General features: G+C 41.0%; 2 protein-coding genes and 1 long non-coding RNA gene across 3 annotated transcripts in view; 1 reads left to right on the plus strand and 2 right to left on the minus strand.

Annotated features, from left to right (window-relative positions):
- Nucleotides 1–2,702: 2,702 nt before the first annotated feature.
- On the minus strand, nt 2,703–48,043 carry dnajc5ga (DnaJ (Hsp40) homolog, subfamily C, member 5 gamma a). Its single transcript, XM_043682183.2, has 5 exons — nt 47,905–48,043; nt 36,130–36,250; nt 33,220–33,433; nt 27,920–28,082; nt 2,703–10,460 (listed from the first exon to the last, which is right to left on the minus strand). The coding sequence occupies exons 2-5, from the start codon at nt 36,237–36,239 to the stop codon at nt 10,399–10,401; spliced, it is 549 nt and encodes a 182-aa protein (XP_043538118.1). The 5' UTR covers nt 36,240–36,250; nt 47,905–48,043; the 3' UTR covers nt 2,703–10,398.
- A 156-nt stretch (nt 48,044–48,199) lies between these two features.
- LOC122543475 (uncharacterized) lies at nt 48,200–52,325 on the plus strand. Its single transcript, XR_006310038.2, has 2 exons — nt 48,200–48,285; nt 49,445–52,325. It is a non-coding gene; the product is annotated as an uncharacterized LOC122543475 (long non-coding RNA).
- A 33,571-nt stretch (nt 52,326–85,896) lies between these two features.
- Nucleotides 85,897–144,179, minus strand: part of cad (carbamoyl-phosphate synthetase 2, aspartate transcarbamylase, and dihydroorotase) — a 113,342-nt gene continuing 55,059 nt past the window's right edge. The window contains exons 17-41 of the mRNA XM_087976623.1: nt 140,167–140,391; nt 139,812–139,994; nt 139,236–139,454; nt 136,638–136,805; nt 135,623–135,805; nt 134,643–134,747; nt 133,824–134,069; nt 133,637–133,718; nt 132,322–132,488; nt 130,651–130,815; nt 130,098–130,229; nt 126,657–126,858; nt 125,843–126,033; nt 124,197–124,337; nt 115,094–115,177; nt 112,134–112,287; nt 110,501–110,548; nt 108,962–109,122; nt 105,661–105,735; nt 102,618–102,830; nt 98,315–98,440; nt 96,142–96,297; nt 95,805–95,906; nt 94,127–94,221; nt 85,897–87,839 (exon numbers count right to left, since the gene is read on the minus strand). Coding sequence (XP_087832749.1) covers nt 87,737–87,839; nt 94,127–94,221; nt 95,805–95,906; nt 96,142–96,297; nt 98,315–98,440; nt 102,618–102,830; nt 105,661–105,735; nt 108,962–109,122; nt 110,501–110,548; nt 112,134–112,287; nt 115,094–115,177; nt 124,197–124,337; nt 125,843–126,033; nt 126,657–126,858; nt 130,098–130,229; nt 130,651–130,815; nt 132,322–132,488; nt 133,637–133,718; nt 133,824–134,069; nt 134,643–134,747; nt 135,623–135,805; nt 136,638–136,805; nt 139,236–139,454; nt 139,812–139,994; nt 140,167–140,391 — 3,726 coding nt within the window. The 3' untranslated portion in view covers nt 85,897–87,736. The remainder of the gene's footprint in view (nt 87,840–94,126; nt 94,222–95,804; nt 95,907–96,141; nt 96,298–98,314; nt 98,441–102,617; nt 102,831–105,660; nt 105,736–108,961; nt 109,123–110,500; nt 110,549–112,133; nt 112,288–115,093; nt 115,178–124,196; nt 124,338–125,842; nt 126,034–126,656; nt 126,859–130,097; nt 130,230–130,650; nt 130,816–132,321; nt 132,489–133,636; nt 133,719–133,823; nt 134,070–134,642; nt 134,748–135,622; nt 135,806–136,637; nt 136,806–139,235; nt 139,455–139,811; nt 139,995–140,166; nt 140,392–144,179) is intronic.

Raw genomic sequence — 144,179 nt, forward strand, 5'->3', positions numbered from 1 at the left:
CTAAGTTATATATTTCCTATAATCTAGTATTAGCAAACATTAATATTACTCCTGTGATTAAAGGCAATTAAAATACATCATTTTTGGAATATGTACCATTTTAAAAAGAGAGGCATATAGATATGGATTAGAAATGAAAGAGGTTTTTTTAAAAACAAAGTTTAAAGTCGTTCTGGAACAGTGACATTAACATAAATTTAAGGTGAAGGGTGGAAGACAAGGGGACATAAATTTAAGGTGAAGAGTGGAAGGTATAGGGGGGATGTCAGGGGTAGGTTCTTTACCCAGAAAGTGATGGGGACATGGAATGCGCTGCTGTGGAAGTGGCAGAGTCAGAATCATTGGTGACCTTTAAGCGGCATTTGGATAGGTACATGGATAGGTGCTTAAGCTAGGACAACTGTTCGGTACAACATTGTGGGCCGAAGGGCCTGTTCGTGCTGGATTGTTCTATGTTCTAACGCATCAGTTCCATGAAGCCATGTGACTACAAACAAGGGATTAAGTGTTAACAGAATAAGATGCTTACATTTTTGGGTTTATGTCAGACGTTGTCAATACATTAAAAGTGTAGATTTTGTTTTCTGCTCAGTTCAAAAAGCACCAGACTTTTAGGTGAGAAGAATTAAGTTCAGAAGTAGGTTTTAGTTTCTCTCCTAGCTGGGCTCAGTTTAGAAGAAACCAGTCACTGCAACAGCATTGTGTTCTGTAGTTTGTGAAGTTTTCAAGCCAGAGGACTTTAGGATAGAAAGATTGTTAAACTGGGAAGTTTAGCCATTAGAATTGTGAATGGTTCATGCCATCAGACTTGAGTATGAAACCTAGAGTTGCTTCTGCATTTCAAGGATGAGTAACTGCAAGGAGTCATTTAATTAGAAACTTAGAGAGGGACAGGAGCACACTTTCTCTGGATTTAAGTCCAGTTAACTAACATTAACTAAGACAAAAAAAATGTTTAATCAAACTAGGTTTCATTTTGGGGGTTTAACTTGTACAGTAGTACTATCAGCTAGGGTCAATAAATTCCTGTTTTAACATTCAAAACAATTTATATAAATGACAGAAAAAAAAACAGACCCAGCACAAATCCATGCTAATTGTCCCCACTACTCCATTGTTCTCAAAATGTTCATCAACTTCATCCATTTTCTTAATAAAATCTGCCCACAACTGAAGCAAGAGCAATTGAGACAAAAACTAGGAAATTGAAACAAACAGATCACAGAAATTACAATAGAAAGACACTCCATTTGGCCCAAGCAACCTCTTTTGATGTTTATCCTCCACACAAACTGAACTCATCCTAATCTTACATTGTTTTCTGTTTCCCATTTAACCTCTTCTTAAATGACTGAAGCTGAAACTGTCAAAATTGTTAGCACATTCCAGTACCTTAAACCCACACTGTAAAGTTTCTTTTCCCCAACTTTCATAACTGCTCCCTCATCCTCATGGGTCTTTTGCTACTTCTGCATACTTTCTGCTACCAGAGATTGCTTGTTAAAATTATAACTGTGCTTCCATTTTATTCCTACTCAGTAATCTGGAATAGATAGAATTTGGATCTGATAACTTGGAATTTTAATCTTGCTTAGTAGTTTAAATTGATAACCAAAACACCCATAGAATTTAATCTTGCCTCAGGAGTTCTCTAATACTGTAGTTCTATGTATTGCACTTTTCATTCAATGCCCATAAGACATAGGGAGAGAAGTTTGCTCTACCATTCAATGAAATCATGACTGCTCTGATAATCCTCAACTCCTCATTCCTTCCATATCCCATGACCTGAACTTAATTACTGATGAAAAATCTATTTTGCACCAAACTTCTAAAACTGCCTCTGCAAAATTCCATCCAATGTCATTGATTTCTATGCAAACTAATGGCATCTGATTAGTTTCTCTCCCTCTTTAGAGATTTTTGCATCCAATTGTGTCCCTTACCCTGCCATCTGAAAGGCAGTGTGCTTTGAGTACGTGACAACTGCTATCAGAGAGACCATCTGCCTTATATCTCAGAGCCTTTAAAATTTCTTGTACTGCATAAATCCCCTGTTCCTCTCACCAAACATTGTTTATTGACATCGTTTTCACTAATTATCTGTAGTCACCATCTTATGAAAACTCATCTCTGGAAACTGGCCTCAAAACTTTAAAATCATCATATGATCCTCCTATTTGTTATTCATCTGCTCAAGCAATTAAATTCTAAGTCTTCATGGATATGTACTCCATTTGAATATGTAAATCAAAAGTATGTCACATTATAATTGATTCAATGGCAGATCACAGTCTCTATGCTGCAAGAGAAACAGTATCTCCGCATGTATCTGATCCTCCCATTTTAATGGTTTGAAATTCTATGACTTAGATTAGATTTAATTCCCATGGTTAAGTTCTTTATCATGAAAGAAACTGGAATAGATTTCTCAGGAAGGTAGAAATAAAATTCCGACATCATTTATCAATCAATGCTTTAATTAATGATCGAAGACAAATGTTGACAATCTTGCCAGTAATACCCATTTTCCATGAAAGATTGTTAAAGAAAAAAAATCAAAATTTGACAATTTGGAAGGGTCAGGATGGAGAAAAGAAATGCAGGAAATGGTTTAAAATCCATCAATAAGCATATTATAGACTGAATAATCTGTATTGTACTTCTGAAAAATTAGTTAAACCATGACACATACCAGCCAATAATCTTATAAATCCATATTTATTAACAAGCCATTCATGAGAAAATTGTACAAAATATATTCTGATCACATTAAATCCAAACATAGCCCCCAGTCTAGATTCAAGTTATAATGTCACTCAGTTCCTAATAAATGAAATTCACTATCCCTTTATATACTGAATTATGCAGCTGAAAAACACCCCAAGCCCTCTGATTATTAAATACAACTTAATTTCCATGACAGTGGACACTTCTCATTACAACACTGAAGCAACATAAATCTCCCTTAGACCCTTTGATGGAGATGTATATGTAGACAATGAGACAGCAGCCTTTATCTACATTCAGTGACATGATTTAGTTTTCTTTTCTTTTTAAAAACACATGATTTTTTGAAGTGAACAACAGAAACTGTAACTCAACAATTTAACCTCTTCTAGAGTAGCTTTCCCACCATTTGAGGTGTTATGTTGGATACAATCAACATAATTATAATGATATACTGCCACTATATAAATTTAGTTATTAATTTTCTTTCCCAAACAGCAATCTTCCTAAATAGCTTCACTTCTTGGCTTACAAGCTGATTTAACCACAACTTACTATGTACAAGTGAAACAGTTCCCAAAGAATTTAGCTTAAGTAAGCTAGAAAACAGTTTTTTTTAAAATCGGACTTTTAACATGATTTACTAAAAAGAAGCTATCTAATTTTATGAAGAGCTCAACTTTCCAAAAATGCAACTATTTGGCAAAATTCGAAGTAGACAATATATAATTTGATGAACAGAACAATATGGCATATGCTGTTATACACTGGGATTTCAAGAAAAAAAAACTCTACATCAGACTAAACTTGCATTTCATTAGTGATTCAAAGCAACAACTAAATTTGTTTTGCATAAAAATTTGAAATCAAGTTTCAAAACTACTTACACAATATTTTATATACCGTTGAGGAAAAACAATTCCAGTAATCAACAATTTAACCTCTTCTAGAGTAGCTTTCCCACCATTTGAGGTGTTATGTTGGATACAATCAACATAATTATAATGATATACTGCCACTATATAAATTTAGTTATTAACTTTCTTTCCCAAACAGCAATCTTCCTAAATAGCAATTCCCGCCTCAGGCGACTGACTGTGTGGAGTTTGCACGTTCTCCCCGTGTCTGCGTAGGTTTCCTCCGGGTGCTCCGGTTTCCTCCCACAGTCCAAAAGATGTGCAGGTAAGGTGAATTGGCCATGCTAAATTGCCCGTAGTGTTAGGTAAGGGGTAAATGTAGGGGTATGGGTGGGTTGCGCTTCGGCGGGGCGGTGTGGACTTGTTGGGCTGAAGGGCCTGTTTCCATACTGTAAGTAATCTAACCTAATTAGCACAAGACGTTACATAGATACTACTGAGCAAACTGTGTTGAGTGCAATTCCAGAAATGCTGTGCCAAAAATGTTTTACCTAAACAAATAGCTCTAAATGCTTTAGAAGGCAACAAAGTAATTTACTACTGCCAGTTATTTTAGTAATTCTAGTAATGTTTACATATTTATTCGATTGTGGACAATGTCTGAGAATACTAGACAGTGATTATATTATACCAGCTATTTTTTAAAAACATTTCAGATATTACTAACTTTGAAGACAAACATGAAGACTAATAAAGTTACAAAATACATCAAAATTAATTGAGAGCACTATTGCACGTGATCTGACTTTCAATTCCAAAGGCAGTAAGTTATGAATTCATGATTTGATTTATTTTTGGCCATATTTGCTAGAAAGAGGAAACTTATTTTTTGATCCTGCCTCATTCTAGAGTACAGATATACCTGCAGAATTGTTCTGGTCAGACAGCCTGGCTTCAAATTCCATCTGTAACAATGAAACAAGTTCTATGTCTGCATGTTTTTCATGTAGAGATAGGTTCAAGATGTAGACTTTTAATGTTGAGCACGCCGACCCCTAAAAATTACTTAAATTCCACTGGAGTTACACTCCATTTGACATTAAGGCAAAGCATGAATGCTTTTTCACGTGATCTAATTTTACTGCTACCTGAATTGGAGACAGAATCCAGCACTGGACTTATATTGCCTGGCTTTTCATTTGGTAAATATATTTGTACTCAGAGATAACAGTATACATTTTATAATATTTCATATCCCAATGCAGGACTGGGCATGTTTTAATACAAAGTATACGCTGATCCATTAACCACAGATACACTGTGAAAATATATTCCTGCTCTTCAAACTGCCCATCATCATTTTATTTAAATGGCAGCATTGGAGGGTGATCTAACATTTACTGCTGCAGTTAACTTGTGTGACTTTGCCATCATCTCCCATGAATGATGAGGCCATTTTTGATAAGCAAGCAGAGTTTCTTTCCCCCTTTAGGGGGAACACCCTCCACTAAAAATCTAAGTTTTCCCTGTCATTATTAATTTCCACTGGTGAGCACATTTTTTTTTTAAGATTCCCTACAGTATGGAAACAGGTCCTTTGGTCCAACAAGTCCACACTGACCCTCCAAAGACCCATTCCCCTCTGACTAATACACTTAACACTGTGGGCAATTTAGCATGGCCAATTCACCTGACCTGCACATCTTTGGACTGTGGGAGGAAACCAGAGCACCCGGAGGAAACCCACGCAGACACGGGGAGAATGTGCAAACTCTACACAGACAGTCACCCGAGGCTGGAATCGAAGCTGGGACCCTGGTGCTGTGAGGCAGCAATGCTAACCACAGACCCACCGTGCCGTGTCCTTAAAGACAGAATTTTCTTTCAGGGAATAAGCAAAGTCCAAGAGGTTAGGTTGTACTGCTGGCATGGATTAAATCATTTTTTCCCGCAACATCTTATTTTAAGCTGAGGTTTTGTTGTAAATTTCCAAGAAAAATTCAATTTGGATTTCTAGTGGATGAATCACTAAATGTATTGCTATGAGAACCCTCTTACAATGCAATAGAAACCAGTTTCCAAATTTAGTTTTATCAGTTAAATCTTGATCATAGATTTTCCTTGCAGAAAACTTTCAAACAAATGTAGATGCAGAATTCATGCATTCATATTGAACTATAAACACATATTCAGGAAAGATGGATTAACATTAAAGTTAAAGAGATGAAGGAAATCAAATCGTGTTTTAATAACTTTTTTTTGCTTTCCTGCCTTAAAATGTTTTTGTTTTCTAATACTGTACAGATGATCCACTGATTGTTTTTAATCCATACAAACCAGAACTTCAATCATTTTTCTCAGTAGCATTTCCCTCAATTATATTTTAAAGGGCAAATTCTTAGGCGATACAACATTCAAAGTCGGTTGTACCCTTTATAGTTTACAACAATGTTTCAACAGAAATGTTCAGTCCAAAGGATGATTCAAGCATAGGCAGGATAAAAATCTATTTTATAAAAATGATGTACCACTTTCTTATGCCAATTATTTGTATGAAAATTAAATTTTAGGACAGGAACAATCCACAAGTGTATGCAAAATCTTCTCAGATTTTAAAATAGTCAAAGATTCACTTAGATTTGGTTGAATATTCTGACCATGTTATTCAGCTGTGCTAGACAACATTTTCATATAACTCTAACCCTATCTTCATAGAACCCCTACAATGTGGAAACAGGAACTTCGGCCCAACAAGTCCACACCGACCCTCCGAAGAGTATCCCACCCAAACCCATTCCACTACATATACCCCTGACTAATGCACCTAACCTACATACCCCTGAACAATATGGGCAATTTAGCGTGGCCAAATCACCTAACCTGCACATCTTTGGATTGGAGGAGGAGACTGAAGCATCCAAAGGAAATTTACGCAGACACGGGGAGAATATGCAAACTCCACACAGACTCGCCCAAGAGTGGTATCAAACCCAGGTCCCTGGTGCTGGGAGGTAGTGTGCTTTTAAGAAACTATGCTTTTAAAAAGTAGGTTGAGTAAGATTATTAAATTAGACTTTCATTACCAAATTAACTTTGCATCTTAAACTTGAAATAGCAGTAATTAATAGTGCTGAAATGTTAAAGTAGATTTTATCCACTACGAAGAGATAAGATATAACATGTGTCTCAGCATAAAACATCTGATTTCTGTTCGAATACACTACAATTGCACAAATATTAATTTTGTAATTGCTAAGAAAGCTGCTGGTGTAATCACTGCATAACGTGTAAATTATGCTACAGGGGTATCAACATTAACCCTTTGTTCCTGCGATCAGAGAAATCTAAACTGTTGACAAATTAACAGCTTTAACCTGCAGGACATGTTAGAGGATAACCAATATTGGGCAAAAAGTGTCATACATTGTCCATCTACAGTAATGACAATCACGTGAAAAGCACACACTTTGGAAAAGTGATTTACATAAATTTGTAAGATGACAACATTAAAAGAATTAATTCTGTTTTCATACAGTATTATACATTGATGCAACTCTGTGGTATTGAGCCCCAAACAATGCCAAACAAATACCCATGTATGTCTTTAGTTATGTTTATTTACCTAATCGAACAGGTTTTCCAAATAATTCTAATTCAATGCTAATTTAAATATTCAGAGGGTTAGTAGACTCGTTAAGAGTCTTGCATGTGCCTATTGAAATACTACCCATGTTCTGGAATAGATCAGAAATTAGAAAAATGCAAATATATAAAAGTTTTCACACTATGTTCACATTTATATATGGCATACTCTTATCTGAAACCTGGATTAGTCAGTGACCTCAAGAAATTTCAAGTACGTAATAAAAATATTTTGCTATAATACACTACACCTTTGAAAATCTCTCTACCAGATTAAGTCTGTCTCAAAGTGTATGACAGAACAAATTCCATTACACTATTAGCTGTAAACATGTACTTTAGAAAATACACAAGTATGAAAACTTTATGCACAGTAGGAAAATTATACAGTAAAATGACTATTTCAAATAAATGTAGCATACAGGTTCTAATATTTACAATTACATAGACCAACAAAATGTGGCCACTTCTGTCAATTATGTTGCATGCATCAATTAAATATGCATGTCATGATTCCTGGAGGAAAAAGGCTTGGCATACACAATGACTACTTTGAGCCAGAACAAAAGCTTGCTTTGCAGGATTCCATTTTAAAATCTTTTATAGTATTGTTGTTTACCCACAGTTTACAAGCAATATAAAGATTTAGTTAATTTTGATTTGAAATTATTTAAAAAATGGAATTTATCAATGACACATCATAGCAGCCAAATTCCTCCTTTTAAAAAATGTTAGTTTTGATTAGGCAGGATATGATCTATTTTCTAATTTCACTATTATTTCCAATGACATATTATTTTCATTGACTACTGTAGAAAAATTCAAGAATCCAGAAATATGTGCACTTGCCATTGAACATAAGACATTTGCAAAATTTGCCCATGTAACAAAGGTCATCAGTACTGGTAATTAGTCACGACTACAAGCTCAAAAGAAAAATCATTCTGGAGTCAGTGGTTCGCTAAAACAAAATTTTCTCACTCAGCCGTTGCCAGAACATTTTAGAGAAATCCACTTTCACCATTTGTTAAAAGGATAGAAGAAAGACACCCTAAACACAAAAATGAATTAGCCCTGTATTTGTAAAGTTAAATTGCATGGTATGTATTAAACCGTTGTTGCTGGTTAGTGATTAATAACTTTAAATATTACTCTATGGTTATTTTCAGTTTTGTGAAAGATTTAATGTCAATAGGTGTGTACAGCAGGTCGACGTGATGTGCTTAGTGTGCAGATGGAGGAACTAACTTATTTCTTGCTTTTTGTATGCTAATATGCTTCTCACTTTTAACATACACTACTGGTTAGCAGCAAGTCAGAAAGGAGATCTGAAAGTGCTAATCTCTTTGTGTTGGTCCACAGCCTTTATTTGGCAAATCTATGTGGCACAAATGGAACCTGGGAAGCGTCTGGCCTTGAGTTAAAACCTCAGAAAATGGAGGATATTTGGCCCCCAGAACGCAGCATGTAGGTCCAGTGTGTGGACACATCATGCATTTTATAAACTAAACACCCAGCTTTGGACAAATAGTTCCATAGGTTTGTGCATACCTTGGGAGAGATAAAGGTTAAGAGAGTAAACCCTGAGAAAAAAAAATCTGGAGCGAGGCCAAAAGTGAATTGGTGCCCAAGTCTGGCAATTCCAGCAAATGGTGTGAAATGTAGCTCTCTGCATTCCTTTAGTCCCAGCCAAGGAAGTCAGGGGAGATCCTGACCCCTGGGCCTCCATAAAATTTGCTCAGGCTTGTGCCCTAAAGAGGGCACTCCAGTTTCAATAACACAGAATTGACCATCAAGATCCCACACCACTGTCTCATAAGACAAATGCTTGACAGAGTGATAAATTCAATGTCAGGAAATCAAAAATGGATCTACATATTCAATTGTACAATTTACTTTGAAAAAGACAAGGGAGAGAAATGAGAATGCAATAATACATTAGCCTGAACAAATAAACGATTATTCAAAACTTCCAATAAATTAAAATTCTGTTAATACATAGCAGCACGACGTACACAGCTAAATGTACTGCAGATTTAAATATTGCTCATCTTCAATGCCTAAGAAATTTAAATTTTTGGCCAGATTATATTTTGTTTTGAAGCACTGAAGTGAATCTTACAACTACAATTTAGTTCATAACAATATTTCCAAAGAGAGTGGATTACACCTTCCCACATACAGTCCTGATAACTACATATACTGAGTTAAAAAAGTATATACCCTATTTGGCACAAAATTTCTATCAGGAATCAAAAGTGCACAGTTGTACAGAGTTCATTCTTATTAGGTCAAAGCCATTTTTTCAAAGAAGGATTCTATGGAACAACTTTTCAGCGAATGTGCAAAGGTTTATCACCTGACGAAGGAACGATTTTAATATAAATTAATTCCAATAGGTTGCAACATTCAAATAAAAAGCATTTAGCTGATCAAATCAAAAACGTGTTGCAGTTGCAAACCTGTTCTAACCTACATATTTTACTTCCTCCATACAATGAAGGAACTTCTTTCTAATCCACTAAAATTTAAATATTCAAGACATCTACTATTCCCAGAGCAAATCTGCTTTGGTTACCATTTTGCACACACTTCAGAAGAGAATTAGCTTTGGTGTTAAACGCAATAAGAATGCACTTTGTCCAAAAAAACATGTACAATATATCATGTACAACATCCTTTTTTTTCCAAATTAGTAGTGTTTTACCAGTAGCTACTGGAGTAATTTGAAAGCCTAAATCAGTGCAACTTGAAATTACTTACCATTTTTAATCACTTACAAACTCAGACATCTGTTTCAATGGAATGAAGATTGAAGTACTAAAGATTTCAGTCCGATAAGACTTATTACATAGCTATACTTGTTTTTAAAAAAGGCTGGAGGAATAAAAAAAAGTCAAGTCATCCTTTTGTTAAAATAGATTATATCCCGTAAGATGTTTCAGTTGTTCTGTAGTTGGACATAACACAAATGTAGATTGTATAATACATTACAATACAAATTTACAAATGTGTTGGTTGTGTGGGCATCCTTCAAAAAAATTGCAAACTATACATTACATACATGTTTCATTAAAATTAATTTTCAAAATCCTGTGGTTAAAAAGAATTTTCAGATCCTTTGTTTTCATGTATCGCTTCTGTAGGAAGACATTTGGTCTGAAGACTGCTAAGTTGATCCAGATTTGGGGGATTCTGGCTGTGGCTGAATTACGATTGGGCTATTTACACCTAGAAGGGAAAACAAAAGTGTTAAAACAAACGTGCCCAGCATAAAATGCAAAATCAGATACACTGACTTAAATTATCAACCAAAACTGTCTAATTAGATTCAAAAAAATAAATGTTCCAAAAGTCAGAATCCTGCAATTTGTGGTTCTAGATATTTAACATTTCATTCATCACACAAGGAAACAATTGTCTGAAATGGCTCTGAATTACGGCCAGCATTATGGTTGTAATTCAGAGTCACACAGTCATACAGCACAGAAACAAACCCTTTGGTCCAACCAATCCATGCCGAACAGAATCCCAAACTAAACTAGGCCCACCTGTCTGCTCCAGGCCCATATCCCTTCAAACCTTTCCTATTCATGTACTTATTCAAATGTCTTTTAAATATTGCAATTGTACCCACATCCACCTCAGAAAGTTCATTCCACACAAAAAAAAACTGTGTAAAAGATTTGCCCCTCATGTCTTTTTAAAATCAAAACTGGACACAGTATTCTGGAAGAGGTCTCCTGTACAACCTCAATACGACTTGCCAAGTCCTATACTCAAAGGACTGAACACAAAGCATGCCAAATGCCTTTTTAACTGTCCTGTTTGTATGTGATGCAAACTTAAAATTATTTACCTGAAACCCTAGGTCCCTCTGATCTACAACAATACCCAAGGCTCTACCATTAATTGGATAAGCCCTACCCTTGTTTGTTGTACCAAAATGCAATATCTCGTTTTTATCATTGTAATTGATCAAATACTTCAGCTATTTCTTCTGCAAATTATGGCAAATCAATTAAAATTCCAATTGCTTATGTAGCAATTGTTATTTAAGTATTTTTTTGAAATGGGGAAGAGAACATAGTTGCATTTAAAATTGTTATCTTGTTTCCCATATATCCTAAAACATGGCACACACTACCTTTATTTTGAAAAGCAATGACTGTTAAATTGACAAAGTAAGACATAAGAGGAAGTGAAAGTAAAGAAACTAATTTGAAATATTGGGTAAACTGTGAAAGTCAGGAAAGCCTCAGGAATAAATCCAAAATTACACATTTTTAACCTGCAATTGTGAGTGCATTGGTACACAAATAGCTTGAAGAGAAAAAAAAAGCTGGATTTGAATGGAACATATTTAAAGTATATAAGCTTAATTAAGCTTAATTTGTAATTGTTACCAAATTAACTGGAGTGAGAATCTGATACCTAAAAGAAATATCATACACAGCCCTAATTATTTGCACTTCTGTTAAGCACCCAACAACATTCAATAGAAAACAAAGAAATTGAAGGCATCAAAAGCATAGATGGGACAATTTTAACCTGACCCTCATGAGAATGCAACATCTGCATGTAAGAAGGGTATGTCATAAAACTGTTAACATGGCATATCAAGAATATGCCATTTTGATTTTAAAAAGTCATTGGTATGATGAGACTGCAATCAACAAGCTGATAGAGCATGTTTTTAAACAAAGAAGCATTATAATATCATTGTTTAGTTTATAAGGTAGAGGGATTAGTGATGGTAGGAAGCAGAGGGTAACAGTGGATGGATGCTTGACAGATCAAAGGCCTGTGACTAGTGGAGTGCCTCAGGGGTCAGTGCTGTGCCCCCATTACTGTTTGTAATCTATATCAATGATTTGGATGAGAATGTCCAAGGCATGATTAGTAGATTTGCAGATAACACTAAAATAGAAGCCATCATAAACAGCGAGGAAGATTATCATAAATTGCAGCAGGACCTTATCAGCTGAGGAAGTAGGTCAAGAAATGGCAAATGGAGGTTAATATAAATAAGTGTGAGGTCTTACATTTTGCAAAGTCAAAATCAAGGTAGGTGTTTCATGGTAAATGGTAGGACCTGAAGGATGTGATGGAACAGAGGGACCTTGGGATTCAGGTACACGGTTCTCTGAAAGTGGAGAGTCACAGGTAGACAGCGCAGTGAAGGAGGCTTTTGACACACTGGCTTTCACCAGTCAGGACATTGAGTATAGAAGTTGGGAAATTATGTTGCAGTTGTAGAGGATATTGGTGAGGCCGCACTTGGAGTTGTGTTCAATTTTGGTCACCTTGCTATAGGAAGGATGTTATTAAACTGGAAAGAGTGCAGAAGAAATTTACAAGGATGTTGCCAGAACTCAACAGTCTGAGTTATAGGGGGAAGTTGGATAAACAAGGACTTTTTTCTTTAGAGTGTAGGAGACAGAGGGGGCATCTTATAGAACTGTATACGATCATGAGAGGCATGAATAGGATGAATATACTCAGTCTTTTTCCCAAGGTTGGGGAATTGAGGACGAGAGGGCATCAGTTTAAGGTTAGAGGGGAAAGAATAAAAGGGAACCTCAGGGGCAACATTTTTTTTTAAAAACCCAGAGGGTGGTACGCATATGGAATGAGTTGCCAACGGAAGTGGTTAAGGTGGTATATTAACAACATTGAAAACGCATTTGGACAAACACATGGATAGGAAAGGTTTAGAAGGATATAGACCAAGTGTAGGGAAATGGGGTTAGTGTTGATGAACATTTTGGTCAGCATGGACCAGTTTGGGCCAAAGGGATGTCTCTATGCTACAGGACTCTATAACTCTAATTTAGTCTTTTCCACAACCCACTCAAAAATCACAACAGTTTTAAAAATAAAAGTCAAACAACAAACTCTGATATTCGTTTCCATGATCTTGTTACATAAAGTAGAATTATAGATAACATTAACAAATTATAGCAGTTTTTATTTAATTTCTGATTTGGGACATTTGCAAACAATGCCAAACTTCAATAATGCGAGCATAAGAGGTACAGTTAGTAAATTTGCAGATGACACCAAAATTGGAGGTGTAATGGACAGCGAAGAGGGTAACCTTAGATTACAACAGGATCTGGACCAGATGGGCCAATGGGCTGAGAAGTGGCAGATGGAGTTTAATTCAGATAAATGCGAGGTGCTGCATTTTGGGAAAGCAAATCTTAGCAGGACTTATACACTTAATGGTAAGGTCCTAGGGAATGTTGCTGAACAAAGAGGCCTTGGAGTGCAGGTTCATAGCTCCTTGAAAGTGGAGTCGCAGGGAGATAGGATAATGAAGAAGGCGTTTGGTATGCTTTCCTTTATTGGTCAGAGTATTGAGTACAGGAGTTGGGAGGTCATGTTGCGGCTGTACAAGACATTGGTTTAGGCCACTGTTGGAATATTGCTTGCAATTCTGGTCTCCTTCCTATCGGAAAGATGTTGTTGAATTTGAAAGGGTTCAGAAAAGATTTACAAGGATGTTGCCAAGGTTGGAGGATCTGAGCTACAGGGAGAGGCTGAACAGGTTGGGGCTGTTTTCCCTGGAGCGTCGGAGGCTGAGGGGTGACTTTTTTTTATTAGATTACTTACAGTGTGGAAACAGGCCCTTCGGCCCAACAAGTCCACACCGCCCCGCCAAAGCGCAACCCACCCATACTCCTACATTTACCCCTTACCTAACACTACGGGCAATTTAGCATGGCCAATTCACCTGACCTCCACATCTTTGGACTGTGGGAGGAAACCGGAGCACCCGGAGGAAACCCACGCAGACACGGGGAGAATGTGCAAACTCCACACAGTCAGTCGCCTGAGGCGGGAATTGAACCCAGGTCTCTGGCGCTGTGATGCAGCAGTGCTAACCACTGTGCCACCGTGCCGCCCACCTTATAGAAGGTTACAAAATTATGAGGGGCATGGATAGGATAAATAGACAAAGTCTTTTTTCTGGGGTCGGGGAGTCCAGAACTACAGGGCATAGGTTGAGGGTGAGAGGGGAAAGATATAAAAGAGACCTAAGGGGCAACTTTTTCACGCAGAGGGTGGTACGTGTCTGGAATGAGCTGCCAGAGGCAGTGGTGAAGGCTGGTACAATTGCAACATTTAAGAGGGATTTGGATGGGTATATGAATAGGAAGGGTTTGGAGGGATATGGGCCGGATGCTGGCAGGTGGGACTAGATTGGGTTGGGATATCTGGTCGGCGTGGACAGGTTGGACCGAAGGGTCTGTTTCCATGCTGTACATCTCTATGACTCTAAATCTCCAGTATCTCCCAGAAGTAATCAAATAGTATTGATAAGTGAGAACCCAAGCTATTCTCTTTCCAAACTTCCTCAACTTCCTTCACACACAATAACAGAAATTACTGGAAAATCTCAAAGATCTGGTAGCGGCCATTCAGAGAAATCAGAGTTAAAATTTTGGGTCCAGTGACTCAGATTTTCCAGCAATTTCTGTTTTTGTTTCAGATTTCCAGCATTCACAGTTCTTTTGGGGTGTTTTTTTTTTAACAGTAATTTCCTTTCTGGGCATGGCCAAACATGTATTCTCATCAAAACAATAAAATACTCATTGCATATCCTTGATTTCTCTCTGCTAATTTTCATGTCACTGCATTAACTTAACTTACAATGTTAGAAGCCAGATGGCATTTCCCACATAGACATTCCTTATTTAAGTTGATGCAGTCTGCTGAATTTGTATTCATTCTCTTTGCAAGCCCACTGATACCATAGCTCTATATAATCTGTGGCTCGAAATGACAACAGTTAGCAGTTTTGAAAGCTATTCTCATACAATACTGGCCAATGCAAAGCATTACCCTTACTGGAATTGGAGGCACGTAGATGCTGCAGTTAATAATGTTATGATTTAGAGAGAAAACAACAGCTACTATTGGAGTATTTTTCTACAGCAGTACCAAATGGCTTGAATTGATACTCCAGCTACTCAATCGACATTACTGAATCTCAAATAGGCAGTACTTATTGCTATTAAAAGCAGACTTCAGAATTTCTTACAAGACAGTTTGGAAAGATCAGCTAAAGGAACGAGATAATCACAGAGAACAAACAACAATAGAGAACAGTAACAGACCCTTCGGCTCTCCTAGCCTGCGCTGACACACTTTGCCATTCCATACTAAAACTGTCTTCACTTACTGAATCTGTATATCCCTCTATTCCCTTCCTATTCATGATTTGGAGGTGTCAGTGTTGGACTGAGGTGCACAAAGTTAAAAATCACACAACACCAGGTTATAGTCCACTAGGTTTATTTGGAAGCACTAGCTTTCGGAGCACTGCTCCTTCATAAAGTGGTTGTGGAGACTGCTGCCATTGTGTCTGCCTGCATAACCTCCTGTGGCAACGCATTCCAGGCACTCACCACATTTTGTGTAAAAAAACTTGTCTTGCAATGTGTTAAACAGCATGGCTTTACTTGAGTTCATGCAGACATCGACCATTTTATTGTGCTATCAAGACACATTGGAAGTAGTTTGAAATATAAAGCCCAAAGGAAACAAAGGCATTTTGAGAGTTTCAGCAATAAATGAACAGCAACAAGATTAGAATCAACTGACATAGAAGTAGATAAAAATGGTCTAACAGAGCAGATGACATAGCAAGCCTACTCTGGACTCAAATTTAACACCAAGGCTAAGAACAGTCTGGTTCAATTTAACACTGTAGCCAGGGAGAGGGAGGGATTCAGTGGCAATATCCGTCAATATTGGAGGAAATTTCTGCAAAATCCAAGATTGGATAAGCAGACAGACCATTTAGACACAGAACGACAGAGAGGGGTGCAGATAGGGTAGAGCTAGGTATCATCAACATTTACTTGGAAATAAACACCATGAGCCTAGATGTTACTGAAGTGTAGCATATAGATGGGAAAAAATGTCTACATTTACTACAAAAGTTTCAAACCTGCAATAGTTCATTCAAATTGTGAAAGTATGGGTTTCTCATGCTGAGAATCCTACATTTGAAAATGTCCAGGACTAGGGTAGTATTAAATTCAGCACTTCTTACTTTCACTAAATGCCCTAAAAATGAAAGTAGGAAATATCAAAAAGGCTACAAACCCTGAAATATGAAAACTGTTGAAATAATTTATTCTGAGAGTTTATATATTTGTCTTAAGTACTTGAAAGTACAAGGAAATCTCCGTAAAATATACTTTACAGTGTTCTTTTACCTAGGTATTTATCAATTGTCAAAATATGAAAAATCCACCCAAAACCAAATAACTGGGTCCAATTTTCTGAGATGTCAACATCACACAGGTTATCTTGCACCTCCATTTATTTTCAATGCAATGAAAGATCTCCACATTTCTAATAGGAGATTCTGATCAGGATTCCTTCAAAATTTTTTTTTTATATATAGATATTTTTATTGAAAATTTAACATGTTTTTACAAGTTTACAAAAGAAAACTAAAAAAAACCCAAGTATAAACATTGATATACAGTTAAATCTTAAATAAATGATAACCAAAATCTATCAAACAGGAAAAAATAAATACCAAGAGAAAAAAAAGACAAAACTCAACTACTCATCTAACTTACAACTAACCAGAGTGTATCGTTAAAATTCTTACATTATTCAAGAGAGAAAAAAAATCCGACAGATAACACATAAATTGAGCAATGATATACATGCTCGGAATGTGTTAACATCAGATCACAACAAAACCCGTATTTATCCAAAACATCCCGAGCATAGAGCATATAAAATTCACAAAAATAAAAGCTCTTTAGTACATTCAGATCAATATAATAAAAAAGACTATTTCTAAATAGTAAAAAAAAGTATAAAACGTATTTAAATGGAGATCTTCCCCCTTATTCCCAGGGGGCATCACTTCCTTTCCAAAAAACACATCATAACCTCTCCCAACCAGTGCCCCACCCTTGACCCAGGCACCCCACGATAGGTTAAAGAAAATTCAAGTATACTATTGAACTAGAACTAACAGTGAGTACTCTATCCCCCACCCACACCAACACCTGGATATATTTGGTAATGTTAATACCATATATGAACATACATGATTATAAAATTACAGTCTCAGCAAATAATAATTAAATATATTAATACAAAATAACAGGGGAAAACAACCCCACTCCCAAGGACAAAGATAAAATAAGATAAGGTAGCCACCTTCCCCCCATCTACATTAACTGGATCCCCTGGCCTAAAAAAGGGGAATGAAAATCACTAAGTATGAATAAATAAACCCTTCTTCCCACCCCCGGAGACAATATTAAACAGTAAGGTAATGAAAGAAAAAAAAAAGGGGGTAAACCGGGGTGGGGGTAGGGCAAAACAACATCAATTAACTCTTATAATTTGTCGAAGAGAGTCCAAAAGTTCCTTGGCCTTCTCCGGTGATCCGAAGTTATACACAGACCCTTCATGGCTGAAGTGTAGTACAGCTGGGGAGCGCAAGGAGTATTGAATGTTTAAATCCCTTAAACGCTTCTTTGCTTCATCAAACGCCTTCCTCTTTCGGACCAAAGCTGGGGAAAAGTCCTGAAATAACAATCTTGGATCCTTTATGAGTCATGGCTTGGGGATCTTTCCCAAGATTTCTGGAGGCTTCCAAGAGCATCTGCCTCACCTTATCGCTCTGCAGCCAGAACAGGACCGGGCGGGTGCGCTGGTTCGAGCCGGGCCCGCGTATAGCAACCCGGTAGGCCCATTCTACCTTTACCTGGCCTGATCCAGCCTCCAGATTCAATAACTGCAGAAGCCACTGTTCAAGGAACCTTGTAAGCTGGCCTTCTTCTTCCCGTTCGGGAAGGCCCAGCAAACAAATATTTTTTCGATGACCTCGATTCTCGAGGTCGTCAATGCGATTCTCTAAGGTCCGGACTTGCTGCTGGAGAGTCCGGACCCGATCCACGGCCGATTCTGCAATGGCCTCGGAGGTCGCGGCCTTTAGCTCTGCCCCTCCGATTCGGCATTCAATTTCTTCGATGTCTTGGCCATGCTTTGGTAGCATGGCCGAGATGAATTCCATCGACTTCGGGACTCTTCAATGAAAGCATCGATCTTCACATCGAGTTTGGAGATTATTTCCGCGAGGCTTGCCACAGTAGGTAAGTTCCCCGGGGTGGCTGTGGACGCCTCTGCTGCAGCAAGGGAGAGTGGGGGAGGGGCTCCTGCCTGCTGAGAACTGCAGGCTCCTTTCCCCATAGTCATTTTTACAGAAGACTAAACTGTTTGAATTTAGTACTAAACCACTAATTACATTAAGTAAGAATTTTTAATTCATTTGGCGAGTGTGGTGGAGGAGGGCGGCCCACTTTACCTAGGTCTTGGGAGGAGCACTATAGACTCAGACTTGCTGAGTCGCCACCATCTTGGATCTCGCACTTCCTTTCTAACAGGCCCTTCAAGCATAGCATAGTCGGGGCAAGAATATCAGCCATGGGTCTTCACTCTCTACTTTGATGACTGAGGAAAGGGTGTCGCTCCTTTTTGGAGTTGCATCATTCTGCATGAACTGCTGATGCTTTTGTTTTAATGAGGACCAGGTGCATCCAGAATTTACTTTTAGAGGAGGAAAAAGGCCAGTGGCATCCCATAAAGCACAGATATATTGATGGTAGATAAATGGAGGCAATATCCTGGAACTGGGTTCATATTACTACATAATTATATAGTAGGAATGAGGTGGCATGTATGGATGCAAAAAGGGACAGCATTGGCCACAGCATCTAGTTTAGTAATTCTGCATGGATTTCAGTGAAGCTCTTGACGTGTAAAAGATGCCTCTCTAGAATTCAGGAACCCATATGGATGCAGAGAAATTCTTTGTGTAACAGCAATTATGCTCATAGTTTCTGTTAAAGAAATAAATCCATTGTACTCCCCTATATTGCTGACGGATTTAATTTGTGGGATTTTTACAATGGGGCTTCCACAGCTTTATAGAGCAACATTGTGAAGGAAAATCTATGCATTCAAGGGCAGTTTGAGATTAGTGCCTCTCATCAGTTTGCCAAGTTTAAAGATCAGCTCTCATTCTGCAGTATGAGATCCACTAAGCAAAGTGTGACAGAGATATAGAATTTAGCTGGAAAGTAGAATTAACTACCACAAGGAACAACTGAGGGGAACAGATGCATGTACGGGAAAACTTGATAAAGATGAAGGAGAATTGAATCGATTTGATTGTCACGTGTACCAAGGCACAGTGAAAAGCCTTGCCTTGCGAGCAATAGAGGCATTTTATAGTTAAATAGCATAGATAGGTAAATAATAGATAAACAGCGGCTAACTAAAACACAGGTACAAGCGAATGCTATGGGTTTGAGAGTCCATTCAGCATTCTAACAACAGTAGGGTGGAAACTGTTTCGAAACCAGCTGGTGCGGGTGTTCAGGCTTCTGTACCTTCTCCTGTAGAGGTTGTAGAAAAGCATTGCCAGGATCTTTGAGAATGCTGGCAGCCTATCCTTGACAGCAGATAGTTTCTAGAGATGGGAGGTTGGCCTTTGTGATGGTCCAGGCTGGGTTCACCACACTCTGTAACCATCTCCGATCTTGAATGGTACAGTTGCCATACCGGGTAGTGATACACCCGGACAGAATACTCGCGATGCGCACCTACAAGAGTCGCCAATAGTATTTGCCCTCATGCCAAATTTTTTCAGCTGCATGAGGAAGAGGAGACGTCGTTTGGCCTAAGTAACCAGTGTGTCCACATGAAGAGTCCAAGAAAGCTTATTGTTGATAACCACTCCCAGGAGCTTGATACTCTCCACCCGCTCCACCTCTGTGCTGTTAATATGTAGGGGGGGCATGAATAATGTCCCACCAAAAGTCAATAATGAGTTCTTTGGTTTTGCTGGCATTCGGAGCTAGGTTGTTCTCAGTGCACCATTTTTCCAGGTCTTCCACCTCCTGCCTGTAGTCTGTTTCGTCGCCACCTGAGATTCAACAGACTATGGTGATGTCATCAGCGAGCTCGTAAATAGCATTAGTCTGATATTTGGGGATGCCGTTACTGGCATACAGCAAGTACAGTAGGGGCTCGAGGACGCACCCCTGGGTGGGGCTCCTGTGCCAGTAAAGATGAAATATTGTCCCCAGTCTTCACCAGTTGTGGCCTGTAGGTCAGGAAACTGAGGATCCAGTTGCAGAGAGTGCGGTTTAGTACGAGATCACTAAGTTTAGTAATCAATCAATCAGTCTCGAGGGGATGATAGTGTTGAAGGCTGAACTTTAGTCAATGAGTAGGATTCTTACATAGCTGTCCTTGGTGTTAAGATGCTCTAGGGAGGAGTGAAGGGCAAGTGATATGGCATCTGATGTGGGTCTATTGGTCCAATAGGCAAATTGGAGAAAGAATTAAAAGAATAAAAGATCTGAAGAAGAGTCATTGATCTCAATATTAAGTCTGTTTCGCCGCAAAGTTTATATGGGAGACTTTTTATTCACATCAATGGAAGGGAGGATATTCCAACAGTGTGAACAGGTTTAGGCAATATGTTCGGACGACTTTAATCTCAAATATCTCAATTTTTGAAGCTTTTTAAATAGGATGGAATTATACAGTAACATAAAAAGGCATGAATTAATCCAGGGTAGCTTTACCCACCCTGTGCAGAGGAATCCAAGTGGCTCAGGCCTTGCTCTTTGCCTTTAGCCGCGTGAAAGTGACTTGTTTGAGAATTTATCCTATTCTCTTGCAATTGTTAGTCTCCAATATGGCCTTATTCCCAATACTGTTCCTGTAAATCAGCTCTATACCCTTTAAGGCAGTGTCTCTCAAACATTTTCCCCCACTTCAAGGCTTGGAAATTGTCATGGTTCCACTGTGAGAAGAGACAGCGTAGTGGTGATAAGTTGTGTACACATATGCTTGTGTGCAAGTGTGTGCACACATGCATGCCTGTATCTGCATGTGCGTCTTTACAAGGTGGCAATTACTGCTTGACCTTTCTATCCAAAATTTCCAGTAATACTGCCAGTTGGAGACCCAACTTTATAACCCCAGTACACCACCAGCACCTCCAAATCATGACTACATAACTATTACCCATAATAATGCTCAACAACCCCTCTTACAACTTCAGATAACTAGATCAAGTGTGTTGAATGCAAATTATGTTTGACAGTCAATGCACATTTCCTTTTCTTAACCCATATTTTCCCAAAACTGGAAATTTGAATTAATAATCTGGAATATAATCTGTTTTAAAAAAACAAATTGGACTGTAATGGTTGGGATTACAGTTTATTAAAAAAACAACGGTATTAATTTAGGATGAATATGATTTATGGTCTTGTCACAGATGACATTACAGTTAAAGTATGGAAAAAATTAAAAATTAGGTAAGGGTAAAGGTGTAATGCGGTTACTTAAGGATGGCATGCATGCAATAGTTAGGAGATCAGGATGCAGAATCAGTTTTGGAGAAAATAAGGTATTTAAGCAAAATAAGTCACGAGTGGGGTGGGCCTGTAGCTAATGTTAGAAGGCCTGTAATGTGGAACAAAAGTACACAAGATAAAATATTGAATGCTTGTAATAAAAGTAATAGCAATAATCAGAAGCACCTTTAATAAATCCAAAGAAATAAATCAGATTGGCAGCAGACTGGATGAGTCAATAAAATGCTTTCAAGATTGTTTTAGTGCAGCACATTTTGGAACCAATCAGGGGGCTTGTTAGATCAGGTGGTATCATATAATGTGACAAAGATTAAAGACCTCAAAAGTAGAGGCATCCTTGGGTATCAAATGACCACAATATGACAATTTTACATCCAATTTAAAAGGAAGTGAATTAGGGTTAAAACTAGTATTTTAAACCAAAATAAAGGAATATGAAAGCTGAGCTAGCTGACTGGTATACTAGATTAAGAGAGATAGATCAATAGATATAGTAGAAACGTATACTTCAAATTAAAGAGATAAGAATATAAAGAAGAATTATATTGGAAGGACCTAACATCAGTGGTTAACCAAAACAGTAGGGAATCAAATTTAAAGAAAAAGCATATGACGAAACAAAGGAACAGCAGGTCAGATGTTTGGTCAGAATATAAATAATAGCAGAAATATAACTTAGTTTAATCAGGAGGAAGAAGTTAGGGTACAAGAGGAATCTAACTAGGAATGTAAAATTAGTCTGCAAGAATTTCTACAGGTATTTAGAAAAAAAAAGGAAAAAAAATGTTCACTCTCTAGAAATTTAACATGAGAAATTAATAGTCGATAAGGTGGCAGATGAAGGGAACAAATATTTTGCTTCTGTCCTCACTATAAAGGATACAAAAACCATTCCAAGCTGTAAATCAGAGAGGTAGATGGGAAGTAGAAACTCAGCAAAATTATAAATCACAAGTGATACGAAGCAAACTGACACTAAACAAACTGACAGAACTGTAGACTAACTAGTCTCTAGATCTAGATGAATTTCATCCTAGGATTTTTGAAAGAGGTTGCTAATTAGGTAGTAGACACATTAATGTTAATTTTCCGATGTTCTTTAATTTAAAGAAAGGTTTTATGGGACTGGAATGTGGCAAAAAGTAGCTACTCAAGGGAAGGATGCAGAAAGCATTAAGGTAACTTAGCTTGATGTCTTCATTAACTCTTCCCAACTTCCTCAGTTGATAATAAAGATCCAAACCACTCCCCCATCCCTACATGAAGCTACACGTTTAATGAAAATGTTAACTAGATGATCAGAAACATTTAGAAGTCGATTACAAGGCTTTCTTGAGTGTAAGAAAGCAATTTAATTATCTAATAACCCTTGAAATGATAAGTGCTTTTGTGGTGCAATTGTGTAGGTACCCCAAGGCCACCTGTTTCACTGGTGTGTAATAACTTCTCGGAACAGTCAGATTAGAAAGTTGGTTAATTTAAAAACCTCCAAAAAGATAATAAAGACAATAAGCACACAGGTATAAAAACAAAAAGGGATAGTGTCCAGCTCAAAAGATGAAAACAATAAGCAGATTATAGTTCATAATGAATAATTTTATTGTCACATATTTTAATGTTGAACATTACACAGTAAAAAGCTTTTACACTATCATGACCCAGTGCCAATTTGGAGTAATGGATCCTTCTTGTACAGCTCCCACCTTCCTTGGAAGGCAACCCCATGGTCCACATATCTAAAGCCCTCCCCAATGTGGCTCCTTGGCACAACTGAACATGTGGCTACATCTCAGTTTCTAGCCTTAGTAGCACATGACACGTGGAGCAATCCTGAGATTACTACCTGAGAGGTCCTTTTTCAAACTGGTTACATGCACAAAGCCACCTGATCTATCAAAAGCAGCTCAGGTCAAAAACTGCTGTGCATTCCAAAGTTCAAATTCCTTGTTTCAAAACTTGAAAATTGTAAGTAATGTCTTTTCTCTCCAAAATATCATTCAAGTGTAGATCCAACTAAATTTTATTGACACCTGATGACCTGCACCTCCACCCTCAAACCCCACCCCTCCAAATGCAACAGGAATAGAATCCCCCGGTCCTCACCTTCCACGCCACCAACCGCCACAAAAACCGCATCATCCACCGACATTTCCACCACCTACAAACGGACCCCACCACCAGGGATACATTTCCTGCACCCACCCATATCCGCTTTCCATAAAGACTGTTCCCTCCGTGACTACCTGGTCAGGTCCACGCCCCCCCACCCCTCCTCCCAGCACTTTCCCCTGCCACTACAGGAATTGCAAAACCTGCGCCCACGCCTCCCCCCTCACCTCCATCCAATGTTTCACCTACACTTCCACAAATATCATTTATTACATCTGTTGCTCCCGATGCAGTCTCCTTTACATTGGGGAGAATGGACGCCTTCTCACAGAGCACTTCAGGGAACATTTCCATGATACCCACACCAATCAACCCCACCGCCCCATGGCCAAACATTTCAACCTCCTCCTCCCACTCTGCCGAGTACATGCAGGCCCTGGGCCTCTTCCACTGACACAACCTCACCACCCGACGCCTGCGGAAGAACGCCTCATCTTCTGCCTCGGAACCCTTCAACCCCAGGGCATCAATGTGGACTTCAGCAGTTTCCTCATCGCCCCTCACCCCACCTTACCTCAGTTCTAAACTTCCAGCTCAGCACCATCCTCATGGCCTGTCCCATCTGTCAATCTTCCTTCCCACCTATCTGCTCCACACTCCGCTCCAATATATCACATTTCCTCCATCCACCCATTGCACTCTCAACTACGAGCCCCACCTCCTCCCATTTAATTCTCCACCTGAGGCTTCCAGCCTGATGAAGGGCTCCCGCCCGAAACATCAATTTTCCTGCTCCTTGGATGCTGCCTGACCTGCTGTGCTTTTCCAGCACCACTCTAAACCTGATGAGGTGGACTAGTTTTCAGTGTACTTTAACAGAAATGTTAAACAAAACTATCTGAGCTGAAATTATTTGATATTGGTTTCCTAGAGGTTGCCTAACTTGTATGGTCATTTAATTCTTACTGCTCTCTTGTTATGAAGGCCAGCATGCTATTAGCTTTCTTCACCACCTGCTGTACCTGCATGCTTTGTACTGACATCGCTTCTGCTACATTCGCTAAATGAGACTTTTCTTTCACTTTCTCCTGGCTTATCCAAGAACTCCTATAATCCTCTTTAAAACATACCATAAAGATGTCCACTAACCACATCGCCAGCTCAGCTATCATCTTCCAAGAAATAATGACCTTCTTATTCAGCCATAGGATTGTAATTCCATTGTTACATTTTGTGCAAAAAGCAGCCCAAATCTAAGTCTTTATTTAGCTGAAGTTTAACCATGAATGAGTAGCTTTGAAATTGGTAACTGTTAAAATGGTGCTGTAAATACTGGTTAATATGATACTTTCTCTAATAGACTTCAAAAACTTCAATAAAATAGAACTACATAATTCCAACAATGGAGAACTGAAATAATGTCATGCCAGTTGTTTCAGACAACGCTACAAAATTTTAAGAATTTATAGAATCCTTACAGTATGGAAACAGGCCCTTCAGCCCAACAAGTCCACACCGACCCTCCTGAAGAGTAACCCTCCCATTTCCATTCCCCTAACTTATTACTCTACATTTACTCCAGACTAATAACATACACATCCCTGAGCACAATGGGCAATTTAGCATGGCCAATTCACCTAATCAGCATATCTTAGGACTGTGGAAGGAAACCGGAGCAGCCAGAGGAAGCCCACACAGACACAGGGACAATGTGTAAACTCCACACAGACTGTCGCCAGAGGCTGAAATTGAACCTGGATCCCTGGTTCTGAGAGGCAGCAGTGCTAACTACTGAGCCACCATGTTGCCCTCTTCCATGAAGAGATGGAACTATAGGGAATACAGGTCTACTGGTCTTTGGCATGTATAGGCAAGTGTAACTTTGTAAATCCTGTATAGTTTGGCAATTAGTAATAGAAAGCAGAACCAAATGAAAGGTTTCATTTAAACTAAAAGTTTTCCATCCTATAACAAAAAAAAAGGGCAGTTAAGAATTGTGGTGTTTATTGATAAGATAGTAAGAGTAAACTACACAAAAGTTTAGTACTTTTATTTAGTCCATATTACACTGTTGAGCAAAGAGCCAAAAATTTCAATTTTCTTCTAAATTCAGATTAAGATATTCAAGAGATTAATGTAATACTTTGGGGCCATTTAATCCATTCAAACATACATAGCATATTGCTCTTTCCTTAAGATACAGTGGACAAGTTAACAATTTAAAGCAAAGCAAAAGATCAAATGAAAACAAATAATTAAGTTTAAAGACAAAACCTGGAACGAGGTTCAAGTTTTTACAACAAAGATGTTGAGGTAGGCCGAAATCCGGGTCAGTTTGTGCACCCAACAGATTCAAAAATTATGGAAGTGTATTCAAAATCACGTAACTAATACTCGCATAGTGTTCTTAGCAAATTAAGATGTTGTAAATTAGTATGCTGTGCTATATTTTGATGAATTTATTTTTGCATCATGGGAATTAAGTCCCAAAGTTTTGGAAACATTTGTACTCACCAGAGTTAGGAATTTGAAAATATCCAATTTTGAATGTGTATGCATTCAATTAGAAATGAATAAGAGATTAAGTAATTAAAATTCCATTAGTTTCTGGCTATAAAAAGGCGATATGTTATAGATCTCTATTAGTATTGCAAGACGCTGTCTGAATTTATGTGACCATGCTCAAAGTATAAGTTAAAGGTTTTTGAATGGAAATAAAACCGGTATTATATTGGTCTCTGTGGTGCAATTTTGGTCCTTGACATATTATTTTGATATCAGAATCAGAGGATTTGAAAAGAAACAATTAAGTTTTGCACAAATCATGGGGCCATTATTATTTGTTAAATATACTGAATCAACCTGCACTCAGGATGATATTGCAAAATGTGGAAAAGTGATCATTATTGCTCAAATAACAATAAACATTTGTAGAAATTTTCAGAATACGAAGCTTAGGAATTCTATTATTAAAAGGGAGAATGAGGCCAAAGAAGCAAAACTTAAAAATTATTCTGTCTTTAACTCAGTCTCATATGATGCTTGCACTGAGTTGCAAAATTGTTACACTACAAACCATTGTTCAAACATTTTAACAGTGAAAAGACATTCATTTAAAATTGAGTGACAAAATGTTTCTTCTCAGAAGTCTTTTCAATGGTTCACCTTCAAATATTTTGAGAAGCTTTCTAAACTAAAGATTCTAATGAATGGGCTATTCATTCCTTACTCCAGTTTTGATTATTACTCATCACCTTCATCCAGGTTTGTCCTTGGCCATTAGCAAGAACCCATTTAACTGTGCCTAGTGGCAAAAAAATTGCATTCACCTTCCTTACTGTCTAATATTATGTCCCCCTCAAAAAATTGAAGCTAATATACCAATCTGTAGAATTACACAGATCCTGCTCAAATATTAACTGCTTTATTTTCTCAAATTTAAATGTCTAATGTTAACTGTTAGTAAGAGCTGAACTGAAAGTAATTTTACCACATGTGTTTCAATGAATTTAATTATGAAACATGTTGTCACCTGAAGTAAACAAATTAAAAATGAATATTCTACCCCATCATTGGCAATATCAATCAAAATCTTCAATGCCATGCCTGCTTTAAAACACATGTTTGAAAACCTACAGGTCAGTAATGCAAAACTGATTTGAGTACAACATTATACCTTATCATTAAGCAGTGAAATGATTTACAGTATGAAGAATTTATTCTGAGCTCATGGGTCCCATTCTGAAACAAAAATCTTGGCACTTTTGTACAAAAACTATTGCACCAACTTAAGGCACAGACCAGAACTAAAGAAACTGTCATTTGGTAGGCATTAGATACGCCTTATATAAAACTATTTGCAGTGTTTGAAACATGGTATTTAACATTTTCAAAAACTGATTAATACACTTGATTATTAAGCATATTGAACTGACATGTACTATTTACAGCTCAGATGATACAAGACAAAGAAAAAGGTTTAGCTAATTTTAAACAAAGAATTCATTTGGCAATATTCTTTTAAAAAGCCTTCTTGCTAAATTGGATTATAAGTTTTGTGTAAATAATTTGCCTTGTAAATTATAAATCAAAGATCAATTAACAGCTAACAAATAATGTCCATTTGTATAGACTCACCACCATGTGCACCTTGCTCCGCTCTAATCTGTGCCTCTAGGTCTTCAGGATTAATAACATCGTAATCTTCCATTTCTCCTGATGGTTTGCATTTTCCACAACAGAAGCAACAGCAACAGCAACAACAGCATCCAGTGATAATGCCACAACATACAAGAAGAGCCTGCCACATAATGTAAAAATTATTGTAGAAAAACACTCCAACTATAACATGCACTGACATTAAAAAGCAAATATAGCAACTGACCAACTTTTAACATTCATCACTGGACATTCCTTAAAAAAAAAACTATAGAGTCTGCTGGGATCAATGAGATCTCAGATCAAATATTAAACAGGTCTTCAATCAAATGTCAGGACTGCAACAAAATAAAACAGAAGGTTTTGTCACATTATGATGTTTACAGTTAAATTTCAAATTCAATCTTGATTAAAAGCATTTCAGTTTTAGGTCATTTTCTAATATTTCAAAATATTCACATTCAAACATAATTACTTTCATTAAATGATTATTGCACTGCTTTAAAAAAAATATTGCTAGTGGTATATCCAACTGTCAACATGAATTCACTGAACAAAATAATTTCAGACTTTCAAAAACCTCTGCAATGAGGTTTTGCAGGGTCATAATTAAGAAGTGCCCAAATATTTCAGTTTCATGCAATCCATCTTTCCTGACTTTGCCCACATTTCCATCTTCTATCAATTTAATTAGTCCAACTTCTTAAACTGTCCTTTCATCATCCAGTACACTTTTCTACAAAAAAGATTTTCTACAAAAAAGAATGTAAATCAGTGGAAGACAAAGGATAGGAGGAGACAGGGTGGCAGATCGCCCAAAACTTAATTTACTGCGATCTGAAATCCCACTATGTTTTGTTAGATTTGTTTTAATATCTTTTACTATAAATAACTTGATTGGACCATTTTGGGTTAACCTGTATTGATTTGAGACCATGCACAACCTCCTTCAACTTGCAACCTCTCCCCATTCTATACAGTGGCCCAAAGGTCTGCACCAAAGAGCCGACCAAGGCCACAGATTAGAGGTGTTGTCTGCCCCTGTCAGAGCTGCTATGTGTGAAAGGAAATAGCACCATGCACTGATCATAAATTATTATAAAACAAGGGATAGAAATTACAAAACTTTTCCATGACAGATACTCACTTAAGTTGGGCTCAAAAAAAAACATGAGCTATATGGTTCTGTTGACAGGAAACAAGTTACATACACATTTCTGCAACTACATTACATAATGAACAAAACAAAAACAAACAAAGCATGGAAACAAATTTAAATATCATTAATTTTATATTTGATAAACAGAATTTACACATTGGTATGAATTAATCAGTTGCAGCAAGTGATTAGGAAACTGTATGAGAGGTTGCCATTTATAGAATAGAATATATCTACTTTTGCATTCCATTTGTTATGGACCAGACCAGATATCCCTCAAAATATTTTAAAGTTAGCCGAGAAGGTAACTTCTTATTTTAAAAACAGAGATATGAAGTGAATGTTTCAGATGCGATGCAACTGGATCATACAGTCAGAGATACGCAACATGAAAGCAAACTCTTCAGGCCAACTTGCCCAGCTGACCAAATATCTTAAACAAATCTAGCCCCATTTGCCAGCATTTGGCCCATATCTCTCTCTACCTATTCATATACCTGCCCAAATGCCATCCAAACGTTGTAATTTTACCAACCTCAAACACTTCCTCTGGCAGCTCATTCCCTCTGCATAAAAAGATTGCCCCCGAAGTCCCTTTTAAATCTTTTCCTTAAACCTATGCCCTTCAGTTTTGGACCCCCCCCCCCCCCCCAGGGAAAATACCTTGTCTATTTACCCTATCCATGCCCCTCATGACTTTATAAACCTCTGTAAAGGTCACCGCTCAGTCTCAACGCTCCAGGTAAAACAAGCTTCAGCCTATTTAGTCTCTCTCTGTAGTTCAAACCCTCCAACCCTGGCAACATCCTTGTAAATCTTTTCTGAACCCTTTCAGGTTTCACAACATCTTTCCTATAGCAGGGAGACCAGAACTGCATGCAGTATTCCAAGTGACCGAGACAACGTCTTACATAGACTCAACATGATCTCCCAACTCCTATACTCAATGCACTGACCAATAAAGGCATGCAACACATATACCAAACCACTCAAAGTTAAGCAAAACACAAATTTATAGAGTCACAGAGATGTACAGCATGGAAACAGACCCTTCAGTCCAACCCGCCCATGCCGACCAGAAATCCCAACCCAATCTAGTCCCACCTGCCAGCAGCCAGCCCATATCCCTCCAAACCTTTCCTATTCATATACCCATCCAAATGCCTCTTAAAATGTTGCAATTGTACCAGTCTCCACCACATCCTCTGGCAGCTCATTCCATACACGTACCACCCTCTGTGTGAAAAAGTTGCCCCCATAGGTCTCTTTTATATCTTTCCCCTCACCCTAAACCTATGCCCTCTAGTTCTGGACTCCCTAATCCCAGGGAAAAGACTTGATCTATTTATCCTATCCATGCCCCTCATAATTTTGAGAACCTCTATAAAGGTCACCCCTCAGCCTCTGACTCTCCAGGGAAAACAGCCCCAGCCTGTTCAGCCTCTCCCTGTAGCTCAGATCCTCCAACCCTGGCAACATCTTTGTAAATCTTTTCTGAACCCTTTCAAGTTTCACAACATCTTTCTGATAGGAAGGAGACCAGAATTGAACGCAATATTCCAACAGTGGCCTAACCAATGTCCTGTACAGCCGCAACATGACCTCCCAACTCCTGTACTCAATACTCTGACCAATAAAGGAAAGCATACCAAACGCCTTCTTCACTATCCTATCCACCTGCGACTCCACTTTCAAGGAGCTATGAACCTGCACTCCAAGGTCTCTTTGTTCAGCAACACTCCCTAGGACCTTACCATTAAGTGTATAAGTCCTGCTAAGGTTTGCTTTCCCAAAATGCAGCACCTCGCATTTATCTGAATTAAACTCCATCTGCCACTTCTCAGCCCATTGGCCCATCTGATCCAGCTCCTGTTGTAATCTGAGGTAACCCTCTTCGCTGTCCACTACACCTTAATTTTGGGGTCATCTGCAAACTTACTAACTGTCACATCCAAATCATTTATGTAAATGACAAAAAGTAGAGGGTCCAGCACCGATCCTTGCGACTGGTCACAGGCCTCCAGTATGAAAAACAACCCTCTACCACCACCCTCTGTCTTCTACCTTTCAGCCAGTTCTGTATCCAAATGGCTAGTTCTCCCTGTATTCCATGAGATCTAGCCTTGCTAATCAGTCTCCCATGGGGAACCTTGAACGCCTTACTGAAGTCCATATAGATCGCATCTACTTCTCTGCCCTCAATCTTTGTTACTTCTTCAAAAATCTCAATCAAGTTTGAGAGACATGATTTCCCACGCACAAAGCCATGTTGACTATCCAGAATCAGTCCTTGCCTTTCCAAATACATGTACATCCTGTCCCTCAGGATTCCCTCCAACAACTTGCCCACCACTGAGGTCAAGCTCACCGGTCTATAGTTCCCTGGCTTGTCTTTACCGCCCTTCTTAAACAGTGGCACCACGTTTGCCAACCTCCAGTCTTCTGGCACCTCACCTGTGACTATCAATGATATAAATATCTCAGCAAGAAGCCCAGCAATCACTTCTCTAGCTTCCCACAGAGTTCTAGGGTACACCTGATCAGGTCCTGGGGATTTATCCACCTTTAACCATTTCAAGACATCCAGCACTTCCTCCTCTAATCTGGACATTTTGCAAGATATCACCATCTTTTTCCCTACAGTCTATACCTTCCATATCTTTTTCCACAGTAAATACTGATGCAAATTATTCATTTAGTATCGCCCCCATTTTCTGTGGCTCCACACAAAGGCCGTCTTGCTGATCTTTGAGGGGCCCTATTCTCTGAGAAAGTGAGGACTGCAGATGCTGGAGATCAGAGCTGAAAATGTGTTGCTGGAAAAGCGCAGCAGGTCAGGCAGCATCCAAGGAGCAGGAGAATCGACGTTTCGGCATGAGTCCTTCAGAGCTTCTTCAAGGAAGGCATCCTTGCAAGAGGATTCTCAGTAGAGATGCCCGAAACGTCGATTCTCCTGCTCCTTGGATGCTGCCTGACCTGCTGTGCTTTTCCAGCAACACATTTTCAGCGCGGGCCCTATTCTCTCCCTAGTTAACCTTTTGTCCTTCGTGTATTGGTAAAACCCCTTTGGATTCTCCTTAATTCTATTTGCCAAAGCTACCTCATGTCCCCGTTTTTCCCTCCTGATTTCCCTCTTAAGTATACTCCTACTTTCTTTATACTCTAAGGATTCACTCTATCTATCCTGTCTATACCTGACATATGCTTCCTTCTTTTTCTTAACCAAACCTTAAATTTCTTTAGTCACCCAGCATTCCCTATACCTACCAGCCTTCCCTTTCACCCTCACAGGAATATACTTTCTCTGGATTCTTGTTACCTCATTTTCCAGCCATCCCTTTACCTGTGATCATCTGCCTCCAATCAGCTTTACATAGTCAAAATACAAAAGAAAGAGGAATTTAGAATAACTATTGGAAAACTAATAATAGAGACAGTACCAATACAGACTAACTGTTCCAACATAATAACATCCCATAAACACAGCCCTTGGCAAAAGATAAATAAAATCAGACACATTTTTACAGGCAATTCTCCAATCCAGAAGGAAACAATGTCAAGAGAGATTTCAGACAATGTAGCAGCTAATATTCATTTTACTGAAGGTCTAACTCTTCTGGGACCCAATCAGCTTCTGACCACTACAGCTAAAAAACTAGAAAGCTTCATCTGTGAGAACGAGCCACTCAGCTTCCAGTGTTACAACTATTTTCAAAAACAAACCTAAAGGGCTCCTCTGATTGTTAACTTAGACCATCTCCCATAGCCACTTCAGAACCTCTGCCTTTACAACCGCTCTTCAAAAATAAAAAACCAGGACAACATAACCTTTTTAAAGTGACAACAGCCAATGTTGATGAGATCATACTTAGAATACCATGCACAATTTTGGTCGTTTATTTAAAAAGAAAGAATGTAATTTCATTAGAAATAGTTCAACATCGGCCAAAAGCTATCCATAGTAAAAGGGATCAAGTGTATCCAGTTATAAGCTTCTTTTCATTTTGATGCAGCAAAATATCATAATTTAAGTGACAGGAAACCTGAACCATTTCAGATTAGTCAAAGGGTTTTTAGAAAAAAATGGAGACAATCATTATAGATGTAAAAAGCAACACACCTTAAACCAGCATTTGTTCATCAAAAAGTAGTATTTGACACTCTCTTCTCCAAACTGTTCAGCCACATACAGTCCCATTGAACCATACTCATCATAGATGCGTTTCTTATTATCATCATTCAGAATAGCATTCGCATTGTTTATTTCCTTAAACTTTTCTGATGCATCAGGATTGTCTGGATTTTTGTCTGGGTGATACTTGAGAGCAAGCTTTCTAGTGGGAAGACAAAAATGATAACAGCTTCAAAATTACAAACTAGGTACAGACGATATCTTTGAGGGAACAATGATTAAAAATAAGTATTGAGCAAATCAGGATGCATTTGTAGAGACAGAAGGAGAGAGCAACAGAGCAAGCACATTAGACACACAACTAAATAGTGGAACAGCGGGTTCAGCTGCATGGCTAATCATTGGAAAAGCTGCAGGGGGGTGGTGCTGGGCAGTTTGCAAGTGCTTAGAGGTTCTTAAAATTTCCACAACCAGTAGTATGACACAGTCTATGAAAAAAGTGCGGAATCTAATTTATTTATAGCTCATAAGGGTGCAGGACTGAGAGCGTTGTACTTAAATGCATGAATATATTAAACAAGGCGACAGAGCTTGTAGGACAAATTGGCAGGTATGATGTTGCAGTCATCAGGCTCTAAGGGAATCAATGCTGGAATACACATCTTATCAAAAAGACAGACAGATGGCCAGAGGGGCAGGGTTGTCTCATTGTTAAGAGATGAAATTAAGTCAATAGAAAGAAGTCAGAAGTCCAGCAAGTGGGTGAATAAAAGTTGAGGAATCACAAAGGAAAAATGAAGTTGTGTGTACAGACCTCCCAGCAGCAGTCAGTTGGGGAAAAAAAAAATCAGAGGACAGAAAAGGCTTGCAATAATCATGGGACTTCAACACGCAGGTGGACTGGAAAAATCAGATTGGTAGTGAAACTGAAGGAAAGAAATTAATGGAACATGTACAAAATGATATTTTTGCAGCAGTTGTGGAACAGCCCACCAGGAAACAGGCAGTTCTGGATTTGGTAAGGTATAAAGAGAGAGCTGAAGATGACGGGATCCTTTGGGGCAATGACCACAATATGGCGGGCGGACGGGACGACCATGGCTGACAAGGGAGTCAGGGATATCCTGAAAGCAAAAGAAAAAGCATGCAATGTGGTGAAGATTAGTGGGGAACCTTTAAAAACCAGCAGAGAATAACTAAAAATGCAATACGTGGGGAGATGATAAAATTTGAGAGAAAGCAAGCAATATAAAAGATTTTAGTTTAGATATCTAAAATAGGTGAGAGAGGAAAGTTGACATCTTGATGAGATGGGCCAATGGGCTAAGGAGTGGTAGATGGAATTTAGTTTAAATAAATGTGAAGTGCCACATTTTGGAAAGGCAAATCAGGGCAGGACTTACTTAATGGCAAGGTCCTGGGAAGTGTTGCTGAATAAAGAGATCTTGGAGTGCAGGTTCATAGTTCCTCGAAAGTGGAGTTCCATTTAGATAAGATAGTGAAGGCGTCGTTTGATATCCTTTCGTTCATTGGGCAGAGCATTGAACATGGGGTTGGGAGGTCATGTTGTGGCTGTACAGTATGTTGGTTAGGTCATTTTTGGAATATTGCGTGCAATCCTGGTCTCCCTCCTATCAGAAGAATATTGTGAAACTCGAAAGGGTTCAGAAAAAAAGGATTTACAAAGGAAGTTGCCAGGTACGGAGGGATTATGCTTTGGGAGAGGCTGAATAGGCTAGGGTTATATTCCCTGGAGTGGAGGCAGGAAAGTGACCTGATGAGATTTATAAAATGCTGAAGGGCATGGATAGGGTAAACAGACAAAGTCTCTCCCCCCCCCACAATGGGGCGGGCCGGAGGTGTTCCCAGAACTAGAAGGCACAGGTTTAGGACGAGAGAGGAAAAACATTTTAGAAAGGGACCCAAGGGACAAATTAATCACACACAGGTGCATGTCTGGAATGAGCTACCAGAGGAAGTGCTGGTGGAGCCTGATATAATTACAATATTTAAAAAGGCACCTGGATGCGTATATGAGGGCTTAAGAGGGATTTGGGCCAAGTTCTGACAAATGGAACTAGATTAATTTAGGATATGTGGTTGGCGTGGACCAAAGGGTCTGTTTCCACACTTACATCTCTATGACTCTATGGACACTGGACCATTGGAAAGAGAAGGCTAGAGAAGTAGCAATGAGAACAAAGAAATGCCAAGAGGATTTGAAAAGATACTTTGCATGAATGTACTTGGCATCACAGTGGAAGACACCAACAGCATACCAAAACTTTCATAGTCAGAGGGCAGAGGTGAGTGCAGTGGCCATCACTAAGGACAAGTGCTGAGGAAGCTGAAAGGTCCGAAGGTGGATAAGTGACCCAGACTGGATAGTCAGGAAGGGTTTCAGAGGACTGGAAAATGGCTAATATAAATACTCCTCTTTAAGAAGGGAGGGAAGAATAGTCAGGGAACTTTAGGCCAGTTAATCTGACCTTGGTCATTGGTAAGATTTTAGAGTCCATGCACTTGGAAGTGCACGGTAAAATAGGGCTGAGTCAGGGGAGATCATTCTGGACAAATCTTTTACAATTGTTTGAGGAGGTAATGAGCAAATTAAATGGAAAGCCAGTGGATGTGATCTATTTGGATCTGCAGAAGACTTTGACAAGGTGCTACACAGGAGGCTGCTAAGTAACATAAGAGCCCATGGTGTCAGAGACAATGAAGTCGGCTGACTGTCATGGGGGTGGGGCGCACAGAGAGAGGGGCAGAATATTTAAACGATAAAATGCTCCTCTGATCAATGACATCAAAGTTTATAGGATAGTTATTGGGAAAAAAAACTCTCAAAGTAAATAGTCACTGCTTCAAACAATTTATAAAATAATTAATTTTTCATACCGGTATGCTTTTTTAATCTCCTCTGGTGTAGCTCCTTTCTCCAATCCTAGCGATTTGTATAAACTTTCACCTGTTCGGGACATTGTACGTTGAAGTCGCGGTGTAGACATACTGACAGCAGCTTTAAGAGAAATGCACTTTTTAATTTGAAGTGAATTTGTAGTATTTAAATATAAAACACTATCCAACATGATTGTGACAATAATCAGGCTATATGTCAGTACCTTCTTGCCTATAAAAATCAAACTATTACAATATATTCTTATGGCAACAAGGTAGACAATATTTAAAATCATTCACCGGCAAGTATCCATTTGGAAAAGGGAAGATTTTCCATTCTTGGCGTCTATCAGCGACTGAGATGTAAAGTTAGATCACAGATTAAACCAAAACTGATCTGTAGCTCCTCTAACAATCCTAAAAATGAGACAAACATCCTGACTAGGGGGTTAACCCCAAAGCACCGATATAGCATGTGCACTCACAAAACACAAACTCACTAGTATCAGTTTAGTGCTGTGCACGTGTGCTCCATTGGAACAGTCACTAATTGTCAGTTAGCTTATCCTATTTTTTACTCTGCAGATCTACGAAAGACAATTTCAAAAACAAATCTGACTAAACATCCTACATGTTGATCATCACTTAAATAGACTAGAGAGACACCAAATTATTAAGTGACCTACACAGACTCTTGACTAGAGCTATATAAAAGTCAGACATAACTGCACATTAACAGGTTAATACTGGTCAAGTTTCTAATTGACTAGTCAAATCAAAAAAGGAGACCCCTTCCATTAAGAAGATGACAATCAATCTGTGCATTCATACTCTTATCTCATGAGGGGTGCAAATGAAACAGATACTGTGTCATGTGCCAACAGCCTCTTCACTGCATCAAGCCCCCACATCTTCCTGTCTTAAATAAACAAACAACACATTTAAAGAAAAAAAAGATAAATGGGAAGACAAACTACTTTCATTACCCAATTCTTTATTTCATCAATGCAAAAGGAAAAGAAACAAAAAAAAATTGTATTTTAAAACAAAATCACACTTTGTCACATGTGGCTGGACCAATGGCAAGATATAGAAAAAAAAACATTTCAAAGAGAACAGATCCGACAGAAGAGGAACTGACAGAAGGGTTTAAGAAAAGCAGGTTTAAGAAGCACTCAAACTGTGTTAAACAACGCCAAAAGGCATAAACCACTATGCAAGCTCGATGAAGCTAACATCCTTTCGGGAAAGAAAACTACCCTTGTCGGATCTAGTCTATAGCCGAAGGGTGTGGTGCTAGAAAAGCACAGCCAGCAGAGGAGCAGAAGAGTTGATGTTTTGAGCATAAGCTCTTCACCGGCTCAAAACGTCGATTCTCCTGCTCCTCGGATGCTGCCAGCTTTTCTAGCACCACACGCTTCGACTCTGATCTACAGCATCTGCAGTGTTCACTTTATCCCAGGTCTAGTCTATGCTGTGGGTCTGGAGTCACATGATGCTGTTGAACCCTTAACTGCTCTCTGAAATGGCCAAAGCCAAAACCATTTACTTCAGAGGCAATCAGGGATGGACAACTGCACGTGTTGCCCACATCACTGGAAGTATAAATGAAATGAAAAAGGTCAGGATTCTGAACAGAACATTGCAAATAATAAAATGCTCAATAAAAATACAGGGTAGTGATTACATTAAGCACAGATTCTAATGCAGCAGAGATGAGAGTATGTTGCAATGCTGAGTGCATTGGACTACAACAAAAGAAGAACAGAGAAACATACTCCAACAAATGTGTATTTTAGACAAAGAGAGGAGACATATTTGGACAATTAATATAAAATATAATGTAAAAGTTTTATATAGAAAAAGACAAACAAAAATAATCTAGAAAAATGACAAAGCGTAGTAACTTCCAGCATACTGGAGTGTTTTTTTCAAAGTTGACTTTAGTTTGACAAAGAAGCAATCGTGAATCTTGTATTAAGCAATGAGTTTTGCCAAATATTGCAGATTGCATGTGTCAACACCACTAATCCACAGTGGAATGGAAGATGGAGGAATTTCTAACTACACCTCTACTACACACACAGTTCAAAGAGCTACTCTTTAAATAGACTGCAATTATACAGTCATCTGCTAGACAAAAACCATTGATTGTAAATTGTATCCCATCCCAAACACCAGTGGTTCAGAAGTACTTAATCTTCACGTGTGTGGCAATGACAGACAGGCATAGCAGCACATAACAATTAGACAAAATAACCACTACTGTAGATATGACTACACTGAAAAATTAGTGGAACTGGAGGCTAACAAGGCATCAATCTCTGGCTTCACATAAAATTCACTCCTGTGACAATAAGATTGCTGGTAGTTATTTTGGTTGAAGTCAGTTGAAAAGCATTTTTGATACAAAACAACTATCTTGATAGGCCCCGTCAGTATGAATGAGTTATCACATTGGCATGGGACTAACAGCAGCAAATTTCCTTCTCTAAGGGGCATCATATCCAGAAGATTTAAAGATAATCTGACAGTTTTCACTTGTTCTAGTCCCAGATTTTTGATGAAAACTGATTAAATTTCTACTGGTGGGATGGGAGCCCATGTTCTCTGGATTACCAGTTCAGAAACGTAAATATGCCACGACCATATGAATAAATCCTAAAACGCTGAAGGAAATATAAGAGGTTCTGAACACATTTGGAAACATAACCTGTGTTGGTTAAGAGTAACCAATTGTAACACCTGTATTCAAAAAAGGATAAGGAGCCAGAATACTGAAAACAAGAAAGCTGAATTTCTGTACTATTAAGCATTTAGAGGGTGTAAAACATGCTGACATTAATATTTACTTCGAAAAACACAGGTTACTTAAGAGCAGCCCCTATCAATTAGTGAAAAATCGTTTTAAAAAAATGGAGGCGCCACAAACTGGAAAAGCTGAGGTTCAGTGCTCCATGCACAAAAGTTACTGGAAGTTAGTGAACAGGTGCAAAAGCTAACTTTAAAAAGGCTAATCTAATGTCATTCTTGATTTGATGGAGTTGAGGTACAAATGGATACAAGTTTTCTACAGTTGTGCAAAAAATCTGATTTGATAATATTTGGAGCACAGCATTCAATTCTAGGTACCAGATCTTTAAAATAAAAATGGCCTTTTATTGAGTAGAATCATATTAGTTAGTGGAGTGAGATTATGAGAGCATGCTGTAAAGACTTGGCTTGCATTCCCTGAAGGGCATGAGAGAGAAGATGATTAAAGCATGATAAGGGATTGAGTTCCGGAGCCGCAATATCATGCTGTAACTATACAAAACGCTGGTGCAGCCACACTTGGAATATTGTGTACAGTTCTGTTCACAGGAAGGATGTGGAAACATTGGAAAAGGTGCAGAGGAGATTTACCAGGATATTGCCTGGTCTGGAGGGAAGGTCTTATGAGGAAAGACAGAGACTTGGGTCTGTTGTCATTGGAAAGAAGGCAGCTAAGGGGGAGGGGTGGTGGGGGGAATTTGATAAAGACATACAAGATGATCAGAGGATTAGATAGGGTAGACAGTGAAAGTCTTGTACAAGACGGCATAACTACAAATTATGGGGTGATAGATTTAAGACAGATGTCAGAGGCAAGTTCTTTACGGAGAGAGTGGTAAGGGCGTGGAATGCCCTACCTGCTAATGTAGTCAACTCAGCCACATTAGGGAGATTTAAACAATCCTTTAGATAAGCACATGGATGATTTTGGGATAGTGTAAGGGGACGAGCTGAGAATAGTTCACAGGTCGGCGCAACATCGAGGGCCGAAGGGCCTGTTCTGCGCTGTATTATTCTATGTTCTATAATGCAAAGACAGAGCAACCGTATTTTCAAGTTGAAAAGTCCTAAAATTAATGTTGTTCTATTCAAAAATGATATACAGAAGCATGCATTCACATATAGTAAACATTTGGCACATTCCCACATATCCCCTATCCCCACCCACAAGCCAAAAACCAATCAGCCAGAGGTTAAGTCAACTGAAAATTTCAAAATTAACATTGTTAACCACGTCAAAAGGTAAATTGAATAGCGATAAAGCTCAAATGTGAAGCTCCAGGGGATAAATGGCAGAGTCATTAGATTAGATTAGATTACTTACAGTGTGGAAACAGGCCCTTCGGCCCAACAAGTCCACACCGACCCGCCGAAGCGAAACCCACCCATACCCCTACATTTACCCCTTACCCAACACTACGGGCAATTTAGTATAGCCAATTCACCTGGCCCTGCACATCTTTGGACTGTGGGAGGAAACCGGAGCACCCGGAGGAAACCCACGCAGACACGGGGAGAACGTGCAAACTCCACACAGTTAGTCGCCTGAGGCGGGAATTGAACCCGGGTCTCTGGCGCTGTGAGGCAGCAGTGCTAACCACTGTGCCACCGTGCCGCCCATGTTCATGCATCATATTTGAAAAGCATACTTATGAGCCCAGGACTTACACCAGTCTTCTGAGAGAACTGGTATTTATAAAGTATCTTTTATGACCTCAGGAGGAAATATGTGGCATAATGCTCATGTCACTGTACTAACAATTCAGAAGCCCACGTTAATGCCCTGGTGACTTGGGTTCAAATAATACCTCGGCTGCTAGTGGAATTTAAATTATATTATAGATGCAGAACACAAGGCTAATTTCAGTTAGAAACCATGAAACTATCCTTGATCATTATGAAAACCTACTTCAAACACCAATGAATGCCCTTTAGTGGAGGAAACGGATGTTCTTATCTAGTTTGGCATACTTGCAACTGCAGAAGCACAACAATGTGCTTGAATCTTAATGTCCTCTGAAATGGGCTAAGAAATACCGAGGGTCGAAGGACCATAACAAACGCTACATTGGACAAACAGGCAGAAAACTAGCCACCAGGATACATGAATACCAATTAGCCACAAAACGACATGACCCTCTCTCACTAGTATCCTCACATACAGATGAGGAAGGATACCACTTCGACTGGGACAATACATCCATCCTAGGACAAGCTAAACAAAGACACGGACGAGAATTCCTAGAAGCATGGCATTCCAACTGGAACTCTACCAACAAACACATCAAGTTAGACCCCATCTACCACCCCCTGAGAAAAGGAACAGGAAGTGACTTCACCACAGAAAATGACATCACCAACCCAAAGAAACCCAAACATATAAATAGAAAGCAGGAATTTTCAGCATTGCTTCACGAGGTCCACTGAAGATGTTATCTAGTAAGGTAATGAAACGTCTGGAAATGAACCTTTCAGCACAGCGAGCAAACCTACATCCAAAATCCTTATTGCCCACAACTTGGCTGTTGCACTTCCTCCATCGCTACACTTAAAGTGCTTCATTATTCTGAGGTTATAGGAAAGAGCCATTTTTGTTCCAACTTACATCAACAAATTTATAGTGCAACAACATAAAACAACTTTGAGCCCTCAAACTATGTTTTTCATCCCCTTCCCTAAAACCAAACACTAAGCTTCATTGATTCATTTTTAATTTTGCCAACGCTAGCTAAAAGAGGAAAGAAGATTGCAGATGATTAGCTGGGTGATTAACACAGTAGTATATGTAGGCGTTAGGCCAGCTTTATTGTAATGGAATTATAATACAAAAGCAAAACATATCTAAAATGCCAAAAGATGCTAGAAATCAGAAAAAAAATTAAATTGCTGGGAAAACTCTGTAGGTCTGGCAGCATCTGTGGAGAGAAAGCAGAAATAACAGTGACTGCTCTTTAGAACTCAATATATTTAAGTCATTAAGGGTGGTAAAAGAGTTGCTAATAAAGCATACAGCATTTTAGGTTTTATTAATGGGTTACAGAATACAAGAGAAGGAAGGGTATACTGAACCTGTATGGGGCACTGCTTAGATATTAGCTGCAGTACCGTGTACAGTTCTAGGTATTACACTTTAGGATAGGTGAATGCACTGCGAGAGTGCAGAAGAGGTTTATGACAAGGTTCTAGGGATGAAACACTACAGTTATACAGATAGACTGGAGGAGATGGCATTGTTTGGCTGAAGGGATGTTTGACTGATCATCTAAAATACAGGTTCAGCATAAAATCAGGAGGCCGAATGTGGTGCTGGAAAAGCACAGGTCAGGCTGCATCCGAGAAGCAGAGAAAAAAAAATAAAAAATAAAAAAAATCGACGTTTTGGGCAAAAGCCCTTCATCGACAGTATTCAATTTTGCCTATAAAATCATGGTGTCTGGACAAAACAGACAAGTAGAAAATGTTTGTAAAAGGATCAAGAACAAGAGGTCACAGCTGTAGAGCTTTTTTTCCCCCCAAGAGAAGCAGATGCAAGATGAGAAAAACAAACTTTCACAGAGTGGGATGCAGGTTTGGAATACACTGCCTGGAAGTATGGTGGAGGTAAGTTTAACAGATGGATGACTATTTAAATAAAACAAAATGTAGGATAATGGGAAAAGTGCAAAAGTTTGACATAAATTCAAAATACTCAGGCCTGGTGTAAGACAATAGGCTGAATGGCATATTTGTGCACCAGAATTCTGTGATCTCATTCAAAAAAATGAATACTTGTGGTTACTGAACAGCCCATAATCGATGACATAAACCTCCCAGGATTATTATTAGTAGTAATACACACTGGTGATGATACATCACCTTCCTCAGGTTTGTCACCTTCACCAACCACCAACACCCCCATCTCCAAGTGGATTAATTTCCTTCTCCCTGGTACAACTCCAAACTCAACATGACTATGATAGGGTTAACCTATAGGCCTCTAATAGCCAATGGGAGTTAAAAGGAACAAATATACAAGATCATAATGGAAAAGATGCAAGAACAATAGGGTTGTTGTAGTGGGTGATTTCTAACTTCCCCAATATTGATGGGCACTCCCTTAATTCCAAAGGCTTAGATGGGACAGAATTTGTTAGGTGGGTTTCTTGAAAAAAGATATACACATAGTCTAACAAGGGAAGAGGCCACACTAGACCACACTGGCCAGGCAATCAAAGTTTCAGTGGGAACTTTTGGGAACAGTAATCAAAATTCACACATGGAACCAGAGGTAGCAGTTAAAGTCATTAATGAGTACTTCACATTGATATAGACCAAGGAAAAGGAGATGAATGATGATAAGATTAGCAAGGGGTATTCTAGGTCATGTTGGAAGGTGGTGGTGCAGGTTGACTTGAAAAACTTTAAAGTAAACAAGTCCACAGCACCTGTAGGAACTTATCCCAGGATACTGGGGGAGGCAAGGGAAGAGGTTGCTGGCACTTTGACAGAAATCTTTGCATCGCGTTCAGTCACAGATGAGGTCCCAGAAGATTGGATTAGGAATTGGCTGGCTGGAAGAAGACAGAGGGTAGTAGTTGATGGTAAAGGTTCATCTTGGAGTGCCTGATCAGCCCTACCTTCTCCATTATCATTCTCTTATTCCTCACATATGAGTAAAATGCCTTTGGGTTCTCCCTAATCCTTCTTGCCAAGCCTTTTTCATGCCTGGCTCCTGGCTCTCCTCAGTGCATTTCTGAGCTCCTTTCTAGCAAGCCTGTAATCCTCTAAAGCTGTGCTAGATCCTTGCTTCCTCCACCTGACGGAAGCCGCCTTCTGCCTTTTGACGAGAAATTCCTCTGTTCTCGTCATCCAAGGTTCCTTAATCTCACCCCTTCTTATCTGTCTCAGAGGAACAAATTTGTGCATCACTCGCAACAACTGCTCCTTAAATAGTCTCCACATATCTGCTGTGCCCTTTCTGTGGAACAATTGCTAAGGTAAATTGTTGTTTTGGTCAATTGCAGTTGTGGTCACTGTCACCAAAGTGCTCTCCCACCGCGAGACCTGACACCTGTCCTGGCTCGTTGCCGAGCACCAAATCCAAAACGGCCTCTCCCCTGTCGGTCTGTCTACATATTGAGTAAGGAAACCCTCCTGAACACAACTGACAAACACAGCTCCATCCACACCATCTGCACTTAGGAGGTTTCAGTTGATATTGGGATAGTTGAAATCACCCATAACAACAACCCTGCTACTTCTGCATTTTTCCATAATCTGCCCGCCTATGAGTTCTTCAATCTCTCTACTGCCTATTAGTTATTCAATCTCTCTCTTTGCGGATGATACGAAAGTCGGAGGAGTTGTTGACAGTGAGGAAGGATGTGGCAGGTTACAGCGGGATATAGATAAGCTGCAGAACTGGGCAGAAAAGTGGCAAATGGAGTTCAATGTAGCTAAGTGTGAGGTGATTCACTTTGGTAAGAGTAACAAAAAGATGGGGTACTCGGCTAATGGTCGGATACTTGGTAGTGTGGATGAGCAGAGGGATCTTGGTGTCCATGTACACAGATCTTTGAAAGTTGCCACCCAGGGAAATAGTGCGGTGAAGAAGGCATATGGCGTGCTGGCTTTTATTGGTAGAGGAATTGAGTTCCGGAGTCCTGAGGTCATGTTGCAGTTGTATAAGACTCTGGTGCGGCTGCATCTGGAGTATTGTGTGCAGTTTTGGTCGCCATACTATAGGAAGGATGTGGAGGCACTGGAATGGGTGCAGAGGAGGTTTACCAGGATGTTGCCTGGTATGGTAGGAATATCGTATGAGGAAAGGCTGAGGCACTTGGGGTTGTTTTCATTGGAGAAAAGAAGGTTTAGGGGTGACTTGATAGAGGTGTACAAGATGATTAGGGGTTTAGATAGGGTTGACCGTGAAAACCTTTTTCCACGTATGGAGTCAGCTATTACGAGGGGGCATAGCTTTAAATTAAGGGGTGGTAGGTATAGGACAGATGTTAAGGGTAGGTTCTTTACTCAGCGAGTCATGAGTTCATGGAATGCCCTGCCAGTAGCAGTGGTGGACTCTCCCTCTTTCTGGGCATTTAAGTGGGCATTGGATAGGCATATGGAGGATAGTGGGCTAGTGTCAGTTGGATGGGCTTGGATCGGCACAACATCGAGGGCCAAAGGGCCTGTACTGCGCTGTATTCTTCTATGTTCTATAAGACTGGAGAATTGCAAATATTGTTCCTTTAAGGTAGGCAACAGGGATGATCCAGGAAATGATGAATTGGTAAGCCTCATTGAGAACCTATTGGAGAAGATTTGTAGCGACAGATTTACTCATATTTGTAAAAGAATGGACTTCTTAGGACAGTCAGCATGGCTTTGTGTGGGGGGTGGGGGAGGAGTCTCATCTCAAACTTTTTAAAGAGTTTTTTGCAGAAGAGACAAAGATGATTGGGGATTGGCTATTTAAAAGCAAATCCACATCTGACATGGGTCGTGATATTGTTTATATAGACTTTAGTAAAGCTTATGACAAGGTCACTAATGATGGGCTGATTCAGAAGATTAAGTCACATGGGATATACAGTAAATTACAAAATTGACTTGAACATAGAAAATTGTGGAGGTCTGTTTTTCTGATTTGAGGTCGATGAGAGTGGTATTCAAAAGGAACAGTGCTGGGACCCATTGTTTGTTATATATAAATGATTTGGATGAAAATTTAGATGGTCAAATCAGTAAGTTTGCAGATGACATGAAAATTAGATTAGATTAGATTAGATTAGATTACTTACAGTGTGGAAACAGGCCCTTCGGCCCAACAAGTCCACACCGACCCGCCGAAGCGTAACCCACCCATTCCCCTACATTTACCCCTTTATCTAACACTACAGGCAATTTAGCATGGCCAATTCACCTGACGTGCACATCTTTGGACTGTGGGAGGAAACCGGAGCACCCGGAGGAAACCCACGCAGACACGGGGAGAATGTGCAAACCCCACACAGTCAGTCAGTCGCCGGAGTCGGGAATTGAACCCAGGTTTCTGGTGCTGTGAGGCAGCAGTGCTAACCACTGTGCCACTGTGGAGTTGTGAATGAGAAAGCTTGTCAAAAGGAGGCAGCAAGATTTATTAGTTCGAAAGTTGAGAGAGAAATAGAAGATGGAGTTTAATCCAGACAAGTGTGAGGTGACACATTTTGGGAGGAAGGTATACTAGAAATAGTAGGACTCTTAGAAGTATTGATATACAGAGGGATCTTGAGGTGCAAGTCCATAGCTCCCTGAAAGTCAATTGGATAAGGTGGTATAGGCAAAATTGGGCACGTTTGTGTTCATCAAGTCAGGGCATAGAGTACATACATTGGCAAGTCATGTTGCAGTTGTATTAAAGTTAGGTCACATTTGACATAGTGTGGTGACCAGAACTGTGCACAATGGGAAGGATTGGAGGCTTTGGAGAGGTTGCAAAAGGAGGTTTACGAGGTTGTTGCCTGGATTGGATTATAGTAGCTATAAGGAAAGTTTGGACAAACTTGGATTGTTTTCACTAGAACATCAGGGCAACCTGACAGAAGTATATAAACGTATGAGATGTGGATAAGGTGGATATTTATACTTTATCTTCTAGGGTGGAAATGTCAAATACAACAAGACATAAGTTTAAAATGAGAGGGAGAAAAGTTTAAATGTGATGTGCACGGCAAATTTTCTTTAAAAAAAAAGAGGGTTGAAGGTGCCTGTAACACACGGCAAGGAGAGACAATAGAAACACACATGATAACATTGTAGGCAACATGTTGGCTCAGTGTCAGGGAACCTGGGTACGATTCCAGCCTCTGGTCACTGTGTATGGAATTTGCACATTCTGCCTATGTCAGCATGGGTTTCCTCCAAGCACTGTGGTTTCCTCCCACAGTCCAAAGATTTGGTGGACTGGCCATGCTAAATAGCCCATAGTGCCCAGGTATGTGCAGGCCAGATTTATTAGCCATGGGAAATGCAGGGTTACAGAGATAGGGTAGGCAGGTGGGATGCTTTTTTTTTTAAAAGGGACAATGTGGACCCAATGGCCTACTTCCACACTAGGGATTCAGTGAACTTTTAAGGAGGCATTTAGATAGACATGAATGGGCAGAGAACAAAGACTACATACAGGCTGGAATTAGTTTAGAATGACATTGTGGTTGGCACAGACAGTGGGCTAAAAGGCCTATTTCTGTACTGCTTATGCTCCTGTGTCTTTACCTCTCTCTCCCCCACCTCATTCCCGAGCAGCTTTACCCACATCCACTGCATTGCCCAATCAGCTTCAAACCAACATCCCTCAAATAATACTTTCCATCAACACATGCCAAGTGGAGGTTTTAGGTCTTACAAGAATCAAAGAACAAAACTTAGCTGGCAAGGCAGTACACTTGTCAGAGATGCCATCTTTTGGATGAGATGTCCAACAGGGTCCCCAACATTCCTCAGGTATTATTTTATATTCAAAATATTATTCTTAAGACCTGGGGAGTGTTCTGTATCCTGACATATTTATCTCTCAAATCAACATATCACGAAAAAAAAAGTCGTGTTCATATTGACATCATTGTTTGTGGATCTTGCTGTGTAAATTAGCTGCCGTGCTTCCTCCATAGGCGGCTAAGTGCACTTTCCGTAGGAGCGTCAGAGATTGCAAATCGCTTCTGGTCATCATAAGTGGTATTATATTCAGGCATTTTGAAATTCCTCTCTTTGTACCCCTATACTCCACGAGCAACTCTTCCCCCATTCCCCCCCACAATCGCCATTCTGACCGGTAACAGCACAGCAAAGCCCCTCAACACCCCGAATAAGGTCTCGTCGTGGATCAACAGAGTGTCTCTCTCTCAATCACTGATGCAATAATTACACCAGCTAGCCCGTCCGGCTCAACTAGAAACTCTAGATTTGGCCTTGCAGGTTTGGCAGAGAGAGGAGGAAGTTTCCTACCTTCAGCTACAAAACGACGGCTCCGGGCATCGGTCTAAAGGCAGTCAGTGAGATACTCCGAGTTACCCCAGGGCCAGGCCTGTGGGCGGGCAGTCGGTGGGATACTCCGAGTTACCCCAGGGCCAGGCCTGTGGGCGGGCAGTCGGTGGGATACTCCGAGTTACCCCAGGGCCAGGCCTGTGGGCGGGCAGTCGGTGGGATACTCCAAAGGACGAACCACCGGAAGTATCAGACGACTTTCCGGTTCCGTGAGGTGGCTTGTCGTTTTATAAGGAAGATACGAGATGCGTCAGTCGACGACTCAGTGTCACTGAAAGAACAAGATTTGGTAATGCTGGTGTTGGACTCGGGTGTACAAAGTTAAAAATCACACAACACCAGGTTATAGTCTAATAGATTTTTTTGGAAATACATTAGCTTTCGGAGCGCCGCTCCTTCATCAGGTGATTATGGAGGACACGATTGTAAGACGCAGAATTTATAGCAAAAGTTTACAGTGTGATGTAACTGAAATTATACACTGAAAAATACTTTGTTTTGTTAAGTCTCTCATCTGTTAGAATGACCATGTTAGTTTCGCTTATTTCATATGTAAATCATGAAACTTCTTTTAAAAGTTATACTCTCAGGTTAACTTTAACAATTGGTGTCAGCCCAGATAATGTGTTGAAGGTGTTAGCCCCCATGTGCTGTTGTGTGCCATAATTTTAGAGTGATTCTAACCTAAAATGAGTCTTACATGGATTCATGCAGTTTTTAAGCAAAGTACAATGTAATTCTGCAAGTACAAATTCACCCCACAAATGTACATGTATATGTATCTGGGGTGGGAGGTTGTGAGTGTCTGTGAGAGAGTATGTATATGTGTGTGTCTGTGTATAGGAGTGTCTGTGTGTATTTTTTTTAATATATATATGCACGTGTGCACACACACACACATGCACCCTCTCACAGACTTAGACTCCTATATACACAGACACTCTCCCTCTCACAGACACTCACAACCCCCCACCCCACACACAAACCCACATGCACACAGACATATACGTTTGTGGGGTGAATTTGTACTTGCAGAGTTACATTGTACTTTGCTTAAAAACTGAATGAATCTATGTAAGACTCTGTTAACTAATATTTTAGGTTAGAATCAGTCTAAACATTATGGCACAGACAACAGCACACAGGGGGGCTAACACCTTGAATACATTATCTGAGCTGACACCAATTGTTAACCAATTGTTAAAGTTAACCTGAGAATATAACTTTTTAAAAAAAGTTTTGTGATTTACATAAGAAAGAAGTGAAATTAACAAGGTCATTCCAACAGATGAGAAACTTAACAAATAGTCAAGGTATTTTTCAATGTATAATTTCAGTTACATCACACTGTAAACCTTTGCTATAAATTCTGTCTTACAATTGTGTACTACACAACTATCTGATGAAGGAACATTGGACTCTGTAGGGGCGAACAATGCTGAGTCCAGTTCAAGCCTAGTCGAAGTTTGAGTGCTGTCTGTTATTGTGTTTTAAATTGAAGTGGTGAGGATGAGGAGCTGATCATTCTGACCAAGAGGCAAACTCCAATGGAGCAGCACATTACCAAGATGGGAAGCATGGACACTGTGAGTAACCGTGATACCCTGTCAGTCTGTAGCAGAACAACAAAGCTTGAATAGTGGTGATGACTGGGAAGGTAAAAAGTGTCCCTAGTAGTGAGCACACGGGGCTAGAGATAGGTTTCTGGGCCTATTGGGCAGTGTTGGAACAGTAAAAGTGGCTGGGAGGGTAGAGGAGTCCTGGTAGAGAGCACACCCTAATGAACCAACATTCCCAGCCGACGTACTGACAAGTAATGGTGGCCAGGAGGGTAGGGAAATTGTACTGGTAGAGAGCACGTCTTGCTTGGAGGCAGCTGCGGCCGTACGGACAGTGCTGGGACAATATTAGTGGCCGGGGGTAGAGATGTCCCACTGGTCAAGGACACTTTACCGGGGGTACACAATCTGCAAGATGGCAGATCAGGATTTTAAAGGGGGTACTGCAGGTTCCCTTATTGAGAAATACAAGACAGAAACACTAGCGCTGACCAAACAGATGAAGAAAGGGGGTTGGGACTCATCGCAGACATTAGTACAGCATCGGAATTGGATTGACAAACAGAAATAAAATAAAACTAAAAAAGATGGGGTTTGGTAAAGGATACCTTACTAGACACAGCCGAGGAGACACTCTTCATGGAAATATGGTCATGAAAATTTATAGTGGGGTCGCCCCGCACCTGGTGGGCCATGGTAAACAATAAACATGAGACTGTTATGTCAGGAAGGATTGACGGAAGTCAGTCGCACAAGTAGCAGAGATAGTAGCGCTAACCAAAGCATTTGAGCTGTCAAAGAGGAAAATTGTGAATAGTTACACAGACAGCCAATATGCCTTTGGAGTTGTACATGACTACGTGGTTGCACGGGGGAAGAAGAAGGTTCACCACCGCTGGGGGAACTCCCATTAAAAGCCAGTTAAGAATCTAAACACTGCTGAGCACCAGCAAACTGCCAAAAGAGGCTGAAGTAATAAAAATCAAAGGGCACCAAAAGGAGCCAGGGAAAGCTAGTCCAGGCTGGCTGAAATTTAAAGGGAACCAAGCACAGACCGAGCAGCCCAGCCAGCCTTAGAGCAGGAAACCGTTGATGAGTTTCCAATAGCAACAGTAGAACTAGCGGAAGATGCTATTCACATATAGCAGCTGCAGGAGGACAACCCGCAGGCAGAGAGACAGTGTGAAGGAGAATGCAAGAAGCACTTAAAGGGGAGGACAGTGTCTGAAGGCAAGTGGACAAGGTGGTAGCACCAGCGTGCATACAGAACACCTTGCTTGAGCTGCACCACGGACTCTCACATGCAGGCAGAGAAGCTATGAAAGCAAGAGTGGTGGTGGAAGGGAATGGGAAGAGATATAGCCAAACATTGCCACAACCTGGATAGACCCATATGAGTTAGGATGGGACATGAACCAAGGCCACGAGGACCCTGGGAACACCTCCAAATGGATTTCACAGGGCCACTACCACCTTTCCGTGGGAAAACGTACTGCCTGGTCATCATAGACCAGTTCACCCGGTGGGTAGAGGCATTCCCCAATAAAAACTGTACCGCTACCACTGTAGCCAGAATTTCAGCAGATGAGGTAATCCCGAGTACCCTTACAGATTAACTTTGATCAAGGGACACATTTCACAGGCAAAGTTATGAAAACAGTATGCCAGCTTTTATAAGGGATATAAAAATTTCATATCCCTTATCACACCCAGATGGTAGACAGAATGAACAGTACCCTTTAAAAATGCTTTAGCTAAGGCCATACAGACATCAGGGAGGACATGGGCCGAAGTGCTGCCAGCCATGCTCATGAAATTAAGAGCCACCACGAATCAGGCAACTGGACTAACACCCTACAAATTAATGACTGGGTGAGCAATGCAATTACTAGAGACTATTATAACGGGTGGGACCAAAGTAGGTCCGCTAAAAGACAAAATTCGGAGATATGTACTGGAATTAAGCACCCAACTAAAAGGGATGTGTAAATTGGTAACTGAGAAACAAGAGCAAAAGGACAAGGCAGGTGTACTTGAAACTTTCCCTGAGGTCCCAGCAGCTGGGAGCTGCATCCTTGTACAAACCCTGCCTGACAAACCAGGCTTTGCCCCAAAGTGGAATATGTTGTACCAAGTTACAATCAGTGGTAACACCTGCAGAAAAGGAGAAAGGCATGTGGAAGCACTGGACCCAACCCAAACCATATAAGGACTCCTATAAATGAACTAGTATGATTGACCATCCCCTGGGCACAGACAGGAACAGGAAGGGATAGCACTGAGACCACAACCAAGCAAACCACTCAGATAAAACTCTGCTGACAAGATATAGAAATCACCTACTGTTGCCGACCTCCAGGTACAATTGTAAAAAAAGCACACTGACTATTAACCTCATTTAACTTTAAGTATGTACAACTTGAGTATATATTACTGTTTCTAAATGTAGCAATAGTGGGAAGCCTGTCGGGATTTGAGGATAACCTCTTTTACAAAACCCACCTAAGTCTACATGGGAACCGAACTGTCTGTACTCACTGGCGCGATCGGTCGAATCTTATTTGTGGCCGCCCCTGTGTGGATCTCTCGCAACTTGTACAAAATAGATACCTCGGGTGCGCCATGTAAGAGACAACTAGGAAAATACAAAAGGGGACCCCAGGGTACGTGTGTGGAATTGGTCAAGCCCACTGGCCCATGGGGCAGGGCGCCTCAACAGGTGGAGGGAAGTATCTATGTAAACATTGCTGATTATCCACTCCGTTTCACAGGCAGGTATGGGGATGTGTTTATGCCCTGGTACCTAGAAACAGTTCATGCATGCAGACACAATGTACTTACCAGCACTGTACAATCACCTAGGGACAACTTACCTGTACCTGCAGTGAGCAGGCATGCTGGAACTTGTGTTTTTGTTTTTGCCACTGTTTACCTATTATTTACTTATCTATGCTACTTAACTATGTGATCTGCCTGTATTGCCCTCAAGACAAGGCTTTTCACTGTGCCTCGGTACACGTGACAATAAATTCAATTCAACTCGAGTCAATTCAATTCAATTCAAAAACAAAATACTGATACAAGCGAATGGTAAGAGCTTGTGAGTCCATTCAGTATTCTAACAACAGTAGGGTAGAAACTGTTTCGAAACTGGCTGGTGCGTGTTCAGGTTTCTGTACCTTCACCTGTACCTTCTGTACCTTCACCTTGTATAAAAATATTGCCAAGGTGGGATGGATCTTTAAGAATGCTGGCAGCCTTTCCTTGACAGTGGGCCTGGTAGATAGTTTCTATAGATGGGAGATTGGCCTTTGTGATTGTCCGGGCTGGGTTCACCACTCTGTAACCATCTCCGATCTTGAATGGTACAGTTGCCATACCAGGTAGTGATACATCCAGACAGAATGCTCTTGATGGTGCTCCTATAAAAGTTGGCAAGGGTATTCGCCGTCATGCCAAATTTCCTCAGCTGCCTGAGGAAGAAGAGACATCGTTGGGCCTTTACAACCAGTGTGTCCACATGAAGAGTCCAAGAAAGCTTGTTGTGAAAGACCACTCTCAGAAGCTTGACACTCTCCACTCGTTCCACCTCTGTGCTGTTAATGTGTAGGGGGCCATGAGTAACATCCCCCTACACATTAACAGCACAGGGGAAAGTCAACAATGAGTTCCTTGGTTTTGCCGGTAGTAAGAACTAGGTTGTTCTCATTGCACCATTTTTCCAGGTCTTCCACCTCCCGTCTGTAGTCTGTTTCATTGCCATCTGAGATTCAACTGACTATGGTGGTGTCATCAGCGAACTTGTAAATGGCATTAGTCTAGTATTTGGTGACGTAGTCATGGGTATACAGTGAGTACAGTAGGGGGCTGAGTACGCATCCCTGGGGGGATCCAGTGTTGAGTGTTAGTGAGGATGAAATATTGTCCCCAGTCTTCACTGATTGTGGCCTGTGGTTCAGGAGACTGAGAATCCAGTTGCAGAGAGCGGAGCTTAGTCCAAGGTCACTAAGTTTAGTAATCAGTATCGAGGGGATAATAGTGTTGAAGGCTGAACTGTAGTCAATGAGTAGGATTACATCACTGTTCTTAGTGTCAAGATGTTCTAGGGAGGAGTGAAGGGCAAGTGATATTGTTTTCTGACATGGATCTGATGGTCTGATAGACAAATTGGAGTGGGTCAAGAGTAATGGGGAGGCTGGAATTGATTAATGCCATGACAAGGCAAAAGTGGGTATTGCAGATACTGGAGATTAGAGTCAAGATTAGAGTGGTGCTGGAAAAGCACAGCAGGTCAGGCAGCATCTGAGGAGCAGGAAAATCAATGTTTCTAGCAAAAGCCCTTCTTCAGCCTTCCTAATAATGCCATGACCAGCCTTTCAAAGCTCTTCATGACCACCAAAATTAGGGCCACTGAGTAGTAATCATTGAGACATGCTGCATGAGCCTTCATAGGCAAGGGATGAGGTTGGCCCTCTTGAAACAGGCAGGCACAGTAGCCTGTTAGAGGGACAAGTTGAAGATGTCCGAGAAGACCTCTGCCAGTTGATCTGCGCATGCTCTGAGTGCATGGCCTGGTACTCCGTCTGGTCCCATCACTTTCCTTCGATTCACAAAATGGAAAACTGATCTGAACTCTGATGCAGTGACTGTTAAGATAGGTTTGTCAGGACTTGTCAGAATAGGAATTCTGATGGAATAGGAATTCGATCGAAATTCTGCTCAAAGCGAGCATAGGAGGCGTTGAGACGATCTGGGAGGGATATGTCATCATGTGCTATCTTGCACTGTCTCTTTTTAGAACCTGTAATGTCATTCAGTCCTTGCCATAGTCACCGGGTGTTTGTCTGGGTCTCTAATTTGGATCGGTATTGGTCCTTGGCTGTTTTAATGGCTCTGCAAAGGTCATACTTGGATTCTTTATATTTGAGAGGGTCTCCTAATCTGAAGGCCTCACTCCTGGTTTTTAGCAGGTTCTGTATGTTCTGATTCATCCAGGGTTTCCTGTTGGGGAACACCAACATTGGCTTCCTTGGTATGCAGTCCTCCACACACTTGCTGATAAAGTTTGTGACGGTGGTGGCGTACTCATCCAAGGTACCTGTGGACTGTTTGAACATGGCCCAATCAGTTGATGTCAGACAGCATTGGAGTTGATTCTCTGCGTCTTCCAACCAGTATCTGCGATGGGGTCGCCTGCTTGAGCTTTTGCCTGTAAGCCATGAGAAAAAACACGGCATTATGGTCAGAGTTCTTGAAATGAGGGTGGGAGATGTAGCAGGAGGCATCTTTCACAGATTGGATTGGCCAGATTGGATTTGTTCTACTCTTCATATGTGGTTTTTACCTGGGCAATTTGCCACCTTGTAACATAAATATCATTACTGTGTCTGCACTGGAGCTGCTTTGCTGGGGCACGCACAGTCTAGAGCATCAATCTTCAACACCATTGCCAGAATGTTATCATGGCCATCAGCCTTCACAGTATCCTGTGATTTCAGCCATTCTTGATATCACCTAGCTTGAATAGAATTGGTTGATGACTAACATCTATGATGGGAATGTTAGGTGAAGGCTGAAGTGGATCATCCATTAACCAATTCTGGCTGAAGGCTGGTGTAAATGCTTCAGCTTTATCCTTGTTTTAATTAAGGTTGGGGGTATTTGTGGAATCGCCTCCTCCTGGGAGTTGTTTAATTGTCTACTATCCTTCATGACTGGATGTGGCAGGATTTCAGATCTCAGATCTAATCCACTGATTGTGTATCACTTGCTTCTGTCTATCTCTTGCTGCTAATACAGTTTGGAGAAAGTGAGGGCTGTGGATGCTGGAGATCAGAGTCAAGAGTGTGGTGCTGGAAAAACACAGCACATCAGGCAGCATCCAAGGAGCAGGAGAATCAATGTTTTGGGCATAAGCCCTTCATCAGGAACTGCTAATGCAGTTTGGCATACAAGTTGTCTTATGTTGTAGCTCCATCAACTTGACACCTTATTTTTAGATATGCCTTCTTGCACTCTTCATTGAACCAAGGTTGATTTTCTGGTTTGGTAGATTGCATTGATAGATGGTGTTGGTAGATTGGGGTAGATGCCAGGCCATGAGGTTGCAGATTGTGTTGGAGCATCATTTTGCTGTAGCTGATGGCCCACATCACCTCATGGATGCACAGTCTTGAGTTGCTAGATCTATGCAAAGTTTATTCCATCTCACATAATGATAAGTGCACACAACATGATGTAGGGTTTTCTCAACATGAAGATGGGACTTCGCCTCGACAAAGATTATATGACGGTCGCTCTTACCAATGCTATCATAGACAGATGCATCTGTGGCCTACAGATTGGTAAGGAAGAGTTTTTTTTCCTTCTTGCAGGTTTTTCCTCCAACTGCCGCAGACCCATCTAGCAGTAATATCCTTTAGAACCTGATCAGTGCAATTAATAGTACTACTGCCAATTAGTGGTGAACAATGAAATCACTATCTATATACATTCTGTGCCCTTGCCACCCTCATTGTTTCCTCCAAATGGTGTTGAACATGGAGGTGGTCTGATTCATCAGCATGGGAGGTGGCACAGTGTGTGGTAACCTGCAAAAGGATTCTTTACCTGGTACCGCAAGACTTTATGGTGTCAGTATTGAAGACCACAGGACACGGTCTTCATTGGGTCTGTCTGTCAGTCAATGGGACATGCACAAGAATGGTGATGGTGTTGTCTGGCATAACAGACATATACTCTGTAAGATATGACTATCTCAGGCTGTGCTTGACTAGACTGTGAGAGACAGCTCTCCCAGTTTAGGCACAAGTACCCAGATGTTTGTAAGGTCAACTTTGCAGAGGTGACAAGCTATATCTGTAGTTGTCATTTCCAGTACCTTGGTCAATTCCATGTCCTTTACCTAGTTTCATTCCTTTTTTGAGATTTCTAATGGTTCATAGAATCATAGATTCCCTAGTATGGAAACAGGCCATTCATCCCATTAAGTCCACACTGACACTCAAAAAAGTATCCCCCTACCCTATCCTTGTAGCTCTGCATTTCCCATGGCGAATCCACTCAACCTGTAAATCCTTGGATACTATGGGCAATTTAGCATAGCCAAACCACCTGACCTGAACATCTTTGGACTGTAGGAGGAAACCAGAGCACCCAGGTGAAAGCCACACAGACGTGGAAAGAATGTGCAAACTCCACACGTACAGTCACCTGACGTTGGAATCAAACCTGAATTCTTGGCACTGTGAGACAACAGAGCTAACCACTGATCCACTTTACTGCTTCTAATGTTTGATACAAATGAGTGACTTGCTTCGCTATTTTGGAGACCAGGTAAGGATGGCAATTCTCCTTCCCTGAAATCACTTAGTCAACTAGTTGGGCTTTGATAACCAAAAAAATGGTGATATGGTCATCATTTGACTTTTAATTCCAGATATTTATTGCATTCTAATCCCACCAACTGCTATGATAGGATTTGAACCCATGCCCCCAGAACATTAACTGGGCCTCTGAATAAACAGTCTCATGACAAAACCTTTGACATTATGTCCAGTGAGCAAAAAGAAAGAGAACAACCCAAAGTATTTTTTTATGTCATCCTCTTTTGACACATCTCTGGAGCAGGTGTGACTTGAGCCCAGAGGTAGAGACACTAACACTGCACCAAAGAGTCGTAGAGTCATGGGGATGTACAGCACGGAAAGAGACACTTCAGTCAACTCGTCCATGCCAACCAGACATCCTAACCTAATCTAGTTCCATTTGCCAGCATTTGGCCCATATCCCTCTAAGCTCTTCCTATTCATATACCCATCCAGATGCCTTTTAAATGCTGTAATTGTACCAGCCTCCACTACTTCCTCTGGCACTCATTCCACAACATGCACTACCCTCCGTGTGAAAAAGTTGCCCCTTCGGTCCCTTTTATATCTTTCCCCTCTCACCCTAAACCGATGCCCTCTAGTTCTGGACTCCCCCACACCACGGAAAATACCTTGTCTATTTATCCTATCCATGCCCCTCATGATTTATAAACCTTTATAAGGTTTATAATCTCAACATCCAATGTTCCAGGGAAAACGGCTCTTTTTAGATTAGATTAGATTCCCTACAGTGTGGAAGCAGGTCCTTTGGCCCAACAAGTCGACACTGACCCTTCAAAGAGTATAGCTCAAATCCTTCAACCCTGGCAACATCCTGATAAATATTTTTTGAACCCTTTCAAGTTTCACAACATCTTTCTGATAGGAAGGAGACCAGAATTGCACGCAATATTCCAGAAGTGTCCAGAATAGTCACTCACTGTTCTTGGTAATCCAAGAAGTCTCTCCTCCAAATGCAGAAAACATTTGAGTCAAGTTTCTGGTATTGAGAGGTATGTTGGGTTCCAAGCGATCGATTGTGGTAGGGTACTCTCTAGTCCGAGGTACAGACAGTCGTTTCTGTGGCCAGCAGCGAAAATTCAGAATGGTGTGTTGCTTCCCTGATGCCAGGATCAAGAATGTCTCAGAGAGGGTGCAGAATGTTGCCAAGGGGAGAGGGGCCAGTGGGAGGTCGTTGTACACATTGGAACCAATGGCAAAGATTGAGGTCCTGAAGGGAGATTACAGAGAGTTAGGCAGGAATTTAAAAAGGAGGTTCTTGAGAGTAGTAATATCTGGATTACTCCCGGTGCTATGAGCTAGTGAAGGCAGGAATGGGAGGATAGAGCAGATGAATGCATGGCTGAGGAGCTGGTGTATGGGAGAAGGATACACATTTTTGGATCATTGGAAGCTGTTTTGGGGTAGAAGTGATCTGTACAAGAAGGATTGCACCTAAATTGGAAGGGGACTAACATACTGGCAGGGAGATTTGCTAGAGCTGCTTGGGAGGATGTATACTAGTAAGGTGGAAGTGGGGCGGGGTGGGACCCAACGAGATAGTGAGGAAAGATTTCAATCTGAGACTGGTACAGTTGAGAACAAAGGCAAATCAAACTGGCAAGGCAGGCAGGGACAAAGCAGAGAACAAGGTAAGACTGATAAATTAAACTGCATTTATTTCACAGTAAGAGGCTGACCAGGGAAGGCAGATAACTCAGGTCATGGTTAGGACAGGGATGTCATAGCAATATAGAAACATGGCTCAGGGATGGACAGAACTGGCAGCTTAATGTTCCATGATACAAGTGCTACAGGAAGGATAGAAAGGGAGGGAAGAGAGGAGAGGGAGTGACATTTATTACAGCTATACTGAGGGAGGATATTCCCGGAAATACATCCAGGGAGTTATTTGCGTGGAACTGAGAAATAAGAAAGGGATGGTCACCTTATTGGGATTGTACTATAGACCCTCTAATAGTCAGAGGGAAATTGAGAAACAAACTTGTCAGGAGATTTCAGTAATCTATCAGAATAATAGGATGGTTATGGTAGGGGATTTCAACTTTCCAAACATAGACTGGGACTGACATAGCATTAAGGATTTAGATGGAGAGGAGTTTGTTAAGTGTGTAGAAGAAGATTTTCTGATTCAGTATGTGGATGTACCTACTAGAGAAGGTGCAAAACTTGACCTACTCTTGGGAAATAAGACAGGGGAGGTGACTGAGATGTCAGTGGGGAAGCACTTTGGGGCCAGCGACCATAATTCTAATAGTTTTAAAATAGCGTTGGAAAAAGATAGACCAGATCTAAAAGTTGAAGTTATAAATTGAAGGATGGCCAATTTTGACGGAATTAGGCAAGAACTTTCAAAAGCTGATTGGGCGCAGATGTTCACAGGGAAAGGGACGGCTGGAAAATGGAAAGCCTTCAGAAATGAGATAACGAGAATCCAGAGAAAGTATATTCCTGTCAGGGTGAAACGAAAAGCTGGTAGGTATAGGGAATGCTGGATGACTAAAGAAATTGAGGTTTTAGTTAAGAAAAAAAAATGTCAGGTATAGACAGGATAGATCGAATGAATCCTTAGAAGAGTATAAAGGCAGGAGGAGTATATTGAAAAAAGAAATCAGGAGGGCAAAATGGGGACATGAGATAGCTTTGGCAAATAGAGTTAAGGAGAATCCAAAGAGTTTTTACAAATACATTAAGGACAAAAGGGTAACTAGGGAGAGATAAGGGCCCCTCAAAGATCAGCAAGGCGGCCTTTGTGTGGAGCCGCAGGAGATACGAAACGAGTATTTTGCATCAGTATTTACTGTGGAAAAGGACATGGAGGACATAGAATGTAGGGAAATAAATGGTGGCATCTTGAAAAATGTCCATATTACAGAGGAGGATAAATCCCCAGGACCTGTTCAAGTGTACCTTAGAACTTTGCACTAAGCTAGAGAAGTGATTGCTGGGCCTCTTGCTGAGATATTTGTATCATCGATAATATCAGGTGAGGTGCTGGATGACTGGAGGTTGGCTAAAGCAGTGCCACTGTTTAAGAAAGGTGGTAAGCCAGGGAACTATAGACCGGTGAGCCTGAAGTCGCTGGTGGGCACATTGTTGGAGGGAATCCTGAGGGACAAAATGTACATGTTTTTGGAAAGGCAAGGACTGATTAGGAATAGTCAACATGGCTTTATGCGTGGGAAATCATGTCTCACAAACTTGATTGAGTTTTTTGAAGAAGTAACAAAAAGGATTGATGAGGGCAGAATGGTGGACGTGATCTATATGGACTTCAGTAAGGCAATCGACAAGGTTCCCCATGGGCAACTGGTGAGCAAGGTTAGATCTCATGGAATACAGAGAGAACTAGCCATTTGGATACAGAACTGGCTCAAAGGTAGAAGACAGAGCGTGGTGGTGGACTGTTGTTTTTCAGACTGGAGGCATGTGACCAGTGGAGTGCCACAAGGATCGGTGCTGAGTCCACAACTTTTCATCACTTATATAAATGTTTTGGATGTGAGCATTAGAGGTATAGTTAGTACGTTTGCAGACGACACCAAAATTGGAGGTGTAGTGGACAGCGAAGAAGGTTATCTCAGATTGCAACGAGATCCTGATCAGATGAGACAATGGGCTGAGAAGTGGCAGATGGATTTAATTTAGATAAACGCAAGGTGCTAGATTTGGGAAAGCAAATCTTAACAGGACTTATTCACTTAATGGTAAGGTCCTGAGGAGTGTTGGACAAAGAGACCTTGGAGTGCATGTGCATAGCTGCTTGAAAGTAGAGTTGCAAGTAGATCGGATAGTGAAGAAGGCGTTTGGTATACTTTCATTTCTTGGTCAGAGTATTGAGTACAGGAGTTGGGAGGTCATGTTGCAGCTGTGCAGGACATTGGTTAGGCCACTGTTGGAATATTGCATGCAATTCTGTTTTCCTTCCTATTGAAACGACGTTGTGAAACTTGAAAGGGTTCAAAAAAGATTTACAAGGATGTTGCCATGGTTGGAGGATTTAAGCTATTGGGAGAGGGTGAATAGACTAGGGCTGTTTTCCCTGGAGCATCAGAGGCTGAGCGGTGACCTTATAGAGGTTTCCAAAATCATGAGGGGATGGATGGGATAAATAGACAAAGTCTTTACCCTGGGGTGAGGGAGTCCGGAGCTAGAGGGCATAGGTTTAGGGTGAGAGTGGAAAGATATAAAAGGGACCTAAGGGGCAAGTTTTTAATGCAGAGAGTGGTACATATATGGATTGAGCTGCCAGAGGAAGTGGTGGAGACTAGTACAATTGCAATATTTAAAAGACATCTGGATGAGTATACGAATAGGAAGGGTTTGGAGGGATATGGTCTAGGTGCTGACAGGTGGGACTAGATTATGTTGGGATATCTGGTCGGCATGGACAGGGTGGATCAAAGGATCTGTTTCCGTGCTGTACATCTCTATGACTCTATAATGCATTTTGGTAGGAAGAATGAAGAGGTAATATGTGGAATTTGTAGACTTTTAAATGAGGGTTCTATAAAAAAATGAAGCAAAAGATGTAATAAGAACAGGTAAAAGGAGGATACTGATGTTGGAATCAGTGGCACCCAGAGGAGCAGGTGAATGTTAGACCCTGATACAAGCAGTCACAACACCGAAAGAAACAGGCAAGTGGAGGATTCTGAGGTAGGCAGTCAACAGGACCTAGAGGAGAAGGCGAGAGGAGGACTAAATGTTGACAGTTGGTTGGTAGGAGGATCCAAATTGTTTTATACTATTCTAAGTTTATTTGCAGGTAATATCTGGCTGAAATTGACAATTTAGTTTCTAAGGTTGCCAGCTTTAAGCAGGATTGTATCAATGTCTCCAGTGGAGGAGCAATTGGACTTAGTTAAATAAAGAAGCCACTGAAACCAGTTTCTCTGTAACTCGGATTGCTAGGCTTTTTGTATTAGGAACGTAAAAACAACTAGCCAGCATGTGTGTGTGATTTAGCACTTGAGTGCAACTTACACTATAGTGCTAGGAGTTGGTGAAACGGGTAGACATAGACTGTGGCTATAAACCAATGAGTCCAATATTAGTGGTAAGGAAACTATTGAAAAAAAAATGAAGGATAAAGTTTAATCTCCATTTAATAGCGGAGTGGTTAGCTCAGGGATCGCCAGCATTGCTTTGTCAGAAAGAGGTCCTAGCACTATTGTGTAAGTTGCACTCAAGTGCTAAATCACACACACACGCTGGCTAGTTGTTTTTACATTCCTAATACAAATTAAGTGGAATTTTCTGAATAGGTGAACAAGTGTTTGATTAGATTAGATTACTTACAGTGTGGAAACAGGCCCTTCAGCCCAACGAGTCCACACCAACCCGCCAAATTGTAACCTACCTAGACCCATTCTCCTACATTTACCCCTTCACCTAACACTATGGGCAATTTAGCATGGCACAATTTGGATTGTGGGAGGAAACCCACACAGACACGGGGAGAATTTGAAAACTCCACACAGAGAGTCGCCTGAGGCAGGAATTGAACCCGGGTCTCTGGCACTGCGAGACAACAGTGCTAACCACTGTGCCACCGTGCCACCTATATTTGGCTGAGGGTAAGGCAGTTGATTAATAATAAAATCAGCAAGGTATTTGACAAGATCTCATACAGAAAACTAAGCCATGTTGAGGTTGTAAGGAAATTGGTGAGGTCTTTTCTGGAATACTGTGTCTAGTTCTGGTCGCCCAGTTATAGGAAGGATATTATCAAGGTGGAGAGCATTCAAAAGAGATTTACCAGGATGTTAACTCATTAAAGAAAGGCTGGATAGGCTGGAACTTTTTTCAGGAGAAAGTGAGGTCTGCAGATGCTGGAGATCAGAGATGGAAATGTGTTGCTGGAAAAGCGCAGCAGGTCAGGCAGCATCTAGGGAACAGGAGAATCGACGTTTCGGGCATTAGCCCTTCTTCAGGAATGAGGAAAGTTGGTCCAGCAGGCTAAGATAAAAGATAGGGAGGAGGGACTTGGGGGAGGAGCGTCGGAAATGTGATAGGTACTTTTTTCACTGGAGCACAGGAGGTTGAGAGGCGAGCTGATAGCAGTTAACAAAATAATGAGAGGTATGGATAACGTTAATTGTAGATGTCTTTTCCCTAGGATGGGGTATTTCAAGTCTAGAGGGCACATTTTTAAGGTGGGAGAAAAGAGATTTCTAAAAGACATGAGAGACAATTTTTTCACATAGAGGATCATAGAGTCCTATAGCACAGAGACACTCTTTGGCCCAAACTGGTCTATGCCGACCAAAATGTTCATCCACGCTAATCCCGTTTCCCTGTACTTGGCCCATATCCTTTTAATCTTTTCCTATCCATGTATTTGTCCAAATGCCTTGTAAATGTTGTTAATGTATCCACTTCCACCACTTCTGCTGGCAGCTTATTCTATATGCGTACCACGTGTGGAGTGGTCTTCCTGAGGAAATAGTGGAAGTGGGTATAATTACAACATTTAAAATACAATTGGAAAGATACATGAATAGAGAAGGTTTGTTATACAGAAGGGTTTGTTTGTGTGCTGTATGATTCAATGCGTATACCTTGAGGACACCTTATCGAACGTGCGTGTGTGTGTGTGTGTCTGTCTGTCTATTTGAAAAGGAGACAATGATAAACGTTTGCAGAAAGAGAACTGGACATCTCACCAAAGAGCCAGTACAGGCGTGATGGACCAAACAGAAGTAGTTTATACATTGGCTAACTCTTACGTCCAGCCAACTTAGATCAGGATATTTTCCTAACAGCTTCTCAGCTGAGTTCAAGTGAGCCAATTTTACAAGTACTTAGTATTGGGGTATGTAAGATTTAGATAACCATCCCATGGGATAAGATATTGCCTTCCTCCAAATAGTTTGCTTAATTTTAATAAGCCTTAGCAATGCTATAAGTATCCCAGATATTTTAAGGATCTGGGATTTCTCTCTTCAGAAAATATATTTCCCCACTTAAAGAAGTTAACAATAAATTAAGGTTTGTATCAGTTATAAGAAAAAAAATCAATTATCAACAATTTGAATGTGAATATAGGAGGCATAGTTAGAGTTGCAGATGATGCCAAAATAAGTGGCGTAGTTGACAGTGAGGAAGGATATCTAAGGTTACAAATGGATCTTGAGCGTTTGGACCAATGGGCTGAAGAGTGGCAAATGGATTTTCATTTAGATAAATGTGAGCAGTTGCGTTTTGGTATGGCAAACAGAGCAGGATGTATACAGTTTGAAGTTCTAAATTGGAGGAACACCAATTTTGATGGTATTAGGCAAGAACTTTCAAAGGTTGATTGGGGTGTATGTTTGCAGGTAAAGGGACAACTGGAAAATGTGAAGCATTTACAAATGAGATAACAAGAGTCCAGACACAGTATGTTCCTGTTCGGATGAAGAGCAAGGCTGACAGGAGTTGGGAAAGCTGGATGACTAGAGAAATTGAAGCTTTGTTAAAGAAAAAGAAGGAAGCATATTTCAGCTCTAGAGAGCAGGGGATAAGTGAAACCTGAAAAGGGAATAAAGGAAACAAGGAGTACATTTAAGTGGGAAATCAGGAGGTCAAAAAGGGGACTTGAAATAGCTTTGGCAAATATGGTTAAGGAGAATCCAAAAGGATTGGGCGGCACAGTGGCACAGTGGTTAGCACTGCTGCCTCGCAACGCCAAGCGACCCAGGTTCAATTCCTGCCTCAGGCGACTCTCTGTGTAGAGTTTGCACATTCTCCCCGTGTCTGCGTGGGTTTCCTCCAGGTGCTCCGGTTTCCTCCCACAATCCTAAAAAATGTGCAGGTTAGGTGAATTGACCACGCTAAATTGCCCGTAGTGTTAGGTGAAGGAGTAAAGGTAGGAGAATGGGACTGGGTGGGTTACGCTTCAGCAGGTCAGTGTGGACTTATTGGGCCAAAGGGCCTGTTTCCACACTGTAAGTAATCTAAGTACATTAAGTACAAAACAGTAACTAGCAAGAGAATAGGGCCCCTTGAAGATCCAAATGGGGGAGATCCAAACAAGTGTTTTACATCAGCGTTTAGAGCAGTGAAGGATATGGAAGATTGAGAACATGAGGAAATAAATAGCAACATCTTGAAAAATTTGCATATTAAAGAGGAGGTGGCGCTGAATGTCTTACACCTGATCAGGTGTACCCTAAAACTCTGTGGGAAGCGAGGGAAGAGATTGCTAGGCACCTTGCTGAGATATTTATATCATCGACAGCCACAAGTGAGGTGCCAGAAGACTGGAGGTTAGCTAACATTATGCCACTTTTTCAGAATGGTGGTAAGGAAAAACCAAGGAATTATAGAGCTTTGAACCTGACTGGTGGTGGGCAAGTTGTTAGAGGGAATGTTGAGTGACAGGATTTACATATATTTGGAAAAACAAAGACTGATTAGTGATAGTCAACATGGCTTTGTGCGTAGGAAATCATGTCTCACTAGCTTAATTGAGTTTTTTGAAGACATAACAAAGAGGATTGGTGAGGGTAGAGCGGTGGATATGATCTATATGGACTTCAGTAAGGCGTTCAACAATGTTCCTCATGGTAGACTGGTTAGCAAGGTTAGATCATGCAGAATACAGGGAGAATTAACTATTTGGATACAAAATTGGCTCAAAGGTAGGAGACAGCAGGTGATGGTGGAGGATTGCTTTTCAGACTGGAGGCCTGTACAGCGGTGTGCCAAATGCATCGGTGCCAGGTCCATTGCTTTTTGTCATTTATATATTTATGCATAGGAAGTATGCATGCTATGGAGGTACCACTGCTGGGTTGGTTTGGACAAGTTCAAAAATCACACAATGGGTAATAATTCAATGGGTTTATTTGAAAACATTAGCTTTCAGAATACTGCTCCTTCAACAGGTGCTAGTGAAAGAGGAAGATCTTAGACACAGAATTCATAACGAAAAGCTCAAAGGGCCATACAGTTCATGCGGACGAACAAACACACTTAAGATGGCTCCTAAATCTTTAAACAGTTAGAATGGAGATGCAGGTTGCAACTGATTAATATGCAAATCCCAGAATTTCCTTCAAGTCACTGCCCCAAGATAACTTAAGGTGTATAGGAGGTATGGTTAGTAAGTTTGCAGATAACACTAAAATTGGAGGTGGAGTGGACAACGAAAATGATTAACTCAGAGCACAATGGGATCTTGATCAGATCGGCCAATGGACCAAAGAGTGGCAGATGCAATTTAATTTAGATAACTGTGAGGTGCTGCATTTTGGAAAGGCAAATCAGGGCAGGAGTTACATACTTAATGGTAAGGTCCTAGGGAGTGTTGCTGAACAAAGAGACCTTGGAGTGCAGGTTCATAGTTCCTTGAAAGTGGAGTTGAGGTAGACAGGATAGTGAAGAATGTGTTTGGTATGCTCTCCTTTATTGGTCAGAGTGTAGGAGTTGGGAAGTCATGTTGTGGCTGAATAGGACATTGGTTCAGCCATTTTTTGAGTAGTGCGTGCAATTCCGGTCTCCCTCCTATAGGATGTTGTGAAACTAGAAAGGGTTAAGAAAATATTTAAGAGGATTTTGCCAGGGTTGAAGGTTTGAGCTATAGGGAGAGGCTGAATAGGCTGGGGCTATTTTCCCTGGAGCGTCGGAGGCTGAGATGTCACCTTATGGAGGTTAATAAAATCATGTAGGGCATGGATAGGGTAAATAGACAAAGTCTTTTCCCTGGTGTGGGGGAGTCTGAAGCTAGAGGGCACAGGTTTAAGGTTAGAGGAGAAAGATATAAAACAGACCTAAGGAATGACATTTTCATTCAGAAGATGGTGTGTGTATGAAATGAGCTGCAGGAGGAATTGGTGGGGGCTAGTACAATAGCAACATTTAAAAGGCCTCTGGATAGGTATATGAATAGGAAGGGTTTAGAGGGATAAGGACCAAATGCTGGCAAATTGGACTAGATTTATATAGGATATCTGATCAGAATGGATGAGTTGGACTGAAGGGTTTGTTTCTATGCTGTATGTCTCTATGACTTAAGTTAATGTTAGGGAAGTGGTGCCAGACAAAGAGACCTAGAGGTAATGGTGCATAGTTCCTTGAAAGTGAAGAAATTGGTAGATAGGGTGGGGAAGAAGGCATTTGGCTCTCTTGCCTTCTTTGCTCAGAACATTGAGTATAGGAGTTGGGATTTCATGTGCAGTTGTACAGGACATTGGTATGGCCATGTTTGAATACGTGTACAATTCTAGTCACCCTTCTATAGGAAGGACATTTTTAAACTTGAGGTGGTGCTGAAAAGATTTACAAGGATGTTGCCAGGACTGGAGTGTTTGAGCTATAGGGAGAGGCTTAATAGGCTGGGGCTATTTTTCCTGGAACTTTCGAGGCTGAGGGGTGACCTATAGGTTTATAAAATCATGAGGGGCATGGATAGGCTCATAGCCAAGCTCTTTTTCCTAGCATGGGGATGTTCAAAACTAAAGAGTTTAGGATGAGAGGGGAAAGATTTTTTAAAAACCCGACAGGTAACTTTTCCATACACAGTGTGATATATATATGGAGCAAGTTGCCAGAAGAAGTGGTGGATGCAGGTTCTATTATGATATTTAAAAGGCATCTGGATGGATATATGAATAGGAAGGGGTTAGAGGGACAAGGGCCAAATGCTGGCAAATGGGGCTAGGTCAGATTGGGATCTCTGGTCAGCGCAGATGAGTTCAACCAAAGGCTCTGAATCTGTGCTATATGACTTGATAACTCAATAAACTTAAATAAGTTACCGATTTTACAGTTTTGTTAAAAGAAATACACATTAAGGGGTCGAGTGTATTGGTGTGCCAAAACATCAAAAGACATAATCGCAAATGTAATAGAATCCTAACAGCTCCATCTTTCTCTCTGACCTATCACCTTCACCCCCACCTTCATCTACTTATTGCATTCCCAGCTACCTTCCCCCCAGCCTCACCCCCCTCCCATTTATCTCTTAGCCCCCTGATGAAGTCTCATTCCTGTTGAAGAGCTTATGCTCAAAACGTCGATTCTCCTGCTCCTCGGATGCTGCCTGACCAGCTGTGGCTTTCCAGCACCACACTCTCGACTTCTGATCTTCAGCATCTGCAGTCCTCACTTTCTCCCAGTAATAGGTTATGGACCAAGTACAAGTATAATGACATGAGTGTAGTTTGGTGTTTATTGATTGGCATAGATATGGTAGGCAGAAAGACATGATTCTACGCTATATGATGATGATTCTAATGGCTAAGAATATAACACCCATCAACATTTAAAGTTTTACCTTAAAACCCCAAGCAAGGTATCTCCTCCAGTTGGGAGAAATTATTTTCTGAGAAGTATTATCAGAGGAGATTACATTTCAATGAAACAGTCGTCTTTGTATATTATTTGTACCTCTCCTGCTTTACAAATATATATATATTAACTCTCTGTATGGATTCCTCCCACTTTAAGACCATAAGACATAGGAGCAGAAATTAGGCCATTCAGCCTAATGCTCCACCATTCAATCATGGCTGATGAGTTTCTCAACCCAGTCCTCCTGCTTTCTCCCTGTAGTCCTTGACCCCCTTGATACTCAAGAACCTATTTACCTTACTCTTAAATACACTGAATGACCTGGCCCCCACAGCCTTCTGTGGCAATGAATTCTATAGATTCACCACTCTCTGGCAGAAGAAGTTTCTCCTTATCTCAGTTCTAGAAGGTCTTCCCTTTACTCTAAGGTCCTTTAGTCCCAGTCTCTCCTACCAATGGAAACATCTTCCCAACTTCTACTCTGTCCAGGCCATTCAGTATACCATATGTTTCAATTAGATCCTCTCATCCTTCTAAACTTCATCGAGCATAGATCCACAGCCCTCAACCATTCCCCATATATCAAGGTTTTCATTCCTGGGACCATTCTCACAAATGTCCTCTGAACATGTTTCAAGGCCATTACATCCTTCCTGAGATATGGGACCCAAAACTGCGCACAATACTCCAAATATGGTTTGACCAGAGCCTCAGATGTACATCCCTGCTTTTATATTTTAGTCCCCTTTAAATGCCAGCTTTGCATTTGCCTTCCTAACCACTGACTGAACGTACAAGTTTATCTTGAGAGAATCCTGGACTAGAACTCCCAAGTCTCTTTGGACTTCAGATTTTTCTCTCCATTTAGAAAATAGTCCATTCCTTTATTCTTCCTACCAAAGTGCATGACCTCACATTTTCCCAAGTGTACTCCCGTCTGCCACTACTTTGCCCACTCTCCTAACCTGACTAAATCCTTCTGCAGCCTCCCCACCTCCTCAATGCTACCTGTTCCTCTAGCTATCTTTGTGTTGGCTGCAAACTTAGCCAGATTGCCCTCAGTTTCCTTATCTTGATCATTAATGTATAAAGTGAAAAGTTGTGATTCCAACGCTGAGCCTTTCGGAATACCACATGTCACTGGCTAGCATCCTGAGAAGGACCCTTTTACCCCCACCCTCTGCATTCTGCCAGACAGCCAAGCTTCTGTCCGTGCTAGCAGCTGGTCTCTTATACCATGGGCCCTTCTGTTACTCAGTAGCCTCTGTGCAGCACCTTGTCAAAAGCCTTCTGGAAGTGCAGGTAGACAACATCCATTCGCTCTCCTTGGTCTAACCTGCTCGTTACTTCCTCAAATAATTCTTTCTTGTTAAGGGGGCCAAATTAACATTATTACTTAGCGGATCAGTGATGTTTCCTGTATGAATGATTTATTTTGAATGATTTGAAATTTTTTATTGTCATGTTTATTTTACAGTGACAAAAACAGTAAAAATATAGTGAAACACTTTTCCATTGTCACCACAATATGGCACCATTTTGAATAGATTTATGAATAGGAATAGAAAAATATAGCTTAAAGAGAGTCCATCAGTGCTGAGCCAGCTCACCATCTGACCTGCGGCACCATTCTTCCTCCATTGCCTCACCGGCATCTACACCGGATGCAACCAACGTTGAAGTCGCCACTCTTCAGGTGCCATCTTTCGCCACTGGGCCAATTCTTCTCTGCTAGGAGAAAGTGAGGACTGCAGATGATGGAGATCAGAGCTTAAAAATTTGTTGCTGGAAAAGCGCAGCAGGTCAGGCAGCATCAAAGGAGAAGGAGAATCGATGTTTCGGGCATAAGCCCTTCTCCTTCTCCTTTGATGCTGCCTGACCTGCTGCGCTTTTCCAGCAATTAAGCTCAATTCTCCTCTGCCACTGCCTCACTGTTGCCTGCACTGGATCCTCCCAATGTCAGAGTTGCATCTTTCAACACTGGGCCATCTTTTCAAGGTCGCTGTGATGCCCCTCCAAAGTTGTTAACACCAGACCCTACCAACAACAAAGTCACCGCTCCTCGGGCACCATCATTTGCCACTGGGCCCACCTGGCTAATGTCACCTCTGTTGATGTAACAACTACTAATTCCAATGCCAAGTCCTGTGATCATCCTGGAAAAGTAAGTACAGGGTCAGTCGCTGCCATCACAAAGTCCACAGTGGATCCACTCACCACCACCACGAGATCCACGCTGGGACCATTTGAGTCTGTGCGGGGATTCTTTGCAACCACAAGTAAACAAAAGCAATGACAAAAAAGGAAAAATGAGAAAAAAAGACCAGACAAGCTCCAGGATAGGAGCTGTAACCCCCACCATCTGAAGTTGTGAGCTTTTATCCAGTCAATTTATTTGTGATGTTTTACATTCATCAGGATATTCTTTCATCTCTCCTTTATTCTTTCAGTCTTAAAATAATCCTTCATTAAATGTTTTTCAATAAAGATACTTCACTTCTTGGTCTTTATAAGTGTTGTCTGATTTTGGTTTTCAATGGTATTCCTAGGCGCAAGTGAGTACTGTAGATGTTGGAGATTAGAGCCAAGAGTGTGGTGCTGGCAAAGCACAGCATGTCAGGCAGCATCCGAGGAGCAGGAAAATCAACATTTCAGGCAAAAGCCCTTCATCAGGAATGAGCATTGAGACTTTGAGACTTCTTACTGATTTCTTAAAAACTGGTGTTCTTTTCTCAGAACTTCCAACAAGTCAATAACTGGACAATAACTAGAAAGACTAAAACCATAAAATAACATCCCAGTCCAGCAGCTACTAAAGTAAAACTGAATCCAGCCTAAAATCAGAGCCAAATCAGTCAATACTTTGTAGTTGGTTGGCCAGCACCAATCCTCCCTCAATTGAACATTCAACCAACTGTTAGTCCCTGAACATAACAAAATCATGATGCTGAATCATCTACAGCGTCTTAGAGTAGGTACTAACCTGCCATCAGTCCTTTATTTCTCTCCTAGTTCTAAGCCAAACATGAGAAAAGTAGAAGAAAAAGAAACAATGGTCTCAACACTTTGATTAACTCGACAACCTGGCCAGGCAGGCTATGATTAGGGCTTCATCAATTTTTGTTGCTACTTTGGTTATACTTAATGGCCATTTCCTTTGCACCATCAGGCACAAAAATACATTAAAGAAACTAGTGGGAAAGGGAGAAAATGCAACTCTCTTCACATTAGAAATCTCCAGTGAACTCTAGAAAGTCTGTCAAATTCAAAATCAAATTGGAGCAAATCAATATAAATTGTGTTCTTGGAAATCAAGCATATCTGTTTCACAGGGAGAATGATGTATTCTTCTTCATGCTACTAAAAACTAAAAAGTTCAACTTAATGATTGATCAATCTGCAAAATAAAACATTTAGTCACCTCACAGTATTTTGATGTTGCACCCACCAAGAATATAGTTGATACTGACTATAATGGTCAGGGCTTTTTGTAAAAAAAAGTCTTTGGGGATGCATAAGAATATTTTTATATTCTGAAGAATTCTATCATCTGTTGAATTGTGCTCAGGCAGCCAATGCTTACATATAAACACACTAATCATACATTTGTTACTCAGTTCCTTGAACCTGCTCTATAAGATCATGGCTGATCAGATTCCCAAATATATATGATAACCAATCACCCTCTATCTATCTATCTACCTCTGTATCATAAGCAAAGAGGAAATTGTGTCGAATTTACATTATAATGCATTTTTCCAATCCTAAGCTTAAAAGAGCAAAGTTTTGATTGATTTATTCCTTTCCAAGCTCAGGTAGCCCAAAGATGTTGCCTAAACCCCAGATTCTAAATTTCCAATTCAGATTTTCTCATTCATTCAGGAGATCAGAGTCCATTAATTGTTTCCTCAGTGAGCTAGATCCAGTAGTTTTCCTTTGTACAGGCGAAGTGAAGATTTCTTCCAGCCAGCAACTTGGAGACAGAGATGGAGGGGCCAAAGCAGGATGCCAAGTCTGCCTGGAGTCCTGTTCTCCCTCTGGGTATCAAATTGCAATTGAACTAGACAATTCAAATTGCATATTAAGTCAAGATGTGCAGATTTTAGTGATTTGACAAGGACAGGTGTTGCAGGTGCTGTTGATCTATCTCAGTGGACTCATGCTTTTCTGGCTGGAAACAAATGGTGTGTCTCCAAAGTTAAAAATCACACAACACCAGGTTTAATTGGAAGTGTCGCTCCTTCATCAGGTGATAGTGGAGGACTCAATCCTAAAACACAGAATTTATAGCAAAAATTTACAGTGTGATGTAACTGAAATTATACATTGAAAAATACCTTGATTGTCTGTTGAGCCTTTCACCTGTTTGAATACCATGATAGTTTCACTTCTTTCATGTGTAAATCACAAAATCTTTTTTTAAAAAGTTGCATTCTCAGGTTATCTGTAACAATGGGTGATAGCTAGACAATATGTTGAAGGTGTTGGCCCCCAACACCACCTCCTCCTTAATACAAACAGCCTAAGAATTTCAACATATGCTTCCCTAATCTTATCATCATCCATTCCCTTTCTTGTTGAATACCGAGGTACACATTAATAAGATCTCATCCATTTCTTTTGGCTCAATACATAAATTCCATCCTTTGTACTTCAGTGCACCTACCCTTCCCTGAGCTACCCTCATTTGTATAAAATGCCTCAGGATTCTCTTTAATCCTACTTAAGGACATGTCATCGCCTTTTTTACCCCTCCAAATTCCTTAAGTTCTTTTCTGCTTCCTTTAGATTTCTCAAGGACTGTGTCTGATTAGTTTCCTAAACCATACATCTGCTTCCTTTTTATTTTTGACTAAACTTTCAATTTGAATGGTTAAATATGATTTCCCTTTGACTAAGCCATTTTGACTTTGCCTAATTAACTTAGACATTTTGAAGTGCCCTATTAAAAAATCTTGTCAGAAGCACTGGATAGATTCTTTACTTTTCTTTTAAATACAGTTCAAAGAAACTTTAGTTTGCTTCACTCAATGCATCCTGTTATTGCTCACTACTCCATAGTTGTCACAAGTATGAGAACTTGATGAAATTACTAAATTGCCAAATATTACCTCACTAACTTATTCAAGTTAAAAGAATATGCACATCAGATTTTTTCATCAACATTATTGTAATTAAACTCTGTTTTTAACCAACAAGAAAGAAACATGAATTGCTAACTTATCATTCTAGATTCTATGCGTTTAAAAGCTTCCATGCACATATAGACAAACACACAGAGATCAGACATATTGTGGGTATGGAAGGTTAAAAAAAACGTCAGAGGTGCACTGTTCTGGCACCAGTCCAGATCTCAGATATTGATGAGTTTTGTTTTCTTATGCTTTTCTTTTAACTATTTCTGATCTTTGCTAATGGAACAAGGTTATGATAGTTTTTCCTTTTTTCTCAATAGGGGATTTGAGGAAAGAATGACTTTCAGAGAAAGTTAGCTACAAGGGATTTCTTTTTACTTCACAGAGGAAGAGAGAGCTGGATGTTTCTGGAATATTGGTCACAGCCAAGGCTGTGTCTACCTGATCAGAAACTAATCAAGGGATTGTTGCTATGTTGAGCCATCTTACAACAATTGGTCCAACTTGAAAAGTTAATCAAGATTGTCTCTGGAGAAAACTGAGGAGAAAGTGAGGTCTGCAGATGCTGGAGATCAGAGATGGAAATGTGTTGCTGGAAAAGCGCAGCAGGTCAGGCAGCATCTAGGGAACAGGAGAATCGACGTTTCGGGCATTAGCCCTTCTTCAGGAAAGAAGAAGGGCTAATGCCCGAAACGTCGATTCTCCTGTTCCCTAGATGCTGCCTGACCTGCTGCGCTTTTCCAGCAACACATTTCCATCTCTGGGGAAAACTGCCCTGATCACAGGGTGGCACAGTGGCTAGCACTACTGCCTGACACTGCCAGGAACCGAGGTTCCATTCAAGCCTTGGGGCACCATGCAAACTCCATACACTCACCCTGTCTGCGTGGGTTGCCAAGTTTTCTGGTTTCCTCCCATGGTCCAAAGGTGTGCAGGCTTTGTGAACTGACTATGCTAAATTGCCCCAGTATCCAAGGATGTGCAGGTTAGGTATGAATAGCTATGGTAAATACTGGGTTCACATGGATAGGGTGGGAGGGTCTCGGTGGGATGCTCTTCAGAGGATGGGTGCAGACTGAAAGGGCCAAATAGCTTTTTTCTATTATTCAAGGGATTATAGGATTCTAACTCTCAAATTCTGATGAGTATTTTCCTTAATTGTTTAAGGCAACACTGTAGATAGAACCTTGTTTTAAAAACAAAGTTTTCTTGCAGTTTCCTTGATTTAAAATAGGATCTTTTCTCATTTTAGTCCACAGTCTCAAACAAATTTACATGGTATTTACATGCTTTCACCCACAACAAAATATACAACATTTACAAATAAAGCATGAAACATTTATCCATTCATCCCTTATACAAATCTTTTATATTTTATCAAAAGTTTAATTTTTCTACAATTTTTACATTTTTGAAAACACGTCTGCTATCACATTATCTTTACCAGCAACGTGAACAATCTTTTTGATTTGATATTTTGATTTACTGTTGTTACATAGACCGAGGGAGTGAAGTGCTGCTCTGTATGATATGATCTGCTGTGGGACATGCAAAGTGCATCAGGTAGCACAACAAAATGCAGAATGTGTTACAGCCACAGGGAAAGTGCAGAGCTGGAGATCAGCATTAATATTTGAGAGATCTGTTCAAAGTTTTAATAACAGTAGGGAAGAAGCTGTTGTTGAATCTGTTTGTATGTGTATTCAAACTTTTATATCTTCTGGCTTAATGGAAGTGGATGGAGGAGGGTGAAACTGGTGTGGCGAGGGGTTTTTGATTATGTGTGTTGAAACAAATAACTCTCTGAACAATCTTAGATTTCATGGTTCAAATTTTTCAATGAATGCTAGTGGATTAAGGCCAGTATAGATTAACAATTAATTTGCAACCCTGTAGGCCACAGACATCAAAATGTTGAAAATAGACAAATGTTATGGAAAAAGACAGCTGAGCCAATTCAGTCTTTTCACCTCTGTTTTCACAATATAAAATTAAATCACTAGAGTGACTACTTGGGGATCTTCAATAATTCTTACCCAGAGAGTATTAAATATCTAATGCTAGACTTTGTGAATAATTAACATCAAGATACCAATTTTGTATCTTAAACAAAAGGCTTTTACTTATTAGATACATAACTCAATATGAACTACTTCAGATGCCTAGGAGAAAATGAGGACTGCTGTTGCTGGAGATCAGAGTCGAGAGTGTGGTTCTGGATAAGCACAGCAGATCAGGAAGCATCTGGGGAGCAGAAGAAATTGACATTTTGGGCATAAGCCCTTCATCAGGAATGAAGTTTGCAGGCCGGGGGCTGAGAGATAAATGAGAGGGGATGGTGGGGATAGAGGCAGGATAGCTGAGAATGCAATAGGTAAATGAAGGTGGGGGAGAAGGTGATAGGTTGAAAAGGAGGGTGGAGTGGATAGATGAGAAAGATGATGGACAGGTAAAGAGAGCAATGCCAAGTTGGAGGTTTGGGACTGGGATAAGGTGAGGAGGGAAGTGAGGAAACTGATGAAACATTAATCCCGTGTGGTTGCAGGGTCCCAAGGCAGAAGAGGAGGTGTCCTTCCTTCAGGTGGCGAGGTTAAGGTTTGGTGATGGAGGCGGCCCAGGACCTGCATATCCTTGGTGGAGTGGGAGGGGGAAGTAGAGTTATTCAGCCATGGGGCGGTGGGGTTGGTTGGTGCGGGTGTCTCAGAGACGTTCTCTGAAATGATCTGCAAGTTGGAGTCCTGTCACCTCGATTGTAGAGGAAACCACATTGGGTGTGATGGATATAGTAGATGACATTTGTGGAGGTACAGGTAAATTTCTGGCACTATCCCCCACCTTTTCCTCTGCTGTATCGGCGCTACTTCGTTTCCCATGAGGAGGTTCAACAGTTCATCAATTTCACTAACACCTTTCGCCCCAACCTCAAATTCACCTAGACCATTTTGAATACCTCCCTCCCCTTCCTAGATCTCTCCATCTCTGGTGACTGATGAACCACAGATATTACTATAAACCCATGGACTTCCACAGCTACCTAGACCACACCTCCTTCCACCCTGCTTCCTGTAAAAATGCCATCCCTTATTCCCAATTCCACCACCTCTGTTCTTAGGGTGATCAATTTCACCATAGAAAATCCCACATGGCCTCCACCTTCAAAGACTGCAATTTTCCCTCCCACATGGTCAACGATTCCCTCCAGCGCATGTCCTCCACTTGCCGTACCTTCATCATTGAACCTCACCCCTCCCAATACAACAACAACAGAAGCTCCCTGGTCCTGACCTTACATCCCACCAAGCTCTGTATGCACGCACCCACCCTCTATATCACCCTCCATCACTTTCACCATCTACAGACCCCACCGCTAGGGATATATTTCCCTCCCCATCGCAATCAGCACTCCAGAGAGACCATTCCCTCCACGACTCCCTTGTCAGATCCACCCCCCCCCCCTCACCAGCCCTCACCCCATACCCAGCACCTTGCCCTACCACCGCAGTAAATGCAAAACCTGTGCCTAAACCTCCCCCCTCACCTCCATTCAAGGCCTCTAAGGATCCCTTAGTGGGCGGCACGGTGGCACAGTGGTTAGCACTGCTGCCTCACAGCGCCAGAGACCCGGGTTCAATTCCCGCCTCAGGCGACTGACTGTGTGGAGTTTGCACGTTCTTCCCGTGTCTGCGTGGGTTTCCTCCGGGTGCTCTGGTTTCCTCCCACAGTCCAAAGATGTGCAGGTCAGGTAAATTGGCTATGCTAAATTGCCCGTAGCGTTAGTAAGGGGTAAATGCAGGGGTATGGGTGGGTTGCGCTTCGGCGGGGCGGTGTGGACTTGTTGGGCCAAAGGGCCTGTTTCCACACTGTAAGTAATCTAATCTAATCAGACAGAAAGTTACCTGTACCTCCACAAAGGTCAACTACTGTATCAGTTGCACCCGATGTGGTCTCCTCCACAATCAAAGAGAGAGGGCACCAACTTGCAGATCATTTCAGAGAACATCTCTGGGACACCCGCACCAACTCCACTGCTCTCTGGCTGAACAATTCAACACCCCCTCCCACTCCACCAAGGACATGCAGGTCCTGGGGCTCCTCCAGTGCCAAACCCTAACCACGCAACACCTGGAGAAAGAACACCCAACTTCAGCCTTGGGACCCTGCAATCACACAGGATTAATGTGCTTTTCACCAGTTTCCTCATTCCTGCACCCACCTCATCTCCCTCCCCCCCACCGAATCCCAGCCCCAAGCCTCCACATGGCACCACCCTCTTGACGTGTCCATCGTCTTTCCCATCTATCTGTCCCACCCTCCTCTCCAACTTATCACTTCCCTCCCGACCTTCATCTCCCTATTGCATTCTCAGTTACCTTCTCCCAGCCCCACCACCAACCCCCTCCCATTTATCTCCAAGCCCCCTGGCCCACAAGTCTGATCTCTTATGAAGGCCTCAAATGTCAATTTTCCTGCTCCTTGGATGTTGCCCGACCTGCTGTGCTTTTCCAGCACCACACTCTTGACTCTAATTCAGTACATTGACCCCTTGATTTCTACAGTATCTCAATTCAGTCCAAATGCTGTGCTGATCTTTCAGTTATTTTTGCCTTCTTAGTCCTGGCAGACAACTCCAATTAAAGCCACCTGAATTTTGTGATCAGGGACATCTATTTCACCTTTTAGAAGGATTCAGTAGTATCTAACATTATCTTGACTATTTAAAAAAAATAAAAAAACTTAGTATTGCTCCTTTTATCCTTAGAACATAGAACATTACAGAGCCAAAAGCCCTTTGGCTCTCGATGTTGCACCAACGCGTGAAACCAATCTGAAGCCCATCTAACCTGCACTATTCCATTTTCATCCATATGTCTACCCAAGGACCATTTAAATGCCCTTAAAGTTGGCGAGTCTACTAGTGTTGCATGAAGGCCGTTCCATGCCCCCGAGTAAAGAAACTACCTCTGATATCTGTCCTATATCTATCAACCTTCAATTTAAAGCTATGCCCCCTCGCGCTAGCCATCACCATGAGAAAAAAGTCTCTCACTGTCAAACCTGGCTAAATCTGATTATCTTATACATCTCAATTAAGTCACCTCTCAACCTTCTTCTCTCTAACAATAACAGGTTCAAGTCCCTCAGCCTTTCCTCGTAAGACCTTCCCTCCACACCAGCGACATTCTAGTGAATCTCCTCTGAACCCTTTCCGACACTTCCACATCTTTCCTATAATGCAGTATCCAGAACTATACACAATACTCCAAGTGCGGCCACACCGAGTTTTGTACAGCTGTAATGTGATCTTGTGACTCCAAAACTCAATCCCTCTGCTATTAAGAAGGCATACGTTGTGTTAGCATTTAACAACCCTATCAACCTGAGTGGCAACTTTCAGGGATCTATGTACATGGACACCGAGGTCCCTCTGCTCATCTATACGACCAAGAATCTTACCATTAACCCAGTATTCTGCATTCCTTTTACTCCTTCCAAAGTGAATCACCTCACACTTTCCTGCATTAAAATCCATTGCCACCTCTCAACCGAGCTCAGCAGCTTGTCTATGTCCCTCTGTAACCTACAACATCCTTCAGCACTATCCATAACTCTACTGACCTTAGTGTCGTCCACAAAATTACTAACCCATCCTTCTATGCCTTCATCTAGGTCACTGATAAAAATGGCAATTGGCCCCAAAACAGATTCTTGTGGTACACCAATAGTAACTGAACTGCAGGATGAACATTACCCCATCAGCCACTATCCTTTATCTTCTTTCAGCTAGCCAATTTCTGATCCAAATTGCTAAATCACTCAATCCCATACCTCCATATTTTGTGCAACCTACCATGGGAAACCTTAACAAACGCCTTACTGAAATCCATATACACCATATCAACTGCTTTGTCCTCATCCACTGTTTGGTCACTTCTCAAAGAACATCTATGGTTTGTGAGGCACGACCTACCCTTCACAAGACCATATTGACTATCCCTAATCAACTTAGTCCTTTGTAGATTATTATAAACCCTATCTCTTATAACCTTTTCAAACACTTTACCCACAACCAGAATAAGGCTCAATGGTGTATAATTACCAGGGTTGTCTCTATTCCCCTTCTTGAACAAGGGAACAACATGTGCATTCCTCCAGTTTTCTGGCAGTATTCCTGTAGACAAAGATCAAAGCCAAAGGCTCTGCAATCTCCTCCCTGGCTTCCCAGAGAATTCTGGGATAAATCCCATCTGGTCCAGGGAACTTATCTATTTTCACACTTTCCAGAATTGCTAACACTTCCTCCTTATGAACGTCAATCCTGTCTAGTCTAGTTGCCTGTATGTCAATATTCTCCATGACAACATAGTCTATATTCACACTGGAAAAAGACCAAACAAATTCATTCACCGCTTCCCTTATCTCCCCTGACTTCATGCACAACTTCCCAATACAATGCTTGATTGACTAGAGAAGGATTAGGGCCATTCCTTTATTCCTGATATACCTATAAAAAGCTTTAGGTTTTTTCTTGATCCTATCTGCCAACAACTTCACATGTCCCCTTCTGGCTCTTTTCAGCTCTCTCTTTAGGTCTTTCCTGGCTAACTTGTAATTCTCAAGCATCCTGACTGAGCCTTCACGTTTCATCCTAACACAAGCCTTCTTCCTCTTGACAAGAGCTTCAAATCCTTTAGTAAACCATGGCTCCCTCACTCGACAACTTCCTCCCTGCCTGACAGGTACATACTTATCAAGGACATGCAGTAGTTGATCCTTGAAAAAGCTGCACATTTCAATTGTGCCCTCCCTTGTAGTTTCCTTTCCCATCTTATGCATCCTAAATTCTGCCCAATCGCATCATAATTGCCTTTTGCCTAGCTATAACTCTTGGCCTGCAGTATCACTTTCCCTCACTAAAGTAAACATAACTGAATTGTGGTCACTATCGCCAAAGTGTTCAGCTATCTCCGAGTCTAACACCTGGCCTGGTTCATTGCTCAATACCAAATCCAATGTGGTCTCGCCCCTTGTTGGCCTGTCTACGTACTGTGTCAAGAAACCCTTCTTGCACACATTGGACAAAAACTGACCCATCTGAAGTACTTGAACTATAGTATTCCCAGTCAATATTTAGAAAGATTAGGTCCCCCATAACAACTACCCTGTCACTGTTGCACCTATTGAAATTCATCTTAGCTTTCTTTTTCTTTACATCTCTGGAACAATTCGGAGGCTAATAGAAAACTCCCAACAGGGTGACCTCTCGTTTCTTGTTTCTAACCTCAGCCCATACTACCTCAGTAGACGAGTCCTCAACCTTTCTGCCACTGTAATACTATCCTTGAATAACAATGCCACACTCTTTTCTCCCCCCCCCCCCCGCCCCCCCACCTTCACCATCTTCCCTGTTCTCACTGAAACATTTAAATCCCGGAACCTGAATCATCTATTCCTATGGGGAGAAAGTGAGGTCTGCAGATGCTGGAGATCAAAGTTGAAACTTTATTGCTGGAACAGCACAGCAGGTCAGGCAGCATCCAGGGAACAGGAGATTCGACGTTTCGGGCACAGGCCCTTCTTCAGGAATGAGCAGAGAGTGTTCAGCAGGAGAAGATAAAAGGTAGGGAGGAGGGACTTGGAGGAGGGGAGTTGGAAATGTGATAGGTGGAAAGAGGTCAAGGTGAGGGTGATAGGTCGGAGTAGGGTGGAGGCGGAGAGGTCAAGAAGAAGACTGCAGGTCAGGAAGGCGGTGCCGGGCTGGAAGGATCCGGCTGAGACAAGGTGGGGGGAGGGGGGATGAAGAAACTGGTGAAGTCCAAGTTCATCCCCTGCGGTTGGAGGGTTCCCAGTCGGAAGATAAGACGCTCCTCCTCCGACCGTCGGGTTGTTGTGGTTTGGCGGTGGATGAGTCCAATGACCTGCATATCCTCGGTGGAGTGGGAGGGGGAGTTGAAATGCTGTGCCACAGGTTGGTTGGGTTGGTTCGTCCGGGTGGCCCAGAGGTGCTCCCTGAATCGCTCCGCAAGTAGGCGGCCTGTCTCCCCAATATAGAGGAGGCCACACCGGCTGCAGCGGATGCAGTAGATGATGTGGGTGGAGGTGCAGGTGAATCTGTGGCGGATATGGAAGTTTCCCTTGGGGCCTTGGAGAGAAGTGAGGGGGGAGGTGTGGGCGCAAGTGTTGCACCTCCTGCGGTTGCAAGGGAAGGTGCCGGGAGTGGTGGTTGGGTCGGTGGGGGGTGTGGATCTGACAAGGGAGTCGCGGAGGGAGTGGTCTCTACGGAAAGCTGATAGGGGAGGGGAGGGAAATATATCCTTGGTGCTGGGGTCTGTTTGGAGGTGGCGGAAGTGACGGCGGATGATGCGCTGTACATGGAGATTGGTGGGGTGGTAGGTGAGGACCAGTGGGGTTCTGTCCTGGTGGCGGTTGGAGGGGCGGGGCTCAAGGGCGGAGGAGCGGGAAGTGGAGGAGATGCGGTGGAGGGCACCGTCGACCACGTCGGGGGGGAAATTGCGGTCCTTGAAGAAGGAGGCCATCTGTGTTGTACGTATTTTGAACTGGTCCTCCTGGGAGCAGATGCGGCGGAGACGAAGGAATTGGGAGAATGGGATGGCGTTTGCGGCGGAGACGAAGGAATTGGGAGAATGGGATGGCCATGGGCACCCGCATGGGCCCCAGCTATGCCTGCCTCTTCGTAAAGGAGTAGCCATGGGCACCCGCATGGGCCCCAGCTATGCCTGCCTCTTCGTAGGGTATGTGGAACAATCCATCTTCCGCAACTACACTGGCCCCACCCCCCATCTTTTTCTTCGCTACATTGATGACTGTATCGGCGCTACCTCGTGCTCCCACGAGGAGGTTGAACAGTTCATCCACTACACCAACACCTTCCACCCCGACCTCAAATTCACCTGGACAGTCTCGGACTCCTCCCTCCCCTTCCTAGACCTTTCTGTTTCTATCTCAGGCGACCGAATCAACACGGACATCTACTACAAACCTACCGACTCCCACAGCTACCTGGACTACACCTCCTCCCATCCTGCCCCCTGTAAAAACGCCATCCCATTCTCCCAATTCCTTCGTCTCCGCCGCATCTGCTCCCAGGAGGACCAGTTCAAAATACGTACAACACAGATGGCCTCCTTCTTCAAGGACCGCAATTTCCCCCCCGACGTGGTCGACGGTGCCCTCCACCGCATCTCCTCCACTTCCCGCTCCTCCGCCCTTGAGCCCCGCCCCTCCAACCGCCACCAGGACAGAACCCCACTGGTCCTCACCTACCACCCCACCAATCTCCATGTACAGCGCATCATCCGCCGTCACTTCCGCCACCTCCAAACAGACCCCAGCACCAAGGATATATTTCCCTCCCCTCCCCTATCAGCTTTCCGTAGAGACCACTCCCTCCGCGACTCCCTTGTCAGATCCACACCCCCCACCGACCCAACCACCACTCCCGGCACCTTCCCTTGCAACCGCAGGAGGTGCAACACTTGCGCCCACACCTCCCCCCTCACTTCTCTCCAAGGCCCCAAGGGAAACTTCCATATCCGCCACAGATTCACCTGCACCTCCACCCACATCATCTACTGCATCCGCTGCAGCCGGTGTGGCCTCCTCTATATTGGGGAGACAGGCCGCCTACTTGCGGAGCGATTCAGGGAGCACCTCTGGGCCACCCGGACGAACCAACCCAACCAACCTGTGGCACAGCATTTCAACTCCCCCTCCCACTCCACCGAGGATATGCAGGTCATTGGACTCATCCACCGCCAAACCACAACAACCCGACGGTCGGAGGAGGAGCGTCTTATCTTCCGACTGGGAACCCTCCAACCGCAGGGGATGAACTTGGACTTCACCAGTTTCTTCATCCCCCCTCCCCCCACCTTGTCTCAGCCGGATCCTTCCAGCCCGGCACCGCCTTCCTGACCTGCAGTCTTCTTCTTGACCTCTCCGCCTCCACCCTACTCCGACCTATCACCCTCACCTTGACCTCTTTCCACCTATCACATTTCCAACTCCCCTCCTCCAAGTCCCTCCTCCCTACCTTTTATCTTCTCCTGCTGAACACTCTCTGCTCATTCCTGAAGAAGGGCCTGTGCCCGAAACGTCGAATCTCCTGTTCCCTGGATGCTGCCTGACCTGCTGTGCTGTTCCAGCAATAAAGTTTCAACTTTCATCTATTCCTATCCCCATTCTACCCATTCCTCTAAAATGGCCACAACATCAAAACCTCAGGTACCTACCTATGCTGCAAGTTCACCCACTTTAATTCAGATGCTCCTGGCATCGAAGTAGATACACTTCAAACCAACTTCTTGCTTGCCAGTGCCGAGACCTTCAAACCTTATTTCTGACCGCACTACTCTGAATCTCCTGCATACTGGAGCGACAACTAAGGTTCCCATCCCCCTGCTGAATTTGATTAAATCCTCCCAAAGAGCATTAGCAAGTCTCTTCCTCCCCTCTCCCCACACCCCTCCAGGATACTGATACCCCTCTGGTTCAGTTGAAGACCATCCTGTTCGTAGAGGTCCCACCTACCCCAGAATGAGCCCCAATTATCCAGGAATCCGAAACTCTCCCTCCTGCACCATCCCTGTAGCCATATGCTCAATTCCTCTCTCGCCTCACTAGCATGTGGCACAGGCAACAAACAAGAGGTAAAACTCTTTGTTCTCACTGTGAGCTTAAACACTACCTCCCTGCCTTAATCCCCATCTCTCTTCCTACCTATGCCACTGGTGCCTATGCGGACCACGACTTGGGGCTGCTCCCCCTCCACCTCAAGGATTGCAAAAACACAGAGACATTACAAACCCTGGCACCTGGGAGGCAACACACCAACCACGAGTCTCTTGTTCCCACAGTCTCCAATGACTAAAGCTCTGTTCCTCTTCCCCCTTCCCTTCTGAGCAACAGGGACAGACTCTGTACCCCACTGCTTACCCCTGGTCAGTCATTCCCCCCCCCCCCACCCCGCAACAGTATCCAAAATGGTACGCTTATTGTTGAGGACAATGGCCACAGGGGTTCCCTGCACTGCTTACCAGTTCCCTTTCTGTCCCCTGATGGTAACCAATCTACCTTCTTCTTGTACCTGAGATGTAACTACTTCCCTGTAACTCCTCTCAATAAACCACTCCACCTCCCGAATGATCCAAAGTTCATCCAGCTCCAGCTCCCTAACGCGGATTGAGGAGCTGGAGTTGGGTGCACTTCCCACAGATGCAGTCAGCAGGGACATTAGTGGAGACACTTACCTCTCACGATGTGCAGCATTCAACTGCCCTCACCTCCATTCCCACTACTCTAAATTCCGGAGACTACTGAAAACTAAAAAAAAAACTAGTCATCTTACCAATCTGGTGCACAGAACCTTCTTTTAGTTTCAGGAGGATGACGAGTGGGAGACACTACCCCAAGTAGGGTTTCTGGTAAAGCAACCACCCAATTATATAACCTCACTTATCCAGCAGTCCTGTGTCTGCTCCTGTTTAGCGTGCACTCTGCCTATACATGAGGTAAGTTTTTATATTTTAAAACTACCTTCCAGTCAGGCCCCTGGTCCTCACTGTCGCTCCTCCCACTGCAACACTCTTCTTCATTTACTGACTCCAGACCCAATCATACATGGTCTTTATTCCAAAATTCAAAATAAGCCACGTTTTATCATAATTTACTGGTATGCGCACTGGAAATCAAGGCCTGTTAATGTTGGTATTTTCACATTTGTGAAGATTTGATTGGACACCAAACTGCCTAAACTTTACTTGATATTAGGAAAATACAAAGGCCAACTTAATTGCAGAATGTTACCAGCAACTGTTTGTTAAAATAATGTTTTAAAGCAGTGATGTGCCTCAGTTGGAATTGGTGACATAGGATTTCTACGTATTATTAATCAGATTTTAGGTGAAGATTAAGCTTACATATTATAGAATACAAATGGGAAAATAAGGTGGATGGCAGTAATGAACCATAGGGATCAGCAGCATTTCAGGCTTAATCATGCATTTTTTCGTAAATGGTACTGAGGTGTCCTGGGCATATTACCAGTGAAGGGCACTACTATTGTGATGAAAGGTATGTAGATAAAATCATTTTAGCATTTGGATCTTGAACTAGTGGCACTTGGATTTGGTGTGTGAAGAGGTTTAATGATTAATGTCCAAGTATTTCGATAGCCAAGGTGATTTTGTTTTAAAAGAAACATTTTGGAGACGGTTCTTGGAGGCTAATGGAAATGTGTTCTCACAGTTTTATATACAAGCAAACACAGTAAAATGTTGTGCATTATGTTACAACTGGAAGACAGTGGACATTTTTTGTTTGGCAGAGGGGCAACAGCCGCATCTAGAAAAGCAAACAAACTGTTAAGAAATGGATTATCTCAGTGCAAGCGATTTAATTTCAAGTTACATGCAGGGGTGTTTGGTTAAAACCCTGAAGAACCCTTAAGACTTTCTCCACTTCAAGTTCAGCTACATGCCGACTTATGGAAGAGGCTATAGATTTAACTTTAAGCCCTACAGATGCGATAAAGGAGGAAATTCTCTCGGTTTGAATAATGGTTTGACACTGCTCTTAGGATTAAGCAAAATTTTATTTTATAGTGGATTACAGAATCAAACCAACTTATGTTGCAAGTAAACAACCAATAAACCATTCAGCTCGGCCAAGTTACTTCATATGAAAGAGTGTGAGAATATCTGCATTTTAGCAATAACAACCATTATTGTCTCTTCCTGCCCCACCATTTTTTCACTCCTGAGGCAAGTGTCCTAGCTTTCTGAAGGTTTGGAGTGCTGAACTGTTTATGCTTTAGCTGGTGCGGAGGTTTTTGAAATCAAAATTGAGATCAGGCGTAATAATGGCTGAAGTTTAGCATGTTTAAGTTCTTTTTATTAAACAAAAGATCTTTCAGTTTCTAAAAAAAAGTGAGCAAGCAGTGAATGTGCAGAAAAATACTTTCAACAAAAATCATAATGTTCACATTGATGACAAAACAAAAGCTGCCCGGGTTCTATATGATCAATCATAACAGCATACATGTGGTATTTTTGCGAGATCAGAATTAATCTAACATGCATAGAAATATGAACACAGAAACTTAGTCAACAAAGTCCAGCAATCAATAATACTTCAATACATAAATGTTTCAGTGGCCTCATATTTTACAAAGTTGACTCGATAATAAGTCTCATTCAGATGGAAAAGCTTCAAATGCATTGATTCTTTCCCAGGAATCTTACAGAAGTGGTACATCTACAACTCCACAGCAATTTGATTTGCCCAGTTTTGACAAATCTTATTTTTGATCCAAAGGTTTTAGTTCCTAAAGCGTACTTCAGAGCACAGTCAATAACTTCATCAATTTCACTTGAACAATGAAACAATTTTATACTGCTAAATAGATCAGACCAAAACGATTCCTCAAGTAGTGAACAGACTATAGAAAATAATAACTTTTCTAACACATTAATACACCAAACATGCTTACTCTCAGGTATTTTTGGGATTCTGTGAATTTATGGGCCACCTCATCTCCAGTTTAATGTGGTCGAAACAAAGTCTGCAGATTGAAGCTAAACTTGAACAGTTCCAAAAAAAAAGAACCAATTTCTGAAACGATTCTGCAAACACAAGTATCTTTAAATGTGCTGTTACATGTATTTGCTAAAACTGGAATGTATAACATTGAATATCCTGTAGACATGATTTCCACTTTGAAATACATTGAATATCTTTAAAGGACTTAGGAGATATTTAGATCACCACTGTTGAAATCAGTGTTGTGGCTCGAGTATGCAAATTCTTAATTTCATTTTAATAACTGGTGCAAATGAAATGTCTCAACTCAAATAACAAAAAATTGAAAACAAAAATTTCCAGTCTTGTATTATTTGCAATCATAGACAGAACTTTTTAAACCTTTACTACTGAAGAATTTTGTGTAGCAGTAAATTGTGACTACAGTTTTAAAGAGTAGCTTTATAAAAAAAAAATCACAGACAGATGAAAAATGTTTGCTGAACTGTTGAAAAATCGTGAAGTCCTGAGTAGTTCATTATTTTAGAGACTAAGGCACTTGTGACCACGTCACAAGCCTGGGTATTTTTGGAAAAGTGGGGACCAGCTAATAGCTGCACGTTAAATCTCCTATTCCAAGTGGGCAGATGAATAGGGAGTGTTTTTCATGAGGTCAGAAACAAATGACACCTGATCTGATCTAATACAAGACAGCAAATAATGGAATTACATTAATCCTGTAAACTTGGAAATTTTACAGTGATAACCAAAGTAGCCCAGATATTTCCATCACTTTAAAGCCACAGTCATAAAAAGCTATCACGAATTTTATGAAGTATCTTAAATTTGCTGAATGCCATTCATTTTCTTGCTTTTATATTGGTCTTCTGTAGTTTTAAAACTTGCCCAAAACTGTTGCTAGTAGAGCCATTCTCACATACATGCCATTTTCAGCTTGGCGGAAGTAAGCTGCCCGTGGATCAGAATCCACCTCGACACTGAAGAGGAACAAAGGTATTAGTATTGTAAATGTAAAACTTGTTAAGTATAAGATTCAATTCAGTTAAAATCCAAAGTTAAGATGTACACCAAGGATTAGCTGCATGGGTTTTTTTAAAATTCTTTACATTAAAAATTTGACTATAGTTTGAATCCAGTTTTAAAACTCACCAAAGGAGGAGAGAGATTACAGAAAGATTTGTTTCTTATAGAGCAAAGTACAGCACAGAACAGGCCCTTTGGCCCACGATGTTGTTCCGCGGATTATTCCTAATCTAAACTAACATAACCTAACCTACGCATCTTTCAATTCACTGCTGTCTATGTGCATGTCCAGCAGTCGCTTAAATGTCCTTAATGACACTGTTTCCACCACCACAGCTGGCAAGACATTCCATGCATTCACAACTCTGTAAAGAACCTACCTCTGATGTTTCCTCTATACCTTCCTCCTAACACCTTAAAACTATGACCCCTTGTGCCAGTCAATCCTGCCTTGGGAAAAAGTCTCTGGCTATCGACTCTATTCATGCCTCTATACCTCGATCAGGTCACCCCTCTTCATCCTTCTCTCCAGAGAGAAAGGTCCGAGCTTAGTCAACCTCTCTTCCAGTCCAGGCAGCATCCTGGTAAACCTTCTTTGCACCCTCTCCAAAGCCTCAGCATCTTTCCTATAATAGGGCGACCAGAGCTGGACACAATAATCCAAGTGTGGTCTCACCAGGGTTTTGTAGAGCTGCAGCAAAACCTCACGGCTCTTAAACTCGATCCCCGTTAATGAAAGCCAAAACACTATATGCTTTCTTGACAATCCTATCCACTTGGCTGGCAACTTTGAGGGATCTATGCACTTGAACATCAAGATCCCTCTATTCCTCCACACTGCCAAGAATCCTATCTTTAATCCTACATTCAGCATTCAAGTTCGACCTTCCAAAATGCATTACTTCACATTTATTCAGGTGGAACTCCATCTACCATTTCTCAGCTCAGTTCTGCATCCTGAAAATGTTGTGTTGCAGCCTGCAATAGCCTTGGATACTATCACCAACCTTTGTTCATTGGCAAACTTTATGAATGCGCCTATCATGAAGTCCATATACATCACATCCACTGCTGACCTTCTATCTGTCTCATCACTTCCTCAAAAAACTCAATAAGACTTGTGTGGCATGACCTACCCCTCACAAAGCCATGCTGACTGCCTTTAATCACGCTCTACTTTTCCAAATAGTCATTAATCCTATCCCGCAGAATTCTTTCCAAAACCTTGCTGACCACAAACATAAGACTGACTGGTCTGTAATTGCCAGGGATTTCCCTATTACTTTTCTTGAAAAGAACTGGTCAAATGCATTGGTTTTTAGTCAACTGTCAAAGTGGCGGCCCACTTTCTACCAAAATAATAGCTTTATTTCAAGTGAAGAAAGATGAGAATGATTAGAAATTGAACAGATAAAATGACCAATGTACAAGACATTTAGGTATGCTAAAAATATTTTACCAAAGACAGTTAAACACTAATCAGATGTGATTGATCACATTTTCAGATTCGATGCTTTGCGACAGAAACGATGTAAATAAAAAAGTTACTTTGAAGCCTTGGATATAATACAATCGTTCAGTTCAAAAGCTTAAGCAATTTCTGGAGATGAAAGATAGCCAAAATGCTAATATGCTAAATTTTGATGTTGATTCTCCAAGGATTGCAAATGCTCAATGTTAGCCATCTGTTGCTTCTCTGTTCCTCTTGCTCACCATGTCAAACCTCCTAGCAAATGCTGCCTGTACACATCTCACTTCTTTCTCTCTCACCTGTCATGCCCGGCAGACCCCATCAGTTGCTTAATTGACCTCATCCTCACTAAACTAATGCCCACTCAACTTTCCTTCAGATGTGTATGAGAGATAAATTATAATATCATATTATGAATACATCTCTAACTTTCAAAACTGCCATCATTCTCATTGTCAAAGTGACCACCTTTAACATCTGTGCTACCATAATTTTTAACCACCTGTTTCTCACCAAATCTGTACTTTTATTGCCTTGCCCATGGTTTTGTAATTCACTCAACATATCCCCCCCTGCAATAAGCAATTTACAAATATCATCCCTACCAACTATGGTTCAGTTCCTCATACTCCTCTCTTAATTGTGCACCAATAAGAGAGGATCTAACCTCCGCCCCTTTACATTCAATAGTGTTACCATCACTGAATCCCCCAGTATCAACATCCTTGGGGTTACCGTTGACCAGAAACTCAACTTAACTCACCACATAAACACAGTGGCTACAAAAGCAGGTCAGACACTAGGGATACTGTACCTACTGATACCCAAAGGTCCGCCACCATCTACAAGGAACAAGTCAGGTGTGAGATGGAATACTCCCCATTTGTCTGGCATCTCTCCACCACTGGCGCTCAGTAGCAGCAGTGTGTACTATCTACAAGATGCACTGCAGAAATTCACCAAAGATCCTTAGACAGCACCTTCCAAACCCATGACTGCTTCCTTCTAGAAGGATAAGGACAGCAGGAACTTGGGAACACAACCACCTGCAAGTTCCCCTCCAAGCCACTCATCACCCTGACTTGGAAATACCACCATTCCTTTACAGTTGTTGAGTCAGAATCCTGGGATTCCCTCCCTAGAGGGCACTGTGGGTCAACCCACAGCAAGTGGACTGCAGTAATTCAAGAAGGCACCTCCTCAAGGGCAAATATGGATGGGCTATCAGTGCTGGCCAGCCAGCGACATCCAACTCCCATAAATGAATAACAAAATCTACTAAAAGGGGGCATAGCTTTAAATTAAGGGGGGGTAGGTATAGGACAGATGTTAGGGGTAGGTTCTTTACTCAGCGAGTCGTGAGTTCATGGAATGCCCTGCCAGTAGCAGTGGTGGATTCTCCCTCATTATGGGCATTTAAGCGGGCATTGGATAGGCATATGGAGGATAGTGGGCTAGTGTAGGTTAGGTGGGCTTGGATCGGCGCAACATCGAGGGCCGAAGGGCCTGTACTGCGCTGTATTCTTCTATGTTCTATAAAACATCGACCTCCATTGTCTTTGTTTCATTATTCAGTCCAAAAGACTGCCTTTGTTAGGTTCCTTAGCAAACCAAACAATGGCTTTTCTTCCTATCTGCAGTATAATTATCTTTGCAGCCAACCAAGACATATCATTGACTAACTTGCCTTTACTCATCGAAACGTTGCTTCAGGCCCCATTGTGCAGGAGGTCAGGTGCAATATGTATACTGATAGTACCCAAATCTATTCCTCTGTTCCTTCTCTCCAAGCCTGAATATCACCAGTTGTCAAATGATCGACTAATAGCAAAGACTCATGGCAGCCAGGCAGTCAACAACAGCAGTGGAAGGGTGGTAGCGAGGTAGATCCAATTCTGAAGTACATATGACTATGCATGGATATATGGCAAAGCATAGTGTAATTAAAGGCAGTCAGCATGGTTTTGAGAGGGGCAGGTCATGCCTCACAAATGTTTTGAGTTCTTTGAGGAGGTGTCAAGACAGGTCGATGACAGTCGATGTGGACTTCAGCAAGGCATTTGATAGGGTTCCCCATGGTAGACTCATTCATAAAGTCAGGAAGTATGGGATACAGGGAGATTTGGCTATCTGGATTCAGAATTGGCTGGCTGACAGAAGGTTGTAGATGGAAAGTATTCTGCCTGGAGGTCAGTGTTGAGTGGGGTCCCACAGGGCTCTGTTCTTGGGCCTCTGCTCTTTGCAGTTTTTATAAATGACTTGGATGAGGAGGTTGAGGGGTGGGTTAGTAAATTTGCAGATGACCAAAAGGTTGGAGGTGTCGTTGATAGTATAGAGGGCTACTGCAGGCTGCAGTACAACATAGACAAGATGCAGAGCTGGGCTGAGAAATGGCAGATGGAGTTCTGGATAAATACGAAGTGATGCATTTTGGAAGGTCGAACTCGAATGCTGAATATAGGATTAAAGACAGGATTCTTGGCAATGTGGAGGAACAGAGGGATCTTGGTGTTCAAGTGCATAGATCCCTCAAAGTTGCCACCCAAGTGTATAGGGTTGTTCAGAAAGCATATGGTGTTTTGGCTTTCATTAACAGGAGGATCAAGTTTAAGAGCTGCGAGGTTTTGCTGCAACTCTACAAGTCCCTGGTGAGACCACACTTGGAATATTGTGTACAGTTCTGGTCGCCCTACTATAGGAAAGGCTTTGGAGAGGGTGCAAAGGTGGTTTACCAGGATGCTGCCTGGACTGGAAGGCTTGTGTTATGAAGAAAGGTTGAATAAGCTCGGACTTTTCTCTCTGGAGAGGAGGAGGAGAGGAGACCTGATCGAGGTGTACAAAATAATGAGAGGAATAGATAGATTCAATTCCCCAGGGCAGGATTGACTGGTACGAGAAGTCATAGTTTGAAGATATTAGGAGGAAGGTATAAAGGAGACGTCAGAGGTAGGCTCTTTACACAGAGGGTTATGCATGCATGGAATGCGTTGCCAGCTGCAGCGGTGGAAGCAGAGTCATTGGGGACATTTAAACGACTGCTGGACATGCACATGGATAGCAGTGAGTCGAGGGGTGCATAGGTTAATTTACTATATTTACATTTGGACTAAATCTCAGCACAACATCGTGGGCCTAAGGGCCTGTTCTGTGCTGTACTTTTCTATGTTCTGTATGGAACTTAAAGGCACACTGTTCCTATTTCTTATGGTCTTATAGAAAGCCAAGGGAAGATATTTGTCCAAACAAGTCTACAGAGCAGCAGTGAGGGAATGGTGCACAAAAACGTGCAAAAAGAAAAATCAATATAAATGGTAATGATATACATCCAGCTTAAGGCAAAGCTCTGTACAGACAAATGCAACGATGTAATGAATGCCACAATTTCAACTTAAACATCCCACAACACCAGGTTACAGTCCAACAGGTTTATTTGTAAGTACGAGCTTTCGGAGCTCTGCCCCTTCATCAGGTGAGAGTATCTCCAAGATTATCATGCACATCGACACAGAGGGTTCAAGTCACACTATAGCTACTTGATGAAGGAGCAGTGCTCCGAAAGCTAGTACAAGTGCACAATCCTTTATCCTGGTTTTCGAAATTCAGTATTTTTCGTATTTCAGAATAAGTGACAGGTTGATGGTGAAATGTTTAGAAATCTATCGGAGGAGCACACTCACTAAGTAAAATGGTTCAGAGATGCCGGTGTTGGACTGGGGTGTACAAAGTTAAAAATCACACAACACCAGGTTATAGTCCAACAGGTTTAATTGGAAGCACACTAGCTTTCGGAGCATTGGACTATAACCTGGTGTTGTGTGATTTTTAACTAAGTAAAATGGGGCCTTGAAACAGAATCAAGACCTGCCGGTGCTGCCCCACCCCCCACTACATTGCATCTGAGTGACATGCATTGAGTGGATGTCGACTTGGGTTAACTACCTGCATGCCAAACAACCTTGTTAATGAGAAAAAAAACCTTCGGACTTCAAAGCCTTTTGGATTGTCTACCTGTACTTCCAAATAAACCTGCTGGACTATAACCTAGTGTTGTGCGAATTTTAACTTTGTCCACCCTAGTCCAACATCAGCACCTCTCCATCACAATTAAAACCAAAATATTAGCTCTCAGATGTCCTCAACTAATGCAAACCACCACATGGTCAAGAACAGTCTAAAGTTGTTTCCTATTGTTAACTTCCTCATCTCATTCTCTATGCGGGGGGGGGGAACCTTGCTAATTTAATTCCCCCCCCCATAGTCTTTTAGACACCTTTTGCTTGTTTCCAAAATCCCCTCAACCTCCAGCTACGTCATTATTCTTTACAGCATTTCAGGCAGTTTCTTTCAATTCAATGATTGTTAGCTTCCTTGTTAGCCACAAATAGAGTATCCTTCTTTGTTAGTCTTTTTTTAATAGAACTCATCTTCATTGAGTGTTTCAGAATACCTTCAAAACTCTGCCATTGCTTATTTATAGTCTTATATGTGAACCAATTTTCCCAGTACACTGCAGCCAATAGTGTCTTCATAGCTTCATAATTCCTACTTCTTCCATAGTGAAATACCCCTTTCTATATTCAATTTCGTGTTCTACCTAGCATTGCAATTGAACTGTGGAATTGATAATCAATAGGTTTTACTATCTCTGATTTTACATTATCTTATGCATATTCACAGGTAAATTCCAATCTGATTCAACATTTAATAGGTTTCTGAACGCCAATTGGCATATAAAAAGCTTCACTGTGAACACACATATACAGATCTTACCTAACTTCATTAACTCGTGGCAATGGATGCATAACCACCATTTTCTTCTTGCCTTTTGTCATGATGTGAGGAGTGAGAATAAACTGTCCAAAACACTTAGGGTGAAGAAAGATAGGGTGGGCAGAAAAAAATTGCAATTAAATCAAAAATTACTGAAAAAAAAAACACAGGAACACATAATACACAGTCTCTAAACCAATACACAATGATCAAGGAGAGTAAACAATGGAGCAAAATGTTGTTGGTTCCCAGCAAAAATGTAGGAAAGTTCATTACAGTGAGAGGGATTCAAAGAGCAGTGGTGGGGTGGGGGGAAAGAGGAGAACAAAAGGAGAGAGAGTGAGAGACCCAATGACAAGCAGTGCAAGAAAGGGGGGGACAGTGAGAGTGCAACAGCACCAATGTGACAGCATGCAGGCATATGTTGGGGGGGTGTTCAGATGAGGTAGGGGTGATAGCACATGCGGCGGCGGTGGGGGAGGGAAAAAGCAAACAAGCAACGGAGGAGCAGCACATGCGAAAGAGATACAGATAATGAGAGGAGCTGAGGAGGGGGCAGCACAAGAAGGAAGCAGTATGTACAAGTTGTGAGCCAGCGTGAGAGGGAGGGAGGAACAGTGCATTGAGAGAGCAAGCAAGAGCGCAAGGGGACAGGGTGAGAGAAAGAGAGGGAACAGCATGCGTGACAGAGTCACGGGGGGCTACAGCACGCATGCGAGGAACGGTGTGAGACGGTGTGGGACAGCGCGCACGTGAGAGAGGGACAGCACACATAAGAGACCCCATTAATTATGCTTACATATTTTCCTCAGTCAATGATGGTTTTAAGCCTACCCTTACCAATTTGACGCTTCAGATTCTATGGCTCTACGTTTAGTTCTTCCATTGTAAAGATAGATACAAAATATCTACTTATAATCTCTGCCATTTCGTTATTTCCCATTGTTAACTTCCTCATCGCATTCTCCACAGGGGGGGAACCTTGCTAATTTAATTCCTCCCACTATAGTCTTTTAGACACCTTTTGCTCGTTTCTAAAATCCTCTCAACCTCCAGCTACGTCATTATTCTTTACAGCATTTCAGGCAGTTTCTTTCAATTCAATGATTGTTAGCTTCCTTGTTAGCCACAAATAGAGTATCCTTCTTTGTTAGTCTTTTTTTAATAGAACTCATCTTCATTGAGTGTTTCAGAATACCTTCAAAACTCTGCCATTGCTTATTTATAGTCTTATATGTGAACCAATTTTCCCAGTACACTGCAGCCAATAGTGCCTTCATAGCTTCATAATTGCCTCTACTTAAGGCTAATTTGAGACCCAAGTATCATACCTTCAAATTGAATGCAGATTCTACAATGATATGATCACTGTTGCATGGAAGATCCTTCACTGAAAGCTCATTAATTAATCCTCTTTCATTATCAAAGCCCAACATATTATGCCTCTTTCTAGAATCAGACTATGTACCTAATGCAGTCCATTAAAAATTCATCTTCAGGCTATCTTTGCAATCATTTTTGGCTTTATTAGGTAAATTGGTTCAAGAAGCTGAAACTTTAAATGCTGTTCTAGAATTCTACATTTGATTTTCAAATAGGTGTGTGTGTATGTTGGGTGGTGGAGGTGGAGAGGTTGGAGACATCCCACTATTCTCTTTAATATATGTTAAATTATTACCGCTCTGTATTCTTCCTCGGAGGCAAATCTTTCTTTCTGAATCCTTGTCATGTATAACACATCAGTATCTGGCAAAGCTTCTTCCAAACTATCAAATTCCTCCTGTGTACACAAATGTGTGTTAATATGCAGACTGGAAAGTAAACAGCAAAACTGCATTCAAATAAATTTTTAGATCAAAGTTCATATATTTTTAAAGTTTCTTGAACTCTAAGGGTCCTTAGAACCATGCCCATTCGAAACATAACAGAAGTTTAACATTCAACACTACTACTTTCAAAAGTAAGCTGTTCAAATTAAACTCCAGTTAAGTCTACATGTCATCAGTTTTGCTTACCTGCTTGATTCCTCTAGATGCCAGAAAATGTATGATATTTTGCGGCATGCGAAGGTTTCTGGGAGTAACATATCGGAGATTAACACGGTATAATGTAAGAAGGTAGGCCAGTGAATGTACTGTTCTCCCATGTTTTAGATCTCCAACCATTGTAATCTATTAAGCAAGTAAAATTACAAAGTGGTAAAAATAATTGTTATTTCAATGACAAAAACTGAAATTGGTAGAAAAGCTCAGCAGGTCGGGCAGCATCTGTGAAGAGAAATCAGTTAACATTTCAGATGCAGTGACCCTTCCTTAGATGAGCTCGAAGGAAGGGTCACCAGACCTGAAACTTTAACTTGATTTCTTGTCACAGATGCTGCCAGACTTGCCGAGCTTTTCCACCAATTTCTGTTTTTGTTTCTGATTTACAGCATCGATAGTTCTTTTAGAACATAGAACATAGAAGAATACAGCGCAGTACAGGCCCTTTGGCCCTCGATGTTGCGCCGATCCAAGCCCACCTAACCTATACTAACCCACTATCCTCCATATACCTATCCAAAGCCCACTTAAATGCCCAGAAAGAGGGAGAGTCCACCACTGCTACTGGCAGGGCATTCCATGAACTTACGACTCGCTGAGTGAAGAACCTACCCCTAACTTCAGTCCTATATCTACCCCCCCTTAATTTAAAGCTATGCCCCCTTGTAATACCCGACTCCATACGCGGGAAAAGGTTCACACTGTCAACCCTATCTAACCCCCTAATCATCTTGTACACCTCAATCAAGTCACCCCTAAACCTTCTTTTCTCTAATGAAAACAGCTCCAAGTGTCTCAGTCTTTCCTCATACGATCTTCCTTCCATACCAGGCAACATCCTGGTAAACCTCCTCTGCACCCGTTCCAGTGCCTCCACATCTTTCCTATAGTATGGTGACTAAAACTGCACACAATATTCCAGATGCGGCCGCACCAGAGTCTTATACAACTGCATCATGACCTCAGGACTCCGGAACTCAATTCCTCTACCAATAAAAGCCAGTACGCCATATGCCTTCCTCACCGCACTATTTACCTTGCGCACTATTTACTTTTGGTTTTCATTTGCTATTTTGATAAGTTTGTCCCAGATTGATAACATTTATGCATTTGCCAAGTTGGACTGTTCCTTATTAAATGTGAGATCTGGTAAGATCCAGTGACAATATATACACAGAAGACATTTAATAACTGTAAAACCTTACTATTTTCGTGTTATTGCAGTTTAGCATGCATTTGCAACTTCCTGCATCAAAATCAAATCATAATAAAGAGAAAAATAACTGCCAATATGATTTGCACGTTAACATTCCAGTAGTTTTGATCACCTGGAATAACTAAGTTGGTGCAAAAATAACTCAGCTACATCAGAAAAAGTATCTTGGCTGCAAAAGCATTTTGAAAATTCAGTTGGGAGGATGTGATGTTGGTGAATTGTTTTCTTGAATCACTGCAGTTCATTTGGTGGTAGCTCCAGAACTTTGACCCAGTGACAGTGAAGGAAAGTGATACATTTCCAAGCGAGGATGATGAGTGACTTAAAGTAGAACTTGCAGGTGGCAGTATTCTCATGTATCTGCTGTCCTTGTCTTTGGTACAAAACAAACCCAATGCTACCCACAATTAACCATTCTAACTGGATTAGAAGAGCTTGAAGTAAGTTCTTACTCATGCTTAGACACAGAATTCTTATATTTTCGCTTTCATAGGCTGCAGATGTCTCTGGCTATGCCAGCCTTGATGGTCTAAATGGTAGTGGTGAGCTGCCTTCTTGAAATGCTGCGTATCAGTGAACTGCATACATCAACAATGCTGTTAAAGGAGTTCCAGTATTTTGTTCCTTCACTGTAACTGGGCCAGTGATGTATTTCCAAATCGGGGTTGCATGGGCCTTGAGAGAGCAATTTGCAGGCAAAGGTGATTCCATAACACCTGATGCCTTTGTCCATCTAGGCCACAAGAATCATGGGCTGAGAAGGTACCATCAAAAGAGCCTTTCTGAGTTGCTGTAGTGCATCTTGTAAATGACATGCACTACTGCCACTGTGAGTTGGTGATGAGGGAATGCCTTATAGATGGTGGACTTTAGTGAATTAGCAGACAAGTTACTTACAGCAAAATTATTCATGTGAAGAATATATCTTACCGTCATTCCATTCACTGTCCCCAGCTCCTCACGAATAGTAAAAATGTCAAGCAATGCCTGAGTTGGGTGCTCACCAACACCATCCCCTGCATTAATAATAGGCTTTCGGCAATGTTTAGCAGCAAGCTGAAAGAAAAGAGGTAAATGTTTTGTGTTTTGTTTTGTAATTGCCAGTTATGTGTTGTCAATGATACACTTAAGCACATGGAGTGGAAATTACACTGAGCAGCACATTCAGAATTCAAGCCAGCCCAATTGGATATCACAAAAAAATTAAAATTAAGCTAGTTATTTATAATGATGTGGAGGTGCTGGTGTTGGGACTGGGGTGAACAAAGTCATAAGTCACATGACACCAGGTTATAGTCCAACAGGTTTATTTGAAATCACACGCTTTTACAGCGCTGCTCCTTCGTCAGTTTACCTTATAGATAAACGTATAGATTTATAAAAATTCAATACAGAACTTTAACATTCTTTCTTAAAAGAAACTAAATGTGCAATCACTTATTCTTCACCTTAAATCTCTCATCCACACTTAACTGCCACAACTTTTCATTTAAATTCTTAGCAACTGTTCATTTAGACATTTGTCTTCAACAGTTCTAGATCACCATATTAACACAATAGAACAAATACTTAATTATTCCATTAATTTAGTCTAACCTGTTGCATGACCTGAACAGAAATAGTTTCCATAAACTTCTGTAAAGAAATTTGAACTTCCAGCTGATAGCTGAAAAGGGTGACAAGAATTCACATTAAATACTTTAATTGTAGTCAGTGCTATTAGAGTATTTACTAAACATTATTTTTACAAGCAACTGATACTTTAAATAATAGAACTATTTATTCCTATTTTTAATGCAAAGAAAAATCTACTTTGCAGGTCTATTTATGCTGAGCCTTTGGTAGCCATTCAATTTTCCTGGATCCAGTCAAAAACACTTAGTTCCCACGTTTACCTTTCATTCCTTTCCTTTCTTAACCTGGTAACATTCTCAGATAGCTTGCACGAGAGGGACAATTGCTAGGAAAAGCTCTCACTGTAAAAGCCAAGGGAATTTTCCAATTTTGATCAAATCCTCACAAAGTTGATTATTTCAACATGAGCAAATGCCCTGATCACATGACTGACCTGAAAAAAACCCCACTTTTAACCTCTTGCCCTTTCTTGCAGATCCTGTCAGACTGTGCCTGAGTATTTCAGGAATATTCCAGAAAACCTTTCCCTCTCAGCCCATCTCCAAGAAAACATGAATCATGTGACTCCTATTCCAGTCAAAATATGGATTAGCTATACTTAAGCCCACTAACTGTCTACCTTGGAAGTAAGCAAACAGTTTAAAGCATAACTACTTACAACCCAACATCCTCAATACTTTCTTGGGTTTTGGGAGACTAGCAGCTTAATCACCATAAAAATGATGCCAGTATTCTCTAAGAGCGAATACTTTGCAGCTTCTTTCGAGCAAAGAAGCCTGCTCTCACAGTAATCACTAACAGCTACGTCGTTTACACCGGTTTATTAGACAAACCTCAGAATAAATCAAATGACCACTTTGTTTTGCAATTCTATCACTACAGCAAAATGATGTTATCTTCAATCTTACACAATTTTCTACTTCAAACCAGGACATTTTGGAGATTAGACACTGTAGGAAATTAGGCCATGTTAGAACAGTAAGGCCAGTTGGAAGCAATATCTTACTAAAGACCTAATATAATTAAAGTCAAAACTTCCCATTGTGAAAGAATACCACTTGCAGCCAAAAAAAAAGTAAAATTAAGCCGAAAGGTCATGTAAAAACAAAAACATCAATCTCTGAGCTATTTCCTCAATACCTCTGAAAATGGAGTCGCAGGTAGACAGGGCAGTGAAGGTGGCTTCTGGCACACTAGCTTTCATCAGTCAGGCATTGAGTATAAAAGTTGGGAAATTATGATGCAGTTGTACAGGACATTGGTGAGGCTGCACTCAGAATATTGTGTTCAGTTTTGGTCACCTTGTTAACAAGAAGAATGTTATTAAACTGGAGAGAGTGCAGAAGAAATTCACAAGAATGTTGCCAGGACTCAACAGTCTGAGTTATAAGGAGAGGTTGAACAAGCTAAGACTTGTTTCTTTAAAGTGTAAGAGGGGGGGGGGGGGGGGAGGGTGGAATCTTACAGAAGTGTATAAGATCATGAGAGACATATATAGGATAGAATGGACTTAGTCTTTTTCCCAGGGTTAGGGAACAAAGGACGAGAAGGCATCAGTTTAAAGTTAAAGGGAACCTGAGGGGCAACTTTTCTTTTAAAAACAGAGGGTAGTATACACCTGGAATGAGTTGCCACTAGAAGTGGTTGAAGTGGGTACATTACCAACACTTAAAAGGCATTTGGACAAATACATGAATAGGAAAGGTTTAGAAGGATGTGGCAGAAAGTGAGGACTGCAGATGCTGGGGATCAGTCAAAGATTGTGGTGCTGGAAAAGCACAGCCGGTCAGGCAGCATCTGAGTATCAGGAGAATTGACACGGGCATAAGGCCTTCATCAGGAATGAGGTTTGTGGCCCAAGGGGACGGAAAGATAAATGGGAGGAAAGGTAGATGGGAATACAATAGGTAGATGAAGGTGATAGGTCGGAGAGGATAGGTGGGAAGGAAGATGGATAGGTAGGACAGTTCAAGATGGCAGTGCCAAGTTGGACGGTTGGATCTGGGATAAGGTGGGGAAAGGGGAAATGTGGAAACTGGTGAAATCCACATTGATCCCATGTGGTTGGAGGGTCCCAAGGCAGAAAATGAGGTATTCTTCTTCCAGGCATCAGATGGTTAGGGTTTGGCAATGGCAGGGTTTGTTGCACTGCAAGAAGTGCAAAGCCTGTACCCACACCTCTCCCCAAGGCCCCAAAGGATCCTTCCACATCCAACAGAGATTTACGTGTACTTCTCCACACATCATCTACTGTGTCCGCTGCTCCTGACGTGGTCTTACCTACACTGGGGAGACATATCGCCAACCTGTGGAATGTTTCAGAGAATGTCTCTGGGACACAATAACCCACTGCCCGGTGGCCGAACATTTTAACACCCCCTCCCACTCAGCCAAGGACATGCAAGTCCTGGGCCTCTTCCACCACCAAACCCTACCTGGAGGAAGAATGCCTCATCTTCTGCCTTGGGACACTCCAACCACATGGGATCAATGTGGATTTCACCAGTTTCCTCATTTCCCCACCCAACACCTTACCCCAGATCCAACCTTCCAACTCGGCACTGTCCTCTTGAACTGTCCGACTTTAGATTAGATTAGATTACTTACAGTGTGGAAACAGGCCCTTCGGCCCAACAAGTCCACACCACCCCGCCGAAGCGCAACCCACCCATACCCCTACATCTACCCCTTACCTAACACTACAGGAAATTTAGCATGGCCAATTCACCTGACCTGCACATCTTTGGACTGTGGGAGGAAACCGGAACACCCAGAGGAAACCCACGCAGACACGGGGAGAATGTGCAAACTCCACAGTCAGTCGCCTGAGGCGGGAATTGAACCCGGGTCTCTGCCGCTGTGAGGCAGCAGTGCTAACCACTGTGCCACCGTGCCGCCCGACTTCTATCTGCTCTGACTATCACCTTCATCCCCCTAACCCCCCCAGTCCCAATTCCATCCCATTTATCCCCTTGGGCCACTAGCCTCATTCCTGATGAAGGGCTTATGCTTGAAACATCGAATCTCCTGCTCCTCGGATGCTGCCTGACCAGCTGTAACGCTTTTCCAGCATTACACTTAGAAGGATATAGGCCAAATGCAGGGAAATGGGGTTAGAGTGGATTGACATTTTCATCGGCATGGACCAATTTGGGCCAAAGAGCCTGTCACCGTGCTGTAGGAATCTATGACTTTCTATGACTCTATGACCTCAGAAATAATCTTCACTAATTAAACCACTTAAGCAGCCTACTGAACAAACCTCAATATACACCCACCTCATCTATACAGAGTAAGAGAAGAATCACATTCTTATTTTACAAATCCAGCATAAAGCAAAGCAATCAAGTTCTCTATTTAAATTACACAGTTAAATTGCTAATCAAATCCAACAAATAAGAGTTTATGATTGCTTTTAGATAAAAAGATAAATATTCTTATATACCATGTAAACTTAATATACACAAGGTTTTCAGTTTATTTTTACACACTTATGAGGAAGCATATTTATTGATACCAATTTACTCCAAGTGAAGAATCTTAGAAAATTAAACCATCATCAAATAATATTTTGCATTCAGGATTTTCAAAGACATACCTCAACTGCGTCTGGCTGAGGATGGCGCAGAACCAAGACATCCACATAGCAGCTCATTGTCTGTACAGAATCTAAGAGAGACTCCCCTTTCTGTACAGAAGAAGTAGCTTCTGAAAAATGAATCACAGAACCTCCAAGCCGTTGCATGGCAGCAGCAAATGAACTACTAGTTCTTGTGCTGACCTCATAAAACATGGAAGCCATAACTTTCCCCTTTAATAAGAAAATAAAAATAACAGAATTAGAATTTCAGCTTTTTAAAAACTTACTTGATATTTCAAAATTAAAATGGTAGGACACTATACAGGTCATTCTGCCATAACTGAGATTGACAAATAGGAGACGCTGTTTCTAAAGCATGAACTTTAAAAACGTGTGTTGGCTATAACACGATTACATCATCAACACTTTGTTATTTTTAATGGGCAATTTTTATATAGCGCGGAGTCGCACAAGAATGCAGCATTGCATTATAGAACTGCCTGAAGTTGATTTTAGTTTCTATGATTTGTATTATGTAGCAGAGTGATGGTTAATTTACAGGTTTAACATATTTAAAAATTTATTTATGGGATGCTGACATTGCTGGCTGAACCAGCGTTTACTTGCCATCCCTAGCTGGCTGAGAAGGTGATGATGACAGGATCTGGACCAGATGGGCCAAGGGGCTGAGAAGTTCAAAGTCTGTGAGAAGATTTGTAGCTTGAGTGCTCGTTGTTGTGGTTCTGTTCGCCGAGCTGGGAATTTGTGTTGCAGACGTTTCGTCCCCTGTCTTGGTGACATCCTCAGTGCTTGGGAGCCTCCTGTGAAGCGCTTCACAGGAGGCTCCCAAGCACTGAGGATGTCACCAAGACAGGGGACGAAATGCCTGCAACACAAATTCCCAGCTCGGCGAACAGAACCACAACAATGGGCTGAGAAGTGGCAGCTGGAGTTTAATTCAGATAAATGCAAGGTGCTGCTTTTTGGGAAAACAAATCTTAGCAGGACTTATACACTTAATGGTAAGGTCCTAGGGAGTGTTGCTGAACAAAGAGACATTGGAGTGCAGGTTCATAGCTCCTTGAAAGTGGAGTTGCAGGTAGTTAGAATAGTGAAGAAGGCGTTTGGTATGCTTTCCTTTATTGGTCAGAGTATTGAATACAGGAGTTGGGAGGTCATGTTGCGGCTGTACAGGACATTGGTTAGGCCACTGTTGGAATAATGGTAGTGGATTTGGACAAGTGCTTAATAAGGAACCTTGATGAATTTCTGCAGTGCATCTGTTGCTGGAATACACTGTTACAACTGGTCATCCATTGTGGAACGACTGGCTGTTTGTGGATGCAGTGCCAGTGAAGTGAGCTGCATTGTGGGGTCAAGCTTCTTGTTTGTTATTGGAGCTGCATCATATTCCTGACTTATGCCTTGTAAATGGTGGACTGACTTTGGGAAGTCAGGAGGCAAGTTCCTTACTGTAAAATTCCTAGCATTTGACCAACTTTTATGGCCACTGTGTATGTGGTGAGTCCAGTTCAGTCTCTGGTCAATGGTGACCCTAAAATATTGATAATGAGGGATTCAGTAAAATTAATGACATTGAAGATCGTGGGGTAATGGTTAGATTCTCTTATTGGATATTTTCATCAAACAATTGCTGCTTATCTAGAAGGCAAAACAGTATTTACTTTATTACTTGACTGTCATCCGCAGTCTAGTATGAAATAGAATTTGAAAGTTTGGACAAGATGGATGAATAATAGAATTGAGATTACCAGTCTCAATTTTGCTTCTTGTATTCATTCTTAATAAACCAGGGTTCTCATAAGTTGTGATTGTCACAAGCATCTCTTATGAAACGGAAGATATCCCAAGCCATTTCACCATGAAGAAAAAGTATGGATGTTGATGAGATAAATGACAAATGTTTGCTTGTAGCACTTACAGCCCACATACATATGCAGTATCAGTGACAAGGAACTACTTTAATAGAAATGTTTTTACAATCACAAAAGTAACAGTTGCTAACTCTTAAAACACCTTGTTCCAACATAACCAAATTCATAACAATGAAACAATTAAAGCAATATAGTTTTTCAAAGAGTTATTCAAGTAGTACATAGTGTGGAGTTTGACAACTGGTAAAATGAATTAAAATGTTGGAACAAATTTAAAATCACCCAACGTTGAGCTTGTAATCTTAGCCATGGGATAACAATCCCATTATCTACTAATGGTACTAGCCAGATGGTCTCAGAATATTCTGCACAAAACCTTTCCAACCTATTTATTTGTAATTGTGATACTGTGGAGCATGGGTTGAATGTGCTTGTACAACTATTTCTGGCACATTTCTGCTGGACACAGATGGTGTAGTAAAAGCAGTAATCAAAAACGATAATGTTCATGGACAGGAAGTGAGGGAGTTTTGAAAGCAGGATCAGACAATACAGAGGGAATGTTGTGAGGAATTTCCGAAGACAAGGCATGTGGACAAGTGGCTGATCGCATGGCCAATAATGGAGGACAAGGAGCAAGCAAAGTGAACAATGAATATGGAGATGGGACTAAAAACTGGGTATTTGTGGAGGCAGGAAGAATGAACTGGGTAACTGCTGAACCAGAAACCATTATTAAGATCAATCTTAACAGCAATGGAGTAGGACTGCAGCAGACAATTGCATGGTGTTAAAAAGCTGTTTTTTTAAAACAGGATGTGTGGATGAGGAAGTTAAGTGGTATGGTGAGTTGTACAAAAAGACGGAGACAGAAAGGTAGATTTGCATGTTTTCAGCATGGGTGTGGAAACTGACCCTATTCTTCTGAATAACATCATGAATAGATAATTTGCAAACAGTGAAATGAAAGAGACAACTTGGATCCCTAGGGGTACACCAGAAAAGTGAGAAATCTTAGATTGGTGTACCTTGAACAAAGACACTAAGAGGAACCTCTGGGAAAAAAATGACAAACGTAAATAAAAACACCTAGACATCTGAAGCAGTGTGAAAACACTCAGCCTCTGGGATCAATGTCATAAATTAAAATTGCTTAAAGAACAAACCTTTAGAAGGTCCAAGCTACGATCTTTCTGCACCGTCAAACGCAGGTTATGAGCAAGATTGAACAAATGGGATAACTGCACACAAGAACAAGACAGGCTGTCAGCAGGTCAACATATGCAAAAATTCTTATAACACAATATAAATGTGCAATTAATATTCACTACATTTTCCCTCGACATCTCTTCATAATGAAATTTTCAATATGGGCTGGAGATACATTTACAACTCGTCATGTCCAAGTTAACATGATTATCACGTTGGCACGAACAACAACTGTAGCTTCCCTAATCAGCTTGAAAGTATCCAGCTAGCTTAATTTTTCTGATATTTTGAGAGCTCTTTATTTAAGTCACCAATAGAGATCAAATGTTAGATGTATCATGGTGATAGTCTTCAGTCTGTTCATCTCTGTGTACACATCTCAAACTATTTGTTATACAAATAAAAATCACATTCAACCTACCAAAGAATTTTGTGTAGGCATCCCAAATTTCCTCAAACATAAAAAGGGCCATGTATTATATTAAAATAAAACTGTTTCTGGGATGAGTGCCACTGGTAAGGATAGTATTTATTGCCAATTCATAATTGCCGACGAAAAGGTGGTGGTGAACCCCTTTTTGAACTGCTACAGTCCATGTTACTTAGGTGCTTCTTTCAGTGGTAGTTTGCAGTTTAGTGGTAGAATGCAGTTAAGAGCTGAAAATGTGTTGCTGGAAAAGCGCAGCAGGTCAGGCACCATCCAAGGAGCAGGAGAATCGACGTTTCGGGGGCTCATGCCCGAAATGTCGATTCTCCTGCTCCTTGGATGCTGCCTGACCTGCTGCGCTTTTCCAGCAACACATTTTCAGCTCTGATCCCCAGCATCCGCAGTCCTCACTTTCTCCTCGAATGAAGTTAAGACCCAACCAAAATGCTGTGGACCTGGAGCTATATGTTGGCCATATCAGATAAGGAAGTAAGATTTTCACCACAAAGGACACAAGTGAACCAGATGGGTTATCACACCAATCCAGGAGTTTCACAATTGATGAGACTTATATTTGTCAGATTTATTGACTGAATGCACATTCCCCTAGCAGCCATGGTGAGATTTGAATTTATATTTCCCAACGATCTGATCCAGCCGGTGGATGAACAGTTCAAATGACATAACATCACTGTCAACCTTTTACATGTTCTCAACTCAATTCTCTTGGTGAAAGTAACAGAGACATTAAACAGGAGTAACAAAGCACAGCACACCATGTTTACAGAAATGATGTACTGATATGCTTGATTCTTAATGCTCTCTGAAGCAGCCCAGCTGCTCATTCAGTTGTAGAAGAAGTTATTTAATAGATCATGCTATCAAAGTAATTAGAGACAAGCAATAAAAAAGCATTGACTTTTATATTTTTAGAATTTGAACAGTCATATTTTTCCTTTCTCTAATAGGAAATTGGTTACTTTGGTGTTTTTCCTGAGCTACAGATGATTTTTCACAACTAAACCTTTAAACAATAGAAAACACAGATGACAGAGGTGCTGTAGTCCTTAAATCATGCTCAGGCTGGTACAACTGAAAACACATCTGTTGGACTCAAACACTGACACTAGCATTGATGCATCCATCCATAATCAATATCAATACTGAAGACGCATCAGTAACATGACACAAAAGATGCTCCTGCAAATTCAAATAGGTCCCATGGTTGACATTTGAATTAGTGTAACATTTGCAATTTCTGGTACACATCTGAAGGCTGTTGTGGTTCTGTTCGCCAAGCTGGGAATTTGTGTTGCAGACATTTCGTCCCCTGTCTACGTGACATCCTCAGTGCTTGGGAGCCTCCTGTGAAGTGCTTCTGTGTTGTTTCCTCCGGCATTTATAGTGGTTTGTCTCTGCCACTTCCAGTTGTCAGTTCCAGCTGTCCGCTGCAGTGGCCGGTATATTGGGTCCAGGTCGATGTGTTTGTTGAAAGAATCTGTGGATGAGTGCTATGCCTCTAGGAATTCCCTGGCTGTTCTCTGTTTGGCTTGTCCGATAATAGTAGCATTGTCCCAGTCGAACTCACGTTGCTTGTCATCTGCATGTGTGGCTAAGGATAGCTGGTTGTGTCGTTTCGGCAGCGGACAGCTGGAACTGACAACCGGAAGCGGCAGAGACAAACCACTATAAATGCCGGAGGAAACAACACAGAAGCACTTCACAGGAGGCTCCCAAGCACTGAGGATGTCACCTAGACAGGGGACGAAACGTCTACAACACAAATTCCCAGCTTAGCGAACAGAACCACAAAAAAGAACACCCAAGCTACAAATCTTCTCACAAACTTTGAACATCTGAAGGCACCTGGACAAGGCAAGTTAGAGGAATCTCGACTATCCAGAGTTCGGTTAACTGAACAAAATACTCCCTGCTAGTGTCCTTCAGATAATCAAGGTTCCTCTGTATAATGTATGTTGGTGCTTATTTCCAAACATTTGAATGTTTGCAATTTCACATCGTATGTTCCAAAAATTAGCTGATATCTTATACTAGCAGTTTTACCAGGACTTGTTCCACCTGTCAGTCAATTAAAATCAAGAGAGCTCACTGTTCTTCCAGATAACTTGAGCAGTGCAGACATGCACAATGGAAATGCATGAAAGTTACAAGCATGTATTACACTATGTAACAATGTGGAAACACATCATGAATGCCACTAAGAAACATATTTGAGAAACTGAGTTTGTTGAATTATGGCACAGATATAACATAATTGGTCAGTCAACACCCTGTAAATGCTGTGTTCAGAATATAAATCAATGCAATGTCAGTGTGAAAATCTCCTATCTGCCAGAATGTTTAACTTAAACTATCATATTTACATTTGTGAAATAAAACAAAAATAATTCTAAGCTATGGAAAGCAATTCTTACAATAGGTTTTGCATGAAGGCAAAATCATGAAGAGTTGCACCTGTCTACTACAGGCAAAACTTGTAAATAAAACAGATGATAAATCACTTGTTGTCTTAGCAAATGTCCTAGAAATTTTGATACGGTCTAGAATTCTTTTCTCCACAAGGAGAACCCAACGTGCTGCTTTGGATGAAAACTAGCACCAAACTGGACTGAAATGCTGGACATCAACACAATCCTTGGGTTCTTTAAATATTAATATCAGGCCTCCCAATCAAGGTCCTTGCTCATTAAAAATGCTTCAGGTCAATCAATAATCAATTTCATGAGGCACTTCGGTCAGCTTGAGAACAGAAATATTCTACTAATGGAAACATATGAAAGCAGATTCAAATCAATGAAAATCACAATTACCTGGTCTTTGGTAAACTGTCTGACTGACAGAATGTGTTGTCCAACATAATGATGCAACAAAGGGGAACACGGATGAGGGACAGTTTGAACCGCTAGATTCTGTGGTGATAGAAGCCTCGAGACTGGAGGAGGATGTATATAACCGTCTTGATTAATGGTATCTTTGGCGCATTTAAAAAAAAAAGTGTTCGGTTATTATTCCACCATTATTAAAAATGTCTGGCTTTTTGCTGTTAAGCAAACATTCAGTTGAACCCTCTGCTGATGACTACTTTTAGTTTGAACATATCAACAAATGTTGACTACTTGTCAGTTTCAAAACAATCCAGTTATCAAAGCCATGAAAGACATGACTTTAGCTTTGGGGGTCTGAAAATGAGATCTGTTCAAACCAAGCATACGCTTTAACACTAAGGTTCATAGTCAACAGGTCCACGTTGGTGCCACTGTCATAAGACATCGAAAGCAATATTGCATTATTGACACCATCATACAATTAACCACATAGGTGTTGTGCACAGTACTCAGTTCCCCAAGTCTCTTAACAACTGGTCACCTGGCCCTGATTAAGTTGGGACTGAAAATCGTTGCTTCCAGTGTGTTGTATGTAGATTTCTGTTTGATGGAATCTTATTTTCCTTTCAGGCAACTGCTGTTCATGAATGTGCCATTCCCAAATCTTCTCTGCATATATATTTTGTTCCTTTTGTCGTTCTATACAATTGTCTTTGATCCTGCGCTGTCAACATGTTCGTCATTTAGTATCTGTCTTCCAATCTATCATAGACCATCCCTTGTGTTCTATTTCTGATCACCACATCTTCCACCTTCTTAAAACCAGCTATACTTTTAACATCTCCAAGCACGGATGAAAGATCAGATGTTAAATGTCAATTCCATTTCATCTTCACAGTTGCTGCCTGACCTAAATATCTCCAACATTTTCTGTTTTTATTTCTGAAAACTCAGGTGTTCAATTTATGGAACAGTTTGTGCAATTGGTTTGTGAGGGTTGACTAGAGAAAATAATCACAAACCTCCAAATATAAATGTGAACCAAGCCATGACAGCAACCTGTATTCCAACTCCACTTTTAGCAAAATCATCAAAACCAAAACTTATGTATAAATGCTTGTGACATGCATGCATTTTAGAATATCAGGGTCAGCACTTTCCAGGTGGCAGCTTCAATATTTTTATCCCAAATTCTTAAAAAGCCAGTACAGCCCTTCCTGAAAAAATGTTTTTTTTTAAGAAAAGGAAGTAGTTTATGGGTGGTTGTTGGGTTTGAGAAGCAAAATTAAATGTTTTATGTCTGTGGCCTTTCATTAGACCAGAAATGTTAACCAGTTCCTCTCTCCACAGATGCTACCAACCAACTAGTGTTTTCACTTGGGTTTACAGCATCCATAGTACTTTTGAATTGTTGGAAAGATTGGCTACCCAAATCCATTGACACAGATAATAAAAGTAATCAATTCTAATAAATTTCTAAACATTCCACATGTTGAATTTTAAATCAGAAACTGTAATTCACACCTTGTTCAATGAATTTCTTGGCTGCTTTTTCCTTGAATTCTCCTTCAGCTGTTTAAATCAAAGCATTCAGAAGCAGCAAAATGTCAGTGATTAATTGAATCAAGTATTCGAAATCTGAAGAGTCAAGCATGCTCTCCAATGTAACATGACATTTTCACGCGCTGCAATATAATACATTTTTCATCACTTAACTAAGGGAATATACGAACTGCATCGAAAATAAATGATAGCACTTCGGATTTTAGATTAACAGCGTATGAAGCAAGCGATTTTTTTTAAAGAAAATATGTTGTTTGATGTATCATTTAACAGAGCATGACTGACATTATTTGAGAGACAGTAAAATATATAATTGCTTGAAACAAAAGGGGCATTTGGATTTTAAAAATGATCTGATAACATCACAAAAATAATTAATTAAGCAAACAGTTAATTTCTTTCAAACGTTACAAGATGTCAACTTTAGATTCAAAGCAAAGACTGAAGAGTTATTGCTCCAGATTGGATTACTTTCTTAGCCATTAGGGAAGACAATGGAACAATGAAAACTTTGTTTAAATAAAAATCAGGCATCTTACAATTAATTTCTGTATTTCATATTTATGCTTTTTTAAAGGAGTTAAAAATCTTAAGGTTGCCAACATATCAAAAACAGTCATGGAGTATTACTGTTGTACTAACCATGATCATGCATTACAATTATCAAATGAAGGAATGAAAATATTTTCTCAGAAGTTTAATCTCCTTGCAGGGAGATTATAGACTAAAATCATCAGCGCCTGAACACAATGACATAACCACACACCTGAACAGTTAGCCTGTTCAAAAGCATCAGTTCACACAAACAAGTATTTGATAGACGAACAAAATAAGGCTGACTTACAAATTGTCAAAGACAACATTCAGCCAAACTCACCATGCAAGAAAACTGAGCTCAAAACATTTAGATTGAAGGCAATACTTGGTGGTCATTGTATAAACATGCTTTATAAACCGGTTATAGTTATTTCTTATAGATTTGTTAAGGGGTACGCTCAGAATTTACTTGAATTGCTGCTTACCCTGACACAAATCATCCTATTCTGTTTGCACGAGAGCTCTTTTTGAAAAACGTGAAGCAATGGCTCACTTGATAAACAGCAATGTAGTGAAACGTGCTATTTGCAAACTATGCAATGTAAGTAGCATAAACAGTGAGATGAAAGCCATCAATTTGTACATCTTCAAAAAAGTAAACGTGATACAACAACATGTTTAAGTTGGGAAAATGAACTAAAGTACAAGAGCAAATATGGAAGTAATATATCTATTTGCATAAATGTGGATATAATTTATTTTAAAGACAAAAATAGAAATTGTTGGAAAAGCCCTGCAGGTCTGTCAGTGGAGAAAAATCAGAGTTAATGTTTCTCAGCACAGATACTTCCAGACCTGCTGAGCTTTCTCAGCAATTGCTATTTTTGTCTGATTTTATAGTATCCGCAGGTTTTAAATTTGTTTTATTATTGATCCCAAACGAACAAAGAATATCAAGCCATCTATTATCTTATAGACCAATGCACCAACAATTGGTTGAAAATTAAACTGCAGAAGATGATGTTAAGTCATAGTCAAAAGAGCAAAGGAAATGTACCGTTTGGAAGTCCAGGGTCAGAAGAACGATGGATTCTTGGAGGAAGATGGAACCTACCATCCATTGCAGGACCACCACTTGCCAACCTGCGAGGGCTTGGTGCTCTGGTTCGGACTGTTTCAGTTTGAGAAGGATGTTTTGAATGCTCTGGAGTCTTAAAAGTAAGAGTAGCTTAAGCATTTAAATTATAAGGCCATTAGACAATAAGTAATTGCAACAGGAGTATACCATTTGGTCCCTTAAGCCTGTTCAATCATTCAGCAGGATCAGACATTCTTTATATCATTCTTTATTTCCTGCATTTCCCACCAACCCTCGATTCCCCAGCTGATCAGTAATTTACCTATCTCAGCCATAGATATATTCAAGGCCTTTGCAGCAAGGAGTTCCAAAAACACTAATCCTCATAGAATAATTTCCTCATCTAAGTCTCAAGTTGGTGCTTGTTTATCTGAGATTACAACTTCTGGTCAGAGACTCTCCTGCAAGGAGAAATATCAGCTCAACATTTACACTGTCAAGCCACGTAAAAATCGTTCTTATAGTTGTCACAGGCAAGTGTTGTTTTGGTTGATTTTTGGGGAGGTGGGCAAGAGAAAGGAAGGTTTGCAGACCACTGAGGAAGAAAAACATGTTGATAGTTCAGATTAAGCAATTAGAGTGGGAGAATGGCAGAACAATGGTGTGCCTAACTACCAGGCTTGACAGAATAGACAGTCCCACTAGGGTGGGGGTGGGACACATTCCAGCAGCCTCCACATTCAAAAGGATCATTCGCCGCTATTTCAGACAACTCCAGCAGAATGCCACCACCCCAGACATCTTCCCCTTACTCCCCTTCTGCATTTCGCAGGAATGGTTCCCTCCACGGCATCTTATCGATTGATCAATCATGAACACAACATGAAACCTGCTTTCCCACCTATGTTATTACATTACCTACAATTCTGGCTACAGTACATTCACTTCCTTCCTCCAGGTCATTAATCTATATTGTAAACAGCTGTAGACTGTGGAACCTCACTGATTACAGGCTAGCAACCTGAAAAAGAAACCCTTGTCCCCACTCATTGTTTCTTGCCCATTAGCCAAACTCTTGATCCATGCCAATATATTACTTCCAACATTGTTGGCTCTTATGACTGGATCTTTTGTGACGTACCTTGTCAAATGCCTTCTGAATTCATAATACAATACATCGACTGTTTTCCCTCTATCCACGCTGGTTGACATAATTTGGAGATGTCGGTGTTGGACTGGGGTGTACAAAGTTAAAAATCACAACACCAAGTTATAGTCCAACAGGTTTAATTGGAAGCACACTAGCTTTCGGAGCGACGCTCCTTATCAGGTGATTGTCACAATCACCTGATGAAGGAGCGTCACTCCGAAAGCTAGTGTGCTTCCAATTAAACCTGTTGGACTATAACCTGGTGTTGTGTGATTTTTAACTTTGTACACGTTGGTTGAGACTTCCTTAAAACACTAATAAATTAATCTCACAATTTCTCCTTCATGAAGCCATGCTGACTTCATGATTTTGATTAAATTATGATTTTCCAAATGCTCTGCTATTACTTCCTTAATAATTGATTCCAATACTTTTCCAACAATAGATGCGAGGCAAAGTGGCCTAAAGTTACCTGCTTTTTGCTTCCCTCCCTTTTTGAATACAGTGTCATACTGGAAGTTTTCCAATCCTCTGGTATTTCGTCAGAATTCAACGATTTTTGTAATAACTATCTCTGTAGCAACCTCTTTTGGGATCTAGGATCCAAACCAGGAAACTTAAGCTCCATTAATTCATTTAATACTTCTTCTCAAGTGATGGTCCTTGATTTCTTCTCAGTTTTCTTTAGTTTTAATGGGATGTTCAAAGCATCTTCCATTGTAGACTGATGCAAAATATCTGTTCAACTCCTCTGCCATTTCTTTGTTCCTCAAAAACATCTCCCCAGATTCATTTTCTATGAGGCCTATGCTCACATTGATCTCTTTACACATTTAACGAGGCTCGCATTGTCAGTCCTCATATTCCTTGTTAGTTTGCCATCAGTTTATTTTCTGTCTTTATTATTTCTTTAGCCCTCCTTTATTCGATAATTAATTTCCTGCAGGCAAACTGGCTGAAACATAGTAAACTTAGAGACTATGAATGCTACTGAAAATCAATTTTATGCCCGTTTCAGTATTTTACAAACTATAGCATGCTTGAAACCTAAAACAATCTTCAATACGGCACTGAAGGAGCAACCCACAGCCAAATTTTGAATGTTAAGAGAAAATGTTAAACAAAGGCAAGGGAGCATTGATTATAGTTATATCAGATGCCATCTGCCAGATAAATGCAGCATAGTGACTAGAGTTCTGTACAGTCAGCAGGTTTCCCATTATATGTATCAGCACTTAGTAAATCAACTGGTCAGATTCAGTGATTGTAGATTTACTACAACTGTTCAAAAAAGATGAGTGACTTCTTTATTGTTGCTAATATCACTTGACAAAAAGATAGGTGGGATATAGTGCATACACTCATTGGTGTATTTTTGACTGCAGGGAAGGAGAGTAAGGCAGGGGAACTTGAGGTCAAAAAAAAAAGTGCAGATTCCTTCACTCCATTCCCACCTGTCCACTGCCCCCCGAAAGCTCGTAATCATCTGAAATCTTACAATTTTTTTGCCTTTCCCAAAAATTGCATGACTGGAAATCAGAGAGTATACAATAAGCACCATTGTTTAACAGCATCAACAGTTTCATGAGCCTTAATGTATCTCACTACCTTTTCATCTATATATAGGAGTGTGCTTTTAGAGCATAACATTATCAACAAAAAAGTGCAATATTAAGCCGATTATGCTCATATTGATCAACAGCTGTCCACTGAGCTACATCCATAAATGATTTTGTAAAACAATTTTATATAAAAAAAAGAAATGTTCAAATTGGTACTGAAGACTTACTTTTACTGTGGTTAATGCTGGCGGCAAAGGGACACCCAAAGGCCATGCTCTCACATCTTGTCCATAACCAGGAGGAACCAATACCTGTAATCACATATTAGTATGTTTTTACACTATGAAATTTTGCTCCTGAAGTGAATAATTAAACGTAATTACACCAAATTGGAAGGTAAAGTTTAAATGACTTAACATGTAGAATTAAGATCTTAACAGTAGGTATTAAAATACCACAGAAACGAAGACAACTTTTTCTCCAGTATTTACTTTCGATTCTAAGGAAACAGGATATAATTCATTGATTTGTAGCCATAGAATATAACAGCACAGTATAGGCCTTTCGGCCCTCGATGTTTCATTTTACAGATCACACTTGGCCAATCATGCTCACCTTTCCTCATCTCTCTGTAGATAATTTTCAGTCATGTTATGATATACTTTGGAGCTGGTGGGACCATTTAAATCTCACAGTTCCTCTCCATTTTCAAAACCAAATCCTCTTTTCGCTCAATATCTGCCTGAAGAAAAACCACCCTCTCCATTCATTTTATTGAAAACTATGTATAGAGAACAAAATTAAAAATCACAATACCAGGCCTGGTGTTGTGATTTTTAATCACAACGGTCCAACACTGGCACTTCCAAAATATAGAGAATAAGCGTTTTTTCCCCAATCAAAACGTTCCATGTAAATTTTCCAAGCCTCACCCTCCTTCCCAATGCTAGAAATATTATGATTGCCCGCTAGGCATTGCACCCTTATCCCAATTATTCTCTCTCAGATTGGCACTGGTGCTCTGATTTCAGCCTCTTACTCTCTGAAATCTCTGCATCGAATTCTTGTTCCTGGTTTTAATGCTTAGGCCACCACTGTCATTCAGAAATGCTAGATATTCCTCAAAGTCCCAACATTTAACACTGCTATGCTTGTGCCAAAAGCCAATTTTTTTTTTGGTTAAAATTAATGGACTTGCCTGCTCTCAAAAGAATGGAATTCAGAATTCCGGTCTTCATCTAGATGTCACTGAATAGTTACCCAAATTCACAACCTGATGCCTCAGGCTTTTCCCTTTAGTCCTTTAATTTGGACCACCACCTCATTCTCTTCTTCCTTGTATCCATCATCAGTGGTGAAGGATTCAACCGATTTGATCCCATTGCCTGGAACTTCCTCTATCTTTCTTACATGTCATATCTTTCATTCTGTTAGAGAATCATCAATATCCCTCTCTTTCAGCAGCTTTTTGGTTGTCGTTGTCATTTTTTTAAAAAAACTAATGTTGTTTGAGTTGTTGCTATGAAGCACCAAGTATTTAGATTACATTAAAAGATAAAAGGGAACTATGGAGCTATGAGGGAGGAGCTGGCCAAAATTCAATGGTGCAATACCTTAGCAGGGATGACAGTGGAGGAACAATGGCGGATATTTCTGTGTATAATGCAGAAGATACAGGATCAGTTCATTCTAAAAAGGAAGAAAGATCCTAGGAGGAGGCATGGGTGGCCGCGGCTGACGAGGGAAGTTAAGGAATATGTAAAGTTAAAAGAAAAAAAGTATAACATAGCAAAGATAAGTGGGAAAACGGAGGACTGGGAAGCTTTTAAAGAACAACAGAGGATTACTAAGAAGGAAATATGCAGAGAAAAAATGAGGTACGAAGGTAAACTGGCCAAAAATATAAAGGAGGATAGTAAAAGTTTTTTTAGGTATGTGAAAGGCAAAAAAATGGTTAAGACTAAAATTGGGCCCTTGAAGACAGAAACAGGGGAAGACAGTACAGGGAACAAAGAAATGGCAGAAGAATTGAATTGGTACTTCAGATCGGTGTTCACTGGGGAAGACACAAGCAATCTCCCTGAGGTAATAGTGGCTGAAGGACCTGAACTTAAGGGGATTTATATTTGCCAGGAAATGGTGTTGGAGAGACTGTTAGGTCTGAAGGCTGATAAGTCCCCGGGGCCTGATGGTCTACATCCCAGGGTACTGAAGAAGGTGGCTCGAGAAATCGTGGATGCGTTGGTGATTATTTTGCAGAGTTCGATAGATTTGGGATCAGTTCCTGCGGATTGGAAGGTGGCTAATGTTGTACCACTTTTTAAGAAAGGTGGGAGAGAGAAAGCAGGAAATTATAGACCAGTTCGTCTGACCTCAGTGGTGAGAAAGATGCTGGAGTCTATTATAAAGGATGAAATTAGGACACATCTGGATAGTAGTAACAGGATAGGTCAGAGTCAGCATGGATTTATGAAGGGGAAATCATGCTTGACTAATCTTCTGGAATCTTTTGAGGATGTAACTCTGAAGATGGACGAGGGAGATCCAGTAGATGCAGTGTACCTGGACTTTCAGAAAGCTTTTGATAAAGTCCCACATAGGAGGTTAGTGAACAGAGTTAGGGCGCATGGTATTGGGGGCAAAGTACTAACTTGGATTGAAAGTTGGTTGGCTGATAGGAAACAAAGAGTAGTGATAAACGGCTCCATTTCGGAATGACAGGCAGTGACCAGTGGGCTACCGCAGGGATCAGGGCTGGGACTGCAGCTTTTTACAATTTATGTTAATGATAAATAAGATGGTATTAGTAATAACATTAGCAAATTTGCTGATGATACTAAGCTAGGTGGCAGGGCGAAATGTGAGGAGGATGTTAGGAGATTACAGAGTGACATGGACAAGTTAGGTGAGTGGTCAGATGCATGGCAGATGCAGTTTAATGTGGATAAATGTATGGTTATCCACTTTGGTGGCAAGAACAGGAAGGCAGATTACTACCTAAATGAAGTCAATTTAGGTAAAGGGGCAGTGCAAAGAGATCTGGGTGTTCTTGAACACCAAGGTAAAACAATGACTGCAGATGCTGGAAACCAGATTCTGGATCAATGGTGCTGGAAGAGCACAGCAGTTCAGGCAGCATCGAGGAGCTTCAGCAAAATCGACGTTTCGGGCAAAAGCCCTTCATCAGGAATAAAGGCAGAGAGCCTGAAGCGTGGAGAGATAAGCTAGGGGAGGGTGGGGGTGGGGAGAGAGTAGCATAGAGTACAATGGGTGAGTGGGGGAGGAGATGAAGGTGATAGGTCAGGGAGGAGAGGGTGAAGTGGATAGGTGGAAAAGGAGCTAGGCAGGTCGGACAAGTCCGGACAAGTCAAGGGGACTGGAAGTTTGAAACTAGGATGAGGTGGGGGAAGGGGAAATGAGGAAACTGTTGAAGTCCACATTGATGCCCTGGGGTTGAAGTGTTCCGAGGCGGAAGATGAGGCGTTCTTCCTCCAGGTGTCTGGTGATGAGGGAGCGGCGGTGAAGGAGGCCCATGACCTCCATGTCCTCGGCAGAGTGGGAGGGGGAGTTGAAATGTTGGGCCACAGGGCGGTTTGGTTGATTGGTGCGGGTGTCTCGGAGATGTTCCCTAAAGCGCTCTGCTAGGAGGCGCCCAGTCTCCCCAATGTAGAGGAGGCCGCATCGGGAGCAACGGATACAATAGATGATATTAGTGGATGTGCAGGTAAAATTTTGATGGATATGGAAGGCTCCTTTAGGGCCTTGGATAGAGGTGAGGGAGGAGGTGTGGGCGCAGGTTTTACAGTTCCTGCGGTGGCAGGGGAAAGTGCCAGGATGTGAGGGTGGGTCGTAGGGGGGCGTGGACCTGACCAGGTAGTCACGGAGGGAACGGTCTTTGCGGAAGGCGGAAAGGGGTGGGGAGGGAAATATATCCCTGGTGGTGGGGTCTTTTTGGAGGTGGCAGAAATGTCGGCGGATGATTTGGTTTATGCGGAGGTTTGTAGGGTGGAAGGTGAGCACCAGGGGCGTTCTGTCCTTGTTACGGTTGGAGGGGTGGGGTCTGAGGTTGGAGGTGCGGGATGTGGACGAGATGCGTTGGAGGGCACCTTTAACCACGTGGGAAGGGAAATTGCGGTCTCTAAAGAAGGAGGCCATCTGGTGTGTTCTGTGGTGGAACTGGTCCTCCTGGGAGCAGATACGGCGGAGGCGGAGGAATTGGGAATGTGGGATGGCATTTTTGCAAGAGATAGAGTGGGAAGAGGTGTAATCCAGGTAGCTGTGGGAGTCGGTGGGTTTGTAAAAAATGTCAGTGTCAAGTCGGTCTTCACTAATGGAGATGGAGAGGTCCTTCTTGTACACCTGTCAATGAAGGTAAGCATGCAGGTACAGCAGGCAGTGAAGAAGGCTAATAGCATGCTGGCCTTCATAACAAGAGGGATTGAGTATAGAAGCAAAGAGGTTCTTCTGCAGCTGTACAGGGCCCTGGTGAGACCACACCTGGAGTACTGTGTGCAGTTCTGGTCTTCAAATTTGAGGAAAGACATTCTGGCTATTGAGGGAGTGCAGCGTTGGTTCACGAGGTCAATTCCTGGAATGGCGGGACTACCTTATGCTGAAAGACTGTAGCGACTGGGCTTGTATACCCTTGAGTTTAAAAGGCTGAGAGGGGATCTGATTGAGACATATAAGATTATTAAAGGATTGGACACTCCGGAGGCAGGAAACATGTTTCCGCTGATGGGTGAGTGCCGAACCAGAGGACACAGCTTAAAAATACAGGGTAGACCATTTAGGACAGGGATGAGGAGAAACTTCTTCACCCAGAGAGTGGTGGCTGTGTGGAATGCTCTGCCCTAGAGGGCAGTGGAGGCCCAGTCTCTGGATTCATTTAAGAGTTGGATCGAGCTCTCAAGGATAGTAGAATCAAGGATTATGGAAATAAGGCAGGAACAGGATACTGATTAAGGATGATCAGCCATGATCATATTGAATGGTGGTGCAGGCTCGAAGGGCAGAATGGCCTACTCCTGCACCTACTGTCTAAATCTAAACCATTGATTCTTATGAAATCTTATTGAAATTCAGCTAGAATTATCAGATGAAGGTTTTTACGGTCAACACATTTTTATTTTATAAATTTTGGCTTTGGCCAGATTCTTCAACTTCTCAAGACCTGGATTGTTGTTTCAAATAGTAGTTCTCTGTTAGTGAAGTTTTGCACTGTTCATTACCCTTTTGTTATAGAAGGCAAAAGTCACTTTCCTTGAATTTTACTACATATTTTGATCTGTCACTGGTAGCCTCATTCCTTATTTTATAATAGAAACTCAAAGATCTCTGGTAGCTAATAAACAGTCACCAGTATTTTAGTACAATAATCTGAAGCATTTTTTTTTCAGAATGTTCACATTTTATTCTAAATAGCTAAACACTTCACAAAGCAATTTGGGCTCCACCTCAAGACTACCAATAGGTGCAATATGCTGACTAGGAACAAATAAAAAGGTTCTTTGTTAAATAAATTAATAGGTTCATGTACTTACAGTCATACATTGCAGAAACAAACCCTTTGATTTGACCAGTCCATGTCAATCATAATCCCAAATTAAAGTAGCCCCACCTGCCTATGCTTGGCCCATACCCCTTCAAAATATGTCTTATTCATGTACTTATCTAAATGCCTTTTCTCTGCAAGTTCATTCCACATATAAACCACAAAAAAATCAACCCATGACTTTTAAAAAAAAATCTCCCATCTCAGCTCAAAACATGCTACCTACTCTTGAAATCCCCCATTCATCTTATTTATACCACTCACTATTTTATAAAGCTCAATACAAAGGTCACCACCATCCTCCTAAGCTCCACTGAAAAAAGTCCCAGTCTCTTCTCCTAAAATCAAACCTTTCATTCATGGCAACATCCTGGTAAATGTCTTCTGAACCCTCTCCAGCTTAATTCCTACAACTGGGCAACCAGAATTGGACACAGTACTCCAGAAGAGGCCTCACCAACTTCTTGTACAACCTCAATGTAACATCTCAATTCATTTACTCAAAGGTCTGAGCAATGAAAGCAAGGATGCTAAACCTCTTTTTAACCAACCTATCTATATGTGATGCAAATTTCAACGAATTATGTACGTGAAGCCTTCGGCCTCTGTTTTACAACACTAACCAAGGCCCTACTTTTAATTGTTTGTCTGTTGTATCAAAATGCAAGATCTCATGTTTATCCAAATTAAAGTCCATCTGCCACTCTTCAGCCCAATAATCCAATTGATCAAGATCTTTTTGTAATCTTAGATAAACTTCTTTACTGTCCACAATACCACCAAATTTTGTTGTCATCTGCAAACTTACAAAGCTAGAAATGATTTTCTCATCGAAATCATTTATATGAATGACAAACATGATTTGGAGGCGCTGCTGTTGGACTGGGCTGTACAAAGTTAAAAATCACACAACACCAGGTTATAGTCCAACAAGTTTATTTGGAAACACTAGCTTTTAGACCGTTGCTCCTTCATCAGGTGGGTGCAGAGTATAAGATCTTATACTCCGCAACCACCTAATGAAGGAGCAGTGCTCCGAAAGCTAATACTTCCAAATAAACTTGCTGGACTATAACCTGGTGTTGAGAGATTTTTTTTAAACTTCATAAATGACAAAAATGGACCCAGCACTGAATTGTGTGGAAAACTGCTGGTTCACAGGCATCTCGTCTGAAAAACCACTTTGTCAAAGTTTATAGCAGAAACTGATAATTATAATACATGGGACATTTAACTAAATGCCCATTATTTCTACAGCTCACTTAATTCCATCTAATCCTGAGTAGGGCACTTGTGGTGCAATAGTGGTGTCCCTACCTCTGGACTACTCTGGTTCAAGTCCCATCTGCTCCAGGTATGTGCTGCAACATTTCTGAATGAGTTGACTAGAAAAAATCTAATTCTGAACTACAGACTTGTCAGGAATCAAGATTAGACTTTAAAATGTAGGAAATAGAAATATGCATGGAAAGGAATAGTTCACATCATGCATGGAAAGGATAGTTCACATCATAAAGGGAAAGGAAATTAAACAGCTGTCACACAGCTGTCTCTGAGCCTGGCAACTGGTTCAAATGAGTAGGGACAAAACTTGAGCAGATTTTTAAAAAAAATCTGCGCCAAATTAAAAAGCAATACCATACAACAAAAACCAAAAACTTGTACTTATACAGTCCCTTTACCAAACATACTATGATGCTTCACAGGAACATTACATAGCAAAACTTAACACAAAGTTGCTTAAGGAGGAGAAAGTGAGGACTGCAAATACTGGAGATCAGAGTTGAGATTGTGGTGCTGGAAAAGCATAGCAGGTCAGGCAGCATCCAAGGAGCATGAGAATCGACATTTCGGGCATAAGCAACTTCCTGATGAAGCGCTTAAGGCACTATTAGGAAAGATGACCAAGAACATAGTCAATGACACTGCCTTGAAAGAACCTTAGGTATTCAGGGTGTAGGGAGGATATTTCAGAGTTCAGTGCCTCGGAAGTTGAAGACACAGCCACTGATAAAGGAGCAATTAAAAGGCATGAATGCTCAAATGGCCAGAATTAGACGAGTGCAGATATTTCAGAGGATTGTAGGACTGGAGAAGATCATATTTGGAAAGACAAAGGCCCTCGAAAGATCTGAAAACAAGATTGAGAACTGGTACCAAAAACAGAAGTTACTGGAGAAACTCAGGAGGAAGGGCAGAATCTGTTGGCAGAAAGCAAAGTTGGGATTGAGTCCAATAACTCAGAGTTGGTAGCTAGGGTAAGACAATAAATACAAGGGTGATGGATGAATGGGATTTAGTGCAAGTTAGAACAAAGCAGCAATGTTTTGGGTAATTTCAAACAGGACAGTCAGGGATGCACTGGAATAATCAAGCCTAGAGGTAGAAGTAATGAGAGTTTCAGCAGCAAAGCTGAGGCAAAGGCCAAGTCTGAAATATCCAATCTTCATGAGTGGATATATCACAAGTAAACCTTGATTCAATTTGACCTTCAGATAATGGAGAGAAAGGCTTATTTTCTTTCAGTTGCCAGGCACAGGGATGGAGTCAGCTTGGAATCAAGTTTGGGGCAGAGAGACCAAAGTTTCGGTGTTCCAAAAGCTAATGAAAAACATTCTGCTTATCCAGTACAGCCTGTTGGATAAGCAGTTTTGACAACTTAGTAATAATCGAGTCGAGAGGGGTGCTAGATTAGTAGAGTTTGGTGCTACCAGCAGCCATGAAGGCAGCATTTTGGGATAATATCACCTACAGCAGCGTGTACATAGATAGGTAGGGGCAAATCTCCAAGGATAAACATTTGGGGGAACCTTTTAGTAACAATGTGGGTGTAGGAATGGAAGATGGCTATAAAACACAGCAGACGTTTCAAGGACAAGGAGGGATAATTGACATTTGAATGAGTCATAGAGGGTGCCAGTGGGAGCTAATATGAGCAATTTCTGTACTGTGGCAGGAATTCAACTGGTGGGATTCAAACATGATATCCCAGGAAAGATAGGATTGGATTTGGAAGGTAATAAATATATTCAAGGATCTGGGACAGAAAAGGGAATTTGAAGATGTGATACAGTTGGAAGGACAGAGGGTTAAAGGACTTTTTTTTAAAAAAAAAAGAATATGGTGATTTTAGATAAAGGGACAGATGAAGAGAGAGAACAGTTAATAATATCACAGAAGGAATGAAGACTGGATGTTTAATCTTTTAGTGGAAATAGCTTTGTTTGGGCAGGGAATGGGTCTCATGGATGAAAGAAAAACTTGGTAAGGGCATGAGGGGAGGCAGAAGAAAGACTGAAGATAGATACAGATTCAGGGCTGAGGAGCTTGGTCCACTCAGCAAAAGGAACAAAGAGTGAAGATGCAGAAGCAGCTGATTGCCACAATGATTGAGCATCTAAAATTCATGAGATACTCTCAGTTACTGTTGCAAACATGAGGCAAGAGGACAGGGAGAAGTGCAAGAATGAAATACTCAAACTACCATAACCTCCAAAGGATCCCTCTTATAAAATTAGAGTTTAGTCAGAACTGAAAGTTTTCATGAATATAAAAACTTGTTCTTTGCCATAAAATATAGATTCAAATTTCCAAAAGTACTTAATTTTATAATCTGCCCTATAAAGAAAAGGCTGCACAGTTTCTGACAGCATGTTCACTGCATGTCAAGATAAAGCTTAGCACAAAAACGAACCACAAGATAGCTATGTAATGACACAGCAAATATAAATTAAGAACTTAAGACTACTTTAGAAAATCTTTCACATTAACATTACCTGTCCATCAATGTAAGCCACTTCACCTCTCAATACAACGCGTCTGACTTTTCCTTTCACTTTCATTCCTTCAAATGGTGTCCATTTGGACTTTGTGAATTCCATGTAGCTTGGAATGGTCCATTCTTGCTCCAAGTCAACCTGCAATGCAACCAGAGCATTAAAACTGTGTTCAGTCAAGCTGAGCCACCATGAATCCCGACAATTAAGTTTTAAACTTCTCATACTTCAATGTTCCCTTTCTGCAAACAATGACCAAAACCCTGATGTTTACTTAAGCAAGAACAGAACGCTGGAATAAGTCAGCAGATTTGGCGGAACCGTGGAGACTGTTTTGAATCGGTATGACTCTTCGCTAGTTTTACTTAATGCTTTGAAAAGTCTGGCTTACTATTCCATCATGCGTAACGTGATGCTACTATTCGTCAGTTCTGTAGCTTTAGCAATTAGTGTTCATTGTGCCTTCTCTCCCATTTAAATTAGTGACTAATACTTTCAATGATACAAATGTACTAAAAGCTTTCAGGCAGTGTATCAAGTACTGGCTGAGAGAACAAAAATGCTTCGGAGAACAGTGGGAACTAATTTACCAGAGATTCCAACTTATTAGCTTATCAATGTTTCACCAATTTACAATGAAACATTAACTATGTGAGACAGATCGTCACCCTACAAGTGAGGATGTCTTTGCCAAACTGAAATGAAGGAGCAATTCATGCATTTGTACACCTGCTCTTATTACAATCAGTAACTGTGATAGCAGATGTGCTACTCTTAGTTTCACAAATTAAAATAAACCTCCACACGGAGACAGTCAGACCTGTCCATTTCTTACACTACACTCCCTGTAACACTTCTAAATTCTTATCACTGGTCAACTCTGGCCATTCATTAGTTGAAACTTTGAAACAAATTAAAAGAACACCATGTAGGTGCTGAATTTCGACAGGGCTTCCCCCCCCCCCCTTATCAATCTTATTTTTGAAATAAAAAAAATTATGGAAACACAAAGCAGCATGTCTTGGCTCCACTGACCAAGTTTTGCAGATGATTGGAAGATTTCCTGCAAAAATTAAAATATTTGTGCTATTGGCACTTTGCAGCCACTGGGTCTCAATATAGACAGAAACAGAACTGTTGCAGAGCAACATCCTGGTAATTTGTGTCTGCATCAGGATGGGATCAATTTCTACAAGATAAAACCCTGCTTTTATCTTCCTTGATCTATACCTTCACCATCAACTTTTCAAGCATTCTCCAGAGCTCAACTGTCTTCAATTATAGTGAAATTATTATAACTGCTACAGGATCATGTTATAACAAAACAATCACTTGCTTTCTATCAAAACAATTACAGGAGTGTGCGCTTGTCTAAGTCACATCAGGGTAAAAGAGGAGATTTATTTACTGGATTAAAACTGTATTTTAGTGTGCAATGGTTGGCTATAATGAAAAAGCAAAAATAGTTAGTAGAGCTGACTTGTGGACAGGACAATATTTCTCCATAAACTGGAGATTATACCCCCTTATAAAAACAAACAGTCATAAAGACAGATGTATCTTTAATTAACATGTCACATACATTTTAAAATGTTATTTTGCAATGCAAGTTCAAAGCCAGAGTTTCTCAAAAATTCAAGCCATACCTCCACATAGGTGTTTTCCTGAACTGGCAAGGAGAAAATTTTACGGGGATTTTCATATAATCGTTTAACGAGGTCATCGATGGTGAGTTTTCCTTCACTGACAGCTGTAAGTAATAGTGGCATCATGGTCTCTAAACCAGGGTAACCTGGTGGTGGTGAATTACTGTTCTTTTCTTCAAGAGAATGTGGGGCTGAAGGAGTGAAGATGAACTATTAATAAATATTTTGATAAATCAATTATTCTGGCCAATATTTCTGTAGTCTAAATTAATAAGTAGTTTTAAAAAAACACATTAGCAACCAACACACAAAATAATTGTCTTTCAGAGTTTAATAAAATACAAAATGATCACAGCACCACACTCACTTAATCAGAGTCATATATAAAAATAGTGCTAACAAAGCAACATAAAATAATTTTAACTTGTTGCTGAAATGGAGACAATTGTTAGTGAAAATGATTTAGTATTTTAATAGGCAAATGTTTTAGTTACATTGTAGGTGCAAACTGCTTCATGCAAAACACTAATCTGGCAGCAAAAATACTTTTCATCTCATTTATTACATACTGCCATTTATGTGGTCACTTGCTTTAAGCTTGAACCCACTCTGTACAGTCTCACCAACAAGAGTCTCCTTGGACTGGAAACTGCAAAGATTATAGCAAATAAAAAAGCGATATAGTTCATCATATCAAGATTGATAAAGGTTAAACTTTTACTGAAAAGAGGTAGCACTCTCAGACCTGGTTCGCTAAGTGACTTAAAGGTTAAAAATGATTTAAGAACAAGAAGGTCCTTTCTCCATTACATACCATGATCAGTCGCAAAACAGTCGATAATGTCCAAATTTTCCCATAGAGCTTTCACATCATCTTTGGTACTGAGCATTGGCCTGACCTGACCTTTGCCATGACCGATACTTTCAAGATCATCCTCACTCAAGAACAGGTGGTGAGGAGCCACTTCACAGGTTACTTGTACACCTTTCTGTTTTGCAGCTCGAATAATTTGGATCTGTTGGACACAGCAAAAAAGATTCACATAATTCTGCACACAATAAAAGCCTTGTGTTCCCAGGCATATTTAGAATTATCTGAAATATTACTTGTTCATTTGAATAAAGAAGTTGAACGTTATTTAATAAAAGCTCATAGGTGTCCAGTTTGCATGAATTAGAGGAACCTCGATTATTTGAGTGACACAGGCAGGGAGAATTTTGTTTAGATAATTGAATATTCGGATAATTGAATGCCAGATAATGGAACATTCATCTGTATACGTCATTCCCTCAGCAGGATAGCTAGTGATTAGTCTCAAACAAAAACAAATTGATGGAAAAGCTCAGCAGATAGGGCAGCGTCTAAGGAGAGAAATCAGTTATGTTTCAGGTCAAGTGACCCTTCCTCAGAACTGATGGTAGCTAGGAAAACATTGGTTTATATGCAGAAGCTGGGTGGTTGAGGGGGCAAGGAGAAAACTATAGTTGGGGGATGTAGCCCAAAAAAAGAACAGTTGGAGTAGATAACAATCCAGCACGGAGTGTAAATAGCTATTAATGGAGATAGTTGGTGGCTAACAATGGATTGTTTGTAACAACAGACTCTGTGATAACAAGACCTGGGAGAGCTCAAGCCCTAAAATTCCTGAACTTGATATGGAATCTATAAGATTGTACGGTCCCAAAGTGGAAAACTAGGTGTTGTTCTTCCAGCTTGCGCTGAACTTTGCTGGAGCACTTCAGCAAGCCCAAGACAGAGATGTTGGCTAAGGAATAGAATGGTATGCGGAAGTGGCGAGCGTGTCTTTCTTGTGTACAGAACATAGGATTTTCTGCGAAGAAGTCACCCAGTCTATGCTTCATTTCCCCAAGGTAGAAAAAAACTACGTTATGAGCAGGGAATGCAGTAGACTAGATTGTGTCAAGGGCAAGTAAAGCGCTGCTTCACCTGGAAGGGGTGTTTGAGCTCTTGGACACAGAGGAGGGAGGAAGTAAATGGACAGATATTACACCTTTTACGATTGCAGGGAAAGGTGCTGTGAGGCTGCAGGGTGTGCAGGAGGGAATAGTCCATGAAGAATTTGATAGGGAGGGAAGAGGAAAGTGCACCTGGTGGTGGCATATCGTTGGAAGTGGCGGAAATGGCAGTTAATAATCCTCTGGATGTGGATGCTGGTGGGATAATAGGTAAGGATAAAGAAGACCCTATCGCTATTGCAGGAGAGAACAGAGGGGCTTAGAGGTGAAGTATGGAAGCGGGGTCAGACCCGGTCAAGGGTCCTGTCAACAACGAAGCTGGGGAGTCTTCGGTTGGGGAAGGTGGTGGACATTTTGAAGCTCCAGTGTTGAAGTTAGCATCTTCAGAATTCATGCTGAGATGGAGGAATTGGGAGAAGGGAATGGAATCTTTACAGGAAGGAGGGTGTAACGACATATAGCCAAGGTAACTGTGGAGTCCCTTGGTTTGTAATGGATATTGTTGCCTGCCCATCCCAGAAATGCAAGCAGATGTTGAAAAGGGAAGGGAGGAACCAGAGACAGACCAGGTGAAAGTGAAGGCAAATCTGAATGAGATGGGGAAAGCATCATCAATATACCAGAGAAAAAATTCTGGATGGGGCCAGAATAGGACTGGAACAAGGAATATTCCACATACTCCACAAAGACACAGGCTTAACTGGAACACACTGCCACACTATGACCTGAAGAAAATGAAAGAGTTAAAGAGAGGTTGTTCAAAGTGAGAACGAGCTCAGCCAGGTGGTGGAAGAGGCTGGTGTTGCTTGAGGATGGTTCAAGCCTTTGTTCCAGGAACAAGCAAACAGTCCCTAGACGATCCTAGTAAGTGATGTACATTTTAAAGGGATTGCACATCTATGGTAAACAGGAAGCAGCTGGAGCCCGCAAAAGCGAGCATAAAGCATCAGCGAAATCACAGATCTAAGTGGGTAGGGTCTAGGACCAGGGCAGAAAAGAACAAGTCAAGGTAAGAAGAGATAAGTGGGGCAGGATTAGGCAGAAATAATGGGTCTGCCCAGGCAGTCCTGTTTGTAGATTTTGGGAAGGAGATAGAGTGAACTGTGCAGGTTTGGGAGACTATCAGCTTGGAGGAAAGGGCCGGGGGGGGGGGGGAGAATACATCGCATCATCCTCCACCACTTCTGCCACCTGCAAACAGACCCTACCACTAGGGATACATTTCCCTCCCCATTCCTATCTGCAACTGTGTCAGATCCAAGCCCTTCCCCCATGCCCGGCACCTTCCCCGGCCAATGCAAGAAGTGCAAAACCTGTGCGCACACCTCCCCCACATCCCTAAAGGATCATTCCACATCAAACAGTCATTTACCTGTACTTCCATGCATGTTATCTATTGTATCTGTTGCACCCGATGTGATCTCCTCTACATTGGGGAGGCAGGATGGCAACTTGATCATCGTTTCAGAGAACATCTCGGGGACACCCGCACAAACCAACCCTACCGCCCTGTGGCTGAACAATTCAATTTCCCTTCCCACTCCACCATATCATGGGCCTCCTCCATCTCCAAACCCTTACGACCTACGCCTCATCTTCCGCCTTGGGACCCTGCAACCATACGGAATTAATGTGGATTTTCAATTTCCTCATTTCCCCTCCCTTTACCTTTCCCTAGTCCCAAGCCTCCAACTCGGCACCACCCCCTTGACCAGTCCTACCTGTCCATCTTCCTTCCTTCCCACCTATCTGCTCCACCCTCCCCTCCAACCTATCACTTCCACTGCACCTTCATCTACCGATCACATTCTCAGCTACCCTCCCCCCAGCCCCACCCCCCCCCCTCCCATTTATGTCTCAGCTCCCCCAGCCCACAGGCCTCATTCCTGATGAAAGGCTTATGCCCAAAATGTTGATTCTCCTGCTCCTCAGATGCTGCCTGACCTTCTGTGCTTTTCTAGCATTACACTGTCGACTGTTGTATTCATAGTACTCATTAGATCCTTTGCATCGAAGAATGTTTTGTAAAGTTTTAAACAGAAAGAAACATTGCATTTATATAAGCCCCTTTCACAATAATGATTTTTTATGCTACTGAATTAATTTTGGAATCAATCTTGCTATGTAGAGAATTCTGAATGAAGTTATGTGTGAGCACAAACCAGGAGAAGAACCAGATATTTACCCTGACCCGTTTACATCTAAATAGGTGTAATTGAATATATTGATTGGAGTGAATTGCTCAGTGATACATTGTCAAAGTAATATGTTTTCTTACCTCCTCCTTCCTAGCTACGTGGCAAATGTGAACTGGTCGTTGGTACAACTGAGCAACCATTAAAATGGCTGCTACAGTCTGTCTCTCAGCATGCACCACTATAGGCAAATGCTTTGGCCACTTCTCAAAATGCTGAAAGTAAGAAGTAGTGTATTTAAACTTCATTAACAGTAAAAATGTACAAAGTAACACCTCCTAGTCTCAAAACATTATAAATTGTCAGTTAATTCTCTCTTTTAGGACAAGATAAGATTTATTTTAGGGCAAGGAGGTAGGGACTAAAAAAAAGTAAGAAAGGTCACCACAGTCCTACTCAATCATAGAGCAAATTATTAGGAGACAAATGGAGAGACAACAGGTGGTAGTCTAACTGAAGGGTATCGATTTATTTCATAAGCAGTTTAATACATGGCTCAGAAAACCAGAAGTTTAATTTGAAAGTGTGATCTTCAGTATTCCATACTATGAAGCCAGTTTTCAATGACATAAAATAAGTTATTTATTAAGACCAGAATCTGATCCTTACAAACATCAAAAATAAAATTCACTATACCTCTATCCATAAGGATACGTTATCCATTTTGAGTGTTGAATAAGTATCATTTAGATACATCTTCAATCCAGCAGCAGAATTGCTAATCAAAGGTAAAACATCAGCATTGTCTGAAGATGCTCCCAGAAACAATGCAAAGTCACAACGAGCACCAGCAGTGGCCAACTGAGTAGAGAGGGGAGAAAAACATTGTGACAGAACATCAGTTTGTTATAATAAAAACAGCAACTTTGATGGAATCATATAGCACAGAAAGTGACCCTTCAATCCGACCCTTCAATCCAACCAAGCTTCGCCAAAAATAAACTAGTCCCATTTGTCGGTGTTTGGTCCGCACACCTCCAAACCTTTCTATTTAAGTTGCTATCTGAATGTCTTTTAAAATCTTGTAATTGTATTCGCCTCTGCCATTCTTCTGGCAGTTCATTACAAAGATGAACAATCCTGTATGAAGACATTGCTCCACAGATTACTTTCAAATCTTTCTTCTACCATAAAATTATACCCTCTAGTTTTAAACTCCCAAAGCTTAGGAAAAACAGCATGGCAACTCCCCATATTTGTGTACCTCATGTTTTTGTAAACTTCCATAAGGTTACCCCTCAACCTCTTACACTCCCGTAAAAAAAGGTCCCACCTTATTCAGCCTCTCTTTATAGTTCAGGCCCTCCATTCCCAGCAACATCCTTTTGTTTTGCACCCTCTCGAATTTAATAATATCCTTCCTATAACAGAGCAAGCAGAACTGTACATCGTACTGAAAATGCCCTCACCAACATCCTATACAACTTCAACATGACATCCCAGTTCCCACACTCAATGGTCTGACCAAAGGCAACAAGAATGCCAAATGCCTTCTTTAACCGAGTTTGTTCAAAGTTGTGACACAAGTAAACATTTTACCTGACCCCTGTACTTCTGTTCCGCAACACTTCCTATGGCCCCACTGTTAACCACATAAAATCTTCCCGTTAGTATTACCAAAATGGAACACCTCGCACTTATTCAATTTAAATTTCATCTGTTACGCCTTGGCCTATTGGCCCAAATGATCAAGAGCCCTTTGTAATCTTAGAAAGTCTTCTTCACTGTCCACTATTCCACCAATTTTGGTATCATCCACAAACTTACTAACTGTGCCTTCTAGATTTTCATCCAAACCGTTTAGATAAATGACAAACAAGTGGGCCCACCAATGATTCTGGCAGCACACCGCTGGTCACAAGCTTCCAGTCCAAAAAAACTCTCGATTACCACCCACTATCTCCTATCAAGCCAATTGTGTCCAATTGGCAAGCTCTCCCTAAATTCCATGTGACTGAACTTTACTAACCAGTGTACCATTTAGAACCTTGTCAAAGACCTTACTAAAGTTTATGTATACAGCTACCACACTGCTCACACCTTTCTTCTGTGACAAAAAGAATAATACTCATTTAAATCAGAACCATTTATTTCACTTCAGTTCCTCCAAACGATTTACTTGATCTTTAAGTATTAGAATCAAACTGCCCAGTTAATTGTGCAATTTGCCCATACCAAACACAAATTAGTTTGGCAAATAGCTTGATGATGATGCATTTTAAACATCAGGTAATGCTTGCCTGAAAGTCTGGCTAGATTTCAAAATTACTTGGTCTGAACTTCTCATTTATAACAAGTTAAAATTACCTTTTGTACAAGGGCAAAGGTAGCATGGTCTGTGATTGCTGGATTTGTGTTTGGCATAGCACACACCATGGTAATTCCTCCTGCCAAAGCTGCTGCAGTTCCAGAAGCAAAATCTTCCTTATGGGTTCCACCAGGCTCACGAAGATGTACATGGACATCAATTAAACCTGAAGATGAAAAATGTACAGGCGCTACATGTTTTACTCTTCATGGTTAAATACAGGGAAGAAATAGGGTGTAGGTTTGCTCGCTGGGTTTGATATTCAGATGTTTCATTACCTGGCTAGGTAACATCATCAGTGGCGACCTCCAAGTGAAGCGAAGCTGTTGTCTCCTGCTTTCTATTTATATTTTTGTCCTGGATGGGGTTCCTCAGGTTTGTGGTGATGTCATTTCCGGTTCATTTTCTGAGGGGTTGATAGATAGATCTAGATACCATGTGTTTGTTTATGGCGTTGTGGTTGGAGTGCCAGGCCTCTAGGAATTCTCTGGCATGTCTTTGCAGATTCCTCAAGAACAAACCATGACAAGCAGATCAAACACAGCCAGAAACCCTAACCACCTTACCATACATCAAAGAAGTTTCAGAAATGACAGCCAGACTACTAAGACCCCTCGGAATCCTAGTAGCACACAAACCCACCAACACTCTCAAACAAAAACTAACAAACTTAAAAGACCCAGTACATCCCATGGACAAAACCAACGTCGTCTACAAAATTCCATGCAAGGACTGCCACAAACACTACATAGGACAAACAGGAAGAAAGTTAGCCACCAGGATACACGAACACCAACTAGCCACAAAAAGACATGACCCTCTCTCCCTTGTATCCCTACACACGGTTGAAAAAAAACCACCATTTCGACTGGGACAACACATCTATCCTGGGACAGGCCAAGCAAAGACATGCCAGAGAATTCCTAGAGGCCTGGCACTCCAACCACAACGCCATAAACGCCATATAGATCTAAATGCCATCTATCAACCCCTCAGAAAACGAACAGGAAATGACATCACCACAAACCCCAGGAACCCCATCCAGGACAAAAATATAAATAGAAAGCAGGAGACAACAGCTTCGCTTCACTTGGAGGTCGCCACTGATGAGGTTACCTAGCCAGGTAATGAAACGTCTCGATATCAAACCTACAGCTCAGCGAGCAAACCTACACCCTAAACCTCAAACTAAGCTACAAATCTTCACAAACCTTGCACAGGGAATGAATATTTTCACACGTGCCATTTGGATGGATCATTTAGAACTCAAATACTGACAAAAAGTACAAAGAACACGAGTACTGATGTCATTACCTGGTAAGCGAATCAATTTGTGAGAAGTCATGGAATCAATATGAGTCTTCACTGGAGGGGTGTTGCCTATCAGCCGTAAAGCCTAGAGAAGAAAAGATAAGTTATCAGATTAAATAGATTGATCAGCGAAATTAAAATTCATATGAAAACAGCACTACTTCAAGATGACAAATTTCAGGAAACGTGCCTCAACGAACAGTTTAGTGCACTTGATATCAATAATTAATGGAACAGAGTAGTCTACAGCCAATCGCCTGGTTCGATAACCCTTGGTAACAAATGAAGAAAGGCGTCGTCCTCCAGAATTCCTCATGGAGAGGTTTATAACCAAGTCAAAGTGATTTTCTTCTAGATAGTCCACAATGCTTCTATGTCTCTCTTTCAAAGGGCCATCATTGTCAGAATCTTCAAATGGCCACTCTACTGCCTTGATCTGCAAAAGAAAGGAAACAGAAGTTAAAACTGAAAAATCATTGAGAATTCTGCCAGTAATTTGCTCAGATTGCAGCAAAAATGTTTCTTTAGATTAAGCAAAAGAAGCTTTGCAACTGACCGTGTTACATCTGGATTGGTTATTTTTGTTTTAAATGACAGTAGGTGATAAGAGAAAAAAAGATCTAATACTGACTGAGATGCTCCGAATTTATGCATAAACATATTTTTATGCAACTCCACATAAACAAAACTCTATCGTGCTATTTGTTTCAATTTAATTTAGTTTAAAATAATGTTTTAAATTACTTGAAACAAAGGCACATTTTACATCAGGGAAACCAGCTCTTGCCAGCTTCAAAGAGAACTCTATTAAGTATAACTGATCTACTACGCTAACTTGTCCATCATTTTTGTAACATTTTCAACTGACCCTACATCATATTTTTACATCAAACCATTAAACTTTATTTTTTTTTCTTGATGTTACCATGATGCTTTCTTAATTATAGCCTATCCAGTATTTATCCCAATGGTTCAATCAAAATTTCAGGCAGAAATACAATGCCCTTACCTCAATCCCGTGCTCAGTGTAAAAATCTGCTGTACCCAAGCTTGCATATAGATTATAACCAAGCTGCTCCAAAGATTGTACTGTGGATAACAGCTCACTTTTGTTCTGAAATTGAAAGAAAATATTGTAATATTAAATTCAGAGCTTATTTATGGACAAGAAATTGTAATAATGTTGAGAACGATAGCCATCCAGAATATTCAATTTCAATATTCAAAATAGGTACAAAAAAGTTTAAATTTAAAAAATGCAAAGCACAGATCAGAAAAAAGGATTATTGCTATCTGAAGCTATTCTTCAAATGAATTTAGTTTACATAACAGTCTCAATATGTTGCTTCATAATCAATGAATTACTTTTGAAGTACTTTTGAAATGTTGTAGTAGGGTGCCACAAATGAAAGACCACAAACAAATGAGCAGGTAATTTGTTAGGGTGGTGACAGCTAACAATTAAGATTACCAAGGACGTTAGGAAAATACGATGGCTTGGAGAGATGGAGCATACAGAAACTCACTTTGACATTCCACCTAAAGAGCAGGGCACCAAACAATGTAGCTCTCCCTCAGTTCTGCAATGAAGTATAAACCCATACTATGCATTCAAGTCCTGACAGTAGAGCCAAAACCTATGAACTTCTAACATAGGAAATGGAGTGCTACCAATCAGCAAAATGTTGCCATCTATTCTTAAAGAATAGAATTACTTTTATTTCTGTAACACTGGTATTTTCATCATGACAATGCAAGGACTCCAATTTACAAAAATTAAATGATCCAGGAATACAGGAATTTTCTGGGACCTCCTACCACTACATCTTCACAGAATGAGTTATTTTCCCTCATTCAAAAAAAAGCATTCTTCTGGCTTTTCAAAACAAGACAAACACTGCACTGATACAACTTAACTATTGCAGAAACAACATATACTATTTCTATATAAAAAAAACTTTTTGTAAGCTGATCAGTATATTGTATTACCTTGTAACTGCCAATTGAAAGCAGTATGTTCTTTTTAGGTATTTTAAAGCCAGTACTCAACATGGCTTTGAGGTAGGCCTCATAACGATTTTCTCCAAAGCAGGCCACCTCTCCAGTACTTGTCATCTCTACTCCCAGGACCACATCTGCCCCAGCGAGGCGAGAAAATGAAAACTGAGGCACCTAAAAATGAAGTTACACACAGTGAATGAGCAGGCTTCACAGTTCATTGAAATGATTTTCCACACTTTAAAGAACACATCATGAGTTTACAGAAAGTTACCTTAACAGACACAGTTTCTTAATATATTTATCAAAACAAAATATCCACTTTAAATAAAAATTGAAACTACTGGAAATACTGAGCTAGTCAGGCATCAGTGGAGATTTAAATCTTTCAAGTTAATAGTGTTTCAAATTTAATATGGACTTGAAACATTAACTGCATTCACTCAGCACTACTTCCAGCACTGCGAAGCATTTCCTATTTTTATTGGATTTCATCATATTTCCAAAATAGAGTATTTTGCTTCTGTTCAGTTGCATATCTACTTTACTCTTTGAAATTTATTAAAAATTTTCTTTATGGCATTAATTGCACCATGACTGACCCATGAATAAATGGATTTATGAATTCAAATTTGACTAATTTGCAATGTAAATTTATAATTCAAGCAAAAGATCTTTAAAAGTTAAACTTCAACGTTTCAGGGCACAGCAGAAATGTCCTGGACTAATTCAACGAAGATACAGTCCACAAAACTTTCTAATCAGCTTTAAAACTTCCCTACTAATAATGTCTACTTCCAAATTTTTATTTTAAGAAAGGAAATGCAAGATGAAAAGCAACTGACACAAACATTGATTAAAATATAATTGAACTGCAGAAGAACAAACACAGTAAATGCCCGAGAAACTCAGCAGCTAAGGCAGCATCTGTAGGGACAGAAACAAAGTTTATATTCAAGTGCGGTACATATATTTATATAGGCAATTATATTTAAGATCACTTCACCTTTACACCTACAACTCCTGTACCAGTCATTAGCCCCACGGGTTCAACTTCTTCACCCATAATTACTTGCGTAGCTAGGGCTATCATGTCAACGCCAAGTGTTTTAGATACAAATGGAAAAGAACGTGAAACTCTCACATTGCATTCTATCACCTTGAGTTGGTCGTCCTATAGAGAGGAAAAACAGTTAAAATTGTCATTTCAGTGCTCTGATCTCTCCAACAATTTCTTGACATATTTCAAATGCAAGAAAGATTTTAAACAGAATAGAGTCATAGAGATGTACAGCATAGAAACAGAACCTTCGATCCAACCAGTCCATACCGACCAGATATCCCAACCCAATCTAGTCCCACCTGCCAGCACCTAGCCCATATCCATCCAAACCCTTCCTATTCATATACCCATCCAAATCCCTCTTAAATGTTGCAATTGTACCAGCCTCCACCACATCCTCTGGCAGCTCATTCCATACACGTACCACCCTCTGCGTGATAAAGTTGCCCCCATAGGTCTCTTTTATATCTTTCCCCTCCCACCCTAAACCTATGCCCTCTAGTTCTGGACTCCCCAACCCCAGGGAAAAGACTTTGCCTATTTATCCTATCCATGCCCCTCAATTTTGTAAACCTCTATAAGGTCACTCCTCAGCCTCCGATGCTCCAGGGAAAACAGCCCCAGCCTGTACAGTCTCTCCCTATAGCTCAAATCCTCCAACCATGGCAACATCCTTGTAAATCGTTTCTGAACCCTTTCAGGTTTCACAACATTGTTCCGATAGGAAGACGACCAGAACTGCACACAGTATTCCAACAGTGGCCTAACCAATATCCTGTACAGCCGCAATATGACCTCCCAACTCCTGTACTCAATATTTCTGACCAATTAAAGGAAGGCATACCAAACACCTTCTTCACTATCCTATCCACCTGCGACTCCACTTTCAAGGAGCTATGAATCTGTACTCCAAGGTCTCTTTGTTCAGCAACACTCCCTAGGACCTTGCCATTAAGTGCATAAGTCCTGCTAAAAGATTTGCTTTCCCAAAATGCAGCACCTCGCATTTATCTGAATTAAACTCCATCTGCCACTTCTCAGTCCATTGGCCCATCTGGTCAAGATTCTGTTGTAATCTGAGGTAACCCTCTTTGCTGTCCACTACACCTCCAATTTTGGTGTTATCTGCAAACTTACTAACTGTACCTCTTATGCTCCCATCCAAATTATTTATGTAAATGACAAAAAGTAGAGGACCCAGCACCGATCCTTCTGGCACTCCACTGGTCACAGGCCTCCAGTCTGAAAAACAACCCTCCAGCACCACTCTCTGTCTTCTACCTTTGAGCCAGTTCTGTATCCAAATGGCTAATTCTCCATGTATTCCATGAGATCTAACCTTGCTAATCAGTCTCCCATGGGGAACCTTGTCGAATGCCTTACTTCAGTCCATATAGATCACATCTACTGCTTTGCCCTCGTCAATCTTCTTTGTTACTTAATCAAAAAACGCAATCAAGTTTGTGAGACATGATTCCCCACACACAAAGCCACGTTGACTATCACTAATCAGTCCTTGCCTTTCCAAGTAAATGTGTTGCGCTATGCTGCCAAATCAGTTGCATCAGAGCTGACAAACACTAGTTGTAGTATTTTAGTGGTCACTTTGCGAGTGTTGTCCTTAATTTCGCTCAAAGACATGAAATATCCAAGCCCTAAAAGGCTGTGCAGGACGAACACAAGACTGATTCCTTTGTGTTGCAGGACCAATCTAGGGTAGAGAAACGCAACTGGGGCAAGTTCTGACCATTGGTGAATGTTAAATATAGACAAAAGAATGAGTTATACATCTCACATGATGTTCAATTTGGTGAGAACAGAAAGAAAAGAAATCAGGCAAGGTATATTACTGGCATCAATTTAGACTGCTTATTTAATATTCACCTATGGTTACATTCATGCCAGACATGTGAACACCTTATAAAGAAATCAAGTAGAATGAAGCAAGTTCAATCTAAAGCACAATTTCACATTATACATGACTGCAAGACAACACAATACAGATATCAACTGCTAAATAATTGGCTCAGAATTCATTCCAGAAAGCAGTGCTTCAAACAAAATGTCACAGCTGTTTATGGTGTTCAGGGTTAGGTAACAGGGAGCAAAAGCCTTTAAATTATTCAAGGTTTAGGTGGATTCTACTATGGAAGGCAGGCAAAGAAACAACTCATTTCCATGCAAAGAATAGCACATGGGTCAAACATAAACATTTTGTGATCTGCAATCAGTTACAACAGCAAAGTTAATCCAATTTTTTTTAATAACTGGTCTTACACCAAAATAAAATCACAATCTGACATGAATAGTTGGTTTGTTGATTTTTTATATTTTGCATTTGGATAATATGAATTTCCGTAAAAAGAAATTCCCAAAGTTTGCAGCCTAAAATTTTTCTAACAGTAGAATAAAGAAAAACTTAGCTCATTATTTGCAGGGACCAAGCAGAATAGAGGAAATAAATAGGCTTTCCTCTGCTCCTTCCTTCATATAGAATGTAAATCAAATATGGAACAATTCACAATTGCTCAAAAATCTAACCTTTGCAATGAGTTGAAGGTTGAATGGTCCAGTGGCTTGTAATTCTTGACCAATTGCATGTACTATAGCTTTGATTCTTTCTGTTGTTTTCTGATTTAAGTCTTGAGGTGGAGTCACCAATGTCGCATCTCCAGAGTGAACTCCTGCATTTTCTACATGTTCTGATATAGCTACTGCTATCACAACTCCGTCACAGGCAACTGCATCCACATCAATCTCCTGTGTAACATAAGTGTGCTTAATTAAAATCGTCAACTGTACACACAAGCTAGCCAATGCGATTTAAAATACTAACCGCTTTACAAAATCACAAATTGTTAAAATATATACAATTCCACAGAATACTTCAAAGATGGACTTAATTAGGCAAGGCAGCATTGCATCACACCAGTTTTAGCATGACACACTAAAGCAATTACAAGAATTCTCACTGCTTCCAAACACGTGGAATTACTTTATTATTGTCATTAGCTCCTAACTTTTAAAAACAAGTACCTGCTCAGAAAAGCAAGATCAAGTGACAAAAACAGCACTGCAAAGTAGTTTACAACAATGAGAAAATCAATTTTGTTTCACCTTTGCCTCTTGAATGAATTTGGATATGACTACTGGGTGCTCCTTTGAAACGGCCACTGCACTGCTAAGGAACTTCTCCAAGTCACTGTCCGAGTAAGCCACATTCATAGCAACCCCACTCAGCACGTATGAAGGACGAATGAGACATGGATAACCAACTTTTGCACAAAACTGTTTGGAGGACTGTAAACGGAAACAATCATTCAGTATTGAGATCAAGATAACACTCCATAAATCCTCCAAATGAAGCAATAAGGATGAAACATTAAAACTAGTATTTTACAACAAAAGACTTGCAAACATCTGACAGTTTAATTGCTTACAATAAATGGCATGCAGGCACATGCACATTTACCTCAGTGTCAGACAGTTCCTTCCATAGTGGCTGGCTAATTCCTATAGTATCCAACATTCGGGAGAACTTGAAGCGATTTTCAGCTGTGTCAATGGATTCAGGAGATGTGCCCAAGATTCGACACTGCTGGCGATGTAGATCCATGGCAATGTTGTTTGGCAACTGTCCCCCCATAGACAGGATTATACCCTCTGGATTTTCAAGTTCATAAATATCCATCACAACCTGAAAAGATGATAAATCTGAAATGCACTTTTACTTATGATCACAAAGTTAACATTTCCTAAATGTGGTCTAGCTTAACTGAACAGTCTATTGCCAAAATCAAACAACAGGCTAAGGACTTTATGACTGGAAATCAAGTACAACAGCAGCACCAAGGCATCCAGTGTTTTGAGAGAGAATTTCCAAGTGTAGCAAGGAACTTAATGTGTCAAATGCAAAGAACATACCACAACTTTTAAAAGAAAACAATTGCACACTTTCTTATTGCAGCTGCATGAAAGGTAACTGGCCAAATATAAAAGATTATGGATCGCATATCTTTTTTAATTCATCCACAGCCACACAAACAGTTACACTGGTAATAACCACAACTTGATAGGATATAGCACATTCTTAAACTTAAGGCTGGATAATTCTTGTTTTCCAGCATTTTTACGTCAGCCTTATAACTCATCATATCAACTGGACTAAGTGTGAGACACATGCCAACTTTCTAGGAAGGCTGAAACCCACCTTACTCAGATGGCTAATAACTGACGAGTGACCAACAATATTGGGAAGTAACAAAGCTGCTTCTGGGTTCAGTTTGATTTCAAAGTATATGCAAAATCATAGGAGACTGTCAGCCAATCCTCAGGCTGAGAGAAAGAAATCCTGTGACCTCCTTCAGTATACTTTGGGTAAAGTCAGTCAGTCAAATTGGCAACACAGATTCAAAATAAAAATAAAAAGTCCAGAATAACTGGAAAGCTGCAACCTATCCTCATAACCAAAATTCTTAATCCCTGGAACCATTCTTATGTACTCTCTTCAATGGTGGGAGAAAGTGCTGGAGATCAGAGTCAAAAAAAAGTGTGGTGCTGGAAAAGCGCAGCCAGTCAGGCAGCATCCGAGGGGCAGGAGAGTTGACATTTCAAGCACAAGCTCTTCATCAGAAGTGTGGGAGCACCAAGGTAGCTAGGAATGTGATAGGTAGATGAAGGTGGGAGGTGATGGTGATAGGTCGGAGCAGAGGATAGAGTGGACAGGTGGGAAAGACATCTCCTCTACATTGGGGAAACAGGACGCCAACTTGCAACGCGTCTTCTATATTGGGGAGACAGGACATCAACTTGTGGAATGTTTCAGAGAACATCTCTGATACACACACACCAAACAACCCCACTGTCCTGTGGCTGACCACTTCAACTCTGTCTTCACCACAAAACCTTTCAGCCTGTAAAATATCCACTGATCATTACTTTTTATTTCTCGTTTTATTCCACAACCTATAACGTTCCTTAAGTCTGTTTTGCGGCATCATATCAAACACCTCCTGAAAGTCCATGTACACTCATCATTACCCTCTTCAAAACATTATTACTTCGTTAAAAACTCAGACAAGATGGTCGGTCCACTGTTATTCATCATTTATATCAACAATGTGAATAAGAATATAGAAGTATGGTTAGTAATTCTGGGTGTTTCCAAGGTTTAGACAAAAAAACCCTGCAAGTGCAGGAATCCAAAAATAGCCAAACAGAAGGCTGGAAGAACACAGCAAGCCAGGCAACATCAGGAGGGGTCAAGAAGATTCCTGAAGAAGGATTATACGTGAAACATTGACTTCTCCAAGTTTACAAGAATGTTGCCAGTACTGGAGGGTGAGAGTTATAAGGAGAGTCTGGATAAGCTGGACATCTTTCCCTGGAGCTTTGGAGGCTGAGAGGTGACCTTATAAGGGTTTAGGGAATCATGAGGGGCATAGGTAGAGTGAATGGCTGAAGTTTTTCCAAGGATAGGAGGAGTCCAAAACTAGACAGCATAAGTTTAAGATAAGACAGGAAAGATTAAAAGGGACCAGAAGCAGCTTTTTCCATACAGAGGGTGATGCATGTATGAATCAGCTGCCAAAAGGAAGTGGTAGAGTCAGATACAATCACAACATTTAAAAGACATTTGGACCAGTACATTAGTAGCAAATATTTCAGTGATATGGTAAACGAGATTAGTTCAGTTTAGGATACCAGATCAGCATAAACAAATAGAGGATTAGTGGGGCTGGAAGAGCACAGCAATTCAGGCAGCATCCGAGGACAGGCAAAATCGACGTTTCGGGCAAAAGCCCTTCATCAGGAATAAAGGCAGAGAGCCTGAAACATGGAGAGATAAGCTAGAGGAGGGTGGGGGTGGGGAGAGAGTAGCATAGAGTACAATAGGTAGGTGGGGAAGGAGATGAAGGTGATAGGTCAGGGAAGAGAGGGTGGAGTGGATAGGTGGAAAAGGAGCTGGGCAGGTCAGACAAGTCGAGTTGCTGGAGGTTAGAAACTAGGATGAGGTGGGGGAAGGGGAAATGAGGAAACTGTTGAAATCCACATTGATGCCCTGGGGTTGAAGTGTTCTGAGGCGGAAGATGAGGCGTTCTTCCTCCAGGTGTCTGGTGGTGAGGGAGCGGCGGTGGAGGAGGCCCAGCACCTCCATATCCTCGGCAGAGTGGGAGGGGGAGTTGAAATGTTGAGCCACTGGGCGATTTGGTTGATTGATGCGGGTGTCTCTGAGATGTTCCCTAAAGCGCTCTGCTAGGAGGCGCCCAGTCTCCCCAATGTAGAGGAGACCGCATCGGGAGCAACGGATACAATAGATGAACACTTCAACCCCAGGGCATCAATGTGGATTTCAACAGTTTCCTCATTTCCCCTTCCCCCACCTCATCCTAGTTTCTAACCTCCAGCAACTCGACTTGTCTGGACTTGTCCGACCTGCCCAGCTCCTTTTCCACCTATCCACTCCACCCTCTCTTCCCTGACCTATCACCTTCATCTCCTTCCCCACTGACCTATTGTACTCTATGCTACTCTCTCCCCACCTCCACCCTCCTCTAGCTTATCTCTCCATGCTTCAGGCTCTCTGCCTTTATTCCTGATGAAGGGCTTTTGCCCGAAACGTCGATTTTGCCTGTCCTCGGATGCTGCCTGAATTGCTGTGCTCTTCCAGCCCCACTAATCCAGAATCTGGTTTCCAGCATCTGCAGTCATTGTTTTTACCTCATAAACAAATAGAGCAAAGAGTCTGTTTTTGTGCTGTATGACTTCATAACATGATTTGACCTTTAAAAATCCATGCTTACTCTTCCCAAAAAATCTACCTTTCCCCATGAAACTACTAATTTTAACCTGAAGAACTGTTTCTCGAAGTTTCTCCACCACTAAAGTTAAACTGACTGGTCTGTAATTGTTAATGTTATCCTTACAGACTTCTTGAACAAGGCAACCACGTTTGCGACTCTCCAATCTTAACAGTACTACCCTGAGATGAAAGGAAGGCCAAAAGATTATGGCAGTACCCCTGCAATTTCCAAACAAGATTGGAAGCAACAATCTATCCAAAATTCCTGCACTACCAAATCTGAAACATTCTAGTGACTTGAGTTCTCTCACCTGTCACTACAGTCCACATAGAATCTCTCTTTCGCAAAGACAAGTGCAAAGTATTCATTTAACATTTCAGTCATGCCGCAGTCTCCAGCCCGTTTCAGTTCCTAATCAGACCTACTCTGACTATTTATCTACTATTTATTTGGTCATAGAAAACTCGGACACTTCTTTCTGTTGGTTATTTTTGTTTCTTTTTTCTTTGTTTTTTCTTTAATCACCTCTCTCCTTTGATATTCCTTTTGATTCTCAATTTTATTTACTTACATTGTCTGAAGCACATTTTTTCTTCTTGATCTTAATTTTCATCTCCTTTATCATCTGGGGAGCTTTGATGTGTTGGTTCCACCTTTCTCATTTGAGGAAATATACCTGAAC

This window comes from Chiloscyllium plagiosum, unplaced genomic scaffold, assembly GCF_037043375.1.
Source record: "Chiloscyllium plagiosum isolate Xiang-an unplaced genomic scaffold, Cpla_swu_hap1 HiC_scaffold_3, whole genome shotgun sequence".
Lineage (NCBI taxonomy): Eukaryota > Metazoa > Chordata > Chondrichthyes > Orectolobiformes > Hemiscylliidae > Chiloscyllium > Chiloscyllium plagiosum.

Bases quoted from the DNA above. Each gene is read 5' to 3' on its own strand.
- dnajc5ga (XM_043682183.2), bottom strand. From the start codon at position 36,239: ATGTCTACACCGCGACTTCAACGTACAATGTCCCGAACAGGTGAAAGT. The intron at 33,434-36,129 runs GTATGAAAAATT...TCTTCCCACTAG, and splicing joins GAGATTAAAAAAGCATACCG to AAAGCTTGCTCTCAAGTATC. The intron at 28,083-33,219 runs GTGTGTTGCTTT...ATTATGTGGCAG, and splicing joins TGAACAAATGCTGGTTTAAG to GCTCTTCTTGTATGTTGTGG.